Below are 144,179 nucleotides of genomic sequence, written 5' to 3'. Positions count from 1 at the left end.
TCCCTGGCCGATATATGTCCCCATAGATATCTATGACGCCCGAACCATGATGACTACATAGATACCTTTAAGAGAACAAAGGATAATGCATACCTTACCTGAACTAAGCCTACTATATAGCAAAAGTACTAGAACCAAGATTTTTACAAACATACAGTACAGGAACCAAGCAGGTTGGAATTAGATTCAGGACCAGATTACTGCATAAAAATTTTTGCAAGTTTATTACATAGATACAGGACCAGAGGCCAAATAATATTGATACAGACAAAGGGGGACATTTATCATACACCAGCGTATAGTCCCTACATCTCTGGTGCCATCCGATATATCAAGAGGGTCAGGTCTTTTGATGTATCTGACAGTGTAGCGTATATATATTTCTAGGGGGAGGGGAGACAGTGGAAACAGACTGGCTCATTAGCATAATTATAAAACTTGATATTAGAAGGAAGGAGGCTACGGACAACAAATATAAGAAGTTTACCACAGTCACAGTGTCTGGATCTATGAGTAAGTGTCCCTGGTTTATGATAATAGTATATACCCCTTATCTGGTAAATTGTAAAAAAAAAAAAAGTGCCATCTCAGTTTTTTACAGTGCAAACTTAATACTGTTCTCTTGCTCCACTAGTGATCACTGCTTTGCCCTCACAGTATCCAATATATTATCAGTGCTTTTACAGTAGCTGATATGAATACGGTGTACCATAGTAGTCAATATAGTCACAGTGCTCTAAAAGTAGCCAATATAGTCACTGAGACCCAACAGTAGTCAATATGGTAATAGTGCTCCCATAGTAGCCATTATAGTCACAGTTCCCCAACAGTAGCCAAAATGTATTCCTTTTCCCTAGTGATCACTGTTATGCTTTCACACTATCTTATATAGTAACGGTGCTTCTACAGTAGCCAATATGAATACAGTGTCCCATAGTAGTCATTCTCCTATAGTAGCCAATAGTCCCAGTGCCCCCAGAGTTGCCAATAATCACAGTGCCCACACAGCAGCCAATATATTGTTGCAGTGCCACCATAATAGCTAATATAGTAACAGCACTCTCATTGTAGCCAATATAATAACAGTGTTTCACAGTAGCCAATATAGTCACAGTAATCCAAAAGTAGCCAATATAGTCACAGTAATCCAAAAGTAGCCAATATAGTCACAGGGACCCCTCAATAGCAAAAAATCACAGTGCCCCAACGGTAGCCAATATAGCTGCAGTGCCACCACAGTAACTTATATAGTAACAGTTCTCTCAGATTAGCCAATATAATACAGTAAGTGTCCCACAGTAGCCAATATAGTCACAGTGCTCTAAAAGTAGCCAATATAGTCACATGGCCTCCACAGTAGCCACTACAGTAACAGTGCCCCAACAGTAGCCAATATAGCTACATAGCCCCTACAGTAGCCATTATAGTAACAGTTCAGCTAAAGTAGCCAATATAGTATCAATGCCCTCACAGTAGCCAATATAGTAACAATTATCCCACTGTAGTCAATATAATTACAGTGCTCCCAAGTAGCCCATAGTTACAGTGCCCCCTGTAGCTAATAGTCACAGGCAATATCCAGCACTCCTTTAGTTAAGAATGGAGCAACAGAATGCATGCTCCATTCTCATTATTGATGGGGGTCCCAGTGGTTAGACTATCACCAATGAGATTGTTATCTGCTATCCTGCAGCCTGTGGATAGGGGAAAACAATCATACTTGGTTACAGACCCTTGTCCAGATGGTACAACCCTTTTGGGGTAAAATACCTTTTAGGGTATTTGATCCTGATGACCCCAATTGACTATAATGTGAATCATTGGGGCACATTTACTTACCCGGTCCATTCGCGTTCCAGCGGCGGCTTCTCTGACGAGCGTTCGGGTCTTCCGGCGATTCATGAAGGTCCTGTGCACGATGTCCACCAGGTGTCACTGCTGCGCCGAAGTCCGCCGAGGTGCCCCGGAGTTCATCGTCTTCATCGTGGTGCATGTATGGCCCGTGCGACCATTTTTTTTTTTAAATGCGGCGGTTTTTCCGAATCCGTCGGGTTACCGTTTGCCCCCCCCCAATTTCCGTCGCGTGCATGCCAGCGCCGATGCGACACAAACCGATCACGTGCGCCAAAATCCCGGGGCAATTCAAGGAAAATCGGCGCAAATCGGAAATATTCGGCTAACACGTCGGGAAACCGCGAATCGGGCCCTTAGTAAATGACCCCCATTATGTTTTTGTGGCATCCAGCATTTCCCTGTACAGTAGAGTCCTGGACATCATTACCTATCTGTGCCAGAGGATCCTAAATGAATCTGCAGCGCGATGTAAGCGGCTACGTGAATCTGTCAGTCTTTATACAGATCTAATTGTGAAGCGTCACATAACTGCCCCATAATGGAAGACGTATTTATTATGTGATTTGTACTAATATGTTTGATGACAGCTGCTCCGCTGAAACATTAGTCTTCATAAATGAGATTTGAGATCTGCTGCACTCGCTCATAATTCAGTTGCGCTGCTCTGCTGCCTGTTCCAATGCGTCTTACTTTTGATTTTATGCCCAGAACACTTCAAAAACATGCTGCCATATAATAATGACCATAAATAATACTCCTACTCGTTCTCAGATAGTATGTTCCTGCCTTTGTGAGGTGTGTACATGCCCAAACTAACTGCCCAAGCCAAGGCAAGCCCATCCACCATAAGTGTTACTGCCAGGATAGCAGATATAGCAGACACTATGGGGCCCATCAACCCAGGGGGCCCATTGCAACTCATTGGGGGTCATTTACTAAGGGCCCGATTCACGTTTTCCCGACGTGTTACCCGAATATTTCGATTTGCACCGATTTTCCCTGTATTGCCCCGGGTTTTTGGCGCACGCGATTGGATTGTGGCGCATCGGCGCCGGCATGCACGCGGCGGAAATCGGATTTGGATGTTTGTATATCTTGTACTAGAACCTGTACTATGACGTCCCTGTATATATTATAGCTGTGCTGTGAGATCACTGTGTGTATTACTCCTGTACTGTGACATCACTGTGTGTATTATCCCTGTACTGTGACATCACTGTGTGTATTATCCCTGTACTGTGATATCACTGTGTGTATTATCCCTGTACTGTGACATCACTGTGTGTATTATCCCTGTACTGTGATATCACTGTGTGTATTATCCCTGTACTGTGATATCACTGTGTGTATTATCCCTGTACTGTGATATCACTGTGTGTATTATCCCTGTACTGTGACATCACTGTGTGTAGTATTATCCCTGCACTGTGACATCACTGTGTGTATTATCCCTGTACTGTGACATCATTATGTGTATTATCCCTGTACTGTGACATCACTATGTGTATTATCCCTGTACTGTGCCATCACTGTGTGTATTATCCTTGTACTGTGACATCACTATGTGTATTATCCCTGTACTGTGACATCACTGTGTGTATTATCCCTGTACTGTGACATCACTATGTGTATTATCCCTGTACTGTGACATCACTGTGTGCATTATCCCTGTACTGTGACATCACTGTATGTATTATCCCTGTACTGTAACATCACTGTATGTATTATCCCTGTACTGTGACATCACTGTGTGTATTATCCCTGTACTGTGACATCACTTTGTGCATTATCCCTGTACTGTGACATCACTATGTGTATTATCCCTGTACTGTGACATCACTGTGTATATTATCCCTGTACTGTGACATCACTGTGTGTATTATCCCTGTACTGTGACATCACTATGTGTATTATCCCTGTACTGTGACATCACTGTGTGTATTATCCCTGTACTGTGACATCACTGTGTGTATTATTCCTGTACTGTGACATCGCTGTGTGTATTTTCCCTGTACTGTGACATCACTGTGTGTATTATCCCTGTACTGTGACATCACTGTGTGTATCATCCCTGTACTGTGACATCACTGTGTGTATTATCTCTGTACTGTGACATCACTGTGTATAGTATCCCTGTACTGTGACATCACTGTGTATAGTATCCCTGTACTGTGACATCACTGTGTGTATTATCCCTGTACTGTGACATCACTGTGTGTATTATCCCTGCTTCTTTGATATTTTAGACCCTAGGCCTCTGTCTCCCACCACTTTATGACAAACATGTTATTTGTTTTACATTAGTGAGATGTAGATGCATTACATCATATAATCCGCACTACTAGAGATTTGTGGTGAAGCTTCAGCGCATCTGACTCCATGTTTACATCCCATCAGTCTTCTCTAATTAGCATCTTATGTAACGTGCACAGCAATCCGGCCGCCCTCCAGTCATCATAAATCACTGCTCCGCTTCTATGGAGTGCAGATTTTTCCAGAACATTTCTGAGGTAAGATGTCAAGGTGACTCGCTATCCTCTGATAACGCATGGCTGAAATCCTTGGCTCGACAATGGCGCGGCTCTCATCTGCTGGAGGCTGGAGGCACATCTGTTTGATGGTTATCTGCTGAAACATTCAGTGTGTGCTTGGGAAATAGCTACGACAATACATCCGGGAGGAACGACTTCCAAAATGTCATTTACTAGCAGAGACATAATCATAGTGATATCGGATATTTTAACCACTTGCAGACCAGGAGAGGACGATGTCTGTCTGTGTGAGATCAGAAGTGTAATCTGAAGCTTCTGGGCCCCAGGGCAAAATCTGTAACACAATCTTCCACCTACTATGTGCCATTTATATCTCTGCTTCTTGTTATGTGGGGTTATATTATATGCCAGTCCTGACCAACGTAGGACTCTAATTTTTTACCTCTGTGTCCCCAACAGCCCCTGCTTTGTATATTGCAAATCCAAACCTCCCAATCTTCCTGGATATAGCTGGACAGTTCCCCATTTTGAGGTCTGATTCCCTGTCCTAGGTGGTGCGAGATATGTCCCAGGTCTCCTTCCGCAAAAGGAGCATTTATAGGTGAGAAATTACAAGTGGGGGCTACAGAAAGAACAATGAGCAATAAAGCGAGGGTTAAAATTGAAGGCAGGGGCGTTATATGTAAGGGGGCTATAGGAAGTGAAGGGGCATTATTAGTTGGTGGGCTTCATTAACTAGTATTATAGATGAGATCCACTGAGGGGGGGAATTATATAGTTTTGGAGGGAGTTGGGTTACCATGCAGGGGGAACTGTATAGTGTCGGTGGGCAGCAAGAAAGGGGCACTATATAGTGTTGGTGGGTCACACGAAAGAGGGCACTATACAGTGTGGTTGGACCATGGTAAGGGGGGCATTATATTGGGTTGTAGTTTCAGAGGAAGGGGGCACTATACAATGTTGGGGTCATTAAAGTGGATGTTATACTTTGCTTAAGACACCGTTGACTCAGGAGGGCGCAGAAAAGGTCAATTAAATGGGCCCAGGGAAGTATGAACTTTGTGAGCCCTACAAAGGGATAATTTTACTCAATGGATTGATACTGCTTATATATGGTACCAGAACCAAGTTTCTTGGGAATTGAATGGGGGATCCATTCTGCTGGCTTTCAGTTTAAAAGGGTTGTCTGGGAATAAAAATATATATATGGCTGGGGGAGGTATAAAAATAATAAACCTCCTATACTCACCTCTCTCCGCACTTCTGTTCAGCCATTGCGCAGTCTATCTCTGGTCAGTCTCTGTATACAGAGACGAATGGTGCTGCCCCAACCACTGCCGCAGTGGTCAAGACAGCCCCGTATTCTTCTGTATACAGAGACTCGCCAGACTGTGCAGTAGCTGAACAGGAGGGCGGAGAGAGGTGAGTATAAGAGGTTTATTATTAAACATGTAGGGGTATTTCGGGACTGGAGGTCCCACTAATTTCTAAACGGGAGTATAAAATTTGGTTGGTGGTTTGGATGTCCATGTGCCCCTAGAAGACTTGACCCAGGGCTGCTGCCCAAACCGCCCATATTATAATCCGCTCTTGGGTGCAAAAAAGGTCTTATCTTGTTTCATTCATGTTTTACTAATTCTTTATTAAGGAACCATAAGTAGAATCATAATGAAAAAGATGATTGAAATGAGAGAGGTCTTCTTATAAAAAAAATCTGTGTTCTAGATTACTTGAGGGGCTCATATTTCAATTTCTAGGACAATTGTAGCAACATTGGTTCGTCAAAAGCGAATCATAAAAAATTCTGATATAATTCACTGCTGTAAAATCGTCAGATTCATCCCGAGTATACAAATCCACAAGTCAATTTGCGCGTCTCAACAGGTGATTATAAAAAATTGCTTTAAACATGAATACGCTGCAGTATACAACTATCATAGACCCTTAAGACCCCCATCCTGTGAAAATTGAGACACCTGAACCCTATGACATTGCAATTGGATAGAAAGAGATGAGACTAGTGAGGTCAAGGGTCAAATGACAGGATTAGAAACTAGATAGAAAAACAAAATTTCTCTGTACTCTAACAGCTGAAGTTAAGTCTATGTGCTAAAGGGGTTTTGTCATACCCTATCCACAGTGTACCAGATCCCTATCATCTCTATCCACAGTGTACCAGACCCCTATCATCTCTATCCACAGTGTACCAGACCCCTATCATCCCTATCCACAGTGTACCAGACCCCTATCATCTCTATCCACAGTGTACCAGACCCCTATCATCCCTATCCACAGTGTACCAGACCCCTATCATCCCTATCCACAGTGTACCAGACCCCTATCATCCCTATCCACAGTTTACCAGACCCCTATCATCCCTATCCACAGTGTACCAGACCCCTATCATCCCTATCCACAGTGTACCAGACCCCTATCATCCCTATCCACAGTGTACCAGACCCCTATCATCCCTATCCACAATGTACCAGATCCCTATCATCTCTATCTACAGTGTACCAGACCCCTATCATCCCTATCCACAGTGTACCAGACCCCTATCATCCCTATCCACAGTGTACCAGACCCCTATCATCCCTATCCACAGTGTACCAGACCCCTATCATCTCCATCCACAGTGTACCAGACCCCTATCATCTCTATCCACAGTGTACCAGACCCCTATCATCTCTATCCACAGTGTACCAGACCCCTATCATCCCTATCCACAGTGTACCAGACCCCTATCATCCCTATCCACAATGTACCAGATCCCTATCATCTCTATCTACAGTGTACCAGACCCCTATCATCCCTATCCACAGTGTACCAGACCCCTATCATCCCTATCCACAGTGTACCAGACCCCTATCATCCCTATCCACAGTGTACCAGACCCCTATCATCCCTATCCACAGTGTACCAGATCCCTATCATCCCTATCCACAGTGTACCAGATCCCTATCATCCCTATCCACAGTGTACCAGACCCCTATCATCTCTATCCACAGTGTACCAGACCCCTATCATCCCTATCCACAGTGTACCAGACCCCTATCATCCCTATCCACAATGTACCAGAGCCCTATCACCCCTATCCACAGTGTACCAGACCCCTATCATCTCCATCCACAATGTACCAGACCCCTATCATCTCTATCCACAGTGTACCAGACCCCTATCATCCCTATCCACAGTATACCAGATCCCTATCATCTCTATCTACAGTGTACCAGACCCCTATCATCTCCATCCACAGTGTACCAGACCCCTATCATCCCTATCCACAGTATACCAGATCCCTATCATCTCTATCTACAGTGTACCAGACCCCTATCATCCCTATCCACAGTATACCAGATCCCTATCATCTCTATCTACAGTGTACCAGACCCCTATCATCTCTATCCACAGTGTACCAGACCCCTATCATCCCTATCCACAGTGTACCAGACCCCTATCATCTCTATCTACAGTGTACCAGACCCCTATCATCCCTATCTACAGTGTACCAGACCCCTATCATCCCTATCCACAGTGTACCAGACCCCTATCATCCCTATCCACAGTGTACCAGACCCCTATCATCTCTATCTACAGTGTACCAGACCCCTATCACCCCTATCCACAGTGTACGAGACCCCTATCATCCCTATCCACAGTGTACCAGACCCCTATCATCCCTATCCACAGTGTACCAGACCCCTATCATCTCTATCCACAGTGTACCAGACCCCTATCATCCCTATCCACAGTGTACCAGACCCCTATCATCCCTATCCACAGTGTACCAGATCCCTATCATCCCTATCCACAGTGTACCAGACCCCTATCATCCCTATCCACAGTGTACCAGACCCCTATCATCCCTATCCACAGTGTACCAGACCCCTATCATCCCTATCCACAGTGTACCAGACCCCTATCATTCCTATCCACAGTGTACCAGACCCCTATCATCCCTATCCACAGTGTACCAGACCCCTATCATCCCTATCCACAGTGTACCAGACCCCTATCACCCCTATCCACAGTGTACCAGACCCCCATCATCTCTATCCACAGTGTATCAGACCCCCATCATCTCTATCCACAGTGTACCAGACCCCTATCATCTCTATCCACAGTATACCAGACCCCTATCATCCCTATCCACAGTGTACCAGACCCCTATCATCCCTATCCACAGTGTACCAGACCCCTATCATCCCTATCCACAGTGTACCAGACCCCTATCATCCCTATCCACAGTGTACCAGACCCCTATCATCCCTATCCACAGTGTACCAGATCCCTATCATCTCTATCCACAGTGTACCAGACCCCTATCATCCCTATCCACAGTGTACCAGACCCCTATCATCCCTATCCACAGTGTACCAGACCCCTACCATCCCTATCCACAATGTACCAGACCCCTATCATCCCTATCCACAGTGTACCAGACCCCTATCATCCCTACCCACAGTGTACCAGACCCCTATCATCTCCATCCACAGTGTACCAGACCCCTATCATCCCTATCCACAATGTACCAGACCCCTATCATCCCTATCCACAGTGTACCAGACCCCTATCATCTCCATCCACAGTGTACCAGACCCCTATCATCTCTATCCACAGTGTACCAGACCCCTATCATCCCTATCCACAGTGTACCAGACCCCTATCATCTCCATCCACAGTGTACCAGACCCCTATCATCCCTATCCATAGTGTACCAGACCCCTATCATCCCTATCCACAGTGTACCAGACCCCTATCATCCCTATCCACAGTGTACCAGACCCCTATCATCCCTATCCATAGTGTACCAGACCCCTATCATCTCTATCCACAGTGTACCAGACCCCTATCATCCCTATCCACAATGTACCAGATCCCTATCATCCCTATCCACAGTGTACCAGACCCCTATCATCCCTATCCACAGTGTACCAGACCCCTATCATCTCCATCCACAATGTACCAGATCCCTATCATCCCTATCCACAGTGTACCAGACCCCTATCATCTCCATCCACAGTGTACCAGACCCCTATCATCCCTATCCACAGTGTACCAGACCCCTATCATCCCTATCCACAGTGTACCAGACCCCTATCATCTCTATCCACAGTGTACCAGATCCCTATCATCCCTATCCACAGTGTACCAGACCCCTATCATCTCCATCCACAGTGTACCAGACCCCTATCATCCCTATCCACAGTATACCAGACCCCTATCATCCCTATCCACAATGTACCAGACCCCTATCATCCCTATCCACAGTGTACCAGACCCCTATCATCCCTATCCACAGTGTAACAGACCCCTATCATCTCTATCCACAGTGTACCAGACCCCTATCATCTCTATCCACAGTGTACCAGACCCCTATCATCCCTATCCACAGTGTACCAGACCCCTATCATCCCTATCCACAATGTACCAGATCCCTATCATCTCTATCTACAGTGTACCAGACCCCTATCATCCCTATCCACAGTGTACCAGACCCCTATCATCCCTATCCACAGTGTACCAGACCCCTATCATCCCTATCCATAGTGTACCAGACCCCTATCATCCCTATCCACAGTGTACCAGACCCCTATCATCCCTATCCACAGTGTACCAGATCCCTATCATCCCTATCCACAGTGTACCAGATCCCTATCATCCCTATCCACAGTGTACCAGACCCCTATCATCTCTATCCACAGTGTACCAGACCCCTATCATCCCTATCCACAGTGTACCAGACCCCTATCATCCCTATCCACAATGTACCAGAGCCCTATCACCCCTATCCACAGTGTACCAGACCCCTATCATCTCCATCCACAATGTACCAGACCCCTATCATCTCTATCCACAGTGTACCAGACCCCTATCATCCCTATCCACAGTATACCAGATCCCTATCATCTCTATCTACAGTGTACCAGACCCCTATCATCTCCATCCACAATGTACCAGACCCCTATCATCTCTATCCACAGTGTACCAGACCCCTATCATCCCTATCCACAGTGTACCAGACCCCTATCATCTCTATCTACAGTGTACCAGACCCCTATCATCCCTATCTACAGTGTACCAGACCCCTACCATCCCTATCCACAGTGTACCAGACCCCTATCATCCCTATCCACAGTGTACCAGACCCCTATCATCTCTATCTACAGTGTACCAGACCCCTATCACCCCTATCCACAGTGTACGAGACCCCTATCATCCCTATCCACAGTGTACCAGACCCCTATCATCCCTATCCACAGTGTACCAGACCCCTATCATCTCTATCCACAGTGTACCAGACCCCTATCATCCCTATCCACAGTGTACCAGACCCCTATCATCCCTATCCACAGTGTACCAGATCCCTATCATCCCTATCCACAGTGTACCAGACCCCTATCATCCCTATCCACAGTGTACCAGACCCCTATCATCCCTATCCACAGTGTACCAGACCCCTATCACCCCTATCCACAGTGTACCAGACCCCCATCATCTCTATCCACAGTGTACCAGACCCCTATCATCTCTATCCACAGTGTACGAGACCCCTATCATCCCTATCCACAGTGTACCAGACCCCTATCATCCCTATCCACAGTGTACCAGACCCCTATCATCTCTATCCACAGTGTACCAGACCCCTATCATCCCTATCCACAGTGTATCAGACCCCCATCATCTCTATCCACAGTGTACCAGACCCCTATCATCTCTATCCACAGTGTACCAGACCCCTATCATCCCTATCCACAGTGTACCAGACCCCTATCATCCCTATCCACAGTGTACCAGACCCCTATCATCCCTATCCACAGTGTACCAGACCCCTATCATCCCTATCCACAGTGTACCAGACCCCTATCATCCCTATCCACAGTGTACCAGATCCCTATCATCTCTATCCACAGTGTACCAGACCCCTATCATCCCTATCCACAGTGTACCAGACCCCTATCATCCCTATCCACAGTGTACCAGACCCCTACCATCCCTATCCACAATGTACCAGACCCCTATCATCCCTATCCACAGTGTACCAGACCCCTATCATCCCTATCCACAGTGTACCAGACCCCTGTCATCTCCATCCACAGTGTACCAGACCCCTATCATCCCTATCCACAATGTACCAGACCCCTATCATCCCTATCCACAGTGTACCAGACCCCTATCATCTCCATCCACAGTGTACCAGACCCCTATCATCTCTATCCACAGTGTACCAGACCCCTATCATTCCTATCCACAGTGTACCAGACCCCTATCATCCCTATCCATAGTGTACCAGACCCCTATCATCCCTATCCACAGTGTACCAGACCCCTATCATCCCTATCCACAGTGTACCAGACCCCTATCATCCCTATCCATAGTGTACCAGACCCCTATCATCTCTATCCACAGTGTACCAGACCCCTATCATCCCTATCCACAATGTACCAGATCCCTATCATCCCTATCCACAGTGTACCAGACCCCTATCATCCCTATCCACAGTGTACCAGACCCCTATCATCTCCATCCACAATGTACCAGATCCCTATCATCCCTATCCACAGTGTACCAGACCCCTATCATCTCCATCCACAGTGTACCAGACCCCTATCATCCCTATCCACAGTGTACCAGACCCCTATCATCCCTATCCACAGTGTACCAGACCCCTATCATCTCTATCCACAGTGTACCAGATCCCTATCATCCCTATCCACAGTGTACCAGACCCCTATCATCTCCATCCACAGTGTACCAGACCCCTATCATCCCTATCCACAGTATACCAGACCCCTATCATCCCTATCCACAATGTACCAGACCCCTATCATCCCTATCCACCGTGTACCAGACCCCTATCATCCCTATCCACAGTGTACCAGACCCCTATCATCCCTATCCACAGTGTACCAGACCCCTATCATCCCTATCCACAGTTTACCAGACCCCTATCATCCCTATCCACAGTGTACCAGACCCCTATCATCCCTATCCACAGTGTACCAGACCCCTATCATCCCTATCCACAGTGTACCAGATCCCTTTCATCTCTATCCACAGTGTACCAGACCCCTATCATCTCTATCCACAGTGTACCAGACCCCTATCATCCCTATCCACAGTGTACCAGACCCCTATCATCCCTATCCACAGTGTACCAGACCCCTATCATCCCTATCCACAGTGTACCAGATCCCTATCATCCCTACCCACAGTGTACCAGACCCCTATCATCCCTATCCACAGTGTACCAGACCCCTATCATCTCTATCCACAGTAACCAGACCCCTATCATCTCCATCCACAATGTACCAGATCCCTATCATCTCTATCCACAGTGTACCAGACCCCTATCATCTCTATCCACAGTGTACCAGACCCCTATCATCTCTATCCACAGTGTACCAGACCCCTATCATCTCTATCCACAGTGTACCAGACCCCTATCATCTCTATCCACAGTGTACCAGACCCCTATCATCTCTATCCACAGTGTACCAGACCCCTATCATCTCTATCCACAGTGTACCAGACCCCTATCATCCCTATCCACAGTGTACCAGACCCCTATCATCTCTATCCACAGTGTACCAGACCCCTATCATCCCTATCCACAGTGTACCAGACCCCTATCATCCCTATCCACAGTGTACCAGACCCCTACCATCCCTATCCACAATGTACCAGACCCCTATCATCCCTATCCACAGTGTACCAGACCCCTATCATCCCTATCCACAGTGTACCAGACCCCTATCGTCCCTATCCACAGTGTACCAGACCCCTATCGTCCTTATCCACAGTGTACCAGACCCCTATCATCCCTATCCACAGTGTACCAGACCCCTATCATCTCTATCCACAGTGTACCAGACCCCTATCATCCCTATCCACAGTGTACCAGACCCCTATCATCCCTATCCACAGTGTACCAGACCCCTACCATCCCTATCCACAATGTACCAGACCCCTATCATCCCTATCCACAGTGTACCAGACCCCTATCATCCCTATCCACAGTGTACCAGACCCCTATCATCCCTATCCACAGTGTACCAGACCCCTATCATCCCTATCCACAGTGTACCAGACCCCTATCATCCCTATCCACAGTGTACCAGACCCCTACCATCCCTATCCACAATGTACCAGACCCCTATCATCCCTATCCACAGTGTACCAGACCCCTATCATCCCTATCCACAGTGTACCAGACCCCTATCATCCCTATCCACAGTGTACCAGACCCCTATCATCCCTATCCACAGTGTACCAGATCCCTATCATCCCTATCCACAGTGTACCAGACCCCTATCATCCCTATCCACAATGTACCAGAGCCCTATCACCCCTATCCCCAGTGTACCAGACCCCTATCATCCATATCCACAGTGTACCAGACCCCTATCATCCCTATCCACAGTGTACCAGACCCCTATCATCCCTATCCACAGTGTACCAGACCCCTATCATCCCTATCCACAGTGTACCAGACCCCTATCATCCCTATCCACAGTGTTCCAGATCCCTATCATCCCTATCCATAGTGTACCAGACCCCTATCATCTCCATCCACAGTGTACCAGACCCCTATCATCCCTATCCACAGTATACCAGATCCCTATCATCTCTATCCACAGTGTACCAGACCCCTATCATCTCTATCCACAGTGTACCAGACCCCTATCATCCCTATCCACAGTGTACCAGACCCCTATCATCCCTATCCACAGTGTACCAGACCCCTATCATCCCTATCCACAGTGTACCAGACCCCTATCATCCCTATCCACAGTGTACCAGACCCCTATCATCCCTATCCACAATGTACCAGACCCCTATCATCTCCATCCACAGTGTACCAGATCCCTATCATCCCTATCCACAGTGTACCAGACCCCTATCATCCCTATCCACAATGTACCAGACCCCTATCATCCCTATCCACAGTGTACCAGACCCCTATCATCCCTATCCACAGTGTACCAGACCCCTATCATCCCTATCCACAGTGTACCAGACCCTTGTATTGTTGGCTCTTCTTTTGGGGGAATCTTTTGAATCTTCTGAGGTCCCAATACATCTGCACCCCCCACACCCTTCATCACTACCAGTGACCTACTTTCGATGGGCCATTTTCAGTCCTAATACTATGCAAGTGATAAGTGGACAGTACATATTAGCTGGTGCTCACATAATATGCTAAATCTATATCCTGCAGAGACTTAGCAGTCCATTTCACTCAGTGGATGGAATTTAATGTGGATTGAGGCTGTCATTTATTACTTTTATATCTTCCAGCTTATTCCTACAAGCTGCGAGTGCTGGATCCTATCTCATGGGAGGTATCAAGCCAGATTAGCATTAGCTTCAAAGGAGCTTCTTCTTCCTTCAGGATCAATGGAAGAGGAGATATAACCAGGGGGAGGCTCGGGGATGGGATTCTTTACATACATCACAATGTTAATAGTGTGGAGGAGTATAATGGTGACCCCCTTGAGAGGAACACCTGTCTAACCCTTCATGTGCCACCAAGTCTAAGCAGGAGCCATATTTAGCCACGATGAGGGCAGCCTGTCATTCTCAGGCACAAGAACGTTAATCACAATGACATCTGCCACGCTGACCATAATGACATACGCACGGTGGCCCCCTGTGTCAGCCATTTAGTACATATGATATGTGTTTATTTGTGTTCATCTATAGCTACAACTTTAAGACACTATTTTAATGAAGCTTTCTAGACTAGAGTAGGTGAGCCCCCTGGTGTGACCACTCCAAGTCCACAGGTTCTCCTAAAAGTCTATGTTCATCCATTGCTCATATCTAATGTCTGTAGGAAAGGTTCCTCAAGTAGCTCCAAATTCCAGTCAGATGAAATGTAGTAAAAGTTTTCTCTAGTCACTTTTCTCCCCTAAAATCTAGTTAATTTAGATTATGAAGATCTATGCCCAGACCATTCATGGAAGAAAGTCTTCTAACACTTTGAAGATCAGGCATTGGATAGGTTTTTAATATAGTTTTCTCCACTGTTTATAATTTGAGTAGCATCTATCTTACGTATCTTGCCTTTTTTTTGTCAAAACGTAGACATGTCAATAAGACCCTCTGTGCTGACGGGGAGTAAAAACAGAACTGCCTACAGAAGGGTGTTTTTTGATTTAGCTTATATTTTCAGTCATGTTTCAGGGCTTTTTATGGGTCATATTTGAGTTATCAATAACCAGATCTGAAGTACAGGCGGTCCCCTACTTAAGAACACCTAAGAGACGACCCCAAGTTACAAACAGACCTCTGGATTTTGGTAATTTCCTGTACTTTAGTCCTAGGCTACAATAATCAGCTGTAACAGTTATCACCGGTGTCTGTAATGAAGCTTTATTATTAATCCTGGTTCTAATGACAACCCAACATTTTTAAAATCCAATTGTCACAGAGACCAAAAAAATTTTGCCTGAAGCTATAATTATAAAGTATTCAGTTCCGACTTACATACAAATTTAAGTTAAGAACAAACCTACAGAATCGTATCTTATATGTAACACGGGAACCGCCTGTATATTTCTGTATTTGTAAAATTGGTTCTAATTGTCTGACTATGAATGAGCAGTCAGATCTCTAGTCATGGTCATTGATAGAGTATGGGTATAGTATTATATCATAGTGCTTAAAGAGATCTGTACAGTGGTATTTGGATTCTTGTGTTAGCTGGTATCCATTTTTATTTGGGAGGAAAGAGGCTCTATAAGGGTATGTTCACACTGGAGTTATATGTTTCAGCTGTTTTCACGATGTACATATGATACATCCTATATGATCTTACCCTTGATCAAAATGTTTAACTCTTGCGTTCCTAAATGTGACCACGGACATGTCTTATAACCCTATTGTTAGCCAGATGCACCAGCAAACGGGGGCTGCCATTAGTTAAAGAGAACCTGTCACCAGCTTTTACCCCACTAAACCACTTGCCCCTCAGGTAGGGTATGAAATGTCCTTTTTAGAATTCACTATTTTATGTGAAATCTCACCGTTTACCTATAAAAAATATCTGCTTCAAAGTCAGGCAAATATGACTCTTTTTCACTTCTTTTTAATATGAGCTGAGTCGTGTTTAGTGTTGCAGGGTAGTGTCACTTCAGAAGCCGCTACCTTTGGTTCTATAGGACCTAGAAGCAAGCTTTGTGTTATATTAATGATAAGGATCTCATCTTTCAGATCACATCAGCCTTATGGCTTTATGAGCTACAGATACAGGCAGCTAAAGTTGGAAATGCATTCTGCAGATAAAGATCCACTATTATTAACTGCCTGTATGACCAGTTCTGTAGTTCACAGAACCATAAGCCTGATGGGCTCTGGAGGATGAGATTGTCATCTTTGATATTACAGCATATTTCTTGGTACTATAGAACAGAAGATAGGGGCTTCTGAAGTGACCTTACCCCTGCAGCCTCTAAGCTTGACTCATCTCATATGAAAAGTGGATAAGAAGAGTCATGTTTACGTGACTTTAAGGGAGATTTTTTTTTTTATAGATAAAGGTGTGAGATTTCATTTAAAAGAGGAAATTTAGAAAGGACATTTAGATAGTTTAGTAGGGTAAACCTGCTGACAGGTTAAGAATAACAGAATCTATAATAGGTAACGAGTGCTCAAAATGTCCAGTCTCTGCTCACAATATACCTTAGATACCTCCCCAACCCACATTACTCCATTGTGTTTAACTGCTACCCTATTAAATACAGGATTTCTGCTAAAATTATCCACAGCTCACATGCACATAAGTGTCAAACATCTCAAGGTATCTCAAGGTATGGGGTAGTCTACATATATATACACCAATATAACGAGCAGATGTTCTCATGAGACATCTTACACAGAAATGTATTTCCTGGCACGCGGCCGACTTTCTGAATTTATATTTTTGCACATATGAATCATCCATCATCTCTCACGATACCGTGCGCCTTATTCAAAGATGCGAGGATTGCAGGAGGTTCACCTCACCAGCCTCTGGATGCAGATTGTGTCTTAGTTTTGACCATGTTGTTGTTGTTGTGAAGCCTTCAGAGTTATTGAAATCTTTCAAGGTTCTGGTTAAGGGCTAAGGAAGACCTCGCACCTCCTTGTGTCTGTTTTAGACTATGATTTGACGTGGGTTGTTCCTCTGGTATTCCATGTATAAATAAGTTGTCAAACTATAGACAAATATTTCTTGACCACAGAGTGAATGATTAATGGAGGTCCAACTGTTGGCACCTGTTCCTCTCCCTTTTATAGACCGCCAGACCTTCATGTCCATTTAGCCTCCATCCATCTCAAGGTGGACAACTGGAATGCCACACAGATGACTGGAGCTCAACAGACGTGCGGGTCTGGAAGGGAAATGGTTCTCCATTCTCAAAAACAATAGGGGTCAATCAGTTGGACCCTTAATAATCACGTAAAACACTGATCCTCAGAAGTGTCTATAGTGGGGAAAACCTTTGACAAGTGACTGTGGATGATGCTCACAAAGCGGTATATCAAGGGAAGTAGGAGATGCATATTGGAGGAATACATCTCAACATGGACGTGTTCTTAGTGGTAATAGTTCTCGTAATACTGTACGGACTAAGTGGTGGTAAAACATGAATGAGGCCTGAGGGAAACCAAACTCTTTTAAGACTTCCCCTTACACATCATTTTTATGGTTATGGCTTAAAAAATGCCATGAGATTCATGTTTTCATAAAAACCTACTATAATTACACCCAATTGGCCCTTTGACTATTAAGATGAAGTATTTATAGGATGAATCTGTAACAGATATGAGTAAAGCCCCAAATTGATGTGGACCGAAGATACATTTTTGTATTGGAACCTTGGAGCTTGACCTTTATTGTAAAGGAAGGACTGGCACTTCCACATGGTTTCCTCTAGCTTATAGATAGTGGATTGTCAAAGCCCGGGATTCATACTTTCCGTACTTATTATACATGTTATGCTAATGTATGTCTGTTATTTAATGTTAGCCTGAAAAGCTTCCATCTCAGAGGGATATTGTTTCTCATTGATGAGACTTCAATCCTTTATGGGAGAAACATATGCAAATCAACTCATACTACCCGAATCAGTGGCACCCGTATATAATTGATAACTAAAATAGCAAAGTCAATACATAATCTTATTATTGATGTGTTCCAAGGTCTCTAGATGCAATATAGATGGCTTAGATATGCATAGATTTCCCATACCTTGCAACATATTACATATATGGATCTACTTAAAGCTTAAGTTCCTCAAGCCGTTAATGTGAAATTACTTTTCCATTAATTTCCCCGGATGCAATCCTTTCCGGTTGACTTGAGGTTATAATCCTGGGAATGGCCTAGAAAATGTGGTTGTGAAGAAGCTAGAAAACCTACCTTAGGATTTTCGTGTGGTCGACCAGGTCATGGGTGCTCTTCTTCATACGAGTACTCTGGGTACATCAGATAATGCACTTATGCTAATGTGTGATTGATTTTTTTTTTTTTTGCTAATAGATGTAAGAGTCTAAGCTCCTTTACTGCACTCAATATATTTTCCAGCTGGCAATGAGATGATACTTAAGCTACTAAAGTGGTAGTGAAACTGTGAGTTTGATATTTGTTGAGGGCCAGGACTGTTAGGATTAGAAAAAAGATTTGCAAAAACACTGCCCCTCTGGTCCATCGGGTGGATCTGGTATTACACCTCATTGAGAGATGAGCTCTTATTATTGTCGCAGCCCATGGTCCATCGGGGCACTATTCCTGGAAAGAAAATCTTTTCAAATAATCCTGAGAAAATCCTATCCAATACAGATTAAAAAGTGTACGAACAATCCATCTTCAGTAGCTACTCCTCACTACCCATCATGTACATGCATGCTAGGCTTGACCAAGCACATACATAGCAAAAGGAAAGTAAGCTTCTGCCATTATCGCTAGTCAGTGGCTTCAAAGGATCGAACATGATGAAATTCAACATGCCCGCTCCTTCTTTGCCCCAACATCTGCCATCAGAGAGAGAGAGAGGTATAATCTGTCATTCATCTAATGGCTGTGACCAAATGTAAGTTACATTGACAATTGTGAGTAACACACTTAACTTACTGGACCAATAACATGCAAACACCATTTGAGCCGATTAGAAATAATTTATCACTTTATCAGTTGGCAATGCATTTGTGAAAGAAAAAAGTAGAATGAAAACAATTGAAGACGTTAGCCTGTAATGCCTACTGTGCCCAAAAGAGACGCTCATCCACTATGTACTTTGCGTATGAGGGTTTTGAATGCAGCCCAGAGCGGTGAAATAGGTTCACTAAGACTTTTAATGATGGTTTTTTTCACGTTTATAAATAAACACCTGAACGTTGTAGAAATTTAGAAAGATGTAGAAGGCAGAAGACCTGGGTGAAAACAACGGAAAAGATTCTCCGCAGGCGATCGGAGATGGTGTTCGCTGGGCAAAGTTGAGAAGTAGAAGATTCTGGGAGATGCAAGACAGAGCAGGGGGGGAATTACTCCATCCAGCAGAAATGTAAGACAAGTTTAATGTACAAGCTAGCGTCAAAACGCTCCAAAGGAATGTCCAACAGCTTATTGTACACCTTCCATCATCTTGAGGAACTCTGCAAAGAGACAAAGACAAGTGTGCATCAGATAACGTGAAGGCTGTGTCCTACATTTCTAGGTGTAGCAATCATCCTAACTGAACGTTACATGAGCTATGCCAATTATAGGAAAGGTACACCTGACTTACCATCAAAGTCAATCTTGCCGTCATTGTTTTTGTCTCCATCCTTCATCAGCTCTTCAATCTCCTCATCTGTCACATTCTCACCAGAGGAACGGAGGATCTCTGCCAACTCCTCACCATCGATGTAGCCATCAGCATTCCTGAGAGGCAACAAGAGATTCCATCAGAAATGGAGCACAGTCTATTTGTAGACCTTACGTATTAGACAATGAAAGGTGATACCCACTTGTCAAAGATGCGGAAGCATTCAGCCAACTCCTCTTCACTTTTTCCTTGCGCATCCTCTTTCATCTGGCGCACCATCATGACCAAGAACTCTTCGAAGTCGATGGTACCGCTGCCTGTAAGATGCCATCATTATTTCTTCAGCCACTTATTGAACAGTCATTACGTTTATTATAATATCTATAACCCCCATTTTGAGTTGATTGTTTAGGTGATGATTATGGTCTTTGACCATGAACTATTAGGTCAAAGACTACACAACATAATACACAGTAGTTACATAGGTGTGGACAGATAACGCTATTAAATTGATCTGTCTTTTGCCTAAACTCACCATCTTCATCTACTTCCTCAATGATGGCATCCAACTCTTCTTTGGTTGGGGTCTGTCCAAGCATCCTCATGACAGTACCCAACTCCTTGGTGCTGATGTCACCGCCGCCATCAGTGTCAAACATATCGAAGGCGGCCTTGAACTCTGTTAAAATACGAAAAAAACCCATAAATATCTTTTTCCTGGGGGGAACACCACATACACAACATATATTCTTCAACATTCACTTGTTGCATCTCAGGAGCTTGGGTGTTCATGCCACCTTTAAGATACATTTCTCTGCATTGGTTGTACTACATTGGTTATGAACTTCCTACTATGAGTGGTTCTTCTTGAGATTGATGTCTCCCTGACAGCCACTTGTCTTGTACTGTTCCCCAATCTCTTCTCAGGTACTATGGTGTCTTGTATATTCTATATGTATTATTGCAATTATTTTTTTTTTTAATTATTTACCATATATATATATACACACACCTTTTTTCTAATTGAATTATGCATGTTTTTACTGTTGCAAGTTTTCTTTTTCATTTGAGATTATTTTTTGCAATTTTCTTACTAGATGTACAAACACTTAATTTGCAAATGCACTAATTTTATATTACTGTATTTTGCCCAAAAATTGCATTTCATGCTACATTTGGTGTGAACCTAGTCTAAAACATTAGGAAAAGCAAAGATGACAGTGTCTATACTAATAGGCTGTATATATTGAGTATATATCTTGCTTTTTTTGCCTATTTTCTATATATACTCCTATACATACACTTAGACTCTCTCACGCTCTGAGAACTATTCCATCAAAGTCATGGAATTGCACTATGAATTGAATTTTTTTCTATTATAAAATACGGCCTCTAATAATAATTTTACTCTAAAACTCACAGCATTCATATCAATTACACAATGGCAGAATCATGCACCTATATTAATGTACAGCAGGAAATAATCTTACAAGCAATGTTCCTTGTAAAGAGGTAGAAATTAAGTTCTCCTCTAGAAGGAATGAAGCTATTTCTCCAATGAAAGTCGTGGTCCGACCCATTAAAGAGCCTTGAAACATGACTTTTACCAAACTAGAGTCTCCCTCCTATCCAATTGACATTGTATAGCTATAACCACAACATAAAAAATAGTAAAACCAGAAATTCTTACCAGCGATCTGCTCCTCACTGAGGAAGGACCTCGCATCGGCCTGCTGGTCTGTTGGCTGCAAACAAAACAAATGTATGATATGAGTGCCGGTAACCACTGATAGGGTTTCCCAACCATTAATAATCCATCCATTAACTCAGTAAGAAGAATGGGCTAAAGAAGAAGGGGCTACAACTCTACTCCTTCAATACAGATTGGTGGAGTAGGGCCTACTGACGCAAGAATTTTTTTTTCATTTTCCTTAAGTCCATATTTTTGAAGAAAAAAAAAAAAATCAATCCAGACATGTTCTAAATCCACAGGTTAGACCGAGTTTTCCCAAAAACCAAAGTAGAAAAAACTAAAGAAATTAAAGATTAGAATTGAAAAAAAAAAAAATAAGGCAAGGCTGGATAACCCATAAGTAAAGGTTCTTGAGCAAGGCTGGTGGCACCAGAAGAATGCAGACTGACCTGCGACATGGTTACAGGGGACACAGGGCTTCCTCACACCACTATGTCCACAGATGACTGAACCCCAAGAGGTGGCTGCTGGTGCCCAGAAGATAAGAGCTGGTATAATTAGCAGACTCTTCAAGGCTCCTTATAGGGAGAGGAGCTCAGAGGGGGATAGTATTACCTTCTCACATATGAACCCCTAAGACTGGCAGAGAAGGAGATGCTGGAAGCTGCCAAACTACTAAATATACACTCTGCAGACAGAGCAGCTTTCTCTAAAAAAAAACTGATTTAGAATTCAGCTCAGACCCTTAGGACCCACAATGCCTTGTATTCTCCACAATACGTATGGATACCTGGTCAATCTATCCGGATCAGTGTATACAACTCAACAATATCCATCAGAAGCTAATATACACCAAATGGGGGATCAGAGGTGGTAATTGTCGGCCGAAGATCTATCATCAACTAAAACGAACTGAAGTCTATTATGGCTCGTTTAGATTCTTAAGTACACCTAAGTGGGCCATAGACGGATAATAGATCTGTTGGCTGACATTTAAGACGGACAATTGCCCCCTTAGCGTTCATGTGCAGCCCAATTAAAGTAGTTCTCTGATTTGTGTTAAGAATAACAACCTGATGTCTAGTTAATATGCACAATTTGTGAAAAAAAAATTACCATAGATATATGATACCCGAAATTGTAAAGAATATGTTTTTCCTCCTTGTGAACATATCCTTCATACATAAAGGATTTTGTCACCGATTTTACTACATTCCCAATTTACTACAATCTGGCTGGATCGTGCTCAAAATTTAGGCCATGTTAGTCAAAATTTACCTCAGAAATCAAGAGGGGATTTTTGACCCAGTTTTGGACATGGAATTTGACAGAATATCTGGTTTGACACACATAATAGTGTGAACATACCCACTAGGACTTGTTCACTAGGCGGAATTTGACAAGGATTTTCACAATTTAAAATCTGTATGTTGGGTTTTCTGATGTTCATTTTGAATTTAGATTTTTAGCAGAATCGGTGCAGAAGGGTTTTATGGCAGGCAAAACCTTTTTTCAAAGATTTTTCCATGTGAGTTTATCTACAAATCAGTGACTAAGTCAAACACAATGGCGCACATTTACTAAGGGTCCATCGGACGCATTTCCGTCAGGTTTCCCGAATTTTTTCATTTTGCGCTGAATTTCCCCGGGTTTTTGGCACATGCGATCGAATTGTGGCGCAACGGCGCCGGCTTTCATGCGACACAAATCAGGGGACGTGGCAACCCGACTGATTCGGACAAACTGCGTCATTTAAAAATGAAATTGTGTCGTAAGATCACCACTCACATACACCGGGAAGAAGAAGGTGAACTACCGGGGGACCTCAGCGGGGAAGCGACATATGCAGAAAATTGGACGCACGATCTTAGTGAATCACTGCAGCTCTGAATCCTCACTGGACATTCCGGATCGGCATCGTCAACGGGACGGGTAAGAAAATGTGCCCCAATGTCATCACTCAGCAACTGATTGGGTGAAAATTGGGTGAATCATGTGTTGTCCAAAGATGATGGAGACCCAGGACTTGAAAGAAGACCAGATGATCCAGACAGAGAGATGAAAAGGCTGGATTCACACTGCATTTTTGGATTGGATTTTGAAAATTCCTTCCAAATGAAATTGGATCTGATCAAATCCCTAACTGAGCCTCAAAAGTTTATGCCATGGTTCCCCATATAGATAAGTTTCATCCGGTGGGGTATGTACATACATCACAGCAAGATGGGTCATGCTGCATAATGTGGTGATCTACCCTAAAGGGGGTGAAAGGGAAGTAAGTAGCCACTTCAGCCAATACTGGCAACTGGGCAATGGTGTCTAACAGTGACCACACATATTAAAAAAGCCTAAAAAGAAAAATCTTTTCTTTTTTATTGTAATGGGTTTACCCCCAAAAAAATCTTACTTAGTATACCCGAAAAAATCATGAAGCCATTGGCCACCACTCTTGGACAGGGTTTTGAAATAGTTGCACATTTAAGACAGTCACACTTTCCTACATGCCATTATGGTGTGGATGTTCAGTGTTAAGTTGGATATGGTGGGAGTTGTAGTACACATAAGAGCATGTGTCGAAATGTGAAAGGAAAATGAAATTTTGTTTAAAAAAAGGGAAAATGAATTAACCAAATGTGCACTAAATTGCTGATTTCTGCATCTTAACAACTTTAATGTCATTTCTATGCAATCAGAGGCAGCAAATCCATGCCTAAAGGAAGGGGCAATTTGCATGAATTTACATAGATGATCAATGTAATTTTATGTAGAGTGGGATGAGGTGCGATGATTGAGATACAAGACAAGGCAAAGGTCACAGAGGATCAACCTCGTTCGGTCAAAATAGACTTTAGATGGTTATATTAAAGGGGTTATCCACAGGATAGGACATAAATGTACAAGGGGTGCAACCTCCTTAGACCCCTGTTCCAGAGGAAACATTTACATTCTGTGAGGCCGTCCTGAGATAACTCCTTTAAAGGGGTAGTAGAACATGGCTGCTTTCTTCCAAAAACAGCTCCTCTCCTGACCATGGGTAGTGAGTGGTATTGCAATTGAGATGCATTCATTTCTATAGAGCTTAGCTCCAATACCAGCACAAACTATGGTCGGTTTTTGGAAGAAAGCAGCCATATTTTTTTAACCTCTGGACAACCTCTCTAAGGCTCTTTGCAAGAACAATATATTTAGAGCCCATAATGGATCGTTACATTTTAGATACTAATCATATAAAGGTGCATAATGCCAAAAGTGGTTGTATTAGACTAGAAGCGAAAACTAGTTTCCTTTTGTTTAATTTTAAGAAACAGCGCCACTCTTGTCCATGGGCTTTGTCTGGTATTGCAGCTCAACTCAGTACTAATAAATGGGGCTTAGTTGGAATATCAGATGATGAACAGGAGTGGTGCAAACCCCATTTTTCATGTCAGACAACCCTTTAAAGGGGTTGGCCACTTTACCTCATATTTTGTGTAATGTGTGTGTAATTATGGGGGCAGGATATAAGGTCATTTACCAATATACATCTATTACAAGTTATGCTCCGCTTTCTTGATCTGTAAAGTCAGTGGCGTAACTTGAAGCTGATGGGCCCCAGTGCAAAGTCTGTGCCAGGGCCCCCAACTATAATGTATGTTTTATAGTACTAGTCTTCTCATATGGGAAGGTGACACCTTATGGGTTCCTAAGCCTCCAGGACCCGGTTGCGATCGCATCCTCAGCGCCACCTCAAGTTACGCCACTGCGTAAAGTGAAGCCTCTTGTTTTTTACCTCATCAGCCAGACATTCCTGTCCATAAAATGGCCGCAGATGGAGGGTCATTTGATCTCTATCTGTCCATGAACAATCGCCCTACCTTATGATAGTATTCATGAATTTATAACATCAAGGTCTTTGCAGATTGTTCTTGGACATATAGAGATCACATGACCCTCCATGTGCGGCCATTTTATGAACAGGACTGTCTGACTGATGAGGTAAAAAAAAGGAGGCTTCACTTTACATATTAAGAAAGCAGAGCAGAACTATTAATTGGTAAACTACCTAATATATTGCCCCCCTGCACTGCCACAAAAAACATGAGGTAAAATGTCCAACCCCATTAAGGAAGGGACTGATTACTGACTACATTTGGGGTGGCAATAGCTGAATGTTACTATACTGGACTACAGTATGTCGACTAGAAGACGGCCATTAAGATCAAGCTGTTCAACATTCCCAATTCCATAAAATCTAAATGTGATTTTTGAGATGAAGAATGAAATCCTTTATTTTAGTTCTAAATAATACACCAGATTCTCTATAAAGGCCATCACTGTCCTCGCTGGCACTCAGAGTAGTGTACAATAATTCCTTTCTTACACTCAGTCCTCCTCATTTCATACCCAGCTAAATATAGAGTCTCTGGTCACTGACTTATTGTTAGTAACATGAGGATATTGCCATATTCACCCGGCAGAGGTCGTCTGAACGGAGAAGTAAATGTATTCTTCTCTTTCTAGGGCCGCCACAAAGGCATAAAGGCATGGTGTGAAATAACAAGCTGGTTATATGGATAGGGGATGACATTGCGCTCGAGGGGTCCGACTGCTTGGACTCCCAAAGATCATGAGAACTGACAGATCCTGAGGTTGAACCTGTGTACTGCCGGCTCCAATTCCTTATTATGGGAGCGTCAGATATTGCTGAGCACAGCCTACTAGTATCTCCGGCACTGTTAAAAACAGTGATTCTGAGTGACAGAGATAGCAGTGCAATATTCTCTGCAATTTACAATGCTCCCATAGTAGTGAGTGGCGTGTCATTGGGTACGCTCAACCAGGCGCTTCATTAATTAGGATCTCCCTTCCTTGTGATCGTTGGGCTTCTGTTCTCATGATCAGTGGGGATCCGACAATCAGATTGTTATTCCCTAGACTATGACTATAGCATAAATACTGCAGGCGGCAGAATAATACTTGGCGTCATGAAGATGATGACTGACTCACTGTATGTTATGGAGGCAGGGGCGTAACAAGGAGAGACAGGGCCCCATGGAAGACTTCTGAATGGGAATCGCCCTCAGAATATATATACAGGTAGTCCATAGGTTTGTTCTTAAGTTCAATTTGCATGTAAGTCGAAACTGTATATTTTATAATTGTAGATCCAGACAAAAAATGTTTTTTGCCCCAGTGACAATTGTAGTCTCAAAATTTTTTGCTGTAATTGGACCAAGGACACAGTGGGCAGAGAAGTCCGTCTGTAACTATGGGTTGTCTGCTAGTCGGGTGTTCTTAAGTAGGGGACCGCCTGTATATATTTGTATACTCACACTTTAAAACCCTCTTACAAACATACACATGTTAATGCACTGATCAATGCACTCATACACTTGCACAGATCTGTCTCAGTGGCTGCTGACCACATGGGGGCAGTATATAGCAGGAATTAGAGATGAGAGATCCTTAGGCCCGTTCCACACTTGCGAGTGTGATGCGATGAACTCGCATCACACTCGAAACGCATGCTGCCGGGAACGCACGGCCCGAACGCTGCACACCGGGAGTGAACTGACATGCTGAGTTCACTCCCGCGGTGCAGCGTTCGGGCCGTGCGTTCCCGGCAGCATGCGTTTCCAGTGTGATGAGAGTTCATCGCATCACACTCACAAGTGTGGAACGGGCCTTAATCCTGTCATCTTGCTGTCCTCTCCCCCGACATTTCTTATCTGAGCTGCTGATTCATGCTATATACTGTGGAAGATGTGCACTAGTATATACATTTTACAATCTACAATGTGCAGCAAAATATGTATATAATGGTACATCCTACATTGTTTAGTGTGTCTGGTCGGATACCAGGGCCCCCTGACACTGTGGGCCCCATAGCAGCTGCTATGGCTGCTACCGCTGTAGTTACAGTCCTGTATGGAGGTCCACTTAGTAAAAATAACAATAATAGTGAAATAACAAGCATAGATAAATATGAGTCAATTACATATAAAGTAGAAAGGAAAATGTATATTACTCAAGATGATCTTTAAGGGGGTTGTCTTTTTAAGTTAAAAATAGCCAGAATGAAGGCAGCCATGTGGCCCATTGGAAAACATGTCCTAGAACTATAAATTTAATGTAGGAGATTTACTATATTTCTATCTTAATCTCTTCATCCCCATCAGTTCAGAACTTTTTTCGCTCTACACACTGCTTTGGTTGTTTCGGACAGCGGGGCAAGCTAGGGGCATAAATGCTGGCAGAGAATTTAGCTCAAATCTTTGTTAGCTCAGACCAGGTCTAACCAGTAGCGTCTTATACCCCTCTTGGAGTTGGAAGATACAGCTATTTAGTGTACAGCTATTAAAAGCTACTTGCTGTTCATCTATCACAGCCGTATACCTGTAGTCTGTACTAGCAGGACGTATTACCACCCTACAGCTGCCCATACGCTTTGAATAGTTGACGGCAGGATACTTGTCTAGTTGACAGCTGTTCCGCTAGACCCCCTCATAAACATGCAAGCTCAGCTAAACATGCAAGTGTATTTCAGTAATGGGATGAAACAGGCCACTATGTGATTCCTTATCCTCTCTATTTCATTTCATTCAGTTAGTGAGAAGAGGACCCCCATTCTTGTGAATGGTGGGGGCCCCCTCCTATTAATCATATTATCACAGGATAGGGAATAACAGTAATACTTGGTACAGCTGCATTTAGGACATGATCAGATTATCTATAATTGCTACTGATTTTTTATTATGGGTCGAAAATATGCAGCGTCCAGCAAAGGAAATGGTAAATTACTACTGAGAAAAGGACATGCAATGTGATGAGGGTGAAAATAACGGTAACAAACTTAGCAACATTCTGCAGATTTTCATTGTGTATGTCACCATCATGCAATATGGCATACAATGAGGGAGATTTATTATGTCTTCTCTGACAGTTTTCTGGTACAAAAGTACATGCATCTCCCCCTCCCTGCCCGTTTTCAGGTTTCTCCGACCCATGCGCCACTTTGGGGAGGAGAGCGCCACATTGACTATAGTCCCTGCTGGAAACGGAATGGCAAAACGCATACATTTTTTTGTACGGGTTTTTTTTTTTTTTTAAATGTATTAAAACACAATAAAACCTATATAAATTTAGTATCCCCCGTGATTGTAACGACACAAAGAATAAAGGAGACATGTCATTTAGGTTTTTATATTAACCTCTTCAGGACCCAGACCATTTTGTCCTAAAGACTTCAGGGCCTCACAAAAGTACAAAGATGGCTGAGAAGCAGACCTTTATTAGACACATATCTGCCACAGAAACTCATTACACTGGTATTTACTGGGGCATCTTAAAGCTTATATACAACCCAAAGAAAGTATGGAAAAACTAAATTACAGGAAGTCTAAATCTGGGTCACTTACTTATAGATCCAGGCACTGTGACTGTGGTATTCTACTTATATTTGTCATCCATGATGGTGTTACCAGAGCCGCTCCGTGCTGTAACTTCACAAGCTGTTACACTCCCCACCTTCCCCCATTGTTTGAGATTACATAAGGGAGAGGGAAATGCTGAAGGAGCAAGGGGAGGGGAAACAGTGTAACAGCCTGGCTTATTAGCATAATTATACAAGTTGATTTTAGAAGGAAGGAGGCAATGGATAAGAAATATAATATTACCCCAGTCACGGTGCCTGGATCTATGAGGAAGGGTTCCCTGATTTATCATGATGGATTTTGATGGTAGATTTCATTTAAAATCAATAAAAGAACAAACGAATAAAAGTCCACAAAAAAAATCAAATTTTATGATGGTTTCATAAAAACACTGAAATTAATAAATACCATATCCATTAATTGTCCAGATACATAGTTTATTTCTGTGTTATCTGCTCACATTCACTTGCCAAACACCCTGTGCGGTCTATTCATGGCAAAAGCTATAAACCAGTGGTGGCTAACCTATGGCACTGGTGCCAGAGGTGGCACTCGGAGCCCTTTCTGTGGGCACCCAGGCCATCACCAGAGAGGACTCCAGGTATCTTCCTGCAGTCCCAGACAGCCCAGGACTTGCTGTGCACAGAGCTATTTTAAAGTGACAGCTCTACCTGGGACTATTTTCTGTTTTATTGGTGTCCTCAGGGTGCTGGTATCAATGAAAACTGTGACAGAGAAGGGAGTATAAATCACAAATTACATTTCTGTGTTGGCACTTTGCGATATATAAGCGGATCTTTGTTGTAGTTTGGGCTCTCGGTCTCTAAAAGGTTTGCCATCACTGCTATAGACTGTACAATTACACTGCAGTACCAAGTAAGTTACACTAGGTGGCACTATATCACTTGCCAAGTATCAACAGCCAACCCTCCCATAAGTGCTACAGTGTAAAATATTACAATAATGGCAATTTACAGGCATAAAATGTCACATGTTATAATAACAAATCTATAATATTTTAAGGTAGCATCCTAAATCTGGTAATTGAGAAAATCTTTGCATGTAAGACACTAAAGAATGAATTAATTGAAGTAAACTGGCAACTGGAACCATGTAAACCACAAGGGGGCAGCGTGATGCAATTTTTTTCCTGTATAGCCTGCGGATTTACCTGTATATATCCAGCACATCAGAACTGAACTTGCATGCGGCATTTAGTTCAGCTATTTTGGGTTGGGGCCTGTAAATTTGGACTGATACAATAGGTCTCATGCTGCAGAAATAAAGGGGTTTGCTGCTCCATTCCATACACACTTAGGATATCAGATTGTGAGCCCCATTGGGGACAGGGAATAATCTGGAAAGATCTGTGCAGCGCTGCGTAATCTGTGTGCACTATATAAATAAAGGATTAGTAGTAGTAGTAGTAGTATGGATTTGTCACTTTGTTCTAGCAACCTCCTGTAGATGGAGCTGTAAGTAAAGGGCTCTATCCCATGTAGAATTTACCTCCCAGGCATCCTGGGCTGAGCAGGACCTGGGTTTAATCTGGGACACGGTTCATTTTGTACTGTTACATTGGTTTTCCTGTACTAAATGGGATGGTGATGCAGGGAACCATCGGCTCCTGCTGCAACATTGAGGACTGCTACAGGGCAATGGGGAAGAATCAGATTTTTTTGGCTTTGTTAAAACAGAAAAAAGAAAAGAAGGGAAATTGTAAGATCAAAGAGTAAGTAAGTCAGCAAGTCAGAATCTACAACACAGGGGGCATTATACATAGGGCCATGTTAGGAGGACATTAGACAGGGTGGGGGTAGTAAGAGGGGTGGTATAATAATAATCTTTATATAGCGCCATCAAATTCCGTCATGCTTTACAAATCAATACACTGGGGGGGCAGGGGCTTGTGAAATTTAAATTTTTCATCCTTCATTCCTCTTTCACCTTCCCAAAAATTGCTGTATATAATACGCAGCTCAAATTCCATGCCGGAAAAACTTCTGCATGTCCATCACATGTTTTCGAGCCCTTGGAGTGAGACACGGAGGTTACAGACAGATCCAGCAGGGGGCGCACTCATGCCGGTGAAGAAGGGATCATGGGGTAAGGGTCAAAGATGATAACTAACTTTGGCTGAGATAAGACGGCTGCAGTTTTTACCATGAGATATATTTGATATATTTTCATATTTATTCAGTAGTGAGATCCCACAACCATCTGGAATTGATTACCTGTACAAGAAGTGATCAATTCAACATATTATTAATGTTATAATTTATTAAATATTTTTTCCCCTCAAGACCCCCCAGGTGAGCACAGCCAAGGAAGTAGCATTCCTTTCATTCTTACATGATCACAGCAGAGCAGAAGAATCTGCCTCCGGCCGTATTCACGCTTTGCATTTTTTAATGCATTTTTGGATGCTTTTACTTTGGATGCATTTTGGGTTGTTTTTCTGTGCGTTTTTGTATGTGATTTTGCACTGTGATAGACCCTGAATTTAATTTCATGTTAATAATGAGCATTATATTTCATGATAATAATAAATTTGGAGGCGCCTTTCACAGAGCACCTACGACAACGGGGCACATGTATTATCGCATCTGCGCTAAAAAAATGCCAGTATTTTAATGGGTTTTTTTTTGCGCAGAACTGTTGCGGATCATTTATAATGAGTTTGCGCCAGAAAGAACAGATGTTTCTGACTATACCAACACCTCCGTCTTTTTTTTTGCCGCAAGTGGGTGTGGCCTAATGTTTCCACATTATCCTCCACATTTATGTGTATTTTGTCGGCATTTTTAGGCGAGCAAAATTAAGGCGCAGTCCATGAAAGATTTTGGCAAACACTTTATTACTGTCGGCATTTTTCTGGCGCCATTTTAATATATCGGGCTGTGCTTTGCGGAGACTGATCTTCGATGCCGACAGTCGTCCTTGCAGCACAAGTAGTAAATCCCCCCCAACGTGTAGCAACCACGCAATAGTGTCGTAACCACGACTGTCGACATCTGAGATCAGACTGTGGAAAGCATAGACCGATGTATTAAAGTAATGCACGGCTGTAAGTAATTGCAGACGGAACTAATCAGTCCGGCTACTCAAAAGAGATGTGCGCCAAAATCTTACATGGACTGCGCCTGTTTTTTTTTTCTGTTGTTTCAGACCATCTTTTTTTGGTCTGTTTTGTGCTAAAAAATGCACCTAAAAAAACCGACAAACTCCACATAAATGTGACGGATGATGTGGAAAAGTTAGGCCACGCCTACTTGCGCCAAAAAAAAAACTGACGAGTCTGGGGATTGTCGGAAGAAACCATTCTATCTGGCACCAACACATTATAAATGATCCGCATACATTATGTGCCACAAAAAAAAGACAATTCCAGACACTTTTAAGGCGCAGATACGATAATACATCTGCCCCAACGTGTGAATGCGGCCTCAGGCTTAAAAGGATTATATGAAGTATCTACAATCCATAGAACAAAGGATAATAATCTGACCTGTCAGGACCCACACTGATCATGAGAACAAAGGTCCTCTTCTAGCCAATTGTTAAAGCAACAGGTCGAGCACATACAATTGGCGTGTCACAAATTGTAGACTACAATTACAACACACTATTGTTAGCGGGCAGAATACAGTTGTGCAGCTACAGCAGGCCTAGCAGCTCTAAAGGGTCTCTATCACCACCTTTTACCCCAATAAACTTCTCGCCCCCTCAGGGTGTGAAATGTCAATTCTAAAATTCCCTCTTTTATGTGAAATCTCCCCCATTTACAAATAAAAAAAATCTCCTTCGAGTCAAATGCAGAGAAGAGTCACTTTTCCTGTGATGAGACACTTTTAGAGGCTTAAGGGGAGTGTCACTTCTGAAACACTTATGATTGCTTCTATAAAACCTAAAAATATGCTTTTTGTGTCCTATAAAAGATAAGAATTTCATCTTTTAAATTGTAATGAGCTACATTGGTGATACAAAAAAGCTAAAGAATTTTGAATTTACAGTTCATACTCCCAACTTTGCTGTTAACTTCCTGTATCACTGATGTTATTTGAAAGATGAGATTCTTATCTTTAACAAAATACCAAAAACTTGTTTCTAGCTACTATAGAAGTGAAGATAGGGGCATCTGCAGCCTCTAAAAGGGACTTATCTCCGGCAAATTTGACTCCTCTCTGACGATTTTCACATGACTTTTTTTTATAGGTAAACGGGTGATATTTCACATAAAAGAGGTGATTGTAGAAAGGATATTTCATCCCTTACCTAAGGGGGCTGGTAGTTTTAAGGAGTAAAAGCTGTTGACAGAGTCCCTTTCTGCCCCCAATGATCACATATTGATGGCGTATATTGGAAAATCCCTTTAACCCCATCTGGTAGAATACATTTTCTACTACATTGGTAATTACAGGTGGGAATAAATAACATAGGTAAAATTGACCCTGCATGTGACTCCTATAATGTGAATATCTATTCCGTATATCTTCCTTAGGGTTCTAATGATCTGGATAAACATAAAGGGGGAGACTTATCATCAAATTTCTGAGGTAAAACTGTTCTAGTTGCCCAAACCAATCAGAGCTCAGCTTCAATTTTATAAACATCTGTGGGGAAATGAAAGCTGAGCTATGATTGGTCCCCATGGGCAACTATAACAGTTCTGCTATAAAAGACTTATGATAAACTTCCCCCATAGGGAGAGAGAGAGGATCGATGTCAAGATCCATTTTCAGATATTAACACCTTCTACTTACCCAAGCTGATCAATAACATCCCTGCCAATTATTCATTACATAACCCTGGCTGGGATTTCACATGTGGAATCTCCCTTCTAATAAGCAGGAAAACCAGATCACTGTTCATATTCCATATTTGATAAATTCTCAAATTTTACATAAACTATTTCTGCTTCCAAAGGAGTGGAGCTTGTGCTCACCCTGCCCAGTTCTTGGTCTGTTCCATGGATAGTTCTTAGACGCTTTGAATTCTCCTTTTATATCTGTTTTGGTAACTCGGTAATTGAGGTGCAGTTATTATAGACTTTAAAGCGGAAAACTTGCAGATTTTTTTAACCTTGCTGCTCCTGCTGTGCCTTATGAAGTGTCCGAGACACAATGTGGGGGGGGGGGGGGGGAACTTACTAATTCTGGCGCAAGCACGACTGTTGGCATCGGAATTCAATCTCCGGAAAGCACAGCCCGATGTTTTAAAGTGGCGCACGGCTGTAAGTAAATAATGGGTAGATGGTAATTATCAGTCGTACGCCATAAAAATGCCGACATCAATGAGATGTGCGCCTTAATTTTGCTCTCTGACCATTTTTTTCCTGGTCTATTGTGCGCCAAAAATTGTGCCTAAAAATGCCGACAAAATACACATAAATGTGACGGATAATGTGGAAGAGTTAGGCCACGCCCACTTGCAACAAAAAAAGAGGGAGGAGACGGCATAGTCGGAAACATCTGTTCTTTCTGGCGCAATCTCATTATAAATGATCCGCAACATTTCTTAGGTGCAGATACGATAATACATGTCCCCCAATATCAGTGGTTTTCCGACACGCATGAATAGTTGGTTGTTTTGGCGCTTGGGAATCCTACACTTTTCCTGCACATCTAGTTTTTTTACTTGTTTTTTGGCGCACAATCAGATCGCTGATCTATAAAGTTCTATTTCACCTTCATGAATGGGGAGACAGTTCTAAACCTTTTTGTTTGTGCGCCGAATCATTAATTCCTTGCACCACAAATTTATATCCCACGGAAAATGATAGCACCCTTTCTGCGCCACCCTGTACCCAAATTAGTAAATGCCTGCCGTTGGGGGGAGATTTATCATTAGGCGACTCTTTACGATAATTCTATGACTGCCTTGGAGCTGCGCTGCTTTTCAGATTTATGAAAGTTGATCTCTCTGGGATTTCTTTGTAGCATAATCACACAATAATTGCAAGTGGAATAAAATAATCGCAACAACACATACACCAGGAAGGGAGTGGAGTCAACTTTTTTGTGATTTTCTTAAAAAATTGCAAATCATAAATCTGGCTTTGCACTAGCAGTGGTTCTATGTGTAAGCCACTATTTCTGAGTGTCGTGAAAAGGCCCTTATATTGATAAAAAAAAAAAATCGCAAAATAAGAAACCCCTTTTTGACATTTTTTTTTAATGTCAAAAAGTCAGTAATAAATCTCCCCCATTGCGTTAATCATTCTGGCACAAATCTAAAACTTATTGTTCTTCTGTGCTTCCAACTGGGTGTTACATGTTGAGAGGTTGCCACTACACAGTTTGAAATTTTAAGAGGAATAAAAGAGGAACAACACGGTGCACATTAAGTAAAATGCATCAAAACAGATTTATTATGAGGTATAAACATATAGGGGGAAATTTATCATAAGTCTTTTAGAGCAGAACTATTTTAGTTTCCTGTGGCAACCAATCAGAGCTAGGCTTTCATTTCTCCACAGATGTTTATAAAATTAAAGAGGAGCTCTGATTGGTTTCCATGGGCAACTAGAACAGTTTTTTCCACGGAAACTTGATGATAAATCTCCTCCATAAAAGCTAAGACTATAAATATATGGGGATTCATTAACCATATATTCACACCCTAATATTCATTATTAGGGTGTGATAAGAAGGAGCAGCCAAGATGCGACTGTGATGCATTCATAACAAAAAATATTTAGTAACAGTTTCATGGTAACAGTACATGAGACTGTTACTAAAAAATAATTTGGTTATGAATTATGGTCCCAATTACTTAATTGATGTGGCCGGCCGCATGACAACCTGGCTGGCTGCACTGTTTAGTTGCCCCCTCGGGCTGCGTTTACACGTTGCGTTTTGGTCGTGTATACATTGCGTTTCGAAACGCATTACAACAGCTGAGGAGAGGTGATTTGCCTAATAACATGACAGTGAAAATTTGTGTTTACAAAACGCAATGAAAATGTTAACAATAATGTCATTTGGCAAATCACCTCTCGTCAGCTGTTGTAATTCGCTTCGAAACGCAATGTAAACAGAACCAAAACGCAACGCGTGAACGCGCCCTTAGGATCTGCACAGTCTTCACCAATTTGATTTTGGTCTCCTATGCTATCCGCGTCAATCATCTAGTTTGGGAACAGTGAATGGATGTGGAAGCGGACGGCTCTGTACAATACCGCAGCATGATTAGCCCTCATTGTTTTTAGCTTTGTGCACTGTGTAGAATAGCATTAGCTTCTGAGCCTTGGACCACGTTCACATGTTGCATTTGAATTGTGTTGAGAAGCTTGTCCCAATCGCAGATACGTTTAAGACCTTGTCGCGTGCGAATGAGAATATGATCAGGAAATTCACCAAAGTGGCTGGTAACAGGCAACAATAGATCCTTCTTTAAAAGTTCTAGTAAACAGTAGTGTCCCATTAGAATATTGCGGTTTATTATAGGCTGTAGCTGCTGCCTATATACCGTACTATTCGGAGAGCTTGTAACATACTCCCTTGGTCAATCTATAGGTTAATACAAGAGACTTAAGAAGATCCCCAGTCCTCTTGTTCCCATCTATAAATAGGAGGAGACACCTGTTCCCCCATAGCCTTGTGTAAAAAGCAGCTGTCCCACACTACGAATAGAAGTGACAGACATAAGATGCATTGCCCCATCACCCCGTACCCCTGCCCACAAACATCAAAGCCCCAGGCAGATGGCACTATTTCATGGTGCGGCTATCGGGTTGCTGTCAGAATGTCCATGGAGGTAGAGGCAGATTTACTGGTGGAGCTGTCAGCGTCCTCTATTCTCCATGTTCTGTGGCCTAAGCAGGACCTTTTAATTACTTGATTGTCATTGAAAGGGTTAACCACAGAGTAATTTACTGTAATTAAAGGGCATCTTATGGGTTTGGTGCATTTTCCGTGTGCCCAGCTTTATGTGGTCCGTACCAATTACGGGTCCTGTAATTTTGTGTTTCTCTATGTGTGGTCTTATCTTTTGTGCTTGTATTTATAGAACATAAAAATGCCCATTTTCTGAGGGCGGGCATGCCCTTAAAATTGTCCCTTTTCCTGAGAAAAACGAGGAATGCCAGTGACCCACAGCGTAAACGTAAAACGTGCCAAGTATATCAGAATCATGGATGCTTTATAATACATTTGCGCAAATTCGAAAAACGGATGCGTTTTTTAACGGACTGCTTAAAAACGGACCAAAAACGGTTTCAAAACGCCATGTGTTGCATCACCCTAAGCCAGTGAGTTTTCACAGACTTCTTGGAGGACAGGTATCTTGCGTCCCTACCCCTCCAACACCGTACGATGTATTTGGTGGGGTGGCTGCACTGGCAGACAATTCTGCACCAGACCCAGCTTTGTAGCAATTGCAAACGTGGGACAGGAACGCCCCATGCCGGCCACACACCCCATCATGTCCCTCTATGCCCACTTGTGAAAGCAAATGTCTAATAAGAAGGTTTTTAAGAACGCTGCATTATGATTGGTTGTTAAGGAAAACATACCAAACAAATGTTGTTTTCCCTTTGTAGGAAGATATCACTGTGTGTACATGGCAGACACTTCATCCTTGTGACTAGGGCTAAAGTTTGAGTCTATATAGAATAAAATGCATATCAATAAATCAAAGATTCAACAAAGGTTAGAGATTTGCTTCTCCATAAATCCCAACTGTCCCGAATCCAGCGGGACAGTGGCAATTCTTGGGCTCTGTACCACCCAGTTGGAGGTATGTGCAGGGACATCAGCTCAGTTGGTAAAGAGGGAGGAGACCACCGGAAGCTCCCTGCACCATCATGTGATTCTGATTCTGCTGTGTGTAGCAGAGCGAGCAGCTCCCTGCACCATCATGTGATTCTGATCCTGCTGTGTGTAGCAGGGCCAGCAGCTCCCTGCACCATCACTGTGATTCTGATCCTGCTGTGTGTAGCAGGGCCAGCAGCTCCCTGCACCATCACTGTGATTCTGATTCTGCTGTGTGTAGCAGAGCCAGCAGCTCCCTGCAGCATCACTGTGATTCTGATTCTGCTGTGTGTAGCAGAGCCAGCAGCTCCCTGCAGCATCACTGTGATTCTGATCCTGCTGTGTGTAGCAGAGCCAGCAGCTCCCTGCACCATCACTGTGATTCTGATCCTGCTGTGTGTAGCAGGGCCAGCAGCTCCCTGCACCATCACTGTGATTCTGATTCTGCTGTGTGTAGCAGAGCCAGCAGCTCCCTGCACCATCACTGTGATTCTGATCCTGCTGTGTGTAGCAGAGCCAGCAGCTCCCTGCACCATCACTGTGATTCTGATCCTCCTGTGTGTAGCAGAGCCAGCAGCTCCCTGCACCATCACTGTGATTCTGATCCTGCTGTGTGCAGCAGAGCCAGCAGCTCCCTGCACCATCACTATGATTCTGATCCTGCTGTGTGTAGCAGAGCCAGCAGCTCCCTGCACCATCACTGTGATTCTGATCCTGCTGTGTGTAGCAGAGCCAGCAGCTCCCTGCACCATCACTGTGATTCTGATTCTGCTGTGTGTAGCAGAGCCAGCAGCTCCCTGCACCATCACTGTGATTCTGATCCTGCTGTGTGTAGCAGAGCCAGCAGCTCCCTGCACCATCACTGTGATTCTGATCCTGCTGTGTGTAGCAGAGCCAGCAGCTCCCTGCACCATCACTGTGATTCTGATCCTGCTGTGTGCAGCAGAGCCAGCAGCTCCCTGCACCATCACTATGATTCTGATCCTGCTGTGTGCAGCAGAGCCAGCAGCTCCCTGCACCATCACTGTGATTCTGATCCTGCTGTGTGCAGCAGAGCCAGTAGCTCCCTGCACCATCACTGTGATTCTGATCCTGCTGTGTGTAGCAGAGCCAGCAGCTCCCTGCACCATCACTGTGATTCTGATCCTGCTGTGTGTAGCAGAGCCAGCAGCTCCCTGCACCATCACTGTGATTCTGATCCTGCTGTGTGTAGCAGAGCCAGCAGCTCCCTGCACCATCACTGTGATTCTGATCCTGCTGTGTGTAGCAGAGCCGGCAGCTCCCAGCACTATCATCATGACTCTGCTTCTGCTGTGTGTAGCAGAGACGGCAGATGATGACATCATGTGATGATGTCATCCCTGCCTGCCAGTGTCACTGCTAAATACAGCAGAAAAAAAGGAAAGAGGATCTACTGTTGGGGTATCTGGGTATTATTTTACTGTACGGGTATAATAAGAGAGGGAGCTACTTAAAGGAAACCTACCACATGATATGGTAGGTGTAAGATGGAAATACCGAGCACCAGCTCAGGGCCACACTTCAGAAGGACATGCATAATACACGGTGAGCACCAGTTTGTATATACTGGATGTATATAAATATTTGTATGAGTTTATTAATCGTGTATGATTGTAACTCACATATGTGAGTATACAAATACAGACAGTCCCCGGGTTACGTACAAGATAAGGTCCATAGGTTTGTTCTTAAGTCGAATTTGTATGTAAGTCGAAACTGTATACTTTATAATTGTAGATCCAGACAATTTTTTTTTTTTTTTTAACCCCAGTGACAATTGGAGTTTAAATTTTTTTAGCTGTAATGGGACCAAGGATTATTAATAAAGCTTCATTACAGCTGATCATTGCAGTCTGGGAATACAGTAACATCCAGAGACTTCACCAGAGGTCACAGTGGGCAGAGGGGTCCGTCTATAAGTCAGGTGTCCTTAAGTAGGGGACCGCCTGTATGTACAATTTTTTTTAAGGGGGAAGGGGGACCCTATTCAGAAGTCTGCTATGGGGTCCTGCCTCTTCTAGAGGTGGATCATATATAACATCATCATCATATAACAGACGTCAACATCGCTGATGAACTCCACTGAGCGTACTGGGGTTCATCTGGTTTGTAGCCTAATCTAGCTATTCTGTATATAGTCTTGTATACAGTCATTATGGCTACATTACTATTCCATGTGTCCTATTAGTCTAGCGGTGTCTGTTACCTTCTACCGTTATGTAAGACAATACCGGACACCTAATACTTCACTTTTACCATCACTTTCCATAAACTTGTATCTATGGAAGTTTCCCTTCCGTCACGCTTCTGTTATTTACAGTGGAAAAAATAACACTGTACCTCTTGTTATTTTCGGTGTGATAAATAATGGTAAATAGCAACAGACACCACTAACATTGGTGTGAGCTGAGCCTTATACTCATGCGGCTCAGTAATCGGGGCCGAAATATTAAAGGGGTTTTCCCTTCTAGACTATTCCCGACATATCCACAAGATTATAGATGCAGGTCCTACATTGGGGACCCACATCTAACTAGAGAACTGTTGATGGACCTCCATTCCTGAGATGGGTGTGGGTCTGAGAGGTAGGGCCTGCATCTATTTATGATGTATCGTATAGATATGTCAAGATATGAAAACCTCTTCAAGACTGTCTCTGAGTCACAACCGTCTTCCCCATCAGTGCAAAAAGCACTGCTTGGCTTGTGCTGCATGGCACAAAAAAAAAAAAAAAATCAAAAGTAGCATTTTTCTTTGCATAAACCGTACTGAGTGCCAAAAAAATTTTATGTTTTTTTTGCATAAAGTCACAGTTAAAGGAAATCTACCATCAAAATCAAGCATAATAAACCAGGGTGTGCTCACTGCACAAGTGCTGAGGGAGCAGGGGAGGAAGGTGAAACAGCCCTTCAGACTCATTAGCATAATTGTAAAAGCTGATTTTAGAAGAAAGGAGGCCATGGATAACACATCTAAGAGGATTACCACAATCCTGGTACCATGAACCATGAGTAAATGTCCTTGGTTTATCAGAATGTCTTTCTGTTATTTCTTCTAAGCCTCATAGATTTATCAGAAGTGTCTGAGAACTGTTCTAGTTGTCCGTTGAACCAATCAGAGCTTAGTTTTGATTTGCCCACAGCTTTTTATAAAATTAAAGCTGAGCTCCAGGGTCCAGGCTGGCGCCTCCCATCACCCCCGGCCTCTGTTGGTATACAGAAGTTCAGAAGTGACGTCCTGTTGACAGCGACCTGTGGTGGCAGTCTGTATTGGATGCTGTCAACGGGACGTCACCACTGAGCCTCTTTAAACCAACAAATATTAGGGATGATGGAAGATGCCATGTTGGACCAAAGGTAAGGACTTAGGTAAGTATACGTTCTTTATTATACTTATCTTTATGCTACCTGGACCAAATATTGCTGCGCCATGTGCATCACATTTATAATATGTCGGCGCCCCATTTTAGCTTCTTCTCTGACACTCGCTACTTCTTTTGTTTGTTGCTTGATTTGGGCGCTGCTTTTTAATCCCGGCACTTTTTCTGCACTTCTAGTTTCCCAACACTTTTTTGGAGCATAATTACACCGACTAAAAGCAAAACTACCCAGTCCTAAAACCCTTCATGAATGTGGATTGACATGTGTTGTTCTTACGGTGTGCCCCACACACATAGGGTCCAACTTGCTAATCGTGGGGGCCTCAGTGATGAGACCCCCACAGATCATGTAATCAGTCGGACCCCTCGTCGCTCCCAAAGAGTAATGGATCAGACTGCTGCGCATGACTGTTCTGCTCCATACATCTCAATGGAGCTGACGGAGATCACCGAGGCCGTGCGCCACAATATAAAATTACGGTGCAAATCTCCGCTCACATCAAGCACCAAAAAACAACACCTAGTGCCAAAAATGATGAATGCCGCTCCATGGGGGAGATTTATCCTGAGGAGAACTGTTCTAGTTGCCCAATGGCAACCAATCAGAGCTTATTTTCCCACATCTGTTTATAAAATGAAAGCTGAGCTCTGATTGGTTTACCATGGGCAACTAGAACAGTTTTACCTCAGAAACTTGATGATAAATCTCCCCCAATGTTTCTATATTTGAATAAAATAAATGAGCTGGTACATTGTAGCAAAGCTTTGTCCCCATCATTTTTGCTTTTGGTATGGGAAGGGAACATGAAGTCCTCTGCAGTTGCTCATCACATTTATTTGTGCAATTGTCCCAGTCCTGGAAGTAATGTGTCACTGGGATGGGTGATGGCCAGGGGAAGGTGGTGAGGCTAGGAGGGGCTGTAAAATGCAGCTGTGCTACTTGGAAAGCGTGCACATGTCTGAGGGGTAAGTGATACGTCGCAGAGCCTTCACACGGAACCATCAGCTTCTCACAACACATTCACATGTATCTCTCACCAAGTGATTGAACCTTCACCCCTGCAGCCACCAACCATTAGTCTCACCTGTGATTGCCACCGACCTCATCAACAGTGACCAGTCAATCTGGGACCTCTCTGCCATGTACAGCGGTATGTTTTTTTTATCGCTTTTTTTTTTTCTATAAAATATCAGATCAAATTTCTCAAAAATGGGAGAACAATAGAGCTCCCAAACAGAAAACGTAATAACCCAACCCAGGATGCCAATTTGGTAAATTTTTTTTGTCAGTGGGGCACATTTACTAAGGACCTTGCGCCAGTTTTCTGTCGCACTTTGCACGTTCTTTCTAGTGCAAACTGCTTGCTAGGTATTTAAGAAGTGTCCGCGCCACATTTGAGTCACACGCAATCCTTTTGTGTCGTGGCTGCACTGTTCTTCACTCGACGCAAATTTCGTCACTGAAATGGGCGTTCTGGTGCTCAGTCGGACCGTGCGCTACATTAAACATGCAAAGTCCGACAGAAACGTGTTGCACACCTCATATTAAAGGTGCACCAAAAAAGGGGTGCACTCTGTCGGAGCAGTGCAGGGGGTGACAGATTCATGCAGAACATGCACCACAATTCACGAATCTGGGGCACCCTGCATTATACACAGACAACTGCACCTAGTACAGACTGCACTGTTCTTAGTAATTGTGGGCCAGAGTGTAGCTCCAGCCATGATGGATGAGCTGTACATACCATAAATATATTTGTCATTTTATAAATTAAGGCTGGGAACACACAAAGACATTTTTCATCCGTGGAAACATCTGCTACCAAAACCTCCTGAAATGGACCAGTATCTCTTTGGCCACTAGTCACTTTACTGTGAGATATTAGGAATGTTTAAAATCCCATCCACAATGCTGTTAGTATAAAAGGTGGGATAGCCATCAGTGAACTTGCAGCGGGCCACTTGTAGTCCAATATATTTTGGACTTGTTTGTTTTCTTTGGTGCAACTTTTTCCAAAATGTATGGAGTTAATCGACTGTCAATACACGCTAGGACCCCACGGCACGCAGCATGATGCTGTAGTATGTTGCGTTAGTAGAATCCATGTTTAAAGGATATAAAATTGACATAATACAACATCTCGACAAATATGGAATTACTCTGAAAAAATCTTTCTATTAAATTGTACGCAAATCGGGGGACGCACCCATATGTTAGAAGCTCACATATTAGTGGTTGCAATGTTGTCGCCTCATATTATATCAGACAGTCTTTCACTCCCAAGTCTTGACCTCTGCTTATTAGCATTGCTTTCTAATTACTGGGATCAACACCTGTACACATACTGCTGCCGTCTGCGAATACACCCTAAACAACCAACCGTGATTGCGCCAAAGCAGCCCTTCACCAGACATGTCTATGAAAACAAACTATATATATAGTTCTAAATCCACAATACAAGACAAGATCCTCCCATCACGCTTATCTCCTCTACATGTATATATCGTACCCTTCTGCACAAATCTCCCATTCACGTCTATATGCAACTGAGCAAAATTTATCCCACCCTTTGGGTATTTTACATATACTAACTTGAGAAAGTTCCAGAATCAAAGGGTTAAAGAAAAAATTTGGCTCTGCTACATCTCAGAAGCGGAACAGATGGAACTCATTGGGCACATGGGGGAACATCTGACACCAGATATCGCAAACCCTTCCATAATCGATAACCGCGCTCGGGAGTCACGGCTGTACTAAGTTCGGAGACTTTTCTTAGAGATCAGATAGAAGGAAACGGGTAGAAAACACACTTTGGAATTTGCGTAACATATTTGATACATAAAGGAATTACAGAAATATAAAGGAAACTTTGTTCACTGTGACCCTGTGACATATTGATCCATCACTCTCGGGGTCGGTGCAAAGTTTCGTGATGACGAGAGTTATTTCAGCAATGACTAATGGCTGAGCCCATGTGGACTATTCATTACGGCAAGGCATGTTACTATGGACACCGCTGCCATTTTTGAAAGCAGTAAGTCATTCCCCTAGCACTCCGGTATTGATTTCACATAGGTATAATCCAAAGGTCTCTGCTCACTTACCATCTTGGTAGGTCACCCCGATGCCTGAGAGAGAGAGAGAAAATGGACAGGCGGGAGGCGTCTGCTAGGTCCTCGGTACAGACACCCAAAGCTTTCTCTTTAATGAGTGGCCTCTAATTTGTACTGTGCCCATTCGCACACCTGCTCCCACTTTGGTCCTGATTGGATGCCACTAACAACGACACCCCCCCACTTCCAATCCTATGCCAGCTATCCCCTGATTGGAGGGACAGGCATTTGACCAAATTTAGCCTGTGTCATAAGAAGGGGGGCTAACAACCAAAATAAAAGACCAGGTAAAAAGGGAGGGGTCCGTGACAAGTATGAACACATGGTCCTCTTCTCCCTGTAAATAGTTAAAGGGAATTTCCAGTACTTGCCATCCCCCCTTCTCTATATGCATCCCCTCCCTCTGACAGAGCTGGAGCCCCCGGATTTATGACAAGGGCTAGAGAAGAATAAGTATCAGATGACCCCCCATCCCCTTTCCACCAGGGAACAGATTAGAAATAGAAGCAGCTGCAAACGTGACCTGCCATGGTACAATCTATGGCTGGCATCTCACACCAGGGCAGTGCCAGGGAAAAGGAACAGAGAGGAGATAACTTTATGATCCTAATACTAAATACCCCAATGCCAGGCTGAATGCCCACCTAGAAAAGCGCACAAAAACACCCTTCCTACATATAACATATTCTTCGCCATTTATAAAGAAGAAGAAGGCATCTTTATGATTCGTATAAAGCGTTTGCCCAATGCCAGTCAGGTAGAAACACAAAACACATGGCCATAACTGTGCGCGGGTAATACGCACATACTAAGTGTAGTGCTTCACATGGTGCCAAATACCTTGCCACAGTTATGCCCTCTGTATTCTTTGGGATTAACTAGATATTTGCTGGAAGCTATCCAGTTTATAATGTTACAGTCCATTAGGGAGAAATAGTGGAGGCTTTTAGTATCAGGGGAAAGTGCTTACGTCTCAGGTAATAAAACTGGCGCCCTCCTTGCCAGGTCGGAAAATAACAGGTGGCAGAGAAAATTCCATAGCGTGCCAGTCATAACAATAAGTGCGCTGAATAAGAAGGGTGGGGGGTGAAGAAAAGGCATAGTCATGCTGACAATTACTCAAACAATTGAGAGACAACTGGAGGACCGCCGGATGGGGACCCCTGCTCTAGGACCTTAGTACAAGCCAGGTGCCGAATATATTTCAGACCTGTGTGGGAGGAAGTTACATAGTTGGGCTAAGTGCATGGCCATCTTGTATTACACAAGCGCCATCACGGTTCTCATGCCAAATACCAGTCACCTTCAACTAATCGATGGAAAATACTGCTGCATCCAGCATAAAAAGGCTGCAACTTAAAGGGATTCTCCAGGGTTTGTTTTTTTTTTTGGGTTGAATACATATTCTGAGCAATATTTAATCCAACACAGGGCCACCTATCTGTGCTTAAACAATATGGCATCTCTTCTTTCCATTCCGAATACAGCACCGTACATTGTATAGTGGCTTTGCTTGGTATTGCAGCTCAGCTCCATTCACATGAAAGGGGGTAAACTACAAACAGGCTTCATATAGCTGCTTTAAACTGGAGTATGTTTTTATGACTCTGAAATCCAAGTGAGAGATACACTTCTTATTTCTAAACATGTAGAGATTTTCTCAGGCATGGTCCTACCAGCAATGATTTTTTAACACAAGGAAAGGAGCAAAATCTGTAAAAACAAGCCTATGGATTAATACAAGAAACTTCTTATTAATAATAATAATTCAAAATAATTCCTTTACATGGCGCACACAGATTAGGCAGCGCTGCACAAAGCTTGACAAACCATTCCATGTTCCTGGGGCTCACAATCTAATCAACCTACCACTATGTTTTGAAGTGTGGGAGGAAACTGGAGGACCCGGAGGAAACCCACATAAACACGGAGAGAACATACAAACTCTTTGCAGATGTTGATCTGGATGGGACCCAGGACCCAGCACTGCAAGGCTGTAGTGCTAACCACTGAGACACAGTGCTGCCCAGACTTCCTCAAAGAGAATACTTAGGTGTAGAGTAACTTGACCTCCTGGTGCAGATGCTCTGTAGCACAGTCACTGCACTTTCTGCCAATTCACTATATGATGCAGTAAACACAGCACTCAACTATGAGTGTAAAGAGTGCCCATCCCTGCCCTAAACCACCCTGTGCTCCTGATTCTGCCAATGATGTAAAGCAAATATCCTCCATAATATGAATCTCCAAATCCTGCATGTAAGACGTTTCCCGTGCTGCAACAGTTCTCTGGAATGCGCTACCCCTGGTAATGAGTTGAAATGCCAGCATCCTCAGCTTTAAATGGAACCTGTCAGCAGAAATTGACCTAATAAATCACCAGTAGTTCATTGTCAAACAAGTTAACACGTCCTAATAACACATTCAAATTCTTTCATGGCCTAGTGTGGTGGCATCATCTAGAAATCAACTTTGAAGTTGGATGTAAATTGGTTGTCTAAAGTCATGGAGGTGGAGAGTTTAGTGCTATAGTCAAGCTCTCAACACCTATAGTCAAGCTCTCCCCATACAAAAGTTTTTGTATTCACTTAAACCATTGATTGACAGCGAGACATTTCTGGGTTTTTTAAAAGGTTTTAGTAAAAATAATAAATCAATGTACAGGCTGTCCCCAGGTTACGTACAAGATCGGTTCTGTAGGTTTGTTCTTAAGTTGAATTTGTATGTAAGTCGTAACTGTATATTTTATAATTGTAGCTCCAGACAAAATTATTTTGTCTTTGTGACAATTGGAATTTAAAAATGTTGGGTTGTCATAAGAACCAGGATTAACAATAAAGCTTCATTACAGACACCAGTGATAACTGATTATTGTAGCCTAAGGCTAAAGTACAGTAAATTACCAATATCCAGATGTCCGTTTTTAACTATGGGTCGTCTGTAAGTCGGGTGTTCTTAAGTAGGGGATCGCCTGTATTTGGATGCCTGAATCAAACTAAAAGGGGTTGTCTGGTCCAAAAATGAACTCCTTCTCCTGACCTTTTTTAATTGGAGGGATTGTAACTAAGCTCCATTCATCTCTCCATTCAGCTGAGCTGCAATACCGCCAAAAACCATGGTCAGGTGTGGCGCTGTTTTTGGAAGAAAGCAGTCATGTTTTCAACCCCCTGACAACCACTTTAACAACTTTACACCTAGCCCTTTTCTATGCAAAACACAGAGAATACGTTTTGGCTATAGTCTCCCTTTAAAGGGATAGTCCTAACTTTTATGGCATAATTACAGGATGTATAGCTCTCTTTTTATTCACTTTATACTTAATATGGAGTTTGCTAATAGCAAAGGATGTGTACCTATCATGGAGGTCAAAGGACCCCTGTTCTCTAGATATGTGTGGGTCCCATAGATATAATCTGCATCTATTTTGTGACAATACCATAACTGCCCTAGGTAGGTAAGGGTCACCTACCTCTGTCTCCCAGCTCTCATTCACTTCTACGAGACAGTCAATCCTCCCTGCAACATGTGAACATACCCAAATGTCCATGATTTATTATTGTGTATTCTATAACAGCCAAACCTGAAAAACTCATCAGGAGGCAGGTCTGAACGTAACTCAATACCAGAAGCATGTCATCAGCCAAATGTGTTAATAAGTCACAAACAGGAGGAGATGACAGTGGATGAGGCAAATTTTCAGAGATGGTCATGGGATTTAGCGTCAGACTGGCGCGCCATACTAGAGGATTCTCCTGGTTCCCAATTTCTGACAAATTAGGCAGAACCTATCCAATATAACAGAGCACTGAACATTAGCAGGAGACGGCACAATAACCACCACTAGGGTCTTCGTCTTGTGAGCTTATTTACACAAAACCTATTTCTCATATCACCTGTGTCCACAATTGCCATAATTTCCTCTATTGTGCCTAAAGAATCCCCCCATTTAAAAGGACATCTACCACCAGGATGAAGGATTGTAAACCCAGCATACTGGCATACTGGTGTGTGCCCCCTCTGGGGAGATCTGCCTTTCTCTTAGCTTCTTATGACCTTGTTTTTACCAAAAAAGGCTTTAAAAATTATGCAAATGAGACTGTTGGTCTCTGTGCTCAATTAACAGCTATGGAGTCTGGAGCCCCTCAGGCTCATTTACATAAAAGTGTCATGCCTTTTTTTTGTAAAAACAAGGGCATAAGAAGCTTAAATAAGAGCGGATCCTGGCAGAGGGGGCACACACCAGTATGTCAGTGTGCTGGGTTTACAATCCTTCATTCTGGGGGTAGATTTTCTTTGCTGCTAAAGGTGCTATATATTTATTAACAAAAAAACTGCCCCCCCCCCAAATGAAAGACATTGAGCCACCGTAGCCTTCATATGTATAGTTGTTATGAGGAAGAAACTGGGATTGCTACAGACTTGGACCAGGTCCTGTTTAGGATCCGACAATGAACTGATTTGTAAATTACGGCCTCAAGGTGAGAGATACCCTCTGGCTTTTACTGTGGAGAAACATATTGCCCTAAACGCTGTTGTGATGATCTGTAGGGCCATTGGATATGACAGATTTATACCCAATACAGTTGTAACATCTGTAGGCAAATGTGACATTATGCCATATGAAACTGTATGTCTTCATGCTACATCCTATTAGTAACCATCTTTGGTATCCAGGCCAAACAATTGCCAACAGGGTCCTAGAACACCCATCAATTGTACAATGTTGCCCAATGTTGTAATCTCTTCCAGTTATAGTCACACATAGAAAGGTTCCATTGAAACATCTTATTCTTGGTGCTTTATCTTTGAAAGTTTTTTGTTCTTTATACCTTTATCTATTACAACAAGATCATGATAAAGTTGAATGTGTTCTGATCCGAGACAATCATTACAAACAATGTTGATGGATGACCCAACCTAAGGACCCTCTCGTGAGCCTAGATTCCATCTCAGCATGGTTGGACTTGACTTAGGAGATCTTGTTCTGCTATACTCCCAACTATTGTAAAATATGCAGATTTTCTGAGTAGTAAGATAAAGAGTGTCATAAGAAACATTTGTTATGGTGACATAAGTCACCCCATGCTGGCACTGAAGACATATTTAGAATAATCTGAGACCTGCAGGACATTCCCTCTTTGGTATGCCATGTAAATTGGGAGACATCCGTACATAGCTTCTCAACGCTGCTGTCTAGCAACATACTTCTTGTATACCAATGTTTACACATGGCAATTCCAAGGTAAGCATATAATAATAATACTACTCATTACCCAGCATGCCATAGACACCTACTAGGACCACATTTCTAGGACTCAAATCATCTCATTTTTGCCATGTTGGTGGCAGAAGAAGGCACCAAAAGTCCAACCAGATATTGCCCTTTGTGCACATTTGAAGTTCAAAGTTAAAAAGTTCTAATCGCGGATTAACAAAAAATGGCTATATCTTACCGTACAGGTACATGTCAAAATTTATGTAGCCACATTTTCATGTAATTCCTTTTCTTTGGACACTCATATGACTTAAAAAGGTTTTCCAGGACTTTAATACTCAAGACGTATCTTAGGATAGGTCATCATTGACAGATTGGTGAAGTCCAACTCATAGTAGTGCAGAACACTCATTGGAAAAGGCAGAGCAATTTACGTTCCAACTTTTGTGATGTAGCATGCACCGAAAAATTTTAGGTCCATAAGTTTCATCCCTGCCATGCCACTTACCCACACTTAGGCTACATTCACATGATCACGTGGGGGACGTATGTGCTTGCAGCCATAGATAGATCCCCAAAGACGGCGCACGGAGTGATATAGTGCCACGCACGTGTGGCATTGTACCGCTCTGAACATGTCCTATCTTTCCCCCACGTGTGCAGCCATGTGCCCATGTGAAAGTAGCCTAACTCTGTAAAGCATAATATCCCCCATTTGAAGCATACATTCCCACACATAGTATAATACCCCATTTTACCCCACTATTTTCCCAACATTGTATATTGCCCCATTCATGAGCACCACACACCGTATGCCACCTTTTCTCCAGACCCCACTTATAATGAACCCCTTTTTGTAAACCCTGATTTTTGCCCTCTTTTCTCTAGAAGCCCCATCTATATTTGTAGTACTGATGTTAACGATGCCCCATTTTCTGTTAGAGGATCAATGATGGAGCAGGGAAATGATGGCTCCCTGCTTCACCAGTGCATTCTGGATGCTTATAGAGATGAAGCCTGGGGCACAAGGTTTGGAGTTATGGAACTACGTATACTGCAAAATACAAACTAGGTATTAATAACCAGGTATTTCCATCTATAGCCAGGTATTTCCATTCATAGCCTCTACACTGTACATATCTTTTACTCCTCTGGTGCGTCTTCAGAAGTGCCATTGTCCTTCAATCAGCCCCTCTTCAAAGGTTTTGGAAGTTGAACCTCTATGGATTGATGGCCTCTCTTTAAGGAAATCTACCATTTATTTTTATGCATTGTGAACCAAACATACCTTGAGAATGCTGTAGGTACACTGATGCAGGAGCATATTTTGTTTAATCCCTGAATATTTTCTCTCAGAAAACAATTATAAAATTCAGGACCTTGGGAAAGCTGGGTGCAGACTGTCTTCTGTGCATAAAAGAGCTGTCCAGACAGGACTAATCAACCTGAGCTGGATGACTCATACAGCAGCTGGGGGATAGTGCAGCGACTGATTACTTCTGCCTGTCAAATACAACACAGTGATGACATATTGTCGGTTTATGCTGGGCAGGACAGGGCTGGAGCAATGTATAATTAGGGTAAAGGGGGAAGCTTCAGGGCTGCCACAGGAGCGCCAGAGCCCTCATTATCATAATTTTTTAATTGTTTTTTCAGCGAAAACCACTCAGATCAGAGATTAAACAAGATATGTTTCTGCATTAGTGCAGGTACAGCATTCTCAAGGTATGTTTGCTTCATAATGCATAAAAACAAATGGTAGATTTCCTTTAAAGCTCCTGTAAAACTCTTTTAATTTTGTAGTAAATTCATAGTAAATTTTCCCATTCTTATCTAAGAATATGAAGTAAAGGGCTATAATAGTGAAGTGTATACAAATGTACTAAAAGTACAGAAATTTTGTCTGATTCGACAAAAAGTCTGAACAATAAATATATTTTGTAGTATAAGAAGGGCACTTCTAGTTGGTTTAGTTTATGCCAGTATTTGAAAAATTTGTGCCACACATTAAGACCATAACGGGACATTTTCAACAGTTTTGGCACAAATTTTTAACAGCTTGATAAATATGTCCCAAGTGTTGACTCTCAGGATTAAGTGTAATGTAACATTATATAAATATTATATATTACAAAAATTATTCTTATAACCCAGGAGCATACGATATGGGATGCCTTTGGTTTTCGGAGGTAAGCAGAGGAGACCTCAGGTTTCTTTACTTTAGAAGAATAAACCTTCAAGGATCAGCGACCTGACTTATTCTCTGATCACTTGCCCCCGACAAATTCTCAGGGTATCAACTGGACATACTGTCACCAGAGCTTCCTGTGTGTCAGGCGGTGACAGCCGCTGATATCTGTCAAAAAGCCAGAGGAGGGCTGCACGCAGGATACCAGTCCTAGTCCCCAAAGCTAATTTATGTACTGTCTCAGGTACAAGTTCATTACCAAAGTTTGACTTCATGTTGTGGTTGAAAAAGAATTAAGTTTTTAATTTTGCTTTCTCTAAGATGATGTTAAAAAATCCCAATACAATAATATATTGATTAAATCTGGTATTATAATAGTAAAACCTCTGACTGACACGTCCCCTTTATTCCCCATATAGTATGGCTGTATATGGTAGGATCAATCAGACAACCTAGGGTTAAAGTACTGTAGGTGGTCTGAAAAATAGTAAAAAGGTTCCCTAGAACTGTTATAAAAATAAACAGTAAAAATCATAAAGATGTTAGTTATCGAGGTGTCCCAAAATGTCCGATCTATCAAATATAACAACGGTTTAGTGCCCAAAGTTGAAAATGCCACTTTTTCACCATTTTGCAACATATAAAAAATTTAATAAAAACTGATCAAAAGGCCGTACAGTTTTCAAAATGGTGGGTTTAATAACGTCATGTCATCTTTTAATTTTTTTTTTTTTCGTACAGGAGGTTTTAATTTTTGTAAATGTATGAAAACATTATGAAGCCTATATAAATGTAGCATCCCCGTGATCGTACAAACCCAAAGAATAAAGGAGACATGTCAATTGGTACACCCAGTGAAAGCAATAAAAACCAAGCCCACAATTAAATGGTGCAAATGCCTTTTTTCACCAATTTCACTGCATTTGGAATTTTTTTCCCCACTTCTCAGTACACGGCATGGAACATAAAGGAAACCTACCATTTGATTTGATGCAGTATGAAGCAAGCATACCTTGAGAATGCTGTAGCTACACTGACGCAGGATCATATCTTGTTTAATCCCTGAGCTGTTTTGCCGAAAAAACTATTATAACATTATGAAAATGAGGCTCTGTCGCTCCTGGGACTGCCCCGGTGCTTCTCCTCTTACCCTAATTATCTACTGCTTTAGAGAACGCTGTATTTACTGTGTTGTCCCTGATAGGCAGAAGTAATCAATCTTTGCACCATCCCCCAGCTTCTGTGTATGAGTTATCCAGCTCAGCTTGGTTAGTGCTGTCTAGACAGTTCAGGAAGTTCCATGTAATGTGTTTATGTAGGCACCCAGCTTTCCCAAGGACCTGAATTTTAAAAGTTTTTTGAGCAAAACAACTTGGATCATGGATTAAACAAGATATTTTTCTGCATCATGGTAGCTACAGCATTCTCAAGGTATGTTTGGTTCACAATACATAAAAACTAATGGTAGATTTCCTTTAAATGCCATCATTATGAAGTTGAGTTTGTTACGCAGAAAACAAGTCTTTACTTTGAAAAATAAAAAGCTAACTATGGGAGTGGTTATGACGGAGAAGGCGGGTAGATATCACAGTAAGTCCCAAGTCACGTGATCTGTGACTCCCGCCTCCGAAGGGCAATCTTTAACAGCGTAGGTTTAATATGGATGACCCTATTCGGGTCTTATGCTTACTCTGTTAAAGCTTGCTGTAAATGGCCAGAATCTTTGATACCTTGAAAGCATTACTCACATATAAAACAAGTAGAGCTCATTCCAAAAAGCATGCATTTCAGTGGACACCCAAATGCAATTTTCCAAGCCCCTCCCACTTCCATTTCAGTTGTGTTTAAAAACGCGGCCAAAAACATAATACTAAACTTCGATAAAAATCAAAGATAATAATATTGAATTTTAACAACCAGAAGTGCAACCCGAGGAGAGGGAGAGTGCACAGATGCAGTACTATACACAATAGTTTGGAGGATTGGTAAAGATGTAAAAGTTTTTCTGTGCTAAAAATATTGATAATATTCCCCCCTCGAATAGGACCCTATTATAAGATTGGTTGGGTTCCACTACTCCAGGGCTGTGGAGTTGGTAAGCCGAACTTCTGACTCCAACTCTGACTCCTAAATTTTACCAACTTTGACTCTGACTCTAACACCACGGTCACCAACTCCGACTCCACAGCCCTGTTTCCCCTGGTTTCTGGGGTGGTATTTATCAGTTCTGGGGTCGGGAAGTAGGAGTTCTCCTTAAGGAGACTGCCAATTAAGACCATCATGTAGGTGTGTGGCGACTTATAGCCATGGATGCTCCACTATGGGATTCTGGGAAAATATGCAAAGTTTTCCAGGACGGGATAAGGAAAACCACGCCTCTTTTAGTTCCCTTGACATCAAGCATGACCTTCAGGAAGCCTAATGACATGATGCGGGATTAAAACTGAACCAGTATATGTATTCCAGAGGGAACAGACTCCCAACTGTACACAGCACTGTTTTCTGGGGTGGCATTTTGTGCTGTGATTTTTTTTGTGCATTTATGGGGCTGATGACGGCCGTGGCCCTTAAAGTTGAGCAGTGTGACAAATGTTGTATATGTGTTGTTCGTCCCTGGCCTTCGATCAGGAACAGAACAGATATTTCTGTGGATATATCAACCACAATGTACTCCGACTTCCCAAATCTGACATCACAGCCCTGCTGCTTCCTGTCCCACTCTCTGTTATCAGCTTACTTGTGAGGTGCTGGATGCTGGACCCCCATGAATCTGACTTAGGATAGGTCATAAATAGTGTTAACCAGGAAAACCCACTAAACCACCAGGTTTATAAGTCACTACACCACTGTCGCACCAGGGCTACAGTTTGCATCAACCATTTTTTGGCTTAAACTATTGGATTCCAAAACAGTTAAGTAAATAATCGGATACTGTTCATTGTGGACAAATTGGTCACACCCCTGGGGTATCACTATTGTAGGATCTTTGGATAACTCTGATCCAATCTAATGCTTTTTTATTCGGCTCTAATGTAAACCGGGCTACAGACATAACATTGTAGGGGAGCCAACAGAAGGACAACCAATCCTGTAATTTGGGTTGATGACATCAATAAAATGGGGGAAAAAGGGAAATTTGGCCAAATAAAAGACGGAACATACACAAAAATATCCAGATGGAAATATGAACAGATTGTCAGTGACTGGTGATAGTGAGAAGAAACGAGAAATCATTTCCTTTAGATGTAGTTGATCTCTAGTCTCTGGACGGCTTAAGCCACTAGAGCTTGCACTTTTTAAGAAATGGCTCTGGCTGTCAATGGAGCGTCCTATTCATAGTATCTACACGTAACACAGGAGCGCTGCGGGCTGCTGCAGCTTCTTACTGAGTGCAAAGTGAAGAGCCACATGTAGAGTCCTTAGATACCAGCTCTGATAACTCCATTAGATACATCTCCATTGCCTTGTGATCTGAAAATAAAACAATGAATGTGTCTGTGCATTTTCAGGTCACTTCATTGAATACCTGTAGATATATGTGGGAAGTGAGCAGAAACTGGCTACAATAATGTCTCTCTCTCTCACATATAGAAGCAGCATGGAGGACATTATATAGCAGTACTAAGTAGTATAGCTGTGAATCCAGGAGTATTAGTAGAAAAACAATGGGACTGGGGCCACCACATAAATTATTCTGCTGGCCCACCCTACCTAATCCATAAGCAATTTACCCTTTACCTTGGGTTGTTTTTAGCAGAACCTATAGGGCCCATAATTGAGTTGCAGCCTGGTACTATATTCTCTGGACCCCAGTGATCACGAAGATTATGCCTGGAGATATCAGGGTTTTAAAGCTCCAAATATACGTTTAAGAGCCTCAAAAGATGCATAGATTTGCTTCCAAAGATTCAGTGAAACCTGACATTCTGTCCAGTGTGTTCCTATTCAGTGATCGCCAGCATCCTTGTATAGCCAGGATAGGCAGGGGGTTTAATCAATACGTAACACATTATATTAAATAGCTTTATTTATAATCTGTAAATTCCTCCTGCTCTATAACATGCTGCCTGCAGAGAGGACAATATGTACAATCTGCTCAGCTCCTCCTGCTCTATATCATACTGCTTTCAGAAAGGACACTATGTACAATCTGCTCTGCTACTTCTGCTCTATAACATACTGCCTGCAGAGAGGACATTATATACAATCTGCTCAGCTCCTCCTGCTCTATAATTATGTACAATCTGCTCTGCTCCTCCTGCTCTATAACATTCTGCCTGCAGAGAGGACATTATATACAATATGCTCAGCTCCTCCTGCTCTATAATTATGTACAATCTGCTCTGCTCCTCCTGCTCTATAACATGCTGCCTGCAGATAGGACACTATGTACAATCTACTCTGCTCCTCCTGCAGATCTGCTTAGCATGTCTTGCTCTATAGTATGCTACTCACATATCACAGACAACATACTTACCATGATCTGTCATGCTAGGCTGTGCAATCAAAGAGTCATATATTGTAATGTATGTTTTAAAAATAATCACCAAAACATATACAGGTGTCAGGCTCATGTATCAGGCAACTTAAAGGGGTATTATAATTTCAGCAAATAAAAGTTCCTCATTGTGCAATACACGGTTTCACAATTTCCTTCAGCCGTTGTCTGACTCATTACAAGACCCGGCTGTGATGTCTACAGTGACATTAGATGTGTGCCTGCAGGTCCATCACATGACTAAACCACAGCAAATGACAAGGGACTAATATAGTAAATATATGGGGAACTAGACCTTCTTATTAACCAAAGAATATTTATAGGACTCTGCAGACCCCTTTAAATTGGATGAGAAAACGGAACAAAACATTCTTTTTTTCATGCCTAAGATTGGACACAACCGCCCGCAGGTAGTCGGAGGCTGCGTTCTGATGCTGTTTTTGTCACATTATGAAAAGCATTGCAAAAACATTGGAAAGAAGGCATGTGCTGTTATAGGATGCGTTTTTAAAGAATATGTGAAAAGACGAGGGTGAATGTTTAGCTGTGCAGACTGATACATTGGGAGATTTCCTACCGTCATTCTGTGATCACCTGGGATTGTATTATATAACACTTTTTATAGAAATTAAATATAAATTAAAGGGGTGTCCCCATTACAGAAAATGAATAGTATTGTTTGTATTATCAAAATTTATGCAGTTTTCCAATATACCATCTGTATCAATTCCTAACAGTTCTCTAGATCTCTGCTTGCTGTCATTCTATAGAAAGCTCCTATGTTTACTACTAGTGGACAGAAATCTGACCATGGTCACACAGGTGCACAGCTCGCTATAACACACAGCTCTGATTACTGTCTGTGATATAACGAGCCGTGCACCTGTGTGACCATGGACAGATTTCTGTCCACTAGTAGTAAACATAGAGGTTCACAACGTTCACACGTTGCGCTTTGGTTGCGTTTTCATTGCGTTTTAAAATGCATTACAACAGCTGAGATGAGGTGATTTGCCTAATTACATTACTGTTAACGCTTGCGTTTAACAATGCATTTTGTTAAAACGTGTGTTAACATAGCGTTAACAAATGTAAATAGTAATGTAATTAGGCAAATCACCTCTCCTCAGTTGGTGTAATGCGTTTTAAAACGCAATCAAAACGCAACTAAAGCGCAACGTGTGAACGCGCCCAGAAGCTTTCTCTAGAATGACAGCAAGCAGAGATCTAGAAAACTGTAAGGAATTGATACAGAAACTATATTGGAGAATTGTATAACTTTTGATAAAACAAAGAATGACATTAATTTGCCGAAATGGGAACACCCCTTCAATTATTGCCTCATATGCTATTTATTGATATGATTGATCATTTACGGTATATTAATTCCAGGTTTTTATGAAAATATTGGATGCAATGATCGAATAATAATACACGAATATGTGCAGGTGAAACATTGCCTTCTGGGGGAAAAATTGTTTCTGGATTTCAGGGATACAATATATACATATATGTGCTACATGAAAATGTGTATTCTAGTTTTGACATACATATGCAGCATATAAACTTAGAGCTCCCTCAGGTAGATGTTTGTGTTGGTAAAGATTCTGAAGTCAGTATTGTATTCTTTATTGCTCAGCTCTTTTTAGTGTGAAGAGTCCAGTGGGCGGTCCTCCTTCCCTGGGTACACTACACATATGTGCAGTATAATACTCTTTATTTATCCCCAAGAGGACATTTGATTACTACATATGTAGATGGGTAATGCATAAAAATCCAAAGATACCAGACTTAGGAATACTTAATGCCCTGGGGCGCTCATTTCCATCCTGGACAAGCAATCCTGAAGATTGAACGGGTGCTGCTCATGATCATGAGAAGGACACAGTGGACATCCTGCTCCAACTGCCCAGAATTCCGGAACTCTGAACTTTTAGAACGATCAAATGCCAGAATTACCATTTATGTTACATGTGGCTGCCCAAACAATGCAGGTTGTTAAGGGGTTACAGGAAAAAGTCCCATCTTGGACATTTATGGCACTTCCACAAGATATGCCAAATATGCAGGTCCAACACCTGTCTCTAAAACAGAGGTCTTCTGCCCCCCACTGCTTTCTCCGGATACTTCTACGGACCCCGTCACTGCATCACTCAGGGCGTACGGGAGCTCTATTCTGGAGATTGGTGACTCTCCCCCATTACAGAACCTAATATGGGAATACCCCTATAGGGGGTCGTAAGTTCCTTTATGGCTACTAGACCAATAATAGCCCTGGGAAGGAGGCCACAAATACCCATCCCAACATAACGCACTCTTGGTATAACCCGGTCTTATGCTGCCCCCTTTGGCCTTGGCTGATGGCGCCACCATTTGGCTACTCCTCGGTATTCTCCGGCATACAGTCCGATGTTTGAGGACCATGAATCAAATGGCAGTGCCATAGGTGAAGAGTGGAGCCATGTGCGGAGATCTGGAACACTTGCAGGTCCTTTGGACCCTTGGGACCTTATATAGGTGGGTCATTTTTTTTCTTTAAAGGGAGGGTCCAAATATGAAATCCCCTTTTAAGTAAATGGATTTCATAGAGGTGGTCCCAGAATAAAGAGCGTCAGCCTTTCATCAGAGTGGCTGCATGTAATACTGGGTTATACCTACAGGGGGACAATATGGCGGCCACAGCTGATATGCGGATACAATATCCCCAGCGTGCGGTTTTATGAGACAACCCCTTTAATAGAGCCAGCCAGCTTCAGACGCCAGTGCCCACAGATTCCACATACACGTTACCCGAGCCCCCAGTTATAAAGTTATTTACATCTCCCATACGTCTTGTCATTGCCCTACCACATCATTGCCTATTTCTTCCTTCTCCGTCATTGCCCCTAATGCCGTTGTTATCGACTCATCCAAATCCGCCTGGGTACAAAATAGGGGAACAGAAATCTTAATCCCTGCTGCACTGCCATGTTCGAGAGTGGCATCAAGAAATGTATAGCTAAAAGGGTACAGCTGCTGTCACGGGAGACGCTGACAAATGGCACCAAATGGCTCCTTGAAGTATTAATAGACATTCCAAGGAAGTGCCGGCCAAGCAGACTCAGCCCGATTCCTAAATATGGAAGCACAGGCTGAAGATAGGAAGGGAATGAAAACAGAGCCCTGAAAACTAGAGTGAGTGACTCGCTGCACCCCAAATATACACGTCAGCCGCCCCCCAAGTGACGTCCATACTACATTCAGCTACTTTATAACATAGCTGTACAACATTATCTGGTCAATGGAGAATTCCCGGAATTAGTTACAAGTCCTCCTTAGAGGGGAGGGGAATATATATATATATTTTATTTAGGCTATATAACCTCAATGCTCAGTTATGTGGGTAATCAGACTGCTGGGATTTGTAAGGTGGGGAGAAGTCGTCCTGTAGGTCAGTCCAAAGAGTGAAATCAATATCATCCTGAACTATGTTGATTTCTATAGGTCCTTCAGAGATTATAGGACCACTAAAGGGCAGCTGTTGTCCCCCAAAATCTGTGGAGAGGTGATAAAACATGATCATATGCAATGCCATCAGAGTGGTGGCCAGCAGCAGGGTATATATAACGTGTGGGTGCAGGTTGTTTCTCTATACCCTATTCTGCCATTGTCATATTTTCTTAAAGGAAATCTACCACATGGGTGCAGTGCTTCTAAGCCAAGCACACTTACACATTGGGGTGTCCCTCCTGAAATAGGATCTGTTCTTCTTTTTTTCTTCTAAAGGCTTAGTTTTAAGGACATCTACCACCAGGATGAAGGATTGTAAAACAAGCACACTTACAAGTTGGTGTCTGCTCCCTCAGTCATGATCTGCTCTTATGTTATCTTCTTATTCCCTGTTTTTTACAAAAAAAACTTTAATATATGCAAATGAGCCTGAGGAGCTCCAGGGCTCATTAACACCTATGCGGCCTAGAGCCCCTAAGGCTCATTTGCAAAATTTTAAAAGCCTTTTTTTCTTAAAAAACCAGGACATATGATGATAAAAGAAGAGCGGATTGTGCCAGAGGGGGCACACACCAGCTTGTAAGTGTGCTTGGTTTACAATTATTGATCCTGATGGTAGTGTCCTATAAGGAAACTTAAAATTATGCAACTGAGCCTCAGGGCCTCCTGGCTACATCACAGAAGCTCCTTCTAACTCCATTGTCCGCTACTAATTATTCACACCTCCATTGGGCTCTCTGGCTGAGGAGGGAGCAGTTTTGCAGAAATTTAGAATGAAGGCGTGAATAATTAGTAGATGATAAAGCCAGAAGCGGCTCCTGTGATGTAGCCCGGAGCCCCCAAGGCTCATTTGCATAATTTTAAAAGGCAGTTTTCTAAAAAACTAAGCTATTAGAAGCAAAAAAAAGAACATATCCTCTTTCAGGAGGCACACGTCAGCATGTAATTGTACTTGATCTGGAAGCACAGCACCCATGTGGTAGATTTCCTTTAAGAAAATTTAACAAAGGCAGGATAGGGTATAGACAGACAACCTGTACCCACCTGAGTGCAACCATCACTCTGATGCCACAGCGTATGTTCATGTGACTGCTGCAGCTAAACGCTGTCATTGGTGCATTTGTTGTATTTTAGAAAGTTTTTGTGGGTATATAGAAGATAAAGGGGAAAGATGGAGTATATGTTGTAGATCAGTGGGCACCGCCACCAATCCTAAGTCTACTGTCGTAGGAAAGTTATAGTCCACACTATGGGACCACCAGAGAACAGCCGAGGGCAGCACCCTTCATGAAGTGCGGTGACTGTCACTCTATTGAGACAGGGTACAAGGGATCCCATTCTAGTGACAAGCTGGGGAGTCTCAGCAGAAGGGCCTGCAACTTACATCCTTCCTTGTGAAAATGGAATAAGCTGTGGTTTTTAGAAAACCCCTTTAAAGGACATCTACCACCAGGATGAAGGATTGTAAACCAAGCACACTGACATACTGGTGTGTGCCCCCTCTGGCAGGATCCGCTCTTCTTTTAGCTGCTTCTACCCTTGTTTTTAGCAAAAAATGGCTTTGAAAATTATGCAAATAAACCTGAGGGGTTCCAGGCTCAAGTAACAGCTATGGAGCCCAGAGCCCCTGAGGCTCATTTGCATACTTTTTTAAAGCCTTTTTTTCTTAAAAACAAAACACAATGGCACCTGCCAGAGGGGGCACAACAGTTTGTCAGTGTGCTTGGTTTACAATCCATCATCCTGGTGGTAGATGTCCATTTACCAATATATATTAAGCACTATCCACAACATAGGTGTTAATATATGTTCGATGGGAGTCACAAAACCAGCAGTGGAGCCCCAGACCCATTAGGGATATCTTATTTTTTCGCTTTTTATTTGTAAGTGCCATAAGTGTACATTTCAGAGAGTTACCCAAGACATGAGTTCATGGGGGTCTATAATTTTAGTACTTTTTTGAAACCCCAGCCTGACAGTATAAAATCATCTAATAGACTGTAATGTCTTGTGAGCAGGACCCTCATTCCTATTGTGTGAAATGTTATTATTCCATCATGTCTGATTTTATTGTAAAAGAGAGGACATGTAAATCACAGGTCCTCTAGCAGGTGACTGTATGTCCCCTATGTCATCACAATCACATAAATGTATATCAAAATATCCTACAACATAAATGTACAACATTATAAGTAAAGCACATGTAGCACTGTATAGCTACACGTATGTATATACCACACATAGCAGCACTGTATAGCTACATGTATGTATATACTACACATAGAAGCACTGTATAACATGTATGTACATACTATATATAGCAGCGCTGTATTGCTAACGGTTTGTATATACTACACATAGCAGCACTGTATAGCTACACGTATGTATATACTACACATAGCAGCACTGTATAGCTACACGTATGTATATACTACACATAGCAGCACTGTATAGCTACATGTATGTATATACTACACATAGCAGCATGATACCACTTTTGGGGTTACATGGGGAGGAGTAAACATCGGCTGATATTCACTGTTCAATGTGTTATTACTCCTCAAACAATTCAAACCTTCTATATTTGGCCAGTGTATAGCACAAGCACCTACCTAGAGATAAGGCCAATTTACACATAAAAATAAAACTAAAGTAAAGTAGCAGCGTCTTTATTGGATATATGCATAAACATTACAGGTATATATAAAATACAAAATAGGACAGGGGGGGGGAAATAATGCAGGTATCGGAGTGGGGGTGGAGATGGAAATGCATCACAATGAAAAAATCAAATATCCGTGGGGACAGCAATGGGGGGGCAAAAGTATCACTTAATATCATAAAGTGCATAATGCAAATAGTAGATTGCCACAATGTCTCAACACACCATTCAAAGTGCTAGTGCATATTGGGGGAAAGTACAGGTATATGTCTCCATATTAAACCAAGGTACGTTAAAAAGGTGGAGAGAGCATTGCTTACCCTTAGTGTCTGATGTGTCCCAAGTGTGCCACGGACCGGATGATCCCCAACGCGCGTTTCGGCGCTAGCCTTCGTCTGGGGGAGTGTGTGTGTTACTGGCAAGATTGAGTATATATGGGCCTTGTAGCCTATGGGTTGCACGGACCCTCACCTGTGGACTCCGAAATGTGATCCCGACGGAACTATTGGGCGCACGTCGCACGGAGAAGCGCCGCCTCTCGTCCGAGGTCCGTCCCCGCTCACATGACCCGTCACGTGACGTTAACGTCACTCCGGGGCAGTCAGCTGGGGCGAGCCCTCAGGCAAGAGACGGGGACATCGTACCGCGCGCGTGCGCACACCGAAGGGATGTAATGTAAATAGGTGAGGTGACCTGCAAGCTCATAATACATATAAGAGACTGTGTAACGGTTTGCCATGTCAATTATGATCAGGTATATATAAGGAAATACAGATCGATTACAACAATTGGCATTTTTAACAAAGTAATATAGTGCCAAATGGATGGGTACATAAAAATGATAACATTACTAATGCTACTGTAAGGCGATGAGGTTATCATAATTTGCCATAGGTTACCAACAATACCATTGGGCCAACATTATATATATCATGGAACCAAAAGTCCAAACAGGAGTCTGCATTCTGTAGTGTATTTTATAGTGTGACCTAGAAGTGTGTGTGCAGAAGAAATGTGTGACAGTGTGTCAAAAGTGTTATTGAACACAGTTAGGCGTGTGTGTGCAGAAAAAGTGTGAGACAGTGTCTCATGTGTGTTGAAGTGTACGTATACAATGGGTCCTCCTTAGGGCAATCTCAACACTCACAAAATCAAAATAACCGAAAACATCAAATCAAAAGGTGTGTGTGTGTATGTGAAAACAAGTGTATGGTGTGACTTAGAAGGGGGAGAGAGAGAAAGCGGGTGTGTGTGTGTGTGTGGAGCTGAATGGGGTGAGGGGGAGAGGAAAGGGGAGACAGGGGACATGAAAGAAGTGAAACACTAATGTGTGTGTACATTAACAGTGTGGCTGTGAGGTGTGATAAAGGGTTGTGTGTAATGTTGCAGTGGAAAGACAAAAATGTTGCTAATCAATGTGTGTCTGAAAACAAGGGGGTCACCTTCTCTTAATTGGTTTCGTGAAAAAGAAAGGGGGGGTTGTCGCCTTCTCTTGATTGGTTTCGTTGACAGCCATGATGTTCTAAAATAGAGTATTAGTTCATGTGATCCCATTCTTTGATATCTAGCGGGGAACCTTCAATTGGAGGCCAGTGTGCCAATTGGATCGATGTATCATCATTTCTTCACGATATACAGTCCATAGGAAATGCTTGTGTCAGATGACGGACGCGTCACATTTCTCTCAGAAATATCTTAGTCATGCTACAGGCACCACCGAAAGGGTCTAGAGAACATAAACATCTGTTAAAAACACAATCAACAATTACAATTATTAAAAAGATTAAAAGACCCAGTCTTGCCCAGGTCAGGGGTCAGAGGAATGATGCATAACTCAGAGTTTCATTGAGTCCCAGTGGGTTCAATGTCTGTAGGGTCCAGATCCATCTGGCCTCACATTGTGCCAATTTCTGTGCCACTGGTCCTCCCCTAATATCACTAATGATGTGGTCGATGCCACAGACACGTAGTAATTTAGGATTGCATTCATGAAAGTCCTTGAAATGTCTGGCCACCGGAAGGCCATCTGTGCTGAATTCTGGGTCACTTGCGGCCCGTATATCACGGACATGTTCCCGTACTCTCGTTTTCAATTCCCTTGTCGTTAGCCCTATATATATCATCCCACATGGACACGTGGCGTGATATACCACTGCCTTTGTATTACAACTTATGGTATGTGTAATCTTGTATAGTTGTTCACCTTTTGAATCTGTGAATGTTTCTGTCCGGATGATATTGGGGCAGGCTACACAACGGCCGCATGGCTTGCAGCCCCATTTCGGACCTTTGTTATCTAAAAAGGTCTGGTTTTTCTTCATGATGTAGTGGCTTTTCACTAGTATGTCTTTTAGATTTCTGGCTCTACGGGCTGCTATCCCTGGATATGATGGAATATATTTCTGTATGGTGGTGTCTGATTCTAAAATCGGCCAGTATCTATCCAAGATTTGTTTCATCTGTGACCAATGGGAGTGATATTCTGTAATGAATCTTACCTTTTGATTCTCTTGTTTCTTTTGTTCTGGGTAAAGAAGTTCAATTCTTGGGGTGGACTTGGCCCTATTGTAGGCTTTTCTTAATGATCTTTGGCTATATCCTCGATCTCGAAATCTCTGTCTCAATTCTCGTGCTCGATTCTCAAAACTTTCTTCTGTAGAACAGATTCTTTTCATTCTTAAGTATTGCCCCGTTGGTACTGCATTAATGGTTTGGGGGGGGTGAGACGATGATGCGTGTAGAAGGGCGTTCACCGAAGTCTCCTTCCTAAATACATCCGACTGAAGGTATCCATGGTTATCACGTTCTAAAATAACATCAAGAAAGTCCACTTTATTTCGGTCACACTTGTATGTCAGTTTAATGTTCAGATCGTTGTGGTTTAGTGTCTGAACGAATGATCCAAGCTGCTGGGCCGTCCCCCTCCAGACGATCAGGATGTCGTCAATGTACCGCGCCCAAAATATGACGCGGTCCATGGCGACATCCCGATCGCCCGTAAGGAGGTCCCTCTCCCACAGCCCCAGGAACAAATTGGCATATGAGGGGGCACATGCCGCCCCCATAGCCGTGCCCTGGAGCTGCAGGTAGAAGGAACCCCCAAACACAAACAAGTTGTGGAGGAGGACGAACTCCAGCAGCTGAAGGATCAGATTTCTCATATCTTCCTCTAGAGTGGTGGTCCTCAAGAAAAAGTGTACGGCCCTAAGGCCGTCTTGATGTCGGATACTTGTGTACAATGACTCCACATCAAGCGTGGCCAAAATCATGTCCTCATCCATGTGGATTTCCTCTACCTTCTGTAGGAGCTCTGATGTATCGCGGATGTATGATGGAAGGCATTCTACTATGTCTTTAAGGTAGTGATCTATAAATTTTCCAATGTTCTCCGTTAATCCCCCCTTCCCCGAGATAATTGGTCTGCCCGGGGGATTATTTGAGTTCTTATGCACTTTTGGCAAAAGATACAGTGTTGGGGCCTTCGGTACTTTGACAAACAGAGCATCAGCACATTCTTTAGATATGGTCTTGGACCTTACCGCTCTTTGTAATATGTTCTGTAGTTCTTCTACAAACTTACCGGTCGGATTGAAGGTCAGTTTTTTGTAGCACGTTTTGTCTCTAAGCTGTCTTTGGGCTTCTGCCTCATACATATTTCTCGGCCATAATACAACATTTCCCCCCTTGTCCGCCTGTTTTATAATTGTGTCGTCTAATTTCTTGAGGCGATTAAGAGCTTTGCGCATTTGTGAGGTTAGATTATCTCCCTGTATATCCTTTGGGATTTGTTTAAAGTCTTCTGAGACTAATTTCACAAAAAGCTCTACAGCTGGACAGGCGGACAAGGTGGGAAATCTGCGCGATTTGGGGCGGATGCAAGTTGGAATCTTACCCTCAATAGGTCCTATGTTTCTCGACTCTTCCTCCAGTTCTTCTAAAATCCGCACGGCCTCTTGTTCCATAGTAGTTGGAAAGATATCTTTAGGGTCTTCTAAGTGGAACCATTTTTTGTAAATGAGGGACCGTGCGAAGATGTTCAAATCTTTTATGGCTGTAAAAGCATTAAATCGGGCACAGGGGGAGAATGTTAGCCCTTTCTCTAACACTTGCATCTCATCCTTAGACAGTACATGATTAGTTAGATTTATTACCTTTAATTGGGTGCTCCCTGGGGTGTTCGTGATTGTACTGGAGGTCGTGCTTCGTGTCTCCGGTTTCCGTTTACTTTCTGGTTGATTTTGGACTAATTTCCTTTTTCCACCCTGACCTTGTCGACCTCGTCCATTGTAGTTTGCACCTTCAGTGTGGTCGTTCAGAGATGCGTTAGATGATAAGGATGAGGATCGACTCATGGATCTTCGATTGAAGCGCGTGAAGTATGGTTTACGCCAGCGATACATCCGTTTTTGTTGAAAATCCATTATGTCTCTTGTGTATTTCTTGGCTTTAATCTCTTGGATTTTTTTCTCCCATTCTTTAAAATCTTCGTCCAAACGTTGATTAAACGCTGTCAGGGCATCCTTCGTCATCGACTCAACTAGAGTTTTCCTAACCATATCAATCTCTGCATCAATTTCTATGAGTGTTTTTTTGTTCAACTCAATTAATAATCCCATAAATTTCATAGAACATTCTGTACAATTTGCTTCCCATTTCGAGATCAACTCCTCATCTTCGACAGGAAAGGACGGGAACACCTGTATCCGTAAGCCTCTTGGCACTAGGCCTTGTTGGATATATTTCTCCAGTGATATTTTATTCCACCATATCCGTGTCTTTTTGTGAAGTAATGATTTAAGGTGGCTCTGAGATGCACATACATCCCTCTGACCCTCTGTTTCCAGTGTGATGGGCTCACTCCCAAACACCTGATTCGCCTGCATGAGCCAGGATTGTTCCCTGGCGCTGAAATCCATTGGTCCAGCAACTCCTTTTTTCTGTGGGTAACACAGCAATAATTAATGATACCACTTTTGGGGTTACATGGGGAGGAGTAAACATCGGCTGATATTCACTGTTCAATGTGTTATTACTCCTCAAACAATTCAAACCTTCTATATTTGGCCAGTGTATAGCACAAGCACCTACCTAGAGATAAGGCCAATTTACACATAAAAATAAAACTAAAGTAAAGTAGCAGCGTCTTTATTGGATATATGCATAAACATTACAGGTATATATAAAATACAAAATAGGACAGGGGGGGGGAAATAATGCAGGTATCGGAGTGGGGGTGGAGATGGAAATGCATCACAATGAAAAAATCAAATATCCGTGGGGACAGCAATGGGGGGGCAAAAGTATCACTTAATATCATAAAGTGCATAATGCAAATAGTAGATTGCCACAATGTCTCAACACACCATTCAAAGTGCTAGTGCATATTGGGGGAAAGTACAGGTATATGTCTCCATATTAAACCAAGGTACGTTAAAAAGGTGGAGAGAGCATTGCTTACCCTTAGTGTCTGATGTGTCCCAAGTGTGCCACGGACCGGATGATCCCCAACGCGCGTTTCGGCGCTAGCCTTCGTCTGGGGGAGTGTGTGTGTTACTGGCAAGATTGAGTATATATGGGCCTTGTAGCCTATGGGTTGCACGGACCCTCACCTGTGGACTCCGAAATGTGATCCCGACGGAACTATTGGGCGCACGTCGCACGGAGAAGCGCCGCCTCTCGTCCGAGGTCCGTCCCCGCTCACATGACCCGTCACGTGACGTTAACGTCACTCCGGGGCAGTCAGCTGGGGCGAGCCCTCAGGCAAGAGACGGGGACATCGTACCGCGCGCGTGCGCACACCGAAGGGATGTAATGTAAATAGGTGAGGTGACCTGCAAGCTCATAATACATATAAGAGACTGTGTAACGGTTTGCCATGTCAATTATGATCAGGTATATATAAGGAAATACAGATCGATTACAACAATTGGCATTTTTAACAAAGTAATATAGTGCCAAATGGATGGGTACATAAAAATGATAACATTACTAATGCTACTGTAAGGCGATGAGGTTATCATAATTTGCCATAGGTTACCAACAATACCATTGGGCCAACATTATATATATCATGGAACCAAAAGTCCAAACAGGAGTCTGCATTCTGTAGTGTATTTTATAGTGTGACCTAGAAGTGTGTGTGCAGAAGAAATGTGTGACAGTGTGTCAAAAGTGTTATTGAACACAGTTAGGCGTGTGTGTGCAGAAAAAGTGTGAGACAGTGTCTCATGTGTGTTGAAGTGTACGTATACAATGGGTCCTCCTTAGGGCAATCTCAACACTCACAAAATCAAAATAACCGAAAACATCAAATCAAAAGGTGTGTGTGTGTATGTGAAAACAAGTGTATGGTGTGACTTAGAAGGGGGAGAGAGAGAAAGCGGGTGTGTGTGTGTGTGTGGAGCTGAATGGGGTGAGGGGGAGAGGAAAGGGGAGACAGGGGACATGAAAGAAGTGAAACACTAATGTGTGTGTACATTAACAGTGTGGCTGTGAGGTGTGATAAAGGGTTGTGTGTAATGTTGCAGTGGAAAGACAAAAATGTTGCTAATCAATGTGTGTCTGAAAACAAGGGGGTCACCTTCTCTTAATTGGTTTCGTGAAAAAGAAAGGGGGGGTTGTCGCCTTCTCTTGATTGGTTTCGTTGACAGCCATGATGTTCTAAAATAGAGTATTAGTTCATGTGATCCCATTCTTTGATATCTAGCGGGGAACCTTCAATTGGAGGCCAGTGTGCCAATTGGATCGATGTATCATCATTTCTTCACGATATACAGTCCATAGGAAATGCTTGTGTCAGATGACGGACGCGTCACATTTCTCTCAGAAATATCTTAGTCATGCTACAGGCACCACCGAAAGGGTCTAGAGAACATAAACATCTGTTAAAAACACAATCAACAATTACAATTATTAAAAAGATTAAAAGACCCAGTCTTGCCCAGGTCAGGGGTCAGAGGAATGATGCATAACTCAGAGTTTCATTGAGTCCCAGTGGGTTCAATGTCTGTAGGGTCCAGATCCATCTGGCCTCACATTGTGCCAATTTCTGTGCCACTGGTCCTCCCCTAATATCACTAATGATGTGGTCGATGCCACAGACACGTAGTAATTTAGGATTGCATTCATGAAAGTCCTTGAAATGTCTGGCCACCGGAAGGCCATCTGTGCTGAATTCTGGGTCACTTGCGGCCCGTATATCACGGACATGTTCCCGTACTCTCGTTTTCAATTCCCTTGTCGTTAGCCCTATATATATCATCCCACATGGACACGTGGCGTGATATACCACTGCCTTTGTATTACAACTTATGGTATGTGTAATCTTGTATAGTTGTTCACCTTTTGAATCTGTGAATGTTTCTGTCCGGATGATATTGGGGCAGGCTACACAACGGCCGCATGGCTTGCAGCCCCATTTCGGACCTTTGTTATCTAAAAAGGTCTGGTTTTTCTTCATGATGTAGTGGCTTTTCACTAGTATGTCTTTTAGATTTCTGGCTCTACGGGCTGCTATCCCTGGATATGATGGAATATATTTCTGTATGGTGGTGTCTGATTCTAAAATCGGCCAGTATCTATCCAAGATTTGTTTCATCTGTGACCAATGGGAGTGATATTCTGTAATGAATCTTACCTTTTGATTCTCTTGTTTCTTTTGTTCTGGGTAAAGAAGTTCAATTCTTGGGGTGGACTTGGCCCTATTGTAGGCTTTTCTTAATGATCTTTGGCTATATCCTCGATCTCGAAATCTCTGTCTCAATTCTCGTGCTCGATTCTCAAAACTTTCTTCTGTAGAACAGATTCTTTTCATTCTTAAGTATTGCCCCGTTGGTACTGCATTAATGGTTTGGGGGGGGTGAGACGATGATGCGTGTAGAAGGGCGTTCACCGAAGTCTCCTTCCTAAATACATCCGACTGAAGGTATCCATGGTTATCACGTTCTAAAATAACATCAAGAAAGTCCACTTTATTTCGGTCACACTTGTATGTCAGTTTAATGTTCAGATCGTTGTGGTTTAGTGTCTGAACGAATGATCCAAGCTGCTGGGCCGTCCCCCTCCAGACGATCAGGATGTCGTCAATGTACCGCGCCCAAAATATGACGCGGTCCATGGCGACATCCCGATCGCCCGTAAGGAGGTCCCTCTCCCACAGCCCCAGGAACAAATTGGCATATGAGGGGGCACATGCCGCCCCCATAGCCGTGCCCTGGAGCTGCAGGTAGAAGGAACCCCCAAACACAAACAAGTTGTGGAGGAGGACGAACTCCAGCAGCTGAAGGATCAGATTTCTCATATCTTCCTCTAGAGTGGTGGTCCTCAAGAAAAAGTGTACGGCCCTAAGGCCGTCTTGATGTCGGATACTTGTGTACAATGACTCCACATCAAGCGTGGCCAAAATCATGTCCTCATCCATGTGGATTTCCTCTACCTTCTGTAGGAGCTCTGATGTATCGCGGATGTATGATGGAAGGCATTCTACTATGTCTTTAAGGTAGTGATCTATAAATTTTCCAATGTTCTCCGTTAATCCCCCCTTCCCCGAGATAATTGGTCTGCCCGGGGGATTATTTGAGTTCTTATGCACTTTTGGCAAAAGATACAGTGTTGGGGCCTTCGGTACTTTGACAAACAGAGCATCAGCACATTCTTTAGATATGGTCTTGGACCTTACCGCTCTTTGTAATATGTTCTGTAGTTCTTCTACAAACTTACCGGTCGGATTGAAGGTCAGTTTTTTGTAGCACGTTTTGTCTCTAAGCTGTCTTTGGGCTTCTGCCTCATACATATTTCTCGGCCATAATACAACATTTCCCCCCTTGTCCGCCTGTTTTATAATTGTGTCGTCTAATTTCTTGAGGCGATTAAGAGCTTTGCGCATTTGTGAGGTTAGATTATCTCCCTGTATATCCTTTGGGATTTGTTTAAAGTCTTCTGAGACTAATTTCACAAAAAGCTCTACAGCTGGACAGGCGGACAAGGTGGGAAATCTGCGCGATTTGGGGCGGATGCAAGTTGGAATCTTACCCTCAATAGGTCCTATGTTTCTCGACTCTTCCTCCAGTTCTTCTAAAATCCGCACGGCCTCTTGTTCCATAGTAGTTGGAAAGATATCTTTAGGGTCTTCTAAGTGGAACCATTTTTTGTAAATGAGGGACCGTGCGAAGATGTTCAAATCTTTTATGGCTGTAAAAGCATTAAATCGGGCACAGGGGGAGAATGTTAGCCCTTTCTCTAACACTTGCATCTCATCCTTAGACAGTACATGATTAGTTAGATTTATTACCTTTAATTGGGTGCTCCCTGGGGTGTTCGTGATTGTACTGGAGGTCGTGCTTCGTGTCTCCGGTTTCCGTTTACTTTCTGGTTGATTTTGGACTAATTTCCTTTTTCCACCCTGACCTTGTCGACCTCGTCCATTGTAGTTTGCACCTTCAGTGTGGTCGTTCAGAGATGCGTTAGATGATAAGGATGAGGATCGACTCATGGATCTTCGATTGAAGCGCGTGAAGTATGGTTTACGCCAGCGATACATCCGTTTTTGTTGAAAATCCATTATGTCTCTTGTGTATTTCTTGGCTTTAATCTCTTGGATTTTTTTCTCCCATTCTTTAAAATCTTCGTCCAAACGTTGATTAAACGCTGTCAGGGCATCCTTCGTCATCGACTCAACTAGAGTTTTCCTAACCATATCAATCTCTGCATCAATTTCTATGAGTGTTTTTTTGTTCAACTCAATTAATAATCCCATAAATTTCATAGAACATTCTGTACAATTTGCTTCCCATTTCGAGATCAACTCCTCATCTTCGACAGGAAAGGACGGGAACACCTGTATCCGTAAGCCTCTTGGCACTAGGCCTTGTTGGATATATTTCTCCAGTGATATTTTATTCCACCATATCCGTGTCTTTTTGTGAAGTAGTGATTTAAGGTGGCTCTGAGATGCACATACATCCCTCTGACCCTCTGTTTCCAGTGTGATGGGCTCACTCCCAAACACCTGATTCGCCTGCATGAGCCAGGATTGTTCCCTGGCGCTGAAATCCATTGGTCCAGCAACTCCTTTTTTCTGTGGGTAACACAGCAATAATTAATGATACCACTTTTGGGGTTACATGGGGAGGAGTAAACATCGGCTGATATTCACTGTTCAATGTGTTATTACTCCTCAAACAATTCAAACCTTCTATATTTGGCCAGTGTATAGCACAAGCACCTACCTAGAGATAAGGCCAATTTACACATAAAAATAAAACTAAAGTAAAGTAGCAGCGTCTTTATTGGATATATGCATAAACATTACAGGTATATATAAAATACAAAATAGGACAGGGGGGGGGGAAATAATGCAGGTATCGGAGTGGGGGTGGAGATGGAAATGCATCACAATGAAAAAATCAAATATCCGTGGGGACAGCAATGGGGGGGCAAAAGTATCACTTAATATCATAAAGTGCATAATGCAAATAGTAGATTGCCACAATGTCTCAACACACCATTCAAAGTGCTAGTGCATATTGGGGGAAAGTACAGGTATATGTCTCCATATTAAACCAAGGTACGTTAAAAAGGTGGAGAGAGCATTGCTTACCCTTAGTGTCTGATGTGTCCCAAGTGTGCCACGGACCGGATGATCCCCAACGCGCGTTTCGGCGCTAGCCTTCGTCTGGGGGAGTGTGTGTGTTACTGGCAAGATTGAGTATATATGGGCCTTGTAGCCTATGGGTTGCACGGACCCTCACCTGTGGACTCCGAAATGTGATCCCGACGGAACTATTGGGCGCACGTCGCACGGAGAAGCGCCGCCTCTCGTCCGAGGTCCGTCCCCGCTCACATGACCCGTCACGTGACGTTAACGTCACTCCGGGGCAGTCAGCTGGGGCGAGCCCTCAGGCAAGAGACGGGGACATCGTACCGCGCGCGTGCGCACACCGAAGGGATGTAATGTAAATAGGTGAGGTGACCTGCAAGCTCATAATACATATAAGAGACTGTGTAACGGTTTGCCATGTCAATTATGATCAGGTATATATAAGGAAATACAGATCGATTACAACAATTGGCATTTTTAACAAAGTAATATAGTGCCAAATGGATGGGTACATAAAAATGATAACATTACTAATGCTACTGTAAGGCGATGAGGTTATCATAATTTGCCATAGGTTACCAACAATACCATTGGGCCAACATTATATATATCATGGAACCAAAAGTCCAAACAGGAGTCTGCATTCTGTAGTGTATTTTATAGTGTGACCTAGAAGTGTGTGTGCAGAAGAAATGTGTGACAGTGTGTCAAAAGTGTTATTGAACACAGTTAGGCGTGTGTGTGCAGAAAAAGTGTGAGACAGTGTCTCATGTGTGTTGAAGTGTACGTATACAATGGGTCCTCCTTAGGGCAATCTCAACACTCACAAAATCAAAATAACCGAAAACATCAAATCAAAAGGTGTGTGTGTGTATGTGAAAACAAGTGTATGGTGTGACTTAGAAGGGGGAGAGAGAGAAAGCGGGTGTGTGTGTGTGTGTGGAGCTGAATGGGGTGAGGGGGAGAGGAAAGGGGAGACAGGGGACATGAAAGAAGTGAAACACTAATGTGTGTGTACATTAACAGTGTGGCTGTGAGGTGTGATAAAGGGTTGTGTGTAATGTTGCAGTGGAAAGACAAAAATGTTGCTAATCAATGTGTGTCTGAAAACAAGGGGGTCACCTTCTCTTAATTGGTTTCGTGAAAAAGAAAGGGGGGGTTGTCGCCTTCTCTTGATTGGTTTCGTTGACAGCCATGATGTTCTAAAATATAGTATTAGTTCATGTGATCCCATTCTTTGATATCTAGCGGGGAACCTTCAATTGGAGGCCAGTGTGCCAATTGGATCGATGTATCATCATTTCTTCACGATATACAGTCCATAGGAAATGCTTGTGTCAGATGACGGACGCGTCACATTTCTCTCAGAAATATCTTAGTCATGCTACAGGCACCACCGAAAGGGTCTAGAGAACATAAACATCTGTTAAAAACACAATCAACAATTACAATTATTAAAAAGATTAAAAGACCCAGTCTTGCCCAGGTCAGGGGTCAGAGGAATGATGCATAACTCAGAGTTTCATTGAGTCCCAGTGGGTTCAATGTCTGTAGGGTCCAGATCCATCTGGCCTCACATTGTGCCAATTTCTGTGCCACTGGTCCTCCCCTAATATCACTAATGATGTGGTCGATGCCACAGACACGTAGTAATTTAGGATTGCATTCATGAAAGTCCTTGAAATGTCTGGCCACCGGAAGGCCATCTGTGCTGAATTCTGGGTCACTTGCGGCCCGTATATCACGGACATGTTCCCGTACTCTCGTTTTCAATTCCCTTGTCGTTAGCCCTATATATATCATCCCACATGGACACGTGGCGTGATATACCATGCACATAGCAGCACTGTATAGCTACATGTATGTATATACTGCACATAGCAGCACTGTATAGCTACATGTATGTATATACTGCACAAAGCAGCACTGTATAGCCACATGTATGTATATACTGCAAATAGTAGCACTGTATAGCTACATGTATGTATATACTACACATAGCAGCACTTTATAGCTACATGTATGTATATACTACACATAGCAGGACTGTATAGCTACATGTATGTATATACTGCACATAGCAGGACTGTATAGCTACATGTATGTATATACTACACATAGCAGCACTGTATAGCTACATGTATGTATATACTGCACATAGCAGCACTGTATAGCTACATGTATGTATATACTGCACATAGCAGCACTGTATAGCCACATGTATGTATATACTGCAAATAGTAGCACTGTATAGCTACATGTATGTATATACTACACATAGCAGCACTTTATAGCTACATGTATGTATATACTACATATAGCAGGACTGTATAGCTACATGTATGTATATACTGCACATAGCAGGACTGTATAGCTACATGTATGTATATACTACACATAGCAGCACTGTATAGCTACATGTATGTATATACTGCACATAGCAGCACTGTATAGCTACATGTATGTATATACTGCACATAGCAGCACTGTATAGCTACATGTATGTATATACTGCACATAGCAGCACTGTATAGCTACATGTATGTATGTATATACTGCAAATAGTAGCACTGTATAGCCACATGTATGTATATACTACACATAGCAGCACTTTATAGCTACATGTATGTATATACTACACATAGCAGGACTGTATAGCTACATGTATGTATATACTGCAAATAGTAGCACTGTATAGCTACATGTATATATATACTACACATAGCAGCACTGTATAGCTCCATGTATGTATATACTGCACATAGCAGCACTGTATAGCTACATGTATGTATATACTGCACATAGCAGCACTGTATAGCTACATGTATGTATATACTGCACATAGCAGCACTGTATAGCTACATGTATGTATATACTGCACATAGCAGCACTTTATAGCTACATGTATGTATATACTGCACATAGCAGCACTGTATAGCTACATGTATGCATATACTGCACATAGCAGCACTGTATAGCTACATGTATATACTGCACATAGCAGCTCTGTATAGCTACATGTATGTATATACTACACATAGCAGCACTGTATAGCTACATGTATGTATATACTGCACATAGCAGCACTGTATAGCTCCATGTATGTATATACTGCACATAGCAGCACTGTATAGCTACATGTATGTATATACTGCACATAGCAGCACTGTATAGCTACATGTATGTATATACTGCACATAGCAGCACTGTATAGCTACATGTATGTATATACTGCACATAGCAGCACTGTATAGCTACATGTATGTATATACTGCACATAGCAGCACTGTATAGCTACATGTATGTATATACTACAAATAGCAGCACTGTATAGCTACATGTATGTATATACTGCACATAGCAGCACTGTATAGCTACATGTATGTATATACTACACATAGCAGGACTGTATAACTACATGTATATACTGCACATAGCAGCACTGTATAGCTACATGTATGTATATACTGCACATAGCAGCACTGTATAGCTACATGTATGTATATACTGCACATAGCAGCACTGTATAGCTACATGTATGTATATACTGCACATAGCAGCACTGTATAGCTACATGTATGTATATACTGCACATAGCAGCACTGTATAGCTACATGTATGTATATACTGCACATAGCAGCACTGTATAGCTCCATGTATGTATATACTGCACATAGCAGCACTGTATAGCTACATGTATGTATATACTGCACATAGCAGCACTGTATAGCTACATGTATGTATATACTGCACATAGCAGCACTGTATAGCTACATGTATGTATATACTGCACATAGCAGCACTGTATAGCTACATGTATGTAAATACTGCACATAGCAGCACTGTATAGCTACATGTATGTATATACTGCACATAGCAGCACTTTATAGCTACATGTATATACTGCACATAGCAGCACTGTATAGCTACATGTATATACTGCACATAGCAGCACTGTATAGCTACATGTATGTATATACTACACATAGCAGCACTGTATAGCTACACGTATGTATATACTGCACATAGCAGCACTGTATAGCTACATGTATGTATATACTACACATAGCAGCACTGTATAGCTACATGTATGTATATACTGCACATAGCAGCACTGTATAGCTACATGTATGTATATACTACACATAGCAGCACTGTATAGCTCCATGTATGTATATACTGCACATAGCAGCACTGTATAGCTACATGTATGTATATACTGCACATAGCAGCACTGTATAGCTACATGTATGTATATACTGCACATAGCAGCACTGTATAGCTACATGTATGTATATACTGCACATAGCAGCACTGTATAGCTCCATGTATGTATATAATGCACATAGCAGCACTGTATAGCTACATGTATGTATATACTACACATAGCAGCACTGTATAGCTCCATGTATGTATATACTGCACATAGCAGCACTGTATAGCTACATGTATGTATATACTGCACATAGCAGCACTGTATAGCTCCATGTATGTATATACTGCACATAGCAGCACTGTATAGCTACATGTATGTATATACTGCACATAGCAGCACTGTATAGCTCCATGTATGTATATAATGCACATAGCAGCACTGTATAGCTACATGTATGTATATACTGCACATAGCAGCACTGTATAGCTACATGTATGTATATACTGCACATAGCAGCACTGTATAGCTACATGTATGTATATACTGCACATAGCAGCACTTTATAGCTACATGTATATACTGCACATAGCAGCACTGTATAGCTACATGTATATACTGCACATAGCAGCACTGTATAGCTCCATGTATGTATATACTGCACATAGCAGCACTGTATAGCTACATGTATGTATATACTGCACATAGCAGCACTGTATAGCTACATGTATGTATATACTGCACATAGCAGCACTGTATAGCTACATGTATGTATATACTGCACATAGCAGCACTTTATAGCTACATGTATATACTGCACATAGCAGCACTGTATAGCTACATGTATATACTGCACATAGCAGCACTGTATAGCTACATGTATGTATATACTACACATAGCAGCACTGTATAGCTACACGTATGTATATACTGCACATAGCAGCACTGTATAGCTACATGTATGTATATACTACACATAGCAGCACTGTATAGCTACATGTATGTATATACTGCACATAGCAGCACTGTATAGCTACATGTATGTATATACTACACATAGCAGCACTGTATAGCTACATGTATGTATATACTGCACATAGCAGCACTGTATAGCTACATGTATATACTGCACATAGCAGCACTGTATAGCTACATGTATGTATATACTACACATAGCAGCACTGTATAGCTACACGTATGTATATACTGCACATAGCAGCACTGTATAGCTACATGTATGTATATACTACACATAGCAGCACTGTATAGCTACATGTATGTATATACTGCACATAGCAGCACTGTATAGCTACATGTATGTATATACTACACATAGCAGCACTGTATAGCTACATGTATGTATATACTGCACATAGCAGCACTGTATAGCTACATGTATGTATATACTGCACATAGCAGCACTGTATAGCTACATGTATGTATATACTACACATAGCAGGACTGTATAACTACATGTATATACTGCACATAGCAGCACTGTATAGCTACATGTATGTATATACTGCACAAAGCAGGACTGTATAACTACATGTATATACTACACATAGCAGCACTGTATTGCTACATGTATGTATATACTGCACATAGCAGCACTGTATAGCTACATGTATGTATATACTGCACATAGCAGCACTGTATAGCTACATGTATGTATATACTGCACATAGCAGCACTGTATAGCTACATGTATGTATATACTGCACATATACGGGCGGCACGGTGGCTGAGTGAGTAGCACATCTGCCTTGCAGCACTGGGGTCCTGGGTTCGAATCCCACCCAGGTCAACATCTGCAAAGAGTTTGTATGTTCTCTCCGTGTTTGCGTGGGTTTCCTCCGGGTACTCCGGTTTCCTCCCACACTTCAAAAACATACTGTTAGGTTGTTTAGATTGTGAGCCCCTTGGGGACAGGGACCAATTTGACATGCTTGTGCAGCGCTGCGTAATCTGTGTGCGCTATATAAATAAAGAATTATTATTATTATTATTATAGCAGCACTGTATAGCTACATGTATGTATATACTGCACATAGCAGCACTGTATAGCTACATGTATGTATATACCACACATAGCAGCATTGTATAGCTACATGTATGTATATACTGCACATAGCAGCACTGTATAGCTACATGTATGTATATACTGCACAAAGCAGGACTGTATAACTACATGTATATACTACACATAGCAGCACTGTATTGCTACATGTATGTATATACTGCACATAGCAGCACTGTATAGCTACATGTATGTATATACTGCACATAGCAGCACTGTATAGCTACATGTATGTATATACTGCACATAGCAGCACTGTATAGCTACATGTATGTATATACTGCACATAGTAGCACTGTATAGCTACATGTATGTATATACTACACATAGCAGCACTGTATAGCTACATGTATGTATATACTGCACATAGCAGCACTGTATAGCTACATGTATGTATATACTACACATAGCAGCACTGTATAGCTACATGTATGTATATACTGCACATAGCAGCACTGTATAGCTACATGTATGTATATACTGCACAAAGCAGGACTGTATAACTACATGTATATACTACACATAGCAGCACTGTATTGCTACATGCATGTATATATGTACAGCTATATGTTAGTATATACTACGCAGCAGCAGAACAGGTCTCTCCGGTCAGGCAGTGCTGCTGCGGGCTGTGCAGTGATTACTCACACGGGAGTTACATAAGTGATACTCGGGTAATTACGGTAATTATCTGTGTATGTGCAGTGGCTCAGCGCCGTGCGGGATCATTCCATCACACAGGAGGAGGGGTGTCACACGCCGCACCCCCGCCCGCCTCACAGTCTCACAGTCCGCAGCGCAATCCATGTTTATATTTAGACCCCGGAGCAGAGAGTGGTCACCGGAAGCGGAAGTTCTGGAGGACCCCCAGATCCACGGGAGCGGAGGATACACAGATCTCCTCCTAACCCCCTGGTGTGTATAGGGGAGGGCAGCAGGTAGGTGGCGCTGTGCTGTGCACTGCAGGGGTTACAGGGATGAGTGTGGTGGTCGTATCCTCTTAAAGGGATTGGTTATGGTTTCTGCTGCTGTGCCTTAAAGGGGTGCGGCATAAGTGTCTGAACACTGGGGTCCCACTGATCCTGTTGCCCCATTTGGTGTCTTGGGAGGTGACCCCAATGCATTTGAGTGAACCTGATAGACCCAGATGTAGAGTTGAAGCCTGGGACTGCATGGGAAATACTGGACTGACCCTCTTAGTCCATTCCGGCTCCACTGAAACATGGAAACCAGCGTTCCCCATTTTCATAGTCAGGTGTGAGGTCCCCAGTGATCAGCCTGATTATATGTCCTATGGGGGTTCCCTATGTGAATGGTGGGGTGCAGAACATGTGTGACCCGCACCCCATGCTCTTCTACATGGGCGTCCAGCAGGCAGACATCAGACGCACACCCCCTGTCATTCGATATATGTTGGTGGAAAATCCATTTTTGGCTATTCCTGGGATTTATTGACCCCCACTTCTTAAAATACATCCTCTATGTCACCGCAGTGGAGAGCCGACACCTGTCCGCATCTGAAAAACATTCATGTGAATGAGGCTGAGTTGCAAAACAGACTACAGCCTCTATAAAATGTGCGGCGCTGTGATTGATAGACTGTCAAGTGTCTGTGTTCATGAGGGTTGTCTGACCCTCACTGATCCCAAAATACTTCCTTAAAGAAATCTACCATCAAAATCCATCATGATAAACCAGGGACACTTACTCATAGATCCATAGTGATCTTCTTATATCTGTTATCCATGTCTCCATCCTTCTAAAATTACCATGTGAAATTTTGCTAATGAGTCTGGTGGGCTCTAGGGGGTGGTACCATAACCCATTCGAGCTGTCGCTTCACGGGCTGTTACACTGTCTCCCCTTCTTCCTCAGCACTTACACCCACCTTCGCCTAATGTAATCTTATACAGGTGGAAGGGGGAAGTGCTCTTCCATGGTGTAACAGCCTGTGAAACTGCAGCAAAGAGGGGCTCTGGTAACACCACCAGGAGTCCTTCTGGCTCATTAACAGAATTATAAAAGCTGATATTAGAAGGCAGGAGGCCATGGATAACAGATATAAGAAGATTACCACAGTCACTGTGCCTGGATCTATGAGTGTCCCTGGTTTATCATGATTGATGCTTATGGTAGATGGTAAGAAGCAAATTCCCTTAGAGCCTCCTGTGTGTGTGGATGTCAGTCATTGAATGATGTGACATAACCCCAGGTAAGCAGACCCAAATAAATTCTGTAAACCCAATTCTGCAGAATGGATACGATAAAGACATTCCAACCTTGTCTGGATGATGTTGCTGAATATGCAGTATTCTACCTGTTTAACTAGTCAGGTTTTCCGTTCAGGATTGTGGGAAAGCTGGGTGGTGACAAGAACTATGAGAGGCCATGATATGTCATTCAGTGACTTCAGACTACAAAGTGTCAGCAGTGTAAGGGTGGATTTTGTGGGTTTTGTTTAAAGAAAATAAAAAATGTGTTGTGAAATAAAGTTGAAACGTTGTGTAATACAGGTGAAACATGTTTATATGTTGCACATCAAAAACTTTTACCAAAATTCCTACATGTCTCAATACACAGCGTGGGAAATGTCAGTCCCTGGAGAGTCCCCGGCGGTTTATATCTTAGTTTTCAGGGGAGTGATCACTCAGAACTTGTCACTTTTAAAGGAAACCTACCACTTGTAGTGGCAGGTTTCCGATAGCAATACCGGGCACCAGCTCAGGGTGAGCTGGTGCCGGAGCTTATTTTAGTTAGTGTTTTAAACCACGGTATCGCGGTTTAAAACACTTTTTAAACTTTATAGCCGGCGCAGGGAGGTACGCGCTCGGCGCTTACCATGCGCGCGGCTCTCATTTACTTCCTATGTAGCCGCGTGCACGGTAAGCGCCGAGCGCGTACCTCCCTGCGCCGGCTATAACGTTTAAAAAGTGTTTTAAACCGCGATACCGTGGTTTAAAACACTAACTAAAATAAGCTCCGGCACCAGCTCACCCTGAGCTGGTGCCCGGTATTGCTATCGGAAACCTGCCACTTCAAGTGGTAGGTTTCCTTTAAAGAGTATTCCTGTATAATAACAATTCTGCTCCTGTTCCTCTGTTATTCCTATGAGAATATTAGAATCAGGTGACAACTGGGTGGGCAACATTTCTATGTGAAAAGGGTTTGATACGATCAGTTCAGATTAGACACAAAGTCTGAATTTGCTGAGACACATTCAAACCATGTGTCTATTATTTTTCCATTTCCAGGAGGAGTAACTGGGGGAAGGAAATGTTTAGTATTTTTATTAAAGTGCACAGGATTGGGAGCGCTTCCCGTGTACACTACCTCGCATCCTCTGACTGATCCACTGACATGACACCACATTCACAACCCGTGTTACTGACCTCACTAGGGACACCCCTGCTCCTCCTGATACTCACAGCATCACCGCATCATCATAAGAGATCATGAAACTGAAACGGAAACTCCGGCATCAATGCGACTTTCCCATTCCCTAATGTATAATCATAAGATCCTCCTTGTTTCTCTACCGATCCCAGCGATGATGATGATGATGTCAGCATATGAAGAATGTCATCGAGCCGCTGTCATGTCACCTCTAGTAAATACTTCTAGTCCATGGAATTCTGGGGTATTCTGTTCCTCTGTTATTACCCTTGGAAATCTATAAACTGACAAGTGGGTGTAACCGTTCCTTATACATTCTCGGTAGTGAGCGCTTTATATCGTGACTTATTGAGTAGAATTGTCACTTGGTTAATACATTTCCAGGGGGAATAACGGAGGAACTGCTTGGTGTGTTGGTTTTCTCCTCTTCTTATACTTGTCCTGGCCAGCAGCCTGATCACATGTCACTGCTATTTCTGTGACACTTCTATGGAGAAGCCACATGAGACCCCCGGCCTTTTCTAGCTGAAGTAGTAACAGATTAGATGTCGGCCATGGCTGCTTCTCCTCTACCCGGGTCATGTGGACCGGCTTACATGGCAAAGGGTCAGATAGAAGTGCAGAACATTCTCTCCCTCATTAGAATATATGCAGTGTCCATGTGTGCGGGGGAGTCACGGGAAGTAGCTGATGTGTTGTTACAGTGTAATAATCCTCTGTCAGCAGAATGTTTCCTTAGGTTGAGCCCTAATCTATAGAACCATCTCCTGCATAATAACATTCACAATCTCTTTACAGATGGCGTCAAAGCTGCTGCGGCGCTTCCGTCCCTCCACATTTCGAGAGCAGAGGGGTCCCGGACCTCCAGAAGAACCCCCAGAAGTGGCCGAGTTGGTGGATGACACAGATGGACTGTCTGTACGGCTGAGTGGGACCCTTAGCCTGAGTGAGGACAGTCTGGGCTCCGAGGAGAGTGATGGAACCGGTACGGAGATAAGTGCATTATGGGAAGTTTTATAGATTAGAAAGCAAGGGAACAGCCCATCCTGGAAATTATCAGAGGTTGTAAAAAAATGGCAGCTTTCTTCCAAAAACAGCTCCACCCCTTAACATGGGTAGTGCCAGGTACTGCAGCAGAACTACATTAATTTCTATACAGCTGAGCTGCACTACTAGGACAATCCACAGACTAGAGTGGTGCTGTATTTGGAAGAAAGCTGCAATTGTTTATCACTCCTGGACAATCCCTTTAAAAGAGTATTCTGGACATTTTCTATCATTGATCCTTAGCATACAGGATTGGGCGTTCATCTGCAGGTGAGTGACGAACAGTGAGCCCGGCACGTGGCTTGGTAACAGCTGAATCCCATTCAAGTGAATGAGGCCAAGTTGCACTACTAAGCTCTGCCACTATAATACCTGCAGCACTGTTTTATCATTATAGTTTCCTAAGATTGTCATTCATTCAGTATTGGGTAATAATATAAAGCCGATTCATGTACATACTGTTACATGTTTGTACTGATTTACAGGAGTACCCTGGCACACATGGGCATATGCCACCTACAATACTATATTGTACTTTCCTTGCAGACAGCAGATGCATAGAAGACCTGAACAGCCATTCCCTCCTTACACAGCAGCTCAGAGAGATGTGGGCCAGTACACAGGATCATAGTCTGCCCATCAGGCTGACGTTTGAGGTGACGGAGGCAAATGTGGTAAAGGACGTCCACACCAAGTATGTTGTAAGTGTCTCCTGTGTATTTATATAGTGATCTCCATTCACTGTCTATGGGAGAGGAGTGCAGCGCTCAACTGGTAGAGAATAGTGTGGCAGGGTGCACGCTACATTCAGTAGACTTAATGGGGCAGATTTATCAAGCTGTCTGAGAGTCAGAATATTTCTAGTTGCCCATGGCAACCAATGACAGGTCAGCTTTAATTTTACCAGTGCTCATTAATATTTTAAAGGGGAACTGTGAAATATTCTGACTTTCAGACAGCTTGATAAATCTGACCCATAGTTCTCTGAATCATTGGTGTCTCCAGTGGATGGACACCAATTGATTTGCATTTTATAGTGTGTAACATTTAAAAGTTTATCCTGCGGGTAAATTCAGCACCAAATGTTTCATTTCTCTGCAGCGCCACCACAGGAGAAATAATTGTCAAAAATATTGGGATGTATGTACATTAAATACAAGACATCAAGAGAGATTCTCCCATTAGGAAACTTAATATCATTTGCGAAGCATCGTCCACTTTCTTCAATTATTTGGCTCCTTTTCATGCACTTCACTCCCTTTAAAACTGACTTTCAAATCTGAAATCTGCGCTGGATTCCTTCTTGCTAGTAATACTGACTCACACTGGTCATTTAGATGTCACATTACATAGCTGCTCGGACTCATCTCCCACTACTAAGTATCCAGCCACCAGGTCACATAGGACAAGGCGACAAGTCCTATCATGGGTACAAATTGTGTACATTGTGATCACAGGATTGATAAGACAGCAGTGAGATGGAGAGCTCAGTCAGGATGGTTTAGACGGGGCCTATGCTGCAGGGGTCTCTATTAGTTACACCTATATTATGGGGTTTGGCAGGATCGGTCATGATTTCGAATCGGATCTCAACTACTTATCATAGTCCCAGGAATGCAGCTTGTACTGCATATAATTTTTCATTGTTCTTCCTCCCTAGATGTACACCATTTACCTTCTGCACTCAGGACAGTACGACCCATCCCCCACCTACATCACCTGCCGCTACTCTGATCTAGAACGACTGCGGAAAAGCCTGCGCTCCCGCTATCCTGATGAGATGAGCTCCGTCTCCTTCCCACACAAGCGTCTGCGCAAGAACTTCACGGCAGAGACCATAGCGAAACGCAGCCGCGCCTTTGAGCAGTTCCTGTGCTACGTTTCCTCGGTGCCCACCCTGAGACAGTCTCCAGAATTCCTGGGATTTTTCTATCTACGGGATATGCAGAAAGCACAGCATCTGACGTGCACGGGGTTGTACCAGCTGGCATTACCGCTATGGATGAACTGCTGGCGCCTCCAGGAGAAGCTGTGCCCTCTGGGTCCCTCCACTCATCGGCTGCTGGTATTGGCCGGACTGGTGGTTTGCCACCAAGAACTGGATTCACTAGCGGATGCACAAGCGTTCAGTGAACGGGCTTTGGTACTTTTTCGGGATGCACAAGACCAGAACGTGCCTCTTCTTGTTGCTTTCCTACAGGTTCACATCCAGTTATCCTGGAGGGTGGGGGTGGACAAGAGAAGTTCTGAGGCTGCACTACAGAGGCTGCAGGAGGCCGGGCACGCCACACACAATGCCCTCACGCTCAAAGAGATTCTTTTAAGAGAGACAAAACAGATGGCCACGTAGATCTGACCAGAGACATTGGGTATGAGATGGCTATCGCCCTATGCTGCTCATTGCCAGGAAGCACAAAGGAGGATCAGTGGAGCATCGTCCAGCATAGCGGCTTTAGCCAAAAGTGAGAATATATTTGCACTTCACATAGGTAATGGGAACACTCTGCAAGCTCCTTTAAGGGATTGTTTACAAATTTTGATTGCTTTTAATCAATATCCATCCATAGCTGAGTGTTAGGGAAGAAACTAAACCTATGACCATGCTAGTGGCCATGCGCTGTAACTGCAGGCTTCGTTCCTATTACAAACAAATTAAAGCGAAGCTTGCGGTTCCGCTGCTCGGCCATCTGCTAGCCAGGTCAGGGTTTAGCAGATATTGATGGTCTATCTTAAGACCCTTTACCCCTGTCCTGATATAAATGATGTTTGTGGTACAACTTGTGTGAAAGATCACCACAGGACCAAGAGAAACAGACCTACCGGTGGTCAGCGCCCTATTGGTAAGGGCACTAGACATGTGGTACAGAAATGATAATCACATTCCAGAATGTTTTTCAATAATTAGTGCAGTTTATTAAAATATGCATTTTTTATACAATTATTTACAATCGGGCGGCTCGGGTCAGGATGACGGAGCTTTATACGAAGATGTGGATTACAGGTCTGGAATATATTAAGATCATCAACGAAAGAATTAAAATCCTATTTTGTATAGGGCAGTGATCACAGTTTGCTATTCGGAGGATCCTGCTTTACACGGAAGACGCCCTCCTGCGCACACGTGACCGCCAGCACTCCGTCTCTTCTCCACAGGCGTCCGTGTACCAGTCCCCGGCTGTTACCTAATATGGGAGACATGTAAATGCTAACACTACTTTATCCTTACAGATATGCAGCAGAGAACATATTACAGGCCTGTTTCTGACGTATTGGAGAAGTCAGCTGAACCCACAATGTTTGGTGACATGGCTGACCATCTACAGTGTATATAAATATTGATGTCCAAAAGTCAGGAGGAGTTGGATTCCAACATGTCCAATCCTTTTATTATAAGAGAAGCTGCTATATGTGTACAGGGATGCAGGAGGACGGTTATGTAAGGCTATATTCATATCATGTTTTATGTATACGTCATAGACATTTACTGCTGGACATTTCTCCTTCTGTCATAAGGAAGGAGAGGAACACGATGACCTATTACACTGATGTGTCCTAGCTCTCCATTGTAAGGTCATGATGGGAATCCCCACAACATATCCTTAGTAGTGAGACAAGTAAGGAGATTTAAAATGGCTTAACATGTATAACCTCCCTACTGTCCTCATTGGTCCTGTATCTTACCTCTTAATATCAAGTTTTTACCTTCTAAAACTATGAAAATTAGACACAACTGCACACACAGGAGAGGCAGCCTATAGTATAGAAGTATGGGAGGACATTTATCAGGAGTGTCTAGGAGCAGATCTGTTCTCAATTCCCATGGCAACCAATCAGAGCTCAGTTTTCAATATAAAAAAAAAAATCTGTGAGAAAGTGAAAGCAGAGTTCTGATTGGTTTCCATGAGAAACCACAACAGTTCTGCTCTGACACTTTCGATATATCTCTCCCATAAGGCAAGTGCAGCGTCATAACAAACCCAATTCTATGCCAGTGGGAAGAATAAACTGTTGCAGATAAATGTATATTTTTATAACTGACTATTAATAGTGTAAAATAGCTTTTTACTTTTTTAACAATAAGATCAGTGCTGTATGTACGAGGCACCGGGCAGAGCGGAAGCTCAGGTGACATATCCAGGAGGTTACTTTTTAGGCTGCAAGCTTGTGGTCATACATACATCCCCCATAGACAGATGGGCCCACTGTGCTATATGGTGCAGCAACCTCCCGCTTCGCACACAGGGAAAAAGATATGACATGTCCTATCTTTCCCGTGTGCGCGGCCGATTTCTCTCTATGGCCCCTTACACTGTATGTGCTTGTTACAGAGATTTATCAGAGACATTTGGATGATAAAGCCCCCCAGCATTGGGGGACAAAAGTAATAGGCAGCTTTCACCAATTACCCCTGCACTAACATTGCTAACAGATAACACACATACAAATTCATTTCAATGGGGTCTCAGAGCAGCTCCTAATCCTGCCCGTTTTGGGGCTTGGACCATCTGTTCTGCTGTCATGTGTGTGAGTGGACGCCATACAAGCAGCAAACAGATAAAGCCCCTTGAACGTGCACTGGTCGGGTGAAGGAGAGAGGAGGGTCGAGTGTTTCTCACCCCTCCCCTCCATTAAAAGCTGACCGTATGTCCCGTTTTGTTTTTTTACATTTTTGTGGTATTTTCTACTTTTTTTTGTGGGTACATATGGCCCTATTGGGTCTAAAAATCATAGTGACAACCTATGATCTGGACTAGTACTGTGCTGCCATTAGACCTGCAGCCATTACATCTGAAATAAGGAAAGACTTCTGAATTGATCCTTGGCTGAGCAGAGACCCCCATAAATCACAGCTATGAAAACACACAGGACTAATTTTAGGGAGGTTATTTTCACCCTTTTTAATATCTTCTCTTTCAGTTCCTCTTTGATTAATCTACCATTAAGGGATTGTAAGATGATCCAAATCCCTGTATCCAATGTACTGACAGAACCATTAATATGCAGCCCCCTAATTCTCCTCTGTGGTGCCCTTGCCTTGTGTGAGATCCTTCTCTGCCAGGAAGAAGTTGTAGTTACATAATGTTCCCTTCCCACTCACCTGCCCAGTGGCTCTCACACTCGTACAGCATCCACTCATCCGCCCTGAACGGAGCGTGAAACCACATGGAGTGGTCGAGCGAGGCCATAAACTTCATCCGCAGCTGTAGATGGGGGAGCAAAGCCGTCCCCAGGAATGAGTAGTCCGAAATATAGGCAGCGACACAGCAATGTAACCTCATGTCACCAGGACCTAGGATCCAGGGAAAGGAGAAAGCCAAGAAATGGGCAATTTATATAACAAATTATTAATCTGTTACTTTTTACTATATTTGAAAATGATGACATAGACCAAGAATAACATTTTATATACTGGTTCTAAAAATTGATTTTATTAATAAAAGATTTATATACAGTTCTGTGTCTGTAACGTGTATTCAGATTTCACATGGAATATAAAAGGTGTTCACTATGAAAGGAAGCATGTTATAGAGCAGGAGGAGCTGAGCAGATCTTACATAGTGTCCTGTCTGCAGGTAGCAAGTTATAGAGCAGGAGGAGCTGAGCACATTATATAATGTCCTAACTGAAAGGCCGGATGTTCTAGAGCAAGAGGAGCTGAGCAGATTGTACATAGTGTCCTATCTGCAGGCAGCATGTTATAGAGCAAGAGGAGCTGAGCAGATTTTGTACAAAATAGAAATGATCAATTCTAATCTCTTCATTTTATTGGTCAAGGAAACCTGCAGCCTTGCCTTTATGACTGTATATAAAGATAGATAGTGGTCAATGATAGGACCACCAGGGATATAAATGGATGATTAACAAGTTCTACTAAATCTTTTCCCATTAACCTATATATAATAATTATTATTTATATAGCATCATCATATTCGTTAGCACTTTACAAATCATAGAGGACAAATATAATATTACATTACAGAGAACTGAAAGTTATATGGACCAAAAAGAGTGAGGGCCCTGCTCACAAGAGCTTACAGTCTAGGAACATAAACTACCTCAGCTCCTCCTGCTCTATAACATGCTGCCAGCAGATAGGACACTATGTATAATCTGTTCAGTGCCTCCTGCTCTATAACACGCTGCCTGCAGATAGGACACTATGTACAATCTGCTCAGTGCCTCCTGCTCTATAACACGCTGCCTGCAGATAGGACACCAAGTACAAGCTTGATATACAACATCCAACCTTTCAGTTAGGACATTACATAATATGCTCAGATCTTCCTGTTCTATAATTTATAGGACACCATGTACAATCTGCTCGGCTTCTCCTGCTCTAGAACAGGAGATGGGTGAAATTGAATTCTATAGTATGGTGCCATCTGGCGTTAATTGTATACGAGTACACATCTAGCTAGTGAGTAGAGTGCTGGTGTAGCCCTGTGTCTAATGACTCTCCCAATAGGCCACAAGTATGTCTTCCAAGACTAATCCAGCCTATTAATACGATGGATAAGACTTTGCTCCTTGGAATTAGGAGCCTGACACTTCTTGGCACTCAGTTATTGATTACTAGACATGCTCAGGAGTCATGGCCGCTGTGCCAGGGTGAGGGCACAATGTGCGGAGTCCACCTGCTGCTCGCTGGCAGCGTCCTGCTGTCCTACATAGGAATGTGTACAGCCTGCAGAGATCCAATATACAGGGAGAAGTGTGTCACATAGAGAACAGGGTCCAATAGGGATACAATCAGTTAGAAGGTGATAAATCCTGGAGCCACTTACTGCCATTACCTAGGAGTCCTTTAGCTCGCACCCAAAACATCTGGCGTGGCTCCTGCGGCAGGCGATGGAACATATCCGGGGGGTTAATAGGTTTGATCTCAATGGGAACATCTTGAGCCAAGATCTTATTCAGGCCTAGCCTGTGCTTCTCCACCAGCGAGGGGTCCCTGAAGGAAGACAACATCTCATCATTCTACCCCAAATTTCTGAAGCTTAGACAGAATTATAAATTGAGGCCCATTTCTGGTAGCAATGAAGACTAATGACCAATTAGGGAGATGAGCACCCACCAGGGGAGGTTTGCACCCTGTCCATATTGAAAACATGTATGGAGGTAAAAAGACTAGGTCAATAGAAATAGACGGATGCCCATCACAGGTTTTTGCCTAACGTCACTCTCCCTGAGGCTGTGGTCGCACGTTGCGCCTAAATTGTTTCTAGATACGTAGAAATATTGTTTACCGGCAAAACACGCGTTTCCCATACCAAATCGCAAGTCTATGTGCGATCAGGAGTATCCCCCCCCCCCCCCATTGTCCTGAATTGTGTTTCTAAACGCAATTACAACAAAGTAAGGCTGCTCACCCCGCCCCTCTCCATAGGAATGTATGGCACATGGCACCGTATTCCGTAGAAAGATAGGACATGTCCTCTCTTTCTAGGGGGGTACGGAGCGGTACGGTGCCACTCCCATTGGGAGTCATGAGCCCATAGCGATGTATGGGGTGCGTATATACGTCCCCCATACGTTCGTGTGAATATACATGATCACTTTAGTTGAAACCTGAACTTATTTGAAAGGAGTTGTCCAGTCCAAACCACTGATCACTGGATAGGGGATAGCGTACCAATGGTGGGGTTTGCAGTGCTCAGACCACCACGTCACATCACAAGGACAAGTATCTGTTGTACCCTAAATGAATGGAGAGGCAGGTTGGGGCTTGCGCGCTGCTGCTACAAATCACTTTCTTTAAAGTAGCAGAATACACAGCTCGGCTCTCCATCAGAGCCATTCAAATGAATAGAGCAGAAGGTACATGTGCACACAGCTGCTCTATTCATTTGGGGGTACAAAGGACCCCTTCTTGTGATCCATCCATAAGGACCCCTCTGTGATCAGCAAAGTAACCCCATATCCTTACAATATGTTGTGATTGAATGCATCCTGTGAAGATAATCCATCATGATACCCTAGCAGTTTTCATTTTACCAAATCCTGGGAAATCTGTATGACAAGAGCTTCCTCCCACCGATAGCTTTATCTGTAGATATACTCAGAATTATGCCACCGCTGGAAACAACCCACATGTGGTCCTAAAAGGACTCCCATCAGACCACATACCACCCCCGCCCCTTGAGTTTTGGTGCAGGCTTCATCCCTTAATACAGTAATTATTTTTGTTCCTTTTCTTTGTATTTTCTGGACCCCATCTGTTTCAATTAAAATGCATGTCATGAAAAAAGCAGGACAAATACAATGATGTAAATGACATCAATCCTTACAAATCCTGAGAGATACTGGATGAGAGGAAAAGTCCATCTGATTCTGGTTAAACATCAAACAACTCTGCAGAACAAACCTAACAACTTAATGAAACAGAATAATGCCCCATGTCTGATAAGAACCCAATGCTCCATTGTTGTTGGAATCAGAAGAGTTTTGTATGTTTGTATTGACACTGTAGTGTTAAAAATAATAAAAACAAAATAAAAAAAAAACCATCATGATAAACCAGGGACACTTATAGATCCAGACATTGACTGTGGTAATCCACTTATATTTCTTATCCATGGCTTCCGTACTTTACAAATCAACTTTGAAAAATAATGCTAATGAGCCGTTCTGTTCACCTGCCGTTACAATGTCTCCCCCTGCTCCCTAGACAGTGGCCCTTTATGGTTGTGCGGGACACAAAAGTCACCTTACTGATCAGAACATGATGCCAAACCACCATATGACAGGAAACCCTTCTTTACAGTAATCAGAGAAGAGACAGGGACATGACTCACTTGAGGTACTTGTATATCAGCTCCTCCCGGGTGAGCAGCTCCTCTGGTGGGGGTACGGTGGGCATAGTGAACTGATGCTGCAGGGGGCTCTCTTGGGAGCAGTGGAAGGAGGCCTGACATGTGAGGATGGGCACTCCATGCTGCACGGCCTTCACTGATCGCACGCTAAAACTTCTCCCGTCTCGTGTCCTCTCCACTTGGTACAACACTGGAACCTTGGGGTCCCCTAGTAGTGGGGAGAAGAAGACCTTACCGTAAGGAGAGATATCTGGACATCATTTGATTTAAAGAGATCGACACAGAAGATAAAGGGATCTCGGCTACTTTGGCTGGTGCTCTCTTAGCTAGTGGACAGTGGTGAGCACCCGCCTATGAACATGGCTGCTCTCTTCCAAAAACAGCATCACACCTTAACATGGTTTGAGCAGTATTGCCGCTCAGCTGTATAGAAATGAACTGCAATACCATGCACTGGAGAAAAGTATGAACCTCTGGACAACCCCTTTAACATTGCATCTGTACACTCAAAAAGGGCATCTACCACCAGGATGAAGGACTGCATGCAAATGAGCCTGAGGGGCTCGAGGTTCCATAAGTGTTAATAGAGCCTGGAGCCCCTCAGGCTCATTTGCATACAGTCTTTCCTCTCAATGATCAATGTCCTTTAAAGAAAATCTACCATCAAAATCCAGCATGGATAAACAAGGGACACCCAGGCAAAGTGACTGTGGTAATCTTCTTATATTTGTTATCTACAGACCCCTTCCTTCCAAAATAGAACTTTTAATATTATACTAATGAGCTGAAGTTCTCGTGGGGGTGTTACCAGAGCCCCTCTGTGCTGCAGATTCACAAGATGTTACACTGTGCAGGAGCTCTTCCTTTCCTCCCTCTGTGTGCTGAAACCTCCTCTGCTGTAGGTAGAGTAAAGAAGTGCTGAGCAAATGAGGTGAGGGGGAGACAGTGTAACAGCCTGTGAAGCCACAGCATGGAGGTGCTATCGTAACTCCCCTTAGAGCCCTTTTGGCTCATTAGCATAATTGTAAAAGTTGATTTTAGAAGGAAGGAGGCCATGGATAACAAATATAGGAAGATTACCACAGTCACGGTGCCTGGATCTATGAGTAAGTGTCCCTGGTTTATCATGATGGTATAGTGGATTTTCTTTAAAAGTCGGGGAAGTCTCAGCATCACAATCACAGTGTTACTTCGCATGTCGTGTCATGTATGACATAGACCGTGTATGTGAGTGCAGTAATTATGTTGCAGTGCACGGCAGTAGCGCAGTATTGAGATCTTATGTTGCTGTGTAAGATACAAAGCCCCAAGCGGTTGCATAATGAATAATAAATCCCCATCTTGTTACCTGCTCGCACAAAGTAGCAGTGCAGCGAGTGGACGTGCTCCTGCTCACTCACTGAGCTGGCGGCTGCCACCAGCGCCTGCCCCACAATCTGCCCGCCAAACAGCCTCTGTGTAGAGGGCACCCAGTGATGAGAACCTCTGGAAAAAGACAAAGGTTATATGTTAGAAATACACACCCGGCATGTCTTAAAGGGGTTGTCCTGTGTAGTTGTGGGGCAATCCATTTAATACATTTCCCGGTGGAATATAAGAGAAATAGTGCAAAGTTTTACAAATAATTCTCTATTATAGTAATTTAATGGGTGACAAGTGATGATAGGCTTGTGTCTTTCCTTAAAGGGGTTGTCCAGTAAACTTTGGGGGAAACTGCTTTAATACATTCCCAGGAGGAATAACAGAAGGAAGGCACAGAAAATCTGCTCCGTTTGCTCTATAGTGATCAGCTGCCGTACTATACATATCTTAACTGCCCCCATTCACTTCAGTTGTCTTATAGATAATAAAACTACAACTCCCGGCATGCATAGCGGCGCGCATAGCCGCAATAGAAGCCCGTGTCGCGGCACCTGTACAGATCCTTATCCAGCGGCTCCAGGTTCAGGACACTGGTGACCAGGACGCTCCTCAGATCCTGCGGCGGCTTCTCCTCCAGCTCCAGCACATCCTCCGGCTGCAGCGAACCGTCCATCTTCCGAGTCACGTGACCGCGGGCATCACGTGACGACCCTTGCCCGACAACTAAGCTCCAACTATCGCCATGTAACAACCGGAAATTGCGTTACTTAGTTAACACCCATTACACTACAGAGCGCTGTTATTGGTCAGCTGGTGTAACTGTTGACTTTTCTTTTTTTTTTTTGTCCTCTACTTCCGCTTTCAATAGCAATCCGGCATCGGATTGGTCCATTCCAGGACCCACTTGTCGGCCATTCCAGCTCCTTATTGGTTGGACCTTTCATGAGTTGCGTAAGCGTGTCAGTGATTGGTCAATTGCCGTGGGTGGTGGCTTGTTGCTAGTATAAAAGTGTTGTTAAAGGGAAGGGCTGATAAGTGATAAAATCGGTCTTGGGGGGCACGAGGTGAGGGGGGAGGGAATCACCAGGGTAGGTGACATATTGTAGTTATACAGAAGACATAGAAGCCAGTAAGAGGATCATCTTCTTTATCTTAAGGACATATGCTTCATGACAGATTCAGATGTATGGAAGAATCACCTGGATGTCACCGGTGATCCAATAGGATGAGTCAGTAATATTCTTACCCTTTAAATTTGCAAGGTGAACCACAAACCAGATCACCTCGACTGACCCGATCACCATGCAACTAGGCACCTGCTTCATCAACTATGAGGATTTCAAGGAGTACTTCAACGCGTACAAGCAGGAGACCAAATCCAGCTACAGCATCCACAGCAGCACATCCGTGCGGAGCCACAATTTAAAGTTCGGCACCGATATACGCCCAGATGTCATGTAAGGATTATTTTTATTATAAAAGCATTCATGAAAAATGAGAACTCGGAGTTCTCAGCTGACACCCAATTCACGTCTCTGTTAGGGCTTCAGTTACTGTGAGCCAAAACCAAGTGAGGTCCAACAAACAGGTGGACATCTTTCCAGGGACTATATTAAAGGGGTATCCCACAAAAGAAAATTCTCAATCTGAATCCCCTAGTGATGTTATCACAATAAAGATCAGGGTGTGGGCGGGGCCTCTCTAAGCAGACACATTATGATCCATCTAGTTCAGTGGGGTGACAATGAGATTACAGGTGTATATACACTTTCATCTGGCTACTAACACACTGACGCATAGAAACAGAGATGAGACAGATCAAAGATGATGAGATTACACAGAGGCTGACAGACTTTTACACTCTGGGCTCTGCTACATCTCACAGATCTGTGCCTGCCTCCCCCTTCCCCGGATCACTTATCTCCTTGTAGTTTGCAGCCTCTCTCTCTGCTCACGATCTTTTGGCAGGATGTGATCAGTGAGTGTCTCTGAGCTCCGTGCAGGGGTTGGGGCTACAGGCACAGAGCAGAAAGACACAGAAATCTCATCTGCATGATCTCGCACAGAAATCCAAGATGGGGGCCCGACCCCAAGTCAGAAGTTACAGGGTCTGGTGTAAAATTGTTTACACCAGAACTGATAGAGACAACTTGGAATTATATCTGTGAAATGTTGCATTTTTATTAATAACAGTGATTACCGAATGTGTTATTTTGTTATCCTGAGTTCATATAAGAAACTTCTTTTCGTGGGAATACCCCTTAAGGTAAGATATAATAGAAAGACTTGCACCTCTGTGTGTATGACTGCTCCTGCCTTCGGCTCACAATAACTGTACATTCACACGTAGTATGTTCGCCTGGGCTGTACCTGGGGCAAACATACAACCACACATACTAAAGAGGAGGAGGGGTGAACACTTATCATCCCTCCCCTCTCCATAGAGAAGTAAGCGGCTAGTGCTGTAGCACTGCGAAATATAGGACATGTCCAATATTTAGCAGTGCATGGTGACTGTGAGACATCAATGGGGACCCATATGTAGCTACAAATAGTGCGGCCCCATATTGGTTCCCATTTTGCTTGTGTGAATGAGCCATAATTGGTGCAAATAACTGAAGACATAACGGAGACGTAAACTGGGCCTAGGTATCACCTTTGATAAGTTCTCTTTGGATCTTTCAATGCCGTAACAAAGCTACATTAATTGGGATGTTTTCAAATGCTTTACACTACATGTATATACAGGCGGATCCCGACTTAAGAACATTCAAAAAAGATGACCTCTGGTTACAAATGGACCTCTCGGTCCACTGTGACCTCTGGTGAAGCTTTCTAGATGCTGATAACTTACTGAATTTTCCCCTCAGGCTGCAATGGGCAATAGTATCATAGTATATAAGGCTGGAAAAAGACGCAAGTCCATCAAGTCCAACCTTTAAGAATTAAATAAATGTTTTATCCCCATAACCCGTGATATTTTTTCTCTCCAGAAAGGCATCCAGGCCTCTCTTGAACATGTACATAGAGTCCGCCATAACAACCTCCTGCGGCAGAGAGCTCCATAGTCTCACTGCTCTTACAGTAAAGAACCTTTGTCTATGGTGATGGTAGAACCGCCTCTCCTCTAGGCGTAGAGGATGCCCCCTTGTCCTGGTCACAGGCCGAGGTATAAAAAGATCTTTGGAGAGATCCTTGTACTGTCCGTTCAGGTATTTGTACATTGTAATGAGGTCTCCCCTCAGTCGTCTTTTTTCTAAACTGAATAATCCCAAATTTTGTAATCTGTCAGTGTATTCTAATCCCCCATTCCCCCAATAATCCTGGTTGCTCTCCTCTGCACCCGTTTTAGTTCTACTATATCCTTTTTATACACTGGTGCCCAAAACTGTACACAATATTCCATGTGTGGTCTGACCAGGGATTTATATAAGTGCAAAACGATGTCCTTATCATGATAATCTATTCCTCTCTTGATACATCCCATAATTTTATTTGCTTTAGCAGCAGCCGCCTGGCTCTGTTCACTAAAATTAAGTTTACCATCCACCAATACCCCAACATAGCCACCCACTCCCACACCCCTGCTCGAGAGTCGGGTGACGTCACTGCCAGTGTAGCTACAGCAGTCTCAAGGTATGTTTAGTTTACAATGCATAAAAACAAATGGTAGATTTCCTTTAAATGAATTGGAGTGTATCTGCAGTACCCTGGTTTGGCCACTATACAGAAAGTGATATTGTTTGATTCCTGTCCAATTCTCTGTGCATTGCCTGTTGAGAACATCTGATCAGTGGGCATGCCAGATTTCGGATGCCCACCAATCTTTTTGTAAAGTCTTTAATGACCACAGATATTTTTTTAAATTTTTTGTTAATTTGCATTCTATTTATGATATTTATTCTTTCCAGATTCACAGAGGTGAAGTATTGTTGTTCAACATATCAAGGACACAATGGTAAAAGAAAGCCCCAAGATGGTGTCTGCCCAGCCTACTTCTTACTGCAATACGATCAGGAACTAGATCGCCTGGTGATTAAAGAAGAATGTTCAACTCACATCCATTCCAAGAAGACAAATCCACCTCAAGCCTCTCTCAGCGATACAACTCAACCAGAAGAACTCCTGTCATCTGACTCAGAAGCTCCGTCAAAGAAGATTTGCAACAAGGGGCCATCTCTATCTATAAAGGAGGAAGATGTGCAGGAAGAACTTCAACCTGACATCGCACCGCCATGCGAGCCCCAGAGTAATTTGTCTTCAGAAACACAAGATATTGGTGAAGGTCAAAGCAATACAACATCTTCCAACACTACAGTCCCCAATACTTTAGCCGTAGATGTCGTTTCCCGCCTAGATAGTTTCATGAGAGACTTTCAAAAAGCAGATGCTCGCGCGAAAGGATCGCTGACCATTGGAGGTCAAAATGAACTAGAGCAGCTGGGTTTTCAAACCAGTAGCATGAGTAGCTGGTTCCTAAAATTTCCAGAGAGCCTTTTGCTCCACAGGGTCTCCAGCAAACATGGCTACACTTTGTATGCCTTCATAGTGGAAACCAAGGAACGTTTGGGTAAAGTAGTTCACTTCTCCTTTGTAATGGAAGAGAATGCAAAAAACATCTCCAAAATGCTGAAAATGCTCAAACACTTTAACCCTGAATGGGCCAAGGTCAAAATTATCTATACCGATATAGATTTCAGACACGTGGACATGTTAAAGGAAGCATTTCCATCAACGCAGGTCTTAATTTCAGTATATCACACTGTACGTCTGATCAAAAAGAAAATCAAAGGATCTGCTGACTTTAAACACGAGGCCCATAAGTGCATCGATGAGGCCATCTATAAGACAACTACTCACAATTTAAACTGCTTGGCCCAAAGACTTGTGCACAATTTGGAGCCTGACCTGTATGCGAAACTTTGCCAAGATTGGTTTTCGAATGAGCTTCTGTGGTACATGCATGTGAAGAAGGGCATACATTCATGCAGCACTTACATGGACAGCATAGGACTGATACACGAGACCATCTCTCTCTGCATTTCCAGGCAGAGCTCGATGGAAGACGCAATTCAAGAGTTTCTTAAATCTGCAGACTGTTTCAACAAGGCACTAGAGAAGGGCGGGTATCCAGGCTTTTCTAAGAGTGCTTTTAAAGCACCCAAAAATAGTGCAAAAAAAATGCGCACTTTACTGCCTGCACTTGAAGCTCCTCCATTGGTCTCAAATGACATAAAGAAGAAAGCCATCAAGCAACTTAAGAAAACCACCTCGAGCAACGGTCTTGGCCCAAAAACGGGTGGGTGGAGACCAGTTAAGCTGCAGAATAAAATGTTACTGGCCCTGAGAGAGTACTGCAATGACATTGGCTTTCAATTGTGTCTAAAAGAGTTGGAAGTTGTCCAAGAGTCTGCTCATCTGATGAATAGCCAACCTGATTTCATATCTGTCCAGATCCTCGAACAGGCCCACGATGTGTCTCTAAGTGGACACACCTGTACATGTTATTTTCAGAGGGACTATAAATTGCCCTGTCGCCATATTTTAAGTATGCTTCACACATACAAAAGGCAAGTAGAAGAGGACATGGTGAGTGTAAGGTGGCGTAAGGGCTATGTAAATCCCATATTGGACTCCAGGGTGTATGGAAAGGTCTTTCAACATACTCAAAGTATGGAAGAAACTTGGGCGCGGATGGCCAAGATCACAAGCCTGGCTAAAGAATTCTATAATCTCCTCATGCAGTGTGATGAATCAGAGATTCAGGTCAGGGTTTCTACGTTACAGATGATCGTTGATATGTGGCGCAGTGACTCCGGTAGCATGAAACCAGCAGTAGCGCAAAATGAGGTATCTGATTTTCCTTACCGATGGGTGAAGAAGGAGCCTGCCGAAGAAGATGATGGCTCTGGCTATGAGCTGTGTAGAGTAGACCATGAAGCAAAACCTAGCTGAGTGAATGGTCAAGATCAAAACTTGATATATATACTCAAACGTCTTGAGTGTACATCTTAAATGTTTTATGGTATCTTGGGATACATCGTTTGGATTGGATCGACACTGGTTTGACAAGTCACAGCCACAAATATGTTGTTATTGATGACCTATTCTAAGGAAGGGCTGTAGATTGTCATTTCTGTCACAAATACTTTATCGTGGTTGTTGGGCCACTGACGACAAAAGCGGTAAAAGTAATGTGTTATGTTCTACCACTTCACAGGTCTCCTTGGATGGGTCATTTTGACTGTGAGGCACTTATCCTTTATTCTGTAGCACAACCCATATATATCCACACAAGTTGAGTTGGGGCTCATTAAGATGACCATTTGAACCCTTATTCGCCTTTAGTCCACATCCATACCATCCAGAACAGCATGCCTATGTGCCTATGGGGACCTCCGCTTAGGCACAATCCGTGGTCTTACATCAGTAGTTTCCAGACACCCCACAAAGGGTGAAAACATTGATTGTGTGGCCTGACTTGGCTGACTCCAGTGCCTTAGAGCCATTTCCTGAGAAGTCTGCTCAATGCAGGTGCTAGATTTATCAGAATGAAACGACTGGAAGTTCACAGTTCAGTTCTGTAGTTCTGCACAGAGGACGTTTCTTTTTTTTTTTTTTTTTTTTAATTCTTTATTTATATAACAATTTTTAACAGTAAGTGGAGTAGAATATGCATATAGGCAAGACAGAACAACAAGGAAAACAAAAGAATGCATATATGTGACATGACCACATAGACACGGTCTGGCTTAGGTTTTTACCGTCAGCTGAGCTGGGCGGCCAAACGTTCGCTGGTATGCCCAGGAAGGCCAAATACAGAAAGAAGGGGGGACAAGGTGTTTTCCAAGGTGAAAGAGAAAAAGGACGTGGGGGGGGGTTGGGAAATGGGGTGGGGGAAGGGGGGATAAAAGGGGAGGACAGGGGAGAGGGAGGAAAGAAGAAAAAGGAAAATTAAAAAGGGGGGGGGGGGAGGGGGAGCCCGGCCACAGACAGGGACCGGTGGGGTGGGGTTGGGGGGGTTATGGGATCTTCGGGCAGCCACTGGATGGGCGTCCATGCAGGTGGGCTCACTATTCGCCAGAGGCCAGGAGGGACCTATATGCGGTTGATTGCCTGAACTGAGTCCAGGGAAGCCAGGTCTTGTGGAATTTCTCAAACGTGTCAGAGGACGTTTCTAAGAACAAACCCGCTTGTAGGGAACGTGCCTTATAAACATGTGATATACAGCACAGCATTGATCATATACAGAGTCTAACAAAAAGGCAAGACACATTGGTTAGAAAAACTAGGTGTCAAATATTTTGTAAAAATCTATCCAATGATACTAAACTTAGCCCCACCTCCTAGAGGTGAGGCAGTGCGCAACTTTAATCGTATCGGGGGGCCGGTGTAATGTGAGTGCCCGCCTCTTACACATCGGGGGTGGGGGGGCTGGTGTAATGTTAGTCCCCACCTCTCACACATCGGGGGGCTGGTGTAATGTTAGTCCCCACCTCTCACACATCGGGGGGCTGGTGTAATGTTAGTCCCCACCTCTCACACATCGGGGGGCTGGTGTAATCCCCATCTAAAGTTAATTAATCTCTCCAAAGTTATCAAATATTGAATGCTCTGCATTAAGTGCTTGATATCATTGGATAGCTTTTATAAAAATATTGCATACGTCTATTGCCAGATTTGGGGTCTGATGTGTATTTGTCGAAATATCCCCTTTTTTAAGTTTTTGAACACAATGATTTTTATCAAATACAGCGCCATCTGTCACCAAAATTGAAAGACCTAGGTCTAATTAAAGTCATTTTTCCAGGGGAATCTGAATCTAAATAAAAAAAATGAGGGTTTCCATTGAAGATTTTCAAGTTGCCCAACACCCTTTGGTATCATTGGATAGATTTTTGAAAAATATTTGACAGGTATATTTTTAGTTTTTAGATCTGATCTGAATTTGGGCATATATTCCTGTCCTTTTTGTTACACCCAGTATATGTCGTATGAGCACAGCACATGATTGTGATCAGAACTAGTGCAAATAACAAGAAAACATGTTTCCAGTAGCTACGAGACAGAATGGCGCCTCAGGAAAAATAAATCCATGGAGTTGTTGTGACTGCTCCACATACTTCCCATAGTGACCCGTTTACAATTTGGGATCGTCCGTTACTCTTTTTATGTGGATTTTTTTTTTAACTTTTGTGCCTACAATTTTTTTTTTCATGAAATAAATATTTCAACTAAACTTCTGCTGTAGAAAAATACTTGAGATAAAGTTGTGCAGAGTTTATAGGATGTTTTTAAACCACATGGATTTTTGTGAAATTTCATGTTTTGTTTGTTCTTGCTTGGGCTCAAAGTTATGGAGGTACGACCCGTACTTACCACCTGTTCAATGGATAGGGGGTGTGACTGATCACTGCGGGTGAGTGCTGCTCTGTGGGATAGGCTCATAATAAATGGGTCGGAAGTGCGTTGCGAACAAGGAAGTGAGCAGGCCTATTCAATTCTCTTGCACCCTGTGTGTAGATGGTAAGTTGTTATGGTGGTACCACAACTTTATGCCCATCTCTCCCTGTATGGGCATTATGAATTATTCTCTATGTTCTTCTATCTAACATTCTGCTTTATGGTGTATTTCCAGTTGTTTCTGTACATATGGGTCTCAGGGTGCACCAATAAAATGATATATTTTTATTTAAAAACATTTGTGTATTATTGTGCACAGAGTTTACCTAATCGGTCCCTGTCCCCAATGGGGCTCACAATCTAATCAACCTACCTGTATGTTTTGGAGTGTGGGAGGAAACCGGAGGACCTGGAGGAAACCCACGCAAACATGGAGAGAACATACAAACATTTGACCTTGGGACTTGAACCCAGGTCCCCAACGCTGCAATGCTGTAATTCTAACCACTAAGCCACCATGCTGCCATATTTTTCTTCTATTAAAAATGAATGAAGACCTGGGAAAGTATTCTCGGCTCCAAAAGAGCCCAATCAGATGATCAAAGAATTTGCAGAGCACAGCGCTCAGGTATCCCTTTCTCAGTCTGTGAATACGTGTGCACTGTACACAGCGATTTTGGACGTATTGATTGGAGCTATCGGACCTTCGGTGACCAGAGTGTTATTCTTTATCCTGTGGATAGGGCCTTGGATATTGCTGCCAATTTATGATGTATAAGCGCTTTTTCTGTTTTCTTTGTAATTACTTGTACTCTTTACCTAAATGTTTTGGGTAAATATAAAATAATTAAAATATAAACTTCAGGGGGAAATCGGAATAAAACAGCAGCTCAAACGAATGTTTTTTGCATTGCTAATCTTGTGCCGCTCAGCATGTGGTAAAATATTTTTCTATGGGTCAATAGGATTACATTGATAACAGTAGTATAATATTATATATATATATATATATATATATATATATATATATTACATTATCCAGGTTTCTAGTACACAACACCGTTGTTAATGAAGTAGATGGTAGCTGTCAATGGCAGGACCCTGCAAATCCTTCTGCTGAGCACCTTGAATTATTTGGGCAGACATAGGGGTCTTCTTCATTACACCCCTCCTATGTCTGGATGCTAAAATTACACAAGCTGCTTGCAGGCCACATTGGAGAACATTTACTAAACCGTCCGCTGGAGCTCATTCAAAGTGCATTGTCCTCTGATAATGCACTGTGATCATTCACTAAGATCGTGCGCCCGATATCCTGCATGTGTCGCTTCCCCGCTCAGGTCCGCCAGAGTTCACCATCTTCTTCCGGGTGCATGTAAGTGCATTGTTATGCGACACAATTTGAACGTTAAATCCCACGCTCAGTCAGATCATCCTAGTGCACGCCCCCTATTTGTGTCACATAAAAGCCAGCGCAGCTGCGGCAAAAAACTGTGTGCGACACAATCCCAGCGCAGACACCTGCTAAATACCTGTCCAAGCCGTGTAATCCCGAAACGGCAAACAGTCCGACGAAAGTTATCCGTGACACTTGTGCCTGATTGGCATGTATTCACATGTATAACTATCGCTCTCAACAGCGGGCACTGTGAAAAACCTTGTGATAATACATCCATAGGCCCCCATCACACGACCGTATATAGCAAGATGTACGAACAGCAGCTACGTACAGCAACCATATAAGTGCATAGTGCACAGCACAGTACATCAGGCACGCACGCGCCGAATAAAAGATCGCGTTCTAACATTCACCGTACACAGCCTGGCTAACCAACTTTCTATGGAAAGCTGACGAGTGCTTAAAGGGGGGTTCCACTTTTTTTTTTTTTTTTGGGGGGGGGGGGGAGGAAACAAATAAAATACTTTCATTTCTGGAGGGCCCCTGGACTGGAAATGAGGTACATGAACACTGGCCTCATTGGTAACATCTGAATGGACGGCACATGACCTCGCTGCTCACAGGGATAAATAAATAAATAAATATATATGTATGGCTGCAAATGACCAAAATAAACTTTAAAGAATATAAAGTGTCTGATACCAGTCAGTTATATAATGCAGCTGAGACTGAGTATGTTATTAGTGCTGCGGGAAAGCCACATGCCAGGCTGAAAAACTACAACTCCCGGCATGCCACGCCATTCCGCGGCAGTAAGGGCATGCTGGGACTTGTAGTTCTGCATCAATGGTTGCGCTTTATGAAGTGTCTAGGCCGCAGTCCCCCAGCAGTTATTATACACCTGTACCCCGTCCTACAGACTGTACATAAGACAGGGGAGGGGGAATACAGACGTCCCCGCACTACTCTCCATCTAGCTCCACCCCCTTACCCGGTCCGGTCACATGACCCGTGACGTAACCGTCCCCAAACATCCGTCCCCGACGTGATTCCCATGGACGCGTAGGTGCTGGTCACCGGGGGAGGTACGTGATGGCCCTGTGTGTGTTCACACTGTGGTGCGGTATTTACTACTAAGGGAATAATAGTAGCTTGTGTTACTGACAGTTTCCAGGGTAATGCCGCCATGTATCTAGTGTACATTGAGTCCTATTTGTACCATTAGAGAAACGTATCTTCTATCTACATAATAATGCATCGTTTTGGGGAACAAGTAAGGCCAAATTCACACCTGTGTCCAGACCTCAGTTATTCTATTCACTAAAACGATCATAACAACAACTGCAAAGAGTTTGCATGTTCTCTCTGTGTTTGTTTGGGTTTCCTCCGGGTCCAACGGTTTCCTCCCACACTCCAAAGTTCTGTGTGATCTGTGTGCGCTATATAAATAAAGGAATTATTATTATTAACAGATCAAATTGTTTTCACTGCTCCCGTTCGTTTCTGTTTGCACCACTTATGTTACTGGTTCCGTTGTTTGAGGCGAAAATTTGGATGGAGATGGCAGAACAATTTTATTGCATCTGAAATAACGGAAGCATCACGGAGACTAGTCCACCAAAATTTTGCTCTGATCTTTATATACAGTACATGCCCCAGTGCACAGACCAGTGAGCATTGACTTTCCAGTTCCAGGTCGTGTGGTCTCCACCTCCATTTCAGCGGAAGGCTAGATTAAAGAGCACCTGTCGGGGTGACTTGAAATACTAAACCAATGGTCCATAAGGACCTGCGGGGTTTAGAGTCGTTGCAGCTTATCAGACTCGTCTCTAGGTAACATAAATGCCTATTGCTGAACTACAGGAGTCTTCATTCCCACATGGTGGTGCACGTTTTTCGACCAGCGACCATTTGCTTGTATGGGGTTGCAGTAACATAGTCATACTGGAAGCTCCATTCAATCAAAGAACCTGACGTCTCGGGGAGTTCCATTAGTCAGATCCCCAGGATTCCGGCACATATCCTGTGCCTTGGTTATGGAAAGATAACAATAAGGATATGGCATTTTATATAATTTTTCTTTCTTTCTTTATTGCTTTATCCAGAGCTGTGAGCCATGAGCCGTGCCACCATGACAACGAATCCCGAATTCCTGCAGAAGCTTCTAGATGAAGACCCCAGTTCTAAAATCGTATGTCAAGTCAACACAATGTCGCATATAGACTATCTCAACCTGCAGACCCGCAGGATGGAGCAAGTATTCAGCACTTTCCCCGAAGTCCTCTTGGTGATCCGCACCTACAATGGGAAAAGAAGGGCTCTGTACACGTTCCTGGTAGATGGGCCACGCATCGGCGGACCCTATGAACTCACAAGAGTGGTCCATGTAGCTATACCTCCTAATGAGACCCATCAGGGCCTGGTATGCATGTTTCAAGTTATGAAAGGACTGAACCCCCATTGGCCTTTAATTAAGGTATTTTTGGTAGATCCTGATTTTACTGAGAATGCTGCCATCCGTGAGGTGTTTCCGTCGGCGGAAGTGGTACTGTCCGTCTCCCATGTCTGTGCACACATCCAAAAACAAATCCGCGAGCTCTTCTTACCGAACAAGGCGGAGAACATCCTGCTTAACGCCCTGAAGAGTACAATGTGTTCCCCCAAAGAGAAAAACCTTCAGGGCATGCAGAGAATACTCAAACGGTTTGTGGATCCCAGGTTTCATCCTCTGCTGAAAGAGGATTGGCTTCTAACGGATCGGATGTGGTCCTTGCACTGCTGGAGAAGTTGGGACGAATGCTCTCAGTATTTCAAGATGGTGGAAACTTTGACCCGTACGTTGAACCTGCTCTTTAAAATGTCACCCTGCTTGAAAAAGATGATGAATAGCTTCATATTTTATCTCTTGGAGCAAACAGAAGGGAAAGACTTACCAGAACCTCGGACCTGCAGTACTGAAGAATTTGCCTTAATGAAATGTAAAGAGGAGACATCCACAAAAGCGACGGAGGAACATCCGATGGAGCCGGAGGCTGCAGCATTGATGTGTGAGGCGCTAAATGACATCTGTAGCCCTGCGGCCTTTGGACTCTGTCAGAACGAACTAGAAGTGGCCCAAAAATCTGTAGGACTTGTAAGTAACCATAAAGATAAAATATGCGTCCAGATTTTTGAGTACCCGAACAAAGTTAGTGGTGGGAAACTTAAGACGTGTACCTGCGGCTTCTATCAGAGCACAGAGCTTCCCTGTCGCCACATCTTCTCTCTGCTCCATGCCAAGGAGGAGATTATACAGCCGGGCATGCTCCCAAAACTGTGGAAGAAACAGAACCGTGGATCTTCATCCGTGCCCCCTCTGCCCCCAGACACCCTGGAAATCCTGAAGGGTGAGAAGAGCAAAGTTTCTGAAAAACATCTACTTGTGAACTCTCTGACGAGCCAGATATCAGGGTTATTGGCGGACTGCAGCGAGGAGATGTTTCAGCGGCGATATAATACGTTACGCGAACTGGCGGATGCGTGGATCGGGCCTTATGAGCAAGTGAAGATCTAGACAGGGCACCATAGTACTGTGTATCATTCTGGTGTATCCGTATAATATACAATAAAGATCTCCTGAAAAGCGGATGGACTACAGAAGAACACTTTAGGTTTTTCTTTTTGTTGGTTTTTATGTGTATTTATATGGGCAGGAACTGAAAGACACGCAGTTTGCTCAACATTTGTTCATGTAAACTGCAGATAAAACAATGTTTGTCGGGAGTTATTATTCCACTTCTCTTATGAAAATCAGGACGTCTGAACCTGCTGAACCAGTTTGGTTATTTGTTGTCCTGTGTAGTTTTTAAAGGGGATTTCTTTAGGATAAGCTTTCAGGATCCATTTGATTGGATATTCCAGGAACCTTTATCGAGTGAGACAACCTCTGAATTATATGTTCGGTCAATCGGTCAACAGCCTTACGGGAAAACCCCTCAGCCAAAGAAAATAAATATTTTAGGTCCATATTTTGAAGGTTCTGTTCTATGGATGGTTCATTAATAGGTCATCTGTGGGGTGAGGAACCTCATACCCCTGATAAGCTGAGAGCAGTGGTGCTCCTATACGCTAGACGCAGCTGGGAGCACATGTCTCTGTCTGTACTCTAGTGCTTTCTGGATTGTACTCTGGTAAAGGGCATCTACCACCAGGATGAAGGACTGTATGCAAATGAGCCCGAGGGGCTCCAATTTCCATAGGTGTTAATGGAGCCTGGAGCTCCCCTAGGCTCATTTGCATACAGTTTTTAATCTTAGTGGTAGATGTCCTTTAACATGTTTTCCTCCATCCACAGGATAGAGGATAGCAAACGCCCATTATCATTGAGGGTCCAAATGCACACAAGAACAGGGGCTCCCTTGCTCACTAATTGGACTTGAGGGTCAAGCATTTTCCATTCAGTAGTATGGTAATATTGGAAATTGATGAGCACAGCACTCGCTTATCTCCTGCCCTCCTATTCATGGTATACGCGCGTGCTTCTGCCGATCCACCCCCTATCGAGATGGGACCCCCAAGGGACACGTTCTAGGGATCATTGAGAGTCCCAGCAGTTGGACTGTCACCGATCCTGTGGATAGAGGATTACTTGGCACATCGCCTTTAATACAGACTCTACTCTCATTGAAGTGAACATATGTCACACCTGTAGTAATACTTTGCTGGCCACTATACTGCAGATGGAGCTGTTTGCTGGTGGCTCTGTCCTGTGTGTAGAAGCGCTGGTTGACAGTGGTGCCATGGGTCACACAGATTACTCATTAATGATCTATCCTGTAACTTTGGGCTCTGAAAACCCCCCTTAAAGGACTTATCCCGTAAAGAAACAACTCCCTTTTACTTAGTTAGCGTGTGCAACACTGTACAATTTATATATAATATAAACAAATTGCAGTATGCTATGTTAGGACGAAAGTGGACAAATCATGGACCAAACGCAGTGTCAGGGTTGGGACTCGTGGAAGTGATATATCATGCTTACAGTGGAAATATTAGGGACTCCTTACATCATATTTCACTAGGATGCCTGGAGTCCTACGCTCATCTCTTTTAGCTCTAACACATTGAAATGTACACTTCTATAGATGCCTTATTAAAGGAAGCCAACAAGGTAGATCTGATGGTAGGTTGCTACTATTTGCTATATTTACCCAGCCCTATAATACTTTCTAAACTAAGCTACATTTATACACCTCATTTTTGGCAGAAGCTACTGGGGCGTGGATAACCCATACACATTCAAAAGTTGTCCAATGCCACTTATTCCTTCTGACCCATGTACATACATGCTCAATTTTGGCAAGTGTGTATAGATTCTGAATAGTGAGCGGGTAATACACTGCTATACAGCGGCAGCTCCCTTGAGAAGAAGGATTGGGCATATTAAAATTCAACATGTTTAATCCATCTTTCACGTCATCTGTCAGGAAGGTCCATACACGTAAAATAGTTGTGTGGTTCATCTGATGTGAGCAGGTTCTTATGCCTTTTCTTTTAAAATAGTTGTCTGATCACTAAAATTGATGTCTACGTGGCTTCTCACAAGATGAAGAGCAGGTCAGAAAGGAAATGAAATGTCACAGTGGTTTCCTAGAGCAATGTCCTAGCTGATAGTTGATATGTTTTCTATCTTTCCGTGTGACCAGGCGACCTAAGGAGCTAAAAGAGAAAATGTTCATCGTCCTCTGTGTAATCCTACTGACAGCAGCAGGAAATGGGCAGCTCTGCTGCTGAGGTAATGGCGGCCATCTTGCCTCCATTGGTGAAGACAAGTAGTAACACAAGGAAGCCAGAACTCCGTCCTGCTCTAAATTTAATGCAGACGTGCACCCAGACAGCTGGGGACACAAGAACTGGGCGACAGTTACCCTGTCATCTGCAGACTTGTGGTCCATTTCAGGTCCAATTGACCAACTACATGGAGGATCACTATCTTACATCAGCTACCAAAATCTCACCCTGCTGTCAGCCTACCCCAACACAGTTACTGCTCAGCAATACTGAGGAAAAAAGAACATTTTGTTATTAGAGATACAAAAATATCAAAATGATGGATACTTCTGGAAGTGACAAATGTTTAGACACTAAGCTCGAAAGGTTGGCTATCACTGGAATAGACTATCAATGAGTCAGGTTTCTTACATGGGCAGCACTTGTATGAGAAAATCATTTGTGAGCTAGGGGCCTTCCTGTAGTAAACCAACATGGCCACTATACAGTGATTGGAGCTGTCTGCCAAGGATAGCGGGTTATAGGAAGTAGCAGGTGTTGGACCCACCTTTCCCCACCATAGGTTACCAATATTAAAATTCATGTGAAAGCAGTTTTATGCCCCATTCATACGAACGTTTGGGGGACGTATGTACGGGCACAAACTTGCGGCCGCACATACGTCCCCCACAGACAGCAATGGGTGCACAGAGTGATACGGTGCCATACACGTGCAATGCCGTACCTCTCCATACATGGGGAAAAGATAGAACATGTTGTATCTTTCCCCATGTGCGCAGCTGTACACATTGCATCTCTATGGAGAGGAGATGGTTCACCCCTCCTCCGGTCCAGCACGCCGGACGTGTGCCTACCTGGCGGTCACATGTTTGTGTGGATGTAGCCTTAGACTGCTTTCTCCTTCATACAGGCTGTGCAGCTCTTCCCTATTCACTTTAATGGAAGAGAACTGCAATACCAATCTCAGCCTTTGCCCTTTTGTGGCGCTGTTTTCATGAAGTGTAACAATACCTGTTTCAATATGTTTTTATTCCAGCACCAATCTGAATTTTGAAACAAACAAAAAGGGCCATTTAGACTTGTATTTTATAATAATATTTTTAATGCTAAAAACCTGCGGGGATTGTAAAGGGAGATAAAGTAGAAATGATCTGTTTAACAACCCAGTTGTCAGACTGCCACTGATCAGCGTTAGCCCCTGTGGTTAGGGGATTCAATCAAACTTGTAACAACCCCTTTAAGCGCGTTGAGTTAATTTTCAGCTTATTGATGACCTCTTTATGATGGCTCCTGATAACAAATTCACTTTAAAGGATCTTTCCAGGAATCTAAAGGTGGGAAAATCATATACCCCCTTCTAGATCCCAGGGCCTACTCCAGCCAATGAGTGGCCTCCTTGGACCACTGGAAATCACTTCCATTTTCCATCACTGCCTTGGTTCAACCCAGCACTGTACCCCAGAGGTCCAGTACAAAACAACCCAATTTATTTCCCGGGGATAATAAAGAGTGGACCCCTTCCAAATTCCTCTTGGGCCTAAGGAACCCCAGTCTGACAGTGGTCTAGTTGTTCCCTGGTCCAAGATTATTGGATGCAGCAAGTTCTGTGATCCCTCAGAACTTCTGGTTGTAAGGTCTGAAAACCAGAAGTCCTGGAATCTGAAACACCTTCCCTCTCCCTCTAAAGTATAGATTTCAAAGGATGTCCCAGGTAAGTAAACATGGAGTTTGGTTACAGAAGGTTCTCTGGAAAGTTCACGGGTCAGTGGGCTGCAGGATGCTTGTTCTGGCTGTAGGAGTCTTCATACAAGTAAACAATAGTATGGATGGTTCTGGGCTGGGTCTGTTTGTAGTAGGCGATCCTCGGGTAGTAAACCCCTCGTAGCTCTTGCTGCACCCAGTACTTGTATGTATATAGACTGCAGCACCCTGGCAGAGTCACCTCAGCACATTTGATGGTGTATGAAGTCATCTGTTACCTAGAGGACAGTCCCTGGAGTCTTCACTCATACTTGCAGAAGTTCTTTAGTAGCTGCGGTAAGTCTAGCCAGTCTATTGCCAGTCTATGAACCACGTGTTTCTGGATAACTAGGCGGCACAGGGTCTGCAGGGATGGAACTGAGAGAAAAAGAACAGAACTTCGTTATAATCATTACAATATATAACTCCTCATTTATCATATATATAGTAACTAAAAATAGCACATTATCTAGAGATAGTGGGCAAAGTAGATTTTAATGTGAGTTTCATTGAATATTCAATTCTGCAGTAATCCTAATTTCTTGCCGATTCATGCTACCGAAGTTCTGAGACTGGGAAGTTGTGGAAGCTGTGGACATATTCCTGGAGCCTTTTCCATCATGAATTTTTGACTATACTCGGAGTCTCTCAAAAAGCATCTTCCCTCCAGGAGCCCTGACTCGGCCTGGGGAAGGGGGTCCATGTGGTGGGGAAGAAAAAATAAATTCCCAGTGAGTATCCAACAGGATGCAAATCAGGGAGTGGAAGGATCCAGGCCGAGTCAGGGCTTCAGGAAGGCAGCTACTTTTTAACCGACTCCTATTCTTGCCAGAATTTCTGCAGCGACCAGGACAAGTCATCAGACCATAAATGAGAAAAGGCCCCAGGAGCAGTGGCGTAACTTGAAGCTGCCGGGCCCTAACTATAATGTATTGTTTAGGGTACTAGTCCTCTCCATATGGGCCTGGTCAAACCATATGGGCCCCTTAGGCTTCTTGGGCCTCTGCACCACCTCAAGTTACGCCCCTCTCAAGGTCAGAAAGCTCCCGATTTTGCCACAAAGCCCTGGATCCATCACATTACTCTTGACTTGCTGAGAGAACTAGGTAATTACAGCTTTTGACGTGTGTCATTTATTACATTGTCACAGCAGATAGGACACTTTGGCAAATGTATCCCATTGATTGGTTTTTAGTTGCAGAATATTACCATCCTATGATAAAATAGCAGGACCCCTGTGGCCAGATCTAGCAGGGTACTGTCATTTCCTTCCCCTTTGTGGTAGATACACATGTGTGTCATATTCTGTAACATTGGCTGTGACCTGTGTACTGCCCCTCCGTGCATCAAGTCTGTCTGTCAGTAGATCTATTGTGAGTATACATGTTGTAGGGGCAAGTCATTGCCGTTGAAGCAGAGTTTCTATTTTAAGTGATGGATTTGCAGGCAGCATGTTCTAGAGCTGTAGAGAGTCCTATCTTCAGGGAGCTGGAGGAGCTGAGGAGATTTTACATAGTGTCCTGTCTGCAGGCAGAATGTTATAGAGCAGGAGTAGCTGAGCAGATTGAACATAGTGTCCTATCTGCAGCTAGTATGTTATTGAGCAGGAGGAGCTGAGGAGATTTTACATAGTGTCCTCTCTGCAGGCTGTGTGTTATAGAGCAGGAGGAGTTGGGCAGATTGTACATAGTGTCCTATCTGCAGGCAGCCTGTCATAGAGTAGGATGTACAGCTTCCTCCCAACAGCATGTTATAGACCAAGTGATGCAGACCAGATTATAAAGTGTGTCTTATGCACAGGCTGCATGTTGCAGAGCAGTAAAAGCTTAGTAGATTGTGTTTAGTGTCCTATCTGCCTGAATGTTATACAACAGGTATGCCTGGGCTAATTGTATTACCAAATGAAGCGAAATGCTGCACTTAAAAAAATACCATTTTATTGCGCAAATCCAAAGAAGCTACAATTTTGAGACAAATTTACACCAAAATGTTAGCAAACCCCGAATAATGCACCATCTCCCTTTGTCCAATATTTCAGCATGTAAAGTTTCTATGGATCCCAAATAAAGTATGACAGGGATCCTGTGCATTACCATAAAAAACAATAAGCAATAATTCACTACTAACATAATACGTTTAATATCAAACTCTGGTTTTATCTCTGAACTATAAAGTATTTTACCAAAATTGTAGAAAAAACAATAGTGGACATGGTGAAATGTTTTGCTAATAGGAGTTTGATGCAAAGCCAAAGGCAAAGTCTATGAAGTGTTATATCAGGCACCATGTGACACCATAGTCAGATCACAGATCAGGTCATACGTTTCATCAACACACTGTGAATTCTAGGGCAGGTCTGTCATTCCTGAAATCTCTGGGTAACACATGATGGTGAGAGATAATAGCAGATTACAGTGTCAGTGTTAGGTATCAAATATGCCATTATACGATCTATGACTTCTGACCATGTCCTAAAATGGACACTGTAGCTGAGGGTAAGATGTTGTGTTTGGAACATGTGACAAAGCACATGAATGTCTACGGTTTAAGAGCCTCCCCCCCCCCCCATCCTGCCCAAAAAACAGAAGCAGAACATGATACATACATCCGTACTCTAACTGGATCACTCGGACACTCTTGGTGGAGGCAAAGACATCAATCACAGCGTATAACGGTTCACTAGCCGGGATCCCCCGGGCGCTGGCCCCCATGTCTTCTCCATTGATGATGATGTGCATGTGACGAGTGCCATCTGCCTGGGGCTCATACAACACTCCAATGCGGCTTCTTCGAGCAGTTGGTGGCAGAATATTGGTTTTGTACAAATCATCCAAAATATGACTGAAGCGACCAGGCTTACTCCGCGCTATCAGCTTGTCACGAGGAATTTTAAACTTGCCCACTTTAAGATAAGGTTCTGATAAGTCCTTCACCAAGTTAGACGGGTTCTCTTCTTCATCTGGCGTCACCCTGTTGTGGTTCCGAGTGATGGCAAATATCCAGCTATCCCCCTGGTTAACCAGGTCTGGCAGTGAATACTCTGGTACAAGGTCCAAGCTGCGAGGATCCCGGGCCATGAGCCCTACTCTTAGGTGACCGCACCAGCCCAATTCTTTTTCTTCAATTTCTACCAAAAACAACTGCCCAGGTGCCAGGGGGTCCTGGCTGAAGCAGATGCCATTAGCAAAGCTTTCTACCCTGGTCGCCTGAGTGCGTGAAGGGTCGATACGTATGTTTGTACCATGGACTTTGTGGAAGCATGTAAATGGCTGGCATTGCACGGCCATTGCTCCGGCCGAGGGATCGGATGACGCACAGCCTGATGCTATTTTTAAAAAGGCAAAAGCTTGCCCTGAGACAGCTGCAGGAGGTGTAGGGGAGAGCCATGTAGGGGATGCAGAGTGGCCTCACACCTATCTGTATAAACTTCATCAATAACCTGCTGACTGCTAGCGCTGACCCCTGTTCTTTCCATGTGCATCCTAACATACACGGCTTAGTTACCCTCCCCTAAAATCCTCTAGTCATAGTAAATTTACCATATGTAGGAATATAGTGAAGAAACAGGGAGTCAGCTTCCACATGGGAATGACCATTTTTGGTCAATATACAATATAATATACAATATAAGGGCTCATTCACGTGTCCAATATGCTTTTTCAAACTTCCATTGAAAAAATTTCTGAGCCTGTCCTATTTTTTTTTTTTTTTTACATTTTGGATCACAAAAGGCAATAGAAGTACATGGGGCACATGTATCATAGTCTTTCAGCTGCCCCTTTTTGAAGTTGGGCTACTTAATCATTACAATGTATCTTAAGTTTTTCCCCTTCGTGATACATGTGATAAATTACCTGTTTAGTCTCACGTTTGCGACTTTTTGTAGTTTGCAACTTTTTAGCCCTAAATAGTAGCTCCCAAAAGTAAGTCTGGGTCTAGCACGCTAAGTTTTGGGACTTATAAGGTGCAAGAATGGGACAATTTCAGAGCCCAAAAGTCTCACAAGTTGAACAAACATCTGAGCTACAAAGATAAATCCGGAAACTGCATTCCATCCTGGAGGCGGCGAACTTTGATGCGCTACTTGATTCTGCATCTAAAAAGTCTCCAACTGCGAAAAGTCTCACAAAAAGTTGCTTAAAAAAACCCCAAAAAGAAAGCAATAGGAGTGATACATGTCCCCCTACGAGACACATTTATTATATATTTAACTGCATAGGAGCAGAGTTGTCCGGCTTCTTCCCGAACATTCCGACATCAAACGCAGTGTTAAAATGCAAAAGTTAACGCAACCGCAATCAATTAAAAGCTTCCAACCTAGTTAGAATAATAATAATGATATTGCGGCACCAGGGGGTAAACATTACACGTAAATAGACAACGGTTGCATTTTCATTGCGTTTTTAAACGCATTACAACAGCTGAGCAGAGGTGATTTGCCTAATTACATAACTATTAAGGCCGCGGTCTCACGTACCGCTAGGCGACCGTTCATAACGCGACGCTATCGCACAGGCCCGAACGCATGCGATTGATAAGCCGATCGCATGCCTTTCTCTGGAAACGCATGTGCGTTTGGGCCGAGGACCGCCCCTGTGCGTTAGCGCCACGTTATGAACGGTCGCGTGACCGCGGCCTAACATTTGTATACATTTTGTAAACAGTGTAAACAGGACGTTAACGCATGTTTCAACAGAGCGTTGACAAAACGTAAATGTAAACACAGTGTTAACGCATGCGTTAAATCATGTATAGACAGCGTTTTGTAAACGCAAATGTTAACAGTAATGTAATTAGGCAAATCACCGCATCTCAGCTGTTGTAATGCGATTCAAAATGCAATGAAAACACAACCAAAATGCACTGTGTGACCGAGCCCTGACAGTTTCTAATCACCCTCAAAGCAATTGGAATAATTAGTCATAGATTTCCAGGAGGAATAACAGGGCAACCACGCAGGTCAAAGCTCTAAAGCCTGTGATACACGTTTCTGCTGCGATTTCAAACTCATTAAAAATGTATGCGTTTTTCAAATGTTAACTTTACGTTTGTGTTTATAAAAACACAATGCTTGATGTGCGGTAATTGCATGCAGTTGTGTCTCTTGGAATTTGTAAAAACGCACGGATCTTCTCTCTGCTGTTTGTGCATGTAATCCCATCATGAGTTTCAAAACACAGACCTCAAACACATGAAAAAAAACTGCAACATCTTTGAAAAACACAATGAAAATGCACCTTAAAAAAACGTAGACAGAAAAACGCAGGGGAGAAAACACCAAGTTAAGACACTTTATCCAAAAACCCATTGATAAAGCCAAAATGCAAATATGATGCGTTTTTGAAGGATGCAAAAACGCAATGGAAAAAAAACGCAACAAAACTGCCAAGCGCCAGTAACCAGGCCAATTAATGTCCGTATTGGAGAGAGGGGGATTGTCTGTAAACTTTTATATCTTGTCTTTTACTTCTTATCGCGCCTGCAATTTCTTCTATGCAATATAATAATATCACAATGGAAAATTGCTTATAATGCAGTTCCTACAGATAACATAGTAAAAAGGGAGCACTGTGCACTCTATGCTGAGCAGAGACCCTACAAATTGTTTCACATGTCATGAAATGGCCCTGAGAGACCACCCTACTTCCCCAAACTATAATATACCCCCCTATCGGACAAGCCTGTGCTCGCAAAGCATCTCGGGAGTTGTAGTTCTTGCGCGCAGCTCCGGGGCACGTGACCTCCGGCCACGAGATTAGAGTCACGTGACACGAATCATATGAAAGTGAGCGAGACAGGGGAAGGAGAAGGAAGTGAGCGGCGGAGAGGAGCGGGAGGAAGAAGGTAAGCAGCGGCCGCCACGGAGCCCCGACCTGGCTATTATCCCATCTACTATTCTCTGGTGTCAGCCACATCAGTGGAATAAGTGTGAGGTTGTGCTGTAAGACGTGTTTTCCTGGGTTCGGCAGCGCCACACTTGTCCTCAGGTTGTATCCTGTATTGCATCTTAGTCCCAAGCATTTCAGTGCAGCTGAGCTGTAGTACCAGGCACTACCATTGCCTGCAGGTGGCGCTGTTTTTTGTAAGATAGCAGCTGTGTACTTCCAGTGCTTCCTCCATTGTAGATGCATCTGTTCCTGTGCTGTGCTGTGCTCCTGGGAGCTGTGTTAGTAGATGCTGCGCCATCATCAGATGAGATCACTTACCTCCCGGGGTTGAAGAAGCAGCCATTTTTCCGCCAGTTCTCCGGCTACCTGAATGTACCTGGAGGGAAGCATCTCCACTACTGGTGAGTATTACCTCACTGTCTCTATGTGGGGTGTTATATAACATCACTGGATAGAATTGTAGTTCTGATTAAAGGGATTTTCTGGTCACAAGAAGTTATCTACAGGACTCAGGGGTCTCGCTAATCATTAGATAAGAGGCGACCACTCTCATATCTCACTGCTATAATTTCCATTGAGAGGGAGTGATACCTGCCCTAAGACCTTTACCTGGTTATGGGGGGGTAAGCCCCTTAAGCAACTTGACCTATCCAATGGGATGTCAACCAAAACCAGGGGCCACTGGCAGAACGTTATTAGATTGCCCCCTGCTCCTTATGTTCCTGTAGACCCCATAATCCCTGTACTTTATGTATCCCTAGGTTTGTGGAGTCTCAGAAGAGCCCCAGCTCCAGCCCCCTGGTCCTGTGGCTGAATGGAGGTCCTGGCTGCAGCTCGCTGGATGGACTGCTGACAGAACACGGCCCCTTCCTTGTATGTCTCGGGAGATCTCTCTGTATAAGCACATTGTGTCGTCTGATTGTTTCTCTGACCTTGTCTGGTTTTCTTCTAGATTCAGCCTGATGGGTCATCCCTGGAGTACAACCCCTACTCCTGGAATATGGTGGGTGGACTGCCAAATTTTAGTATTCGCACTCATGTACTTGCTTTTAGTGTTGCTTTAACTTTTTTTGTTGTTGTGTTCAGATTGCAAATGTCCTGTACCTGGAGGCTCCAGCCGGGGTGGGCTTCTCCTACTCAGATGACAAGAACTACAAGACCAATGACACTGAGGTAAGAGAGGCACAACAATACAGGGCGTCCTCTTTACCTTTGATATCTATGGGTCTTATGTACTTAGGCAGACTATCAAGCCAATCTACATATTACTAGTATAGACCGGGTCAGGGGTCTTATGGAACCCCACCCTCCCCCTCCTATGTGGGTGCTTGGCAATCACTACCCCTATGATCACACATTCATTTATTCCCTTTAAGGTTACATTGCTGCTTTCTTCCAAAAAAAACTATGGGTACTAGTGGTATTGCAGTTAAGCTCCATTCATGTCTATACAGCTGAGCTGCAATACCGCCATAAACCATGGTCAGGTGTGGCGCTGTTTTTAGAATAAAGCAGCCATGTTTGTCAACCTCTGGACAACCCCTTTAAGTAGATGTGGCTGAAATGCACATTCTCTGGCTCTTCTTCTTTTCTCTTAGTTTGTCAGAGGAGGAATGGAACGTTTTCATATTCTAATCTGGGTGGTATGGCCATCCTTGCTGTTTTTGGACACGTTAAGTGTAGATAAGTTCTTGGCAGACGACACACAGGAAACTTTTAATGTGACACATGCTTCTGTCCCTTCTAATCTCATGGTCTGATCTTGTGAAATGTATAACTGCAGTGTCTAGTACTGATGTATTATGGTGACTATAAGTTTCTAATATATGGGTTTCTCAGTGTATATGCATGTGGTTAACCCGGTCCATGTTTTCTTCTGTTTACAGGTTGCCCGTAATAACTACCTAGCCTTGAAGGAATTTTACAGGCTCTTCCCAGAATACAGTAAAAATGATCTGTTCATCACAGGCGAGAGCTACGGAGGGGTCTATGTCCCATCTCTAGCTGTGGAGGTCTCTCAAGATGACAGTATAAATCTCAAGGTAAAGATTGTCGTTGTGTAATCAGAACTGTGTCTGTAGATGTAACAGATGGATACAGTATCATGATGGATGGAAAATGCTGTGTGCCGACAATGTGCTCAGGTTATCAGGGTACAGGTTTTTCTACACTTTTATTTAGCTTCTGAACATTCACTAGTATCTTGCATAGAAAAAGAGAGATGAGACTTATCACAGATGAGAAATGATGAGATCTATGAGATGGTTGTAACACACAATGACACACTTTTTAGCTCTGCTACATCTTGGCTATAACACAGTCAGATCTGCTACACCTACTTCTTCTGCTATAAAGATGTTATCCTGCTTGTAGATTAGGCTCGCCACGCTGCTGCTTGCTGGCAGGAAGTGTCTGTGTGAGCTCCTCTTGTAACGGAGGGGCAGAGAGCACACTCCGTTGTGCAGAGAGGAGAAGCTATTCATGAGAAGAATCTACCATGCACAACTATAATCAGGAGATTTACAGTTTGATTGGGGGCAACCAGGACTGATAGACAGGTTGGAATTGCGTATACCTGTAAAATGCTGTCTTTTTGTTAATAACCTTGAATTGGGGAATGTTATTTGGTTATCCTGGGTATATATAAAGCTCTGGTCTTCATGGGAATACCCCTTTTAAGGTCCCAGAACCTTAATACAAAATATTTTAGACTTCCTTGCTGACTTCCTCCGAACTTACATTTCTGGTTATAATTAACTTGTGTTGTGTCATGGTGACTAGTCAGCAGATTTTGATGGAGGACTAGTTTTCTGTGACCTCCTTTGATCCCTGGAACAGCTGGTTTGAGTCATCCACAATTAAAGCTGCATAGCTGCTTTCTTGCAAACAAAACGGCACCACCCCTATCTACAGGCAGTGTCTGGCATTGCATTTCGGCTATAATACCATACACAACTATTTGAATAAGTTCTTGTAGTATGTGTGGAAGGCACATGGGGATCTGGGGCCTTGCTAAGCCAAGCTATACAGACCTGGAACGCCCTGTAAATGAGCCAAATATACTGGGCCATGTGTTACTATAGTTTTATCTGCTGGCCTAGGGCATTGAGGAGCAAAAATTCCAGTAACTGGGATCAAACTCTGCCTAACTTGGGCTAAGAGGGTCACCCGTACTTAAGTAATAAAGCCGATTCAGGAGGCAGAGGGGTGATGGCTCAGATCCCCATCATAGATGTATATGCAGAGTGGCTTTATTCTACTGTATTATGGGACCATAGCTGATTTCTCCATAAATGTCTCCCATCTTATTGAACTCTACCAGGGTGATCGGGTAGCGGGTTCCTGAAGAACTCTGCCTGATCAAACCTGTGAAGCCAGTTACTACTGCACAGGTCTATGATCAGGCAGAGTAAGGCAGGAGTGCGCTGCCCTATCTCCTTTATGGAGAAAACTGTCATGGTTATTAACCTAGTCCCGTGTTACAGTAAAACAAATGTCTCCTGTGTGTATATTTAATCTATAAATCTAATAGGTTGTGTTTGCCAATAGGAACATTTTTTGATCAAATAATTCAAGGACTCTTTGCAGACGTGTCGTCCTATCCTCAAGTTCAAAGGATAATAATTGTCAAGGGTTAAAGGGATTTGCAGAGGATCTTGGGTGGGCTGGGACATTGTTGGGGCTCAATCACATGAATGTTTTGGGCTCATACACACAGCTGTGGATTCCACTACTCCGGTTACTAGAGCAGGTCCTAATCATGTGCAGGTAGATTTCGAGTTACTTAGACTTCATGGGTTTGGATGGCCTAAATCTTAAGCTGCTCTACTGACAAAAAAAAAGCATTCCATAGATGTGATTAATTGTGCTTACAAGTTTTTCTCTTTTCCTGTCTCTAGGGAATTGCTGTGGGCAATGGTCTGAGTAGCTATGAGAGTAATGATAATTCCCTGGTTTTCTTTGCTTATTACCATGGGATCCTGGGCAGCGAGTAAGTGGCATTGTTACTACTTCTCTTGCTATTGTATTATGTCTATTAAGGTGTCATTCTAAGGAGATGAGATTGGAGAAAAAAAAAAAACTTATAAAGTCCAGTATGTGTATCACTTAGCAGGAGAGAGGTTTTCTATGGGAAGAAAAGCTGGCAGGGTTGTGTAATGGTCTTGGCAATGTTCTGTACAGTACTGTATTATAGGCGGGAATTCTGGGCGCGTGCCCCGTGGCCCCCACCAGATGACAATGTCTGTCACAATTGGTGAGACATCTCTACATTTGACATGTGCCGCGTCACTAGCCTTCCCAGACAGTGAGCTGACTGTCGCTCTCTGGAACTGGGAGTGATGCGCAGAAGCGCTTCCACAGCACATCGCTCCCTGCCAGGCAGGGACAGTCCGCTCACAGTGACAGCTAGCTGTGCTACTGCACACTGCTTCCCAGTCCCTGTGAGCTGACGGTTTCTGGCTGGAGCAATGCACTGCAGCTCCCAGTGACAACACAGGTCACACACCTCCCTGACCAGACCCTGCTGCGGTAGTGTCTACAATGGAGTTGCTGAAGGTGTGGAATCATGGGAAGGGGGGCATCCTCCCAGAAAAGTCTCTTTTCGGTGCAGGAAGTAGAGGAGTTGTAACATCAAACTACATGTGGAGAAGAGAGAACTCGCAGGGCTAGTGGCTGTACACATGTGTTTGGAGGGGAGGGGCCTTGACGGGAAAGGATGATTGAAGTAAGGTCAGGGGAGCTGAAAATATGCATGTTACATGGGACTGCATGGCTGGTGTGGTCTGAGGTGTATGTTACTGGGGGCTGCATAGCTGGTAGGGGTTGAGATGGATGCATTACTTATGGGGGGTTGCATATAGATGTATTAATGGGGGGTTGGCTAGTAGGATCCATTTCCTAAAGGATGATGAAGTTTGGGGGCCCCCAGTATAAATTTTTGTCCGGTGGGGAACCCCAGGAAGACACATACGTTTTGGCATTAATGTGGGTGCTACTTTGACAAGTACCACTACCTGAAGATGGTGGGTATTCTTCTGATGTTCTGGATTTCCTGACATAATATTAGCTGTGAACTATGATGTATTAGTTGTAGATCTGAATGTAACATTCCACTTCTGTTCCATCTCTCATAGTCTGTGGTCACAACTGCAAAAATTCTGCTGTAAAGATGGAAAATGTCAATTCTACAACAGCCCTGACACGGAGTGCTCCCTGCGGGTATGAAATGAGTGTTTGGTAAAGATGGCGTTTCATAGTTTGAATAATTGCACAAAAAAAATGTTTTTCTTTTTTTTTTTTTGCTGAATTCTTGTGCAGGTACAAGAGGCAATGCATGACGTATACAGCACTGGACTGAACATCTATAATCTATACGAGAACTGTGCTGGCGGAGCCCCAGGCGAGATCCGGTGTGTATTGTCCTACCCTCCCCACGTATTGAATTGTGTTCACTGTCCTCTCCAAACTATAAGCCATAAGCATGGCATCATGGCCCAGTATGTATGTAGTGGTAATCTCTATATGTGGTATCCATCCCAATGATATTAACCTCAACCTTCACAATAAATTGTAAAAGTAACACCCAGTCTTTCACCGTTATGGCTAATTTTTTAATGTAATGCCTAAAATGTATTCTTGTAGCTACGTTTCCAAGCGGAGCCCAATATCCACAACAGAATGTATTGTTGCACTGGTGCTTATGCCTATAAACCTTAAACCAAAAATCTCTGTGATCCAGTGAGATGGTTGACAAATAAGATGGATATCTTTATATTTATGCAACCCCTTGCCTCTAGGATGAGAGTCCATCCTCTTATTGGATGATAATATCAAGAATGTTGATATTTTCATCCTATGTCAAGAATATTGCATTTTGACCTGTGCTCCTGGTGACATTGGGAAACTAATATTCTAGACTTTTAGGCCTCATGCATACAACCAAATTGGGGGGCCGTGATCTCAATTTGTTCCACCAGATCACAGCGTCCATAGAGGTCTGTTACACCCGGTCACAGTGCGGTGGGCACACTGTCTCATTGCACCATGACACAAGATCAGGAGATGGATGGAGGAGATCCTATATTTGGAAGATTTTTGGCTGATGCACTTGGCTCCCTATGGATAGGGGAGGGATGAGAAGTGTTCATCTCCCCCCTCCCTTTTCCAGCCAGCCATGTGCTACGACCTGGTAGTGTGCATGGAGCCTTATACCATATCTTTTTAATTTTAATGTTCCAGATGCAATGACCTTCTCTTTATTTGTCTTTTACAGGGATAAAGGGGATCACATCGCTGTCTACTACCCGGGGTTGCTTTCACCAAAAATGCATGCACACTTTGACAAGGTATGTACAGTATAAAGACTAGTTGTCCCTAAAATTTAGTCCTGTTATTCTTTCTGAATATCCCTTTGCTGACCTGTATCGCTTTTGACTACCACGTCGGGTCTTCATTCATTGCTTTGGGACTTCAAGACGAGCTGATGCAATACAGAATGCAAAGCTTAATGCCCCCGCTTATTCCCTATCCTGTGGGGAAGGGGGATTTTTAGGAGTTGTTTTACTGATCCCTATCGGTGACCTCCATTCTTATTACTTCTCACTGTGTCCTCTTATTTTTGCTGCAGAAGCTGGTTCTTGTATCCGCTGTAAATAAGGCTGTTAAATTGGACCCGCCATGTGTGAACAGCACGGCTTCCAGCATGTACCTGAATGACCCCTTTGTCAGGAAGGCCCTGCACGTGTCCCCTGAGGTCAACAAATGGGAAGTATGCAGGTGAGGATATCATACGGATATAACCAGTGTATTCTGACTCTCCTTACACCCTCTGTGTTCCTGAAGGGTCACAACCTATGTGTTTTACTGTATTTCTTGATATTTGCACCTAAACCAATGACTTTAAACTAATTTCTCCCTCAGTTTTGATGTCTACCAGTACTATGGGCGCGTCTACGAATCCATGAGGGAACATTACTTGAAGCTGCTCAGCGCCATGGTAAGACTCAGCCGGAGAGTATGTATTAGATGTAGGAAATGCATAATACACCACATGCAGGATAATGTAGAACTGATGAAGCTTTCCATGTATCTTTCTAGAAATATCATATTCTGGTGTATAACGGAGATGTAGACATGGCCTGCAACTTCCTGGGTGATGAGTGGTTTGTGGATTCTCTGCAGCAGAAGGTAAGTACTATTCTTGTTCTCTTCTTTCTTCTATATAGCAGTTTGAAGTGATCTACCTGCAGATACCACTAGAGGGAGTTAACTGTTTGGAGTTCATAAAGGGCCATTCCAAAAGTTCTTTTTGATTGCCTCTTGTTGGCATATATGAGTTAATATCAATGGGCAGAGATAAGACACCCACATCAGTCGGCTGTTTTTGAAGCAGTCATGACACTTCACTAAGGCAATGTGACTTATCATGTGGCCTGTTTGAGCTCCATCTTGCTATACACTGTACAGTGGGGGTGTCTGATGTTGGACCATAATTGGTCTGATCTTCAAAACCTACTCCCACACTGCCTCTTTAAGATCTATTTTGGGGATTTTTATGATTTCCTCTTCTGACCCGTACTTTTTGATCTTTAGTTGAAGGTACAGCGCCGACCGTGGCTTTATACTGATGGAGGCCAGCAACAGATTGGAGGATTTGTGAAGGAATTTTCCAACTTGACTTTCCTTACAATCAAGGTATGATAAAACTGTAGCAGTCTTCTTCTGGATCTGAACAACCCCAGGAAGCTAGAGCTAATAGATGTTTGATACCCACCTAGGAACTGTAACTGCATTGTGTTTGGTCTTTTTACAGTCATGGCCCCCAAGGAATTGTACGGAATTCCTGAAACGCCCATTTTAAAGGAACCTGTCACCAGGGACCTAATTTTTCCTAAAGACAGGTTGAAAAAACCCATTACATAAGGGGTAGGAGGGGTGCTAATCACAATGTATAAAATTTCACACACCTTATAAGACAGTGTCATCTCATTGGGGTTTGGCACTTTCTGTGACTCGTAGAACTTAAGAGTGCAACACCCTCGTGGGCTACCACATATTTATGTGATCGTAAAAGGCTTCTTGCAAAAGGAGGGGATGATGGTGGTTATACAGTATCCTTTGGATGTTCTGTTAAAGGGAACCTGTCTCCAGGGACCTCACTTTCATGTTTTACGCACCCCTTATCATTACTTTATACTAAGGTGGTACTGTTTCCTATTGTGGAGAAAGTGTTTTGGGCTAAGCTCTCCTCCCTGGGACATGAGTTTAGTAAATTAGCTGTCAGATCTCCTTTACTGCCGCCCCATAAAAGTCTATGTTCAACCCTTTGGAGGTATTGCAATATGACAGGATGTAAGGCAAACCAGAATCTTCTCCGTAGACGGCTGTTATGGGTTCTTGCCCTTCATCAGTGCAGAGCAGGTACTGGTTGACTAATTAAGATGAATTTGATGTAAGTCTCAGGTGCATCCATGTCATGTTTCTTTCTTACTCTTTTCTTCCAGGGAGCCGGACATATGGTGCCGACAGACAAGCCCAGCTCTGCATTTATCATGTTCAGCCGCTTTCTTAACAATGAGCCTTTCTAAATCCTGGCCCTTCCTGCTCAGCTCGCACAATATTTATGGGGAAGGGGGGGTCACCGCCTTCAAGATCCAATAGCACTTATTCCATCGCCTGATCTACAACTGATGCAATGTCCCATTTCTTGACCAAACTCGTATGCCCTTCATATACATGTTCTTGTTTGTCTCCCTTGAACGGGTTCTAGTCTCAGGGTGGTTGTTGGCACTGAAATACAATTCTTCACCAATATTTCTCAAGTTGATTTTTCATATGATTAATTACAGAGGGTTATCTAATCTAAAAGTCATTGACCTACCAACATGTCCCTCATAAGATGTGGCATAGTAGGGACTTCTGCTGGTACCGCTGTGATTTTTGCACTTAATCTAATTTCGTTTTTTTTTTTTTTTTTTCCCCCACAAACTGCGGAAAACTGGAAAGTCATCAACTCCAATAAAGTCTTGATTTCTTAGAGTCTCTCATTTTGATCATCTGTGCTGACAAATAGGAATCAAGTGTATGGAATAATGGTCCTTTTGTGCATGTGATTTATCAAAAAAAAAAAAAGTGGGAGAATAGAAACAACAAAATTATATTCGGTGTTGTGATTTCTTTCATCTAGAGGGTTTCCCGCTAGCCTCGGCACTCTTGGGGTCTTTGCACACGGTTGTGGAATGGTGGTAGGATTTGCTCCAGTGGTTATCCTACAGCCATTCCGCAAGGATCCGCAATAAGTCAATCTCCCGCTTTAATTCCGTTAAAATTCTGCTGTGACCGGGGGAGATCTGCAGGGTTGTAGGGAGTTTGTCATCAGGTTTTCGCTATTAAACCGAATTATAGGTTCCTTCAGCACTATACTAACGTTTGCATGTATGTTTTTTACTGTCAGAAGGAGCGCACCACCAGCGCCTCATTGCCTAGTGACAAGAAACCGTGCTGGCAGAGGACAGTAACCCACTGCGGCCCTAGCTGTGCAAGTGCACAAATTTAACACTATTTGCAGATGATACTGGTTGAAGGGAGGGGGAATGAGGGAGCAGCTGGAGACGTGGCCAGAGTCGCAGCGACTCAGATGAACACATGCTTGAATTGGGCTATATCAGTATGAGAGGCTGACTGTAATTTATGTCAGCCCTCTGAGCTTTTAGGCATTATACAAAAGGGATGACCAAGGAAACAAGGGCAAAGGAAGTATTGGCCTTCTCAGAGGGATTAGCCTGGTTACCGCTAGAGTAATCTCTTGTTTCTAATGGCTTGTGCATAACTGGAAAGAGGACATTAAGCTATGGTGCCCACATGGCAAACAGAATTGAAGGCCATTTAAGGTGTAGGTCAGTGTAGGCAAGTGACAGGCAAGAATACTAACTCGGATCCTGGGCCCATGTTTGTAAGCCAATGCAAGAGAAGAAATGGTGAGTTGACTAGGTAAAAGATTGTTAAAGATAGGTGAATGAGGGGGTTAACAGTGCTAAAGAGAATTCCTGATTGAGGGGGTTGAGAGCACTTGCTGAAGAGAATTCCTAAGAGTGGAGTTAATGAGGGGGGGTTAAGAGCGTGTGCTGAAGAGACTTCCTGAGGGAGAGTGAATGAAGGGGTTTAGAGAGCACTGAATAAAATTCCAAAGGAAGGGTAAGTGAGGAGTTGATTTTGTTTTAGTGAGTCTCACAAACACACACGCTCCTTCCAGATAAAGGGGTGAATGATGTAGCAGGGGCGAGTTCATTTGGCTAAAGAAAAAGCAGACCCCTTGTCAAACAGGAAGCTGTGGCTGAAATAGAATATGCATACTGTATATGTAACTGTTGAACTTTACAGGCTCAAGTGAACTGAACTATCCATCAGTGACCCATCAAATAACACTGGTTCTGCTGTCCAGAAAGTGGGCAGTGCCTTATAAAAGTTTGGGAACCATTTTTATTAAAACCCTGATGTTGTGTGTAGCAAGATAATTAGCATTGCTAGGGGCTGTAACCTTGTATAACTACTTATGCCTGCACCTGCTCATTTTCCACTGAAATGGTCTTGTATTTACCTGGTTACCTCTTCCCCGGGGCTTCTCTCCTGCTTCCCAAACATCCCTGAGGCCAGCGGCTTCTGCCTCTCATCTTCGGAATGTTGTTAACAAATGGTGTATTGGAAACATTACATTTATATCAATGTCATCTCCTGAATTGGGGATTAGAAGAATTCCAGTATGTTCTGATAATTTTCTGAATTTAAAAGAAAATGTTTGACTAGAGGTGATATCAAATACTACAGATAAATCAGGTAATATCCCCACACTGTATGACCTACCATGCCTGATGCTGGTGCGCTTCTGTAGAAGGAAGGCGCTATTGACATGAAATTCTCGCCAGATGTGGGTAACAAGCTATCCAATCCAAACAACCATATGGCCAATGTCTCGTCCGAATTTCTGCACGTGTGCAGCACGCCAGTCGTCACCGCTAGCACTGTGCATGTGCAGAAACCCGGTCAAGATACTGGCCCGACGGGGGAGTTGAAGAGGCAGGGGGTAGGGCTTGATGTGGGTCTATGCATATAAAAAGGCGTAGTTAGCTGACGAGGTGGCCATGATGGATATTGCCTTCTCGAATGCTGGGTTGATAACCCAACCCCCCTAAGTTGGCTCGGAACGGGGATATAAGTGCATTTTACTGGCTGCATGCAGCATTGGAAACTTAGCCACGACTTGGCCAGCAACTTTGAAAATAATATACAGTACTTTTTTGTGGGGGCTGGTGACAGGACCCTTTAAAGGGAACCTACCACCACAAATCTACCTATAAAGGTAGATCGGGTGGTAGGTGGATAAATGGGACATAAGGATAGCCCTTTTAAGGGCTAATCCTCACGTCCCCGCAATTTTTTGGTAACGTTTATGAAATGTTTATGCTAATTTTATTATGCGGCTACTGGGGCGTGGAGTAACCGCATCTGAGGTTACACGAGGCGGCTACTCCACGCCCCGGTAGCATCTTTTCTCCTCCTACTTACCATCTTCGGCGCGCAGCTGCTCGTATCTGCGTGCCCTCGTCCGACGATCCTGCAGTCTGCGCATGCGCAGAACAGCAGGCCCGCGCCTGTGCAACCCCGGCTTCGGAGCAGTGACCGCGCAGGCGCGGGCCTGCTGTTTTGCGCATGTGCAGACTGCCGGATCGTTGGACGAGGGCGCGCAGCTACGAGCAGCTGCGCGCCGAAGATGGTGAGTAGAAGGGGTAAAGTGGCTACCGGGGCGTGGAGTAGCCGCCTCGTGTAACCTCTGATGTGGCTACTCCATGCCCCAGTAGCCGCATAATAAAATTAGCATAAACGTTTCATAAAAGTTACCAAAAAAATGCGGGGATGTGAGGATTAGCCCTTAAAAGGGCTCTCCTCACGTCCCATTGATCCACCTACCACCCGATCTACTTTTATAGGTAGATTTGTGGTGGTAGGTGCCCTTTAAGGTCTTTTACATGTTCAATTTTGCTCTCTGTGTCTGACTATACTATATTCTCACTATATTTCACAGGCTTGTCTAAATGTAGTTGAGCCAACTTTAAAGGGAACCTGTCAGCGCATTTTTGCTCCTTGAAGGTGTGCGCTGATGATGTCTGGGGAGGAGGATCAAAGAGGCAAGGCAAGGAGTATCCGCGCCGTGTATCCTCAGCTACGACTACTCCACGCCCCAGTAGCCTCTTTGGTAAATTAGCATATTAGCACAATTAAAGATTTAAAAAGATAAATGGCGGTAAAGGATTAACCCTTAAAATGGCTATCCTTACATACATTAGATGCACTTACCACCGGATCTACCTTAATAGCTAGATCCATGGTGGTAGGTTTCCTTTAAGAAGGTGGGTTCTCCATGCTGACATTGGGTGTGAAGAGAAAGAGAAATTTTTAGGAGTCAGATGCTGCTTTATAGCAGGTGACTGCCCCCCCTTCTTGTTCTAGGTGGTGCTGCCTGAGGCAAGAGGCTCAACTTGACTCATGGATGATGTACCCCTGGTCACACCAGACAAAACATTTTTGGCCCTGTGACAATTGGGATTTCAAAATTTATAGCAGGTGACTGCCCCCCCTTCTTGTTCTAGGTGGTGCTGCCTGAGGCAAGAGGCTCAACTTGACTCATGGATGATGTACCCCTGGTCACACCAGACAAAACATTTTTGGCCCTGTGACAATTGGGATTTCAAAATTTTGGGTTGTCATGGGATTAATGATTGACAATAAAGCTTCATTACAGACACCTTTAATAACTTTTACACTTAATCATTGCAGCCTCAGGATAAAGTTCTGTAAATTATGAGCCGCACAGAGGTCACATCAGGCAGAGATGTCCATCTGTAATTAGGGGTTTTCTGTCAGTCGTAAGTTCTAAAGTCCGGGACTGTCCGTAATCTGTCGAGAAAAGGTTGAACTAAACGAAGATTTGTCTTTTTCAAACCTATGTGTCTATGTAAAAGTAAACTGGAGCCCTTTTATCTGTAATCTCATAACCTATCTGTTTCTTGCAGCCAATTTTCTGTCACGTTGACAGATTTAGTGTCATCCTGATAACAGATATGGAAGTGATTAGTGGTTTCTGTACATATGACGGTTAACGGGTATTGTCATGTGTGGTTGTCTATAAAGCCTCACCTCATAGACTTCAAGTTGTAATATCCCGGGACCAGAAGATGGTGAGGAGTAAACATGTCTAAATCTGACTGACAGCTGGTGACTCCATTCTTCTAGGCCAAAGATACCTGTCTATTTGAAGGATTCTCAATGCTCACTGCCTCTTTTACCAATCATCTCCTGGGTTTTTCAAATATGTAACTTGGTTTTGTATATTTTGTCATATAAATCCATACTATGTAAAGTATTCAGTAATGTCTGAGGATTTGAGATGCAGCCTGGTTGTGATTTTATCCCCTTGCATCCATTGCTTCTTCTTGTCTTTACCATGTCTTATAGATTCTTCCACTGCTTTGTCTGATGTTTCTGGGTGGTCATCCAGGAGAAGCAGCTCCTGAGGTAGATAAGATCTCCAACCTCCCTGGTCTGGATAACCAACCCTCATTTCAACAATTCTCAGGATTTCTCAATATCTCCGGTGGAAAACATCTCCATTACTGGTGAGTAGTCAGTGACCAATGACCACTTGGCACAATCTCTGTATATCTTCACTATCTTCCTCTTTGTAGGTTTGTGGAGTGTCAGGATGATCCCAAATCTTGTCCTTTGGTCTTGTGGCTGAACGGAGGTCCTGGCTGCAGCAGCCTTGCTGGTCTTTTGACTGAGCATGGTCCATTCATGGTGGGTCTAGAAGATCATTTGAGAAGATCTAATATTGGTGATTTTTTTCCTTCTGTGAATATCGATATATATCATGTACCAATTTATCTTTATAAAAGGTTCAACCAGACGGCAGGACCCTGAGGAACAATGAATACTCCTGGAATAAGGTGACAATTTTCATTGTCTGATATTTCTATTTAAGATCACCAAGATTCTCCAGTTTTCACATGTATGGTCTTACCTCTATATTTATGTTGCGTATCTATCTACCTACATACCAATTCGCCTATAAATCCTATAAATACCTGATGTATGTTGGGTACATAACCTCTGAATAGGGTCTAACCCCCACAAACAAAGAGGTTACCAGCATAACTCATCTATAAGTTGACCTGGTTGTGTTTCCGTCTCAGACCATATTGTCCCAAGGCAGCAATTCCTTATTGCAAACACCACCTAATTATAACATATTTCTTCCTAATTATGTAGATTGCAAATGTCCTGTATCTGGAGTCTCCTGCTGGAGTTGGATTTTCCTATTCGGATGACAAAGAATATGAAATAGGTGACTCACAGGTATGATCTTGTGTCAGCACAAACTGTATATTGACGGCAACATCAGAAAATTACATATTATTTGAATAAAGTTTTGTAGTTTAAATGCTTTTTTTAAATATATTTTTGATCTTTAAGAGAAAACATAAAACTTGTAGTCTACATGGTATTCAAACAATACATACAAATAGGTTGAAGTATTGTTTTCTGCAGTTCATCTAGAACTGCTAAAACTGCTAAACTGGTGTGACGTACTGAGGGAGATTTATCAGAAGTGTCAGAGAGACAAAATGTTCTAGTTGCCCATGGCAACAAATCAGAGCTCAGATTTCATTTTCCCACAGCTGTTTATAAAATCTAAGCTGAACTCTGATTGGTTTCCATTAGCAACCAGAACAGTTTTACCTCACTTCTGATAAATCTCCCCCACTGAGTTCAATTTAGCAGTTCTATGTTTGGCTTGTGTTTCACCAGCCTTACAGTGTATACGTCATTTGAGACAAATTTTTTTTATATTGTGAGCAGTGGGATGCGCTGAACATTTTTCTAATATGCTTTATTAACAAATTCTGCTTAGTTTGTAAAAAAAAAAATGATGCATATTCCAGCCTGTACAGTGTGCAGGCTGCATGTGCTCATCTAATCTCCATGTGTGTGTTTAGATATTAAGGATTAACCGCTTTAATTTTAGCTTGATGTTTGAACATAATGCTCATAGCAAACTACAGCCAGGGAGAGACCAGAAAGGGTTAACATTCACAGCTATGTAAACAATAGGAGAAAGAGAGGAGATAGAGACTCATCTTCAATCTTGTAGGCAGATTTTTTACAAACTAAGACTGCATTCACACAGCGGTGTGCTTGCCCTGACTGGATCCTATGAGGAGCAAAAGGCAGGGAGGAGGATGGAGGGGTGAGCGCTCTTCACACCACCTCCATTCATAGGAAGACGAGCAGCACGGCCGTCTGAATCGGTCACAATGTGGTGACATACCATGTGCTCACGGCATTGTGACCAGGAGACATAGAAGTCTATAGGGGCCGTGATATGGCTGCAAAACATCCTAGTGAATAAGCCCTGAGGAGAATTTATTAATAAAGTATATAGTATTAGAAAAATGTTCACAACATCTGCAGCGTAGGGGATAATATACTGATCGGTGGATGTCTCACTGGTGGAACCCCCACAGATAGTGAAAATGGGGGTCTGTTTTATTCCCGATTGACCAGAATGGGTGGTTGGTTTTTCACTTTTCTCTATTTTAATTTCAATGGCACTTACTGAGATAACAGAGCACATTACTTGGCTACTTCTGTCAGTGCCGTAAACAGAGAATGGCGTATGAGTGTGAATGTCCAACCACCCACTCCTTTCATTTGAAGTACAATGGACCCCTTTCCATGATCTATGGGCCTCCACTGATCAGCAAGTTTTCCCCTATTTTTCAATACGATTGTTTCAGTTCATTGGCGCTTTTCAGAAATTGGCGCTTTTTAAAGATTCTGTAAATAATTTATACAAAAACACACCAATTCCAGTGTCCCATTAAAAGAAGCCAATAAATGTGTGTTATGAGTTGCTCAAAATTCTGTATTAATAGATGTGCACCTTTATAATAAATAACCCCTGCCGATCACCAGATCACCATACACACTAGAGAAGGAGTGCGTTGCCTCTATGAACTATTTTCTCCTTCTCCAGACCGCTAAGGACAACTACATGGCTCTGAAGGACTTTTTCCGCCTGTTTCCAGAGGTTTCTGAAAATGATTTTTACATAACAGGAGAGAGTTATGGAGGCTTTTATGTTCCTGCTCTGGCAGTGGAGGTGATGAAGGACAGCAGCATAAACCTGAAGGTAACCTGTCAGCAGATGTTAGTCTACCAGTCCCTTAAGTAAGAGATGAAATGTCCTTCCTAGAAATCACCTTCTATGTGGTATCTCGCCTGTAGTTTAAATAAATCTCCTAAAAAGTCATGTGAAAACGAGCTGGGAAGAGTCAAGTTTCGCCTGAGATGAGTCAAGGTTGGAGACTGCAGGGGGAGAGTAATTTCGGATGCCCCTATCTTTGGATCTGTAGTACCTAGAAACATCCATGTATAATATGAAGATAATAATCTCATCTTCTGATTACATCAGGCTTGTGGTTCTGTGAGCTATAAAACCAAGGATATACCAGGGGTTGTCACATCTAAGCAAGTACAGGGAGTCCCCGGGTTACATACAAGATAGGGTCTGTAGATTTTTTCTTAAGTTGAATTTGTATGTAAGTCGGAACTGTATACTTTATCATTGTAATCCCAGCCAGAACTTTTTTTGGTCTCTGTGACAATTGGATTTTAAAAATATTGGGTTGTCATAAGAATCAAGATTAATAATAAAGCTTCATTACAGACACCTGTGATAACTGTTACAGCTGATTATTGTAGCCTGGGACTAAAGTAGAGAAAATTACCAATTACCAGAGGTCCATTTGTAACTAGGGGTCGTCTGTAAGTCAGGTGTTCTTAAGTAGGAGACCGCCTGTACTCTGCAATCTCCTTCAGCTCCATAGAGATAATCGGGGCAGACCATACATGCGCGACCGGTGTGACAGAAGTTCTTCTAAACCGTGGGGGTTCTATCACTGAGACCCCTCACCGATCTACATGTTAGGCACTATCCTGGACATAGGGCCTTACTTGCTTAGGTGGGACAACCTCTTTAAAGATATAGTTTAAATGTGAGTTGCAGATATAGATCCAGTTCCTATGCCTTTAACTGCCTGTATCTTTGGTTCTGTCAACCACAGAACCACAAGTGCGTGATGAGATCCGAAGTGATTTTTTATCTTTAATATGACATTAACAGCAGGTTTCTAGTTACTATAGAAGTTGCTGCTCTCAATGTTTTTTTTAAGGTGACACAACCTTCACTGATTGGGACTGCAAGAAGAGCAAGAAGGTGTGGGTCCCCTTGCTGGCCCCATGAGACCCAAGAGACCCTGGCAAGAAGCTACAATGATGTCTGAATTTGCTTCTCCTGCTTTAAACTTTTTTTGGTTTACTCAGGAGGTCTATACGACTGAATGTTGTGGGAGAACAGGGAGCAATAATTTACTGTTTAAATTGTCATATTAGCACTTGATGGCAAATAATTAGGTTTTGGTTGTTACTTGGGCACCCGGTATCTAATAGGTTCGCCATCACTGCTCTATAGGATGTTCCTGGAGAGTTGCCAACTACCACCTTACCCAAAGTGTGTATTAATATGATGTCACAGATGTCTTATCCAATAGGATAAGAGATGTTTATGACAGATGATATGAATGCTGAATGCTATATATATTTTTTTTTTGTCATCTTAGGGCCTTGCTATAGGAAATGGAATTACTGATTATTTGTTAGATCAAGATTCCCTCATGTATTTTTCATATTACCATGGTATCTTACACATAAAGTAAGTCAAATGTAGGCACCTATTGTGAATAAGCATATAAGTAGCATAGATATAAATGAATAAAGTATGGCAATTTATACTACAACTTTTCCACAAAACTGAATATAAATCTATGTATCTATGTATAATCTGCTCAGCTCCTCCTGCTCTATAACATGCTGCCCGCACATAGGATACTATTGTACAATCTGCTCAGCTCCTCCTGCTCTGTAACATACCTCCTACAGACTGGATACATTTTCATGGTGACTTGCAGTATTAATGTTAGAAGTGACTTTCAGTATTATCCTATCACTATATTCTTACTACAATTAGAGAAATGTAGACATCACTAAGCCCCGGTACCTCAGCTGCATCATAGACACCATACACAGAGTCAACTGCTGCCTTGCTGCAAAAGTTGTATTTTAAACGTGAGTGTGTACCCCGTAATTTCATGGGAACCTGTCACCACAAAACTCATTTTCACTAAAGACACAGAAACCCATTACAGCTGCAGTCCACATATATCTTTTATTGCTTTCTCTAAGCATTTGCATTACAATATAATTGTGTGTTATAACTTACCTTGCACCCTGACAGAATCCTCTGTGTAGTCCCAGGGGTTGGGCTTTGGTTTGGATGCATTTCAAAAATCAACATGTGACTTGTCTGTGCTGCTCACTCTTCAGCTCTCAGCCCCCACCTTTGTGCTCCTGTACAGGAGCTGTACAGGAACTTAATCTGCATAATTTATAAAGGCATTTTCTAGCGAAATTAAGCATTTTTATGTCTAAAGGATATATGATCCTAAGGACACATTAGTAGCATTTGTTTGGTTTAGATACTACATTACTACAAGTGGTTGATTTCCTCTAAGAACAAACTTAAGAACAAATATTACCCAGGGACTGCCTGTATTTCGAAATGTTGTACAAAATTGCGGAAAAACTACTCAAAACTTTTCATATAAGAACATAATGCCCAATAATTTTCAGTCTGTAACTTCTTGTATTTTCTTCAAAAAGGTCATGGTCTCTTATGGAATCTGCTTGCTGTAAAAAAAAAAGTTGCAATTTTTTAGACTACGAAAATGAAGAATGTAGTAACGCAGTAAGTATTACTGCCACCAGTGGTAGCTATGTACAATCATAATACATAGATGATGTCATACTTACTCCAGTGATGAGACCCCCACAGAACACGAGAAGAGGGTTCTGCCGTCGGACCCCTCGTTGCTCCCTGAGATGAGTGGAGCAGGATGTCCGCGCATGTTGTTCTGCCCCATCCATCTGTATGGAGCTGACGAAGATTGCCGAGTGCCGCACCTTGGATAGGGCCTAAATTGTTTAGTGGAAAAGCCCCTTTAATGCGTGGCAGTATCACTCATTTTTGGCACACACAAGCACATCAAATCAGTAACCGAAAAACGGACGTCATAGAGTCTACAATTGTAATCAGGATGATGTTTATCGTTCTCTTTTTAGGTTGAAGACGCCTTCTCCAAGGCATTCAGCCCCATGCTGAATATGTATAATCTTTATCAGCCATGTGTGGGGGGAAAACCTGGAGAGATCAGGTACAAGGATCATACAAAACAGTCTCTCCTTAGGTTACGCATGAGTGTCACCTAAGTCTAGTTTGGACAGTTGTTACTGACAGAACAAGGGGAAGAAACATGGAACAAAGTTGTCCCTGATCCTGGCGTAAGATAGGCCCTACTACATCAAGAGGCTCCGTCTTAAAAATAAGTTCCCACTCCTCCACCGGTCGTGCCCATTCCCTGGCCAGCCGCGACCCCCCCCCCCCCGATGAGAAGATGGCGGAAAGAAGTGCAAGTAATAAGATAGCATTTGCAATTATTTCAGGGCTTCTATGCCGGTGTCCTGGCGCAGAAGCCCTGATAAATACCCCCCCCCCCATAAAGTTTATGTGATTTTTCAATATTTTTTCCTCATATGACAGTCTATTTTTTACGCCACATGGACGCCACATAGAGGACTCCAGTCAATGCACTGGTTGCTCATCTCCTTCCGAACACAGTTTAAATGAATCCCCCTCATTTACAAAGCTCTGCTCTTAGATCGGCCAGTGATCTGAATTTATATGTTCTCTCTGTGTTTGCGTGGGTTTCCTCTGGGTCCTCTGGTTTCCTCCTACAATCCAAAACATACGGGTAGGTTGATTTTATTGTGAGCCCCATGCGGACAGGGATTGATTTGGCAAACTCTGTGCAGCGCTGCGTAATCTGTTGGTGCTATATAAAGGAATTATTATTATTATTCTTCCACACACCTCCCACTCATGTCTCTAGGACTTCTCCCAATTGAAGTGGAATGGGATTAGGGAATGTTATAGGCCTGTCTGAAGGATGGGAATGGGTTGGGGAAATCCAGAGAATTGGTGTAGCTCGGAAGAATTCAAAGATACATGACTGGGGGGGGGGGGGGAATAAGATTAAAGGTGGTTGACCTTTCTTACAGTCTTCTACATGATAATCTTTTACATGATAGGTCACTTTTCTTTCTGCAGAGATTATGGGAACTATGTTAAAGTCTATCATCCCGGTACAATGTCCATTGAAGGTCATTCCCAGTTCATTACGGTAAGATACCAAATACTACATAGGTGATAGGTAAAGCATTACACCTGCTCATGATAGGGGCCCCCCAGTTGTAACCTGGGGGACGCATGGTATCACATGGTATTGCATGGTATCACCCCCCCTCTCTCTTTAGTTAGTTATGTATGTGTTAGCTTTAGTGAGTTGTAGGAGTTAGGTATTTTTAGGGTTAATAGAGTTGGTTAAGATTGGTATGTGCTGTTGCTGGGCTAAATGTGAAGTTTTATTTACGCTTACCTAGTGCAGTAGTTGGTACAGTCTTCTCTGGAAGCTTCCAGTTGCTGGGCAAAACATCTGGATCTGGACAGCTGATTGGCAGCTGTGTTTAGGCGGGAAGCACAGGAGGAGATAAATGAAGTGAATTCTGCCTTGTCAAGCAGTTCATCAGGTTTATTAATTTTAACTTGAGAATTATTACATGAGTTTGAATTGTTATGGTAGTTTTAATGAGTATTTATTTAATTGATTATTTATTTAATTGAGTTTTATTTATGAATTGGTTATTTATTAAGTTATTTATGTAACCTATATTAAACGCCGCAGACTAAATTGTTCCATAAAGTCATTGTTGTGTTTTATTTAGCTTTAGGATCAGTTGGGCATGTGATACCATGACTACTGACCTAAATATGGGATTTTTTCATTCTACAGAAACTAAGGGATATTTCTCGATTGAACATGACAATATCCATGGGGGTTCCCTGTGTGGATGACACAGACCTCACTACCTACCTGAACAACCCCAAGGTGCGCTCTGCGTTACACATACCGGATGAACTTCCCCGATGGGAGATCTGCAAGTAATACATTTCATTACTGCTTATTTTACCTGCGTAGCTAGTCATAGCCTGATATTATTTACAATTTATATCATTCATTTTGTTTTAACAATTTATCCATGAAAAACCCAGTCAGAATTTTACGGATAAGATTTGTATACTTATATATATGTATTATAAACTCTGGTTTACATCTCTTTGCTTATGTTATATGACCTTGTATTGCATCACAGCGATAAAGTGTTTCGTGACTTTGAGAGGGAGATGGAAAATTCACGCGAGGAATATTATCAGCTCCTGAATACGAAGGTAAGTAGGCAGGGACTAACACCATTGTAGAGGACTATAATACTTGGTGTCCTGCACAATGATAGACAAAACATGTGAATTACACTTACCATTAGTGATGAATAGAACTATCAGTATTCAGAACCCAAACAAATGCTAACGGTGGTTGCACGGATCAAGGGTGTCAAGCATAATTGCTCACCCACAGGGTGCTATCCTTTATATGCTGTTTGCAATGCCATTTTGGCAACGATCTCAGCAACGCTGCCTGGGAAAATGGTGGTGTGCATGTAAAGGATAACACCCGTGATGGGTCTTACTGATGTAGGGGGTGAACTGCACCTGGACTTCTGACTGGAACCCGGGTTGCTGTGTGGTTCGGGTTCGCTAATCTCTACTTACCATTAATGGACATTTATACTTCTCCACAGAAGTACCGCATCCTAGTGTATAATGGAGACGCTGACATGGCATGCAACTTTCTGGGTATCGAGTGGTATGTGCATTCCCTAGGTATGAAGGTAAGTAGACGTATTATGGGGGAGATTTATCATAAGTCTCTTAGAGCAGAACTGTTCAAGTATCCATGGTTTCCATAGTTTCCATGATAAATCTCCTCCAATTGTTCCCAAATCTTCCTGGATATTTCTTCCTAATTTTGTGATATATATCATCTTTATATAATGCTGTATATAATATACGGTAAGCTTCTTCTGTAGGTACTGAAGTCACAGCATCCTTGGATGTATAAAGATGGAGAGCAGACCCAGATTGCTGGTTATGCCACACAGTATGCCAACCTCACCCTTCTAACCATAAAGGTATCCACTTCTCATATGACGCCATTGTCAATATTGTTTAAAATGACCGTGTACAACTTTTCTTCGCCTATATATATTAGTGTCAGTCTCCCACCTGTTCTTTTTCTTGATTGGCAGGGAGCCGGTCACATGGTGCCAACAGACAAACCTTTAGAAGCTTTCCAAATGTTCAGGAGATTCATCAAGAATGAGCCCTTCTAGACCTCACGCTCCAAGTCACAGCCACAAGTATCACCTAAGACGTCTTCAAATATATTAAACATTCTGCTTTTATTCTCTGCAATGATTAAATCTTATTGATTACTTTAAAGAATTATTCTGCATGGAACCAATAAATCCTCTTGAAATAAAAAAAATGTGTTGGTCTGAAGTGTAGCTAGCATTTTCTTCTCCATGGCCTAAGACCGACTTGATACCTAGGGCGTAACGGCAGTGGTAGCAGCCATAGCAGCTGCTTTGGGACCCATAGTGTCAGGGGGCCCTGCCATCCAGCTTCTTCACTAACAAATGGAAGATGTTCACCATTATATACACTCACCGGCCACTTTATTAGGTACACCATGCTAGTAACGGGTTGGACTCCCTTTTGCCTTCAGAACTGCCTCAATTCTTCGTGGCATAGATTCAACAAGGTGCTGGAAGCATTCCTCAGAGATTTTGGTCCATATTGACATGATGGCATCACACAGTTGCTGCAGATTTGTCGGCTGCACATCCATGATGCGAATCTCCCGTTCCACCACATCCCAAAGATTGTCATGTTCAAGAAACCAGTCTGAGATGATTCCAGCTTTATGACATGGCGCATTATCCTGCTGAAAGTAGCCATCAGATGTTGGGTACATTGTGGTCATAAAGGGATGGACATGGCCAGCAACAATACTCAGGTAGGCTGTGGCATTGCAACGATGCTCAATTGGTACCAAGGGGCCCAAAGAGTGCCAAGAAAATATTCCCCACACCATGACACCACCACCACCAGCCTGAACCGTTGATACAAGGCAGGATGGATCCATGCTTTCATGTTGTTGACGCCAAATTCTGACCCTACCCGAATGTCGCAGCAGAAATCGGGACTCATCAGACCAGGCAACGTTTTTCCAATCTTCTACTGTCCAATTTCGATGAGCTTGTGCAAATTGTAGCCTCAGTTTCCTGTTCTTAGCTGAAGGGAGTGGCACCCGGTGTGGTCTTCTGCTGCTGTAGCCCATCTGCCTCAAAGTTCGACGTACTGTGCGTTCAGAGATGCTCTTCTGCCTACCTTGGTTGTAACGGGTGGCGATTTGAGTCACTGTTGCCTTTCTATCAGCTCTAACCAGTCTCCCCATTCTCCTCTGACCTCTGGCATCAACAAGGCATTTCCGCCCACAGAACTGCCGCTCACTGGATGTTTTTTCTTTTTCGGACCATTCTCTGTAAACCCTAGAGATGGTTGTGCGTGAAAATCCCAGTAGATCAGCAGTTTCTGAAATACTCAGACCAGCCCTTCTGGCACCAACAACCATGCCACGTGCAAAGGCACTCAAATCACCTTTCTTCCCCATACTGATGCTCGGTTTGAACTGCAGGAGATTGTCTTGACCATGTCTACATGCCTAAATGCACTGAGTTGCCGCCATGTGATTGGCTGATTAGAAATTAAGTGTTAACGAGCAGTTGGACAGGTGTACCTAATAAAGTGGCCGGTGAGTGTACATACTATGCTGCACATTGTACAGCATAATATGTATATAACAGAGCACATCATACACACTACACAGGAGCTCAGACAAGAAATGTCGTCGGGGACAGCAGGACGGCAGAATCTCTCATCACTTGCTTCCTGCTGTCTACTTCCATGTGGTCAGCAGCTACTGGATTGCATGATTGTATGAATGTATAAATGTGTGTGTATGAATATATACTAATGTATACATTTTTTTTAAGATGAACAGGCCCCATTCAGAAGTCTGCTGTGGGGCCCTGATTCTCCTAGTTACGCCAATGTTTGATACCTTCTCTCTGTCTTGAGATCCAAAGTACATAGCTGCTATTGCTAGGGCAGTAAGTAAGTAGCTAGTAAAGGGGGTAGGTACTACCATGGATATATACAATGCCACACAAATATCTGTATAGATGGCTTCATGTTACTGCTCACATATATTGAACATTTTGATTTAATTGTCTGCAATCACTAAATCATGTTATTTGCCGTATAAATCCTATGAAGGGTTAGCGTTTAGGGTAAGATAGATGTGCCTACAAAGATGACATATGACACTGTGATCCACCAATTGTATTCAAAACTCTTAGGCCAAGTGGCTATTAAGATGGTGGACAATCCCTTTAACTGTTATCGTTACCTTATTGCCTCCTTCAGCTACTTTTACATTTCTTATTGTTATCCAAGGAGAAATTATATTGTGCTAGTACCTTGTGGAAATTTGGATTAGCAATCCCTTTATTATAGTTCACATAGATGTCCTGGATCAGGGAACACTTTCTTTTTGCACTTGCAGAATCTAATAGATTGAAAAGAAACTGACCAATGCATTCACAATGTTACCCCACCAGGACCTGACCAAAGTCTGGGGCAGCTGGATTCTCTGGATCCTGAGTGTCTGGTTTGTAGTGCGGCCTAGAGCCAGAATTGTGTCATGGTGGCTTGGGTCACAGGAGCAATCCTTTTCCATTCCTGTCAGGGCCAGCAGTGAGATGCAAGAAGAGAGGGAGGCTGCAGTGTAGTGAAGGGATATCCCTGGGGCACTCCCAGTGTGTGTGATAATAGATCCCCAGGCAGAGGGAGAAAGGGAAGCCTATGGTGTTAGTGGAAGTAGGCCAGGGATCACACGTGAAGACAGAAATCTTGAACAATAACTTACAGTCTATTGAATGGCACACAGTCCAAAGTAGCAGGTAACAGGCGGTAAGCAATCCTTCCTACAGGCACACACAAGACGGTGGATTGGTTGGCAGTGGATCCAGAATGTGGTGATTCCCTTGAGAAGTAGTAATTTGATAGAACCTCAGCCTTGACCTTGGTATCAGAGAGCTGGAAATAGGGGTCAGTGAGCAGAGGTCACATATCCCAAGACCAGAGAGAAAGATCTGGAGTGATATCTAGAATTCCAAAGAGATAGAGAAGTTAAAGACTCTCAATCTGGGGAATTCCAGGACACCAACCAATGACCAGTCTGGGTGCTGCTGCACAGTTACATTTGAAAGATAACATAAAAGTTTAACTCCACTGTGGCAAGCATGTAATATAGATGTAAATACTGCTTTTAGACAATAGATGGCATCAAATTATAACTAAAAGGTGAACTGCAGAATCAGAGAGCTAACTTTAGTAAAGACCCATCCAGCGGGACATTACACATATCCGTTCAATTCAGTAGTTCTAGGTTCGGTCTAGGAAATCCTGGAAGTTGGAACAACTGGGGAACAATTGAAAGTCCTATATTTCCCCCTACTATCAGGGGCACAATTATAATAGAAAATCCCTCTATTCTCCCATAGGTATTGTGAGGATCTTCGCCTCGAGCATCCATTAGAAAATGTCTGGCAAGATGCAAGAGTCGATAAAGAGTTCATTTTGTCAATTCAAGAGTGCTCTTAGTGAGGAGACCCTATATATTAGTTGTAGTTCCACAAGTCACACATGTTTGTAGCCATCCAATGAGATTTTAACGAAAACCCACAATATGTACAAGATGCATCTGTGGATAGAGTCTTTCTGCAAGATGTCAGCAGGAAGTCAAAAGTAACCCTGCTTATATAAAGACCAGGATGGAGAAGTAAAGTTCAAGACCAAACCAGGATCTTGAGTAATGGCCAAAGAGACTGCAATTGCTGGATACAACAAGCTGGAAACAGCTCAGTCAACAAAGTTAATTAGGTTCCATCACAGTTTCACCCATACTTCAACCATAGGAGATCAGTTCTGCTCTATACCCCATAGCGCGGCCAACAGGCTCAGTCACAGTTTGGGGACTCACCGTATATCATAGAAGTCAAAGGTGGCTGTGATCTGGCTGCAAATTGTTAGGCCTTATCACGGACACAAATATAGTTGTGTGAATGGAGCCTACGTGGGATGAAAGTTCTGTGTTGGTAGGGTTGAACATTTGGGTTTGTTCACTCGGACAAAATAGAACTGATATAAGCAAGAGTTTGGCAAGTACTGACACCCATGTTATAATTTCCTCGGACTTTTTCAAGGACAGTTCATTACATACTGTATAAAATAAAGTTGAATTTTAACATCACTATAGCAAAAGGTTTTTTTTTACAATTATGGTAGTGAAAAAATGAAATGGTCTACCCCAGCATGTAGTAATAGAAGATGGACTGCCAACATAAAGAAAAGTCTGCTACTCTGGTGGGTCAGTCTGACACTGGAGGTTTGATATACTTTGGTATACTGAGGTTAATGCTATATGAGTATGTAAAAGGAAACTGAAGCCCTTTTATCTGTAGGCTTATGACTTGGATGGCTTAAAATTGCAGCCAATCTTCTGATGTGTTGACAGATTTAGTGTGATCCTGATAACAGTTATGGAGGTCATTTGTGGTTAAACGGGTATCGTCATGTGTATTTGTCTATAAAGTCATCCAGCATCTAAGTCATATTGTGTAGTGTCCAAGTCCAGGAGATGGTAAGGAATATAGGAAC

The 144,179-nt window shown here is 43.0% G+C and overlaps 8 protein-coding genes and 1 long non-coding RNA gene across 15 annotated transcripts; 5 read left to right on the top strand and 4 right to left on the bottom strand.

Moving 5' to 3' along the window:
- Positions 1–19,491: 19,491 nt before the first annotated feature.
- On the bottom strand, positions 19,492–44,592 carry TNNC2 (troponin C2, fast skeletal type). Of its 2 annotated transcripts, none has more exons than XM_072112022.1 (6): positions 44,504–44,592; positions 21,831–21,885; positions 20,676–20,819; positions 20,343–20,457; positions 20,120–20,256; positions 19,492–19,988 (listed from the first exon to the last, which is right to left on the bottom strand). In XM_072112022.1, the coding sequence occupies exons 1-6, from the start codon at positions 44,504–44,506 to the stop codon at positions 19,957–19,959; spliced, it is 486 nt and encodes a 161-aa protein (XP_071968123.1). In that variant the 5' UTR covers positions 44,507–44,592; the 3' UTR covers positions 19,492–19,956. The 2 variants fall into 2 exon arrangements, with proteins under 2 accessions (XP_071968123.1, XP_071968122.1); XM_072112021.1 differs by lacking the exon at positions 44,504–44,592 and adding an exon at positions 22,283–22,437.
- Positions 44,593–72,831: 28,239 nt separating this feature from the next.
- Positions 72,832–80,236, bottom strand: LOC140064789 (uncharacterized). The gene is made up of 2 exons (XR_011847813.1): positions 80,077–80,236; positions 72,832–74,567 (listed from the first exon to the last, which is right to left on the bottom strand). It is a non-coding gene; the product is annotated as an uncharacterized lncRNA (long non-coding RNA).
- SNX21 (sorting nexin family member 21) lies at positions 80,114–89,286 on the top strand. 2 transcript variants are annotated; one of them, XM_072112017.1, is made up of 4 exons: positions 80,114–80,309; positions 83,586–83,772; positions 84,381–84,535; positions 85,495–89,286. In XM_072112017.1, the coding sequence occupies exons 2-4, from the start codon at positions 83,586–83,588 to the stop codon at positions 86,182–86,184; spliced, it is 1,032 nt and encodes a 343-aa protein (XP_071968118.1). In that variant the 5' UTR covers positions 80,114–80,309; the 3' UTR covers positions 86,185–89,286. The 2 variants fall into 2 exon arrangements, with proteins under 2 accessions (XP_071968118.1, XP_071968117.1); XM_072112016.1 differs by having other exon boundaries at positions 80,115–80,332.
- Positions 86,723–94,843, bottom strand: ACOT8 (acyl-CoA thioesterase 8). 2 transcript variants are annotated; one of them, XM_072112018.1, is made up of 6 exons: positions 94,561–94,843; positions 93,996–94,132; positions 92,630–92,855; positions 90,620–90,786; positions 88,933–89,124; positions 86,723–87,016 (listed from the first exon to the last, which is right to left on the bottom strand). In XM_072112018.1, exons 1-6 carry the CDS (start codon positions 94,680–94,682, stop codon positions 86,898–86,900), a joined length of 963 nt encoding a protein of 320 aa, XP_071968119.1. In that variant the 5' UTR covers positions 94,683–94,843; the 3' UTR covers positions 86,723–86,897. The 2 variants fall into 2 exon arrangements, with proteins under 2 accessions (XP_071968119.1, XP_071968120.1); XM_072112019.1 differs by having other exon boundaries at positions 90,629–90,786; positions 94,561–94,842.
- ZSWIM3 (zinc finger SWIM-type containing 3) lies at positions 94,745–100,873 on the top strand. Of its 3 annotated transcripts, none has more exons than XM_072112014.1 (3): positions 94,745–94,955; positions 95,272–95,466; positions 97,921–100,873. In XM_072112014.1, the coding sequence occupies exons 2-3, from the start codon at positions 95,312–95,314 to the stop codon at positions 99,962–99,964; spliced, it is 2,199 nt and encodes a 732-aa protein (XP_071968115.1). In that variant the 5' UTR covers positions 94,745–94,955; positions 95,272–95,311; the 3' UTR covers positions 99,965–100,873. The 3 variants fall into 3 exon arrangements, with proteins under 3 accessions (XP_071968115.1, XP_071968116.1, XP_071968114.1); XM_072112015.1 differs by lacking the exon at positions 94,745–94,955 and adding an exon at positions 95,052–95,073; XM_072112013.1 differs by lacking the exon at positions 94,745–94,955 and having other exon boundaries at positions 95,081–95,466.
- Positions 100,874–104,698: 3,825 nt separating this feature from the next.
- On the top strand, positions 104,699–107,573 carry ZSWIM1 (zinc finger SWIM-type containing 1). The gene is made up of 2 exons (XM_072112011.1): positions 104,699–104,896; positions 105,917–107,573. The coding sequence occupies exon 2, from the start codon at positions 105,928–105,930 to the stop codon at positions 107,362–107,364; it is 1,437 nt and encodes a 478-aa protein (XP_071968112.1). The 5' UTR covers positions 104,699–104,896; positions 105,917–105,927; the 3' UTR covers positions 107,365–107,573.
- A 1,675-nt stretch (positions 107,574–109,248) lies between these two features.
- Positions 109,249–114,648, bottom strand: NEURL2 (neuralized E3 ubiquitin protein ligase 2). The gene is made up of 2 exons (XM_072112012.1): positions 113,926–114,648; positions 109,249–111,698 (listed from the first exon to the last, which is right to left on the bottom strand). Exons 1-2 carry the CDS (start codon positions 114,605–114,607, stop codon positions 111,583–111,585), a joined length of 798 nt encoding a protein of 265 aa, XP_071968113.1. The 5' UTR covers positions 114,608–114,648; the 3' UTR covers positions 109,249–111,582.
- Positions 114,649–117,005: 2,357 nt separating this feature from the next.
- LOC140064782 (lysosomal protective protein-like) lies at positions 117,006–126,247 on the top strand. Its single transcript, XM_072112010.1, has 15 exons — positions 117,006–117,164; positions 117,446–117,609; positions 117,970–118,081; positions 118,161–118,211; positions 118,295–118,381; positions 119,095–119,250; positions 121,108–121,199; positions 122,344–122,428; positions 122,528–122,619; positions 123,483–123,555; positions 123,837–123,985; positions 124,130–124,205; positions 124,307–124,396; positions 124,802–124,903; positions 125,713–126,247. The coding sequence occupies exons 2-15, from the start codon at positions 117,446–117,448 to the stop codon at positions 125,794–125,796; spliced, it is 1,413 nt and encodes a 470-aa protein (XP_071968111.1). The 5' UTR covers positions 117,006–117,164; the 3' UTR covers positions 125,797–126,247.
- A 3,648-nt stretch (positions 126,248–129,895) lies between these two features.
- LOC140064792 (lysosomal protective protein-like) lies at positions 129,896–139,895 on the top strand. 2 transcript variants are annotated; one of them, XM_072112025.1, is made up of 15 exons: positions 129,896–130,440; positions 130,718–130,878; positions 130,948–131,059; positions 131,158–131,208; positions 131,531–131,617; positions 133,299–133,454; positions 134,944–135,035; positions 136,043–136,127; positions 136,502–136,593; positions 137,547–137,619; positions 138,289–138,437; positions 138,650–138,725; positions 139,136–139,225; positions 139,424–139,525; positions 139,643–139,895. In XM_072112025.1, the coding sequence occupies exons 1-15, from the start codon at positions 130,438–130,440 to the stop codon at positions 139,724–139,726; spliced, it is 1,413 nt and encodes a 470-aa protein (XP_071968126.1). In that variant the 5' UTR covers positions 129,896–130,437; the 3' UTR covers positions 139,727–139,895. The 2 variants fall into 2 exon arrangements, with proteins under 2 accessions (XP_071968126.1, XP_071968127.1); XM_072112026.1 differs by lacking the exon at positions 129,896–130,440 and adding an exon at positions 130,447–130,575.
- The last annotated feature ends 4,284 nt before the right edge of the window (positions 139,896–144,179 follow it).

The sequence above is a fragment of the Engystomops pustulosus genome, chromosome 6 (assembly GCF_040894005.1).
Source record: "Engystomops pustulosus chromosome 6, aEngPut4.maternal, whole genome shotgun sequence".
NCBI lineage: Eukaryota > Metazoa > Chordata > Amphibia > Anura > Leptodactylidae > Engystomops > Engystomops pustulosus.
This window is presented reverse-complemented; position numbering and strand designations above follow the sequence as displayed.

Coding starts and splice junctions, on each gene's coding strand:
- ZSWIM1 (XM_072112011.1), top strand. CDS start 105,928: ATGAGCCGTGCCACCATGACAACGAATCCCGAATTCCTGCAGAAGCTT.
- TNNC2 (XM_072112021.1), bottom strand. Junction 20,820..21,830: donor CAGTGAGGAGCAGATCGCTG/GTAAGAATTTCT, acceptor GTATTTTAACAG/AGTTCAAGGCCGCCTTCGAT. Junction 20,458..20,675: donor TGAGGAAGTAGATGAAGATG/GTGAGTTTAGGC, acceptor GGCATCTTACAG/GCAGCGGTACCATCGACTTC.
- SNX21 (XM_072112017.1), top strand. CDS start 83,586: ATGGCGTCAAAGCTGCTGCGGCGCTTCCGTCCCTCCACATTTCGAGAG. Junction 83,773..84,380: donor CGAGGAGAGTGATGGAACCG/GTACGGAGATAA, acceptor CTTTCCTTGCAG/ACAGCAGATGCATAGAAGAC. Junction 84,536..85,494: donor ACGTCCACACCAAGTATGTT/GTAAGTGTCTCC, acceptor CTTCCTCCCTAG/ATGTACACCATTTACCTTCT.
- NEURL2 (XM_072112012.1), bottom strand. CDS start 114,607: ATGGCCGTGCAATGCCAGCCATTTACATGCTTCCACAAAGTCCATGGT. Junction 111,699..113,925: donor GATCCAGTTAGAGTACGGAT/GTATGTATCATG, acceptor TTTTTCTCTCAG/TTCCATCCCTGCAGACCCTG.
- ZSWIM3 (XM_072112014.1), top strand. CDS start 95,312: ATGCAACTAGGCACCTGCTTCATCAACTATGAGGATTTCAAGGAGTAC. Junction 95,467..97,920: donor GATATACGCCCAGATGTCAT/GTAAGGATTATT, acceptor TATTCTTTCCAG/ATTCACAGAGGTGAAGTATT.
- LOC140064782 (XM_072112010.1), top strand. CDS start 117,446: ATGCATCTGTTCCTGTGCTGTGCTGTGCTCCTGGGAGCTGTGTTAGTA. Junction 122,620..123,482: donor GGAGCCCCAGGCGAGATCCG/GTGTGTATTGTC, acceptor TGTCTTTTACAG/GGATAAAGGGGATCACATCG. Junction 123,986..124,129: donor AACAAATGGGAAGTATGCAG/GTGAGGATATCA, acceptor TTTCTCCCTCAG/TTTTGATGTCTACCAGTACT.
- ACOT8 (XM_072112018.1), bottom strand. CDS start 94,682: ATGGACGGTTCGCTGCAGCCGGAGGATGTGCTGGAGCTGGAGGAGAAG. Junction 90,787..92,629: donor CTGATATACAAGTACCTCAA/GTGAGTCATGTC, acceptor GTCTTCCTTCAG/GGACCCCTCGCTGGTGGAGA. Junction 87,017..88,932: donor GTGTGAGAGCCACTGGGCAG/GTGAGTGGGAAG, acceptor CTCCCATATTAG/GTAACAGCCGGGGACTGGTA.
- LOC140064792 (XM_072112025.1), top strand. Junction 136,594..137,546: donor GGAAAACCTGGAGAGATCAG/GTACAAGGATCA, acceptor TTCTTTCTGCAG/AGATTATGGGAACTATGTTA. Junction 138,438..138,649: donor CCCCGATGGGAGATCTGCAA/GTAATACATTTC, acceptor ATTGCATCACAG/CGATAAAGTGTTTCGTGACT.